This window comes from Zootoca vivipara, chromosome Z1, assembly GCF_965207765.1.
Source record: "Zootoca vivipara chromosome Z1, rZooViv2.hap1.1, whole genome shotgun sequence".
Classification (NCBI taxonomy): Eukaryota; Metazoa; Chordata; class Lepidosauria; order Squamata; family Lacertidae; genus Zootoca; species Zootoca vivipara.
In genome coordinates, this window is record NC_142583.1 from 31,666,419 (window position 1) to 31,810,597 (window position 144,179).

General features: G+C 42.1%; 3 protein-coding genes across 22 annotated transcripts in view; all 3 read right to left on the reverse strand.

Annotated features, from left to right (window-relative positions):
• Positions 1–24,667: 24,667 nt before the first annotated feature.
• On the reverse strand, positions 24,668–86,458 carry CPE (carboxypeptidase E). The gene is made up of 9 exons (XM_035113160.3): positions 86,014–86,458; positions 38,887–39,083; positions 36,287–36,454; positions 34,182–34,299; positions 32,376–32,558; positions 28,897–29,036; positions 26,400–26,499; positions 25,865–25,983; positions 24,668–25,430 (listed from the first exon to the last, which is right to left on the reverse strand). The coding sequence occupies exons 1-9, from the start codon at positions 86,336–86,338 to the stop codon at positions 25,332–25,334; spliced, it is 1,449 nt and encodes a 482-aa protein (XP_034969051.1). The 5' UTR covers positions 86,339–86,458; the 3' UTR covers positions 24,668–25,331.
• Positions 86,459–96,272: 9,814 nt separating this feature from the next.
• MSMO1 (methylsterol monooxygenase 1) lies at positions 96,273–109,212 on the reverse strand. The gene is made up of 6 exons (XM_035111660.3): positions 109,178–109,212; positions 104,630–104,928; positions 102,669–102,817; positions 101,556–101,682; positions 100,471–100,625; positions 96,273–97,250 (listed from the first exon to the last, which is right to left on the reverse strand). The coding sequence occupies exons 2-6, from the start codon at positions 104,882–104,884 to the stop codon at positions 97,043–97,045; spliced, it is 894 nt and encodes a 297-aa protein (XP_034967551.2). The 5' UTR covers positions 104,885–104,928; positions 109,178–109,212; the 3' UTR covers positions 96,273–97,042.
• Positions 109,213–112,325: 3,113 nt separating this feature from the next.
• KLHL2 (kelch like family member 2) overlaps positions 112,326–144,179 on the reverse strand; it is a 36,543-nt gene continuing 4,689 nt past the window's right edge. The window contains exons 1-15 of one of the 20 annotated variants that reach the window (XM_088660109.1): positions 142,973–143,032; positions 142,532–142,657; positions 139,247–139,353; positions 136,905–137,026; positions 128,823–128,985; positions 125,168–125,277; positions 122,810–122,926; positions 121,644–121,793; positions 120,677–120,794; positions 120,319–120,516; positions 119,644–119,745; positions 118,496–118,624; positions 116,222–116,362; positions 115,671–115,814; positions 112,326–113,358 (exon numbers count right to left, since the gene is read on the reverse strand). In XM_088660109.1, coding sequence (XP_088516235.1) covers positions 113,330–113,358; positions 115,671–115,814; positions 116,222–116,362; positions 118,496–118,624; positions 119,644–119,745; positions 120,319–120,516; positions 120,677–120,794; positions 121,644–121,793; positions 122,810–122,926; positions 125,168–125,277; positions 128,823–128,985; positions 136,905–137,026; positions 139,247–139,353; positions 142,532–142,569 — 1,668 coding nt within the window. In that variant the 5' untranslated portion in view covers positions 142,570–142,657; positions 142,973–143,032 and the 3' untranslated portion in view covers positions 112,326–113,329. Of the gene's footprint in view, positions 113,359–115,670; positions 115,815–116,221; positions 116,363–118,495; positions 118,784–119,643; positions 119,746–120,318; positions 120,532–120,676; positions 120,795–121,643; positions 121,794–122,809; positions 122,927–125,167; positions 125,278–128,822; positions 128,986–136,904; positions 137,130–139,246; positions 139,354–142,531; positions 142,658–142,972; positions 143,033–144,179 lie in introns of those variants that run through there. The other 19 variants (XM_035111655.3, XM_088660141.1, XM_088660128.1 and 16 more) reach the window with 19 other exon arrangements.

Sequence of the window (144,179 nt, forward strand, 5' to 3'; positions counted from 1 at the left end):
GGAAGCACATCCAAAGCCCCAAAGGTTACATTAATCAAATTGTACGATTCTGTGAACCGTAGTCATGGGGAGGTGTGCCTTCTACCACAGAAATAGACATGTGAACTAGTTCTTAGCCAGGAAAAATAAGATGGAAACAAGTATGTCACTACACAGTTATTTGAGAACAAGCAAAAATGCCCACGCAAACCCTTCCAGCCAGTGACATTGCTATTTGGAACTATGAGTATCATGCTCCAAAACTACATTGATTTAGACTTCATGTTGATAGATGGTGCTGCCGCCGATTCTCATCTAGCTTTCCAGGCAGATCAGCAAAGCTGATGTCACTGTGTGATTACAGTAGTGAAATTAAAAGGACAGTGCCCATTTTTATTCTACACAAGGGAGATTTACTTGACTTAGTTGAGCCCCTATGTCAGAGACTTCCCATCAAAAGTTTTTTTCTTAATTATTTATTTTTTCAGCAAGCAGAACATGAAGCAATCCAGGGTTGCAACAAACTTGTTTTGGGATACTAATTATTTGGATGTCTCACAATGAAATCCTTTGCAAGTTTATTCAGAAGCAGGTTCCACTGGCCCAATGAGACTTACTCGAGTGGGCACAGCGCTGTAGCTGAAAAGACATTGCTAAAAGTATCCTGTTTAAATTGGCAGCCCCTCACGGTGCCCTGCGAAATCTGCTCTGAAGGATGGTCTCCCAGCCATCTGGAGCAGATACAGGGAGAGGAAGGAGGAGGAATCCCTGAAAATGACTCCCTTCCCTATTTGGTGACAGAAGCCTTAACGTCAGCTGAGTAACCCCACTGGATACAACTCTATGCCAGGAATATCAAAGGCTTGCATGTATCCCCAGCTTATTACTACTGGTCAAGGAGACACATAACTCAGAAGCCTTGCTAGACATATGCATCAAACATCCATCCCAATATTCTCTGTACATCTCTGTGCCTAGCCTAAGATATCTCTCTTCTGTTGACTATCATGCAGCTTGAGCTAGAGACAGATCACCACCTTTGTCAGAGAAGGCATTGCTGCCTGCGGTATGTGCACTCATCTACGGTTGCCATGTGTCCTCTTTTTCCAGGACACGTCCTCTTTTTCATGGGTAGAGTCGTCATAGCAATTCACAGTTAAAAGTAGAAGTTGGCAAATGTGTCCTCTCTTTTGCTCTTCAAAATATGGCAACCCTGACTCATCCCACTGTCAGCTTTGATTAACAGGACTTTGTAACATTTCAAAAACAACTTAAAAACCTTTCTTCACCATAGATGACGGTGGGACAAAAGGTGTGTGTGCTTGTGTACACCAAAGTTAACAAGACCTGTAACACACTTCTAGCAACTGTCTTAAAAATGAATACCTATCGCTACCACAAATGCAGCTAATTCCTCAACGAGAACTCCTTCTCACACCCCCTCGGTTCCCTATTATTTACCTCATCTGCTTCTCCCTCGGTTTCATTGCTTATTCTCATCTTGATCTGCTAACACCTATTAATTTATGTGCTCCATCTAGCATATCACTCTTGTGTTGTCAATTGTGTTTGTCCAGTTTCTATGGCTGGATTAGGAGGAGGGGTGTGAATTAGCTTTCCTTTTTTATGTCACTGCCTTCCAGAAACAGAAGCCCAGAATGTGGTACCATTTTCTCTCTCTCTCTCTCTCTCTCTCTCTCTCTCTTTCTTATCTTGATCTCATTTTACATTGAGACTGAGCCATGCACTTTGAATTATGACCTCTGCATATATTTCTCACTGTTCTCAAACCTGAGTGTTAAATCTTTGACAATTAAATTTGTGGAACTCTGACCTTCCGCTTCTCAACAAATAAGGGTAGGCATTTTTAAAACAGGCACTTACACACTACTCTTTCTGCAAAAAAAAAAAAAGCTTCACTGTACAAACACCAACTATTATTTGTTCCTGATGACAAACTCTCCGTTGGATATATTTTTTAAACAGTCTTTACAACTTTAATTAAAGCTGTGTCTATTGAAGGTGTCTACAAAACCAGACAAAGCTATCCGAGAAAAGTGTATAGGTCAGCTGTAAATTAATAGCCACCATGCAGAGAGAAGAAGAATGCAAGTCTTGTTTCTAAAAAAGCAGGGTCAACGATATCAAATATTGATTCATCATCAGAACATTTGTTAATGCATTGAATTCTGTACCTATTCTTTCAACCATTTGGACCAGCCTGGTAAATGTAATAATAAGTATTTCAAACATCTTTCAGGAATCGCTCTTATTCTCCAAAACACTATAAAAGAAAAAGAGTTGGTGAATTAATTTGTGAATTATTTGTCTATTGCTTTCATTTTATTATCTGCATTACATCCAACTCAATGTTCAAATAAATAAATAGTCATTCCAAGTAAACATTCATGTTCTAAATCTGTATAATAAACAGAGCAGCCAGGCCTTATGCTAGTTATAAGACTCCAAAGGCATAACAGCTCCAGGTCTGCTTATCTTTCAAAATGCAAAAGACCAAAAATAGCTGGTGTCACCCTGTTCAATGTCACTGTTTGTGTGTTCTAATTTTAGCAGTTCTATTGTTAGGCTTTTGCTCATGTGTGATGCTTTTAGGATCAGTGACAATCCTACAGTCATGAAACAATCTTTCCACCTGAGCATGCAGGCTTTACTCATTGCCATGGAAGCCCATCAGAGCGGCCAAAAATTTTTTACTGCTCCTTCCTCCCCCATGCTTTACATGCATTCCGCGCACTAACTGCACAAGCAGAATATTGAAGGAGTAAATTTCCTCCAGAAATTTCAAGGTGGAGCCAGAAATTGTGGCTACTTCTGGTTGATCTCTGTGCAAAACAATGGAGGTGGAATCTAGACACATATAAAACACGTTGTGAAAATGCTTTTTTAAAAAACATTTTGAAAAATATATATTGAATTTGACATAGCTCACCATCGCCATCTAGTGTCACATTTGTATAATGCACCTTGCAACACACTTAAAACGTTTTATTTGCAGCTGATTTGAGAGATATTTTTCACTGAAATGTTGACCTTGCGAACACAAGATCGCCAGAATTGCCGCATGTTGCGGGGAAGGGGATCTTTTTTTAGCTTTTAGGATGTTGCATGCCTATTTTTCAGCTCTGAACAGCTGTGGTTGCTAAAAGAATTAAACATATCCAGGGACATGCCTCCCCTAAAACACACACAATGTCCTGCACAAACTATCCACAATATGTATCAAATTAGGAACTGTTCCAGTACGGTATTTACATATCTGAAGAGTTTTGAAGCTAGGCACCTACAGCAGACCTTGCGACAGACTAGGCATTTCTATCCTTGCTTGTGAAGTACAAAGAAGTTACCTAAATGAGAGCAGTTCTGGGTAGGTTCAATCTCAAAGCCAAAGCAGGTTAGAGAGAAGGGCTCCCTCCACCTGAATGCCATACACAGCAGAACTGTGGATGTAGCAGTAGCCTGACCACTCTATAAAGTCCTGCTGGGCTGAGGGATGGGGCAGAAGTTACAATGGCTCCCCAAATGCCTACTATGGAAGCAGCCACTGTAGATCAGTTTTCCAACTGAGAGCAACTAACAGCAGCCACTCAAAACAATTACAAATGGCCAAAGATGCAGAATGACTCACCTCTCCATCATTCTAAAGGCATTTTCAGTACCAAAGAGTAATTTACGTCATTGCAAAACTAGGCTCCTGACCTACGGCCAGTTTTTCTTCATGCAGACTTAGCAGCTGAACACACCACATTGTACACCAACAAAAGTAAGTATCCTTACTTTAAAGGTCATCCATGACGGGAACAGAAAAACAGGCCACAAGAAACAAAGCGCAAAGTGTGACTCCCTTTGCATAAGATTCTGGAAATAATGTACGGAGCAAAAGAATTTCAGGCGGAAGTCATAGGGGACAAAGGAGTAATGGGTGAGGTTTCTTTAGACTCTGTGAATCGAAGCAAGTTGGCCTGAGTTACAAAGCAAAGATATGTTTTCACTCTTCAACCTTGCCCAAATGGATTTATATACAAGAGATTATGGTGGTGAAGCCTCGCAAATATCCTTGTTTTTGTTCCAGCCCATAATTTAGCCTTAACAGCATCCTTGAAAAAATGTTCAACACAATGATTATTATTTTTCTCTTGTTGTTATTCCCCTTCCATGCCCTCCCCCACCGAAAGATTTTCTGGACAACCTATCATTTAGAGGGGTGGAAGTGAATTCATATGACAAAACGATATTCTTTCCTAGCTAAACAATTACATTAAAATAAAATAACATTCTAGAACACCTCCTCCCTTTTGTGAGGGAGTGGAGGTTTCTTTTCCTCCTAAAGGAATAACTGGCACATCAATTTCTTCCTCCCTCTTACCGCTATTCAGCCATACACTAAGGGTGTGCCCACATCGGCTGTCTGTCTAGGAGTCAGAATCAATGCCAGACTGAACATGCAATCTCTATAGACTCCATTCATAGTGCACAGAGTAGTCTCCTGACATCTGGCTTGGCACAACTTGCCCCCAAACAGAAAATGGATTTCAGCAAAAACACATGAAAATCAAAGGCACCCCTCCCCCAAATGCAGATATTTCCTTAAGGTGTTCAAGCATTACATGGAGGAGAAAATGTGTATTGGGTGGGGTGGGAGTATTAGTTTGCCCCCATGTGCCACCCACCCAGATCTCACATTGAGCATACCCCAATAGCTTAGCTTAGCTTAAAAGTCTCCACACAATTGCAAACTCTGATACTGTCATGTTCTGGATCACGTGGGGACCTCTAATACACTCAGCTGAACATTGTTAGAAGTGCCCTTCAAGCCTTCATACTCAACACATGGTCTCCTGTTATGCTGGGGACAGGGCTTGCATGTGTGATCCTGCTATCTTCTCCAGGCATTTGTTCTGAATGCTTGAAGAGGGCTTAAATATTGGGCACACATATTCCATGACTTTATCCCATGAAGCTCATTAGACTAGTCTCAGTCATGACCTATCCCATTTAAATTGCTTTTCATTCAATTTCTTTTTTTGTATAATATTTTCTAATCATTCAGTTTTTAACCATCTATTCAGAAGTAGTTCCAATGAATATAAGAGAAAATGCAGTTTCCTGGTTCTACAAACTGGGACCATTGCTCCATCTTCAATAAACAATAGGCTGCAATTCTGTCCTATATCCCTCCATATAACATACATTTCCTATAAATCAATCTTCATTGCCACTTGAAGATCCAACAACTAGTAAATTCAGGGGATCAAACACTTAAGGCCCAACCACACTTTGGTTTGTCCTGTGATCCAAATGGTATTGTGGGTATTTTTTGTCCCACCACTTTCCCCAGGAAAACCCATTGCTTACTGATGAATCTGAACAAACATCAATCCACAGAAAACCAGACTGACATTTTTTTTCCAATTCAGCAATAAACAGAGGGCTTTCCTGGGGACAGTGGCGGGGAAAACAAAAACCGCTCAGACCCATGACTTGAAATCACTTGACATCACAGGACAAATGGAAGTGTGGATGGATCCTTAGTTGCAAGTGAAAGGAAAGCTGAACTAGACTGAAGGAAAAGGGATAGGATGGATGAGATGAACAGACAATGCAAGGCCAGGCCGGCCAGCAACCCCAGAGGAAGCATTTGGGCAAGAAGAGAAATTCTTCCCAGGAACAACTAGGAACTATACATGATAACAGACAGTAAGGCCTGGTCAGTGGCTGGCCTTCCTGGGCATGGCCCACAGCCAATTCTCAGCCAGGTGGCAAGGCACTGCCCCTCCAGCAGGGCCTCTGATTGGCCCATTTACTTCTGGCAGGAATCCAGAAGTAGGGTTCCCCTAATGGCTGGCAAACATGTGGGCTTCTGCTGCTGGGGATGGCAGATAGGGTGAAGGTCGGCAACCATGGCCCACCTGAGATAGGTGAGCGGCCATTGCTGGTAGATCAACAAAGGGAAAATTAAAGCAGTTCTAAATATACCGTAATGACCACTAACAACTAACACAATGCATGGCTAGGGCAGAAGAGGAACAGACTATGAAAAGTTTTCACATCAATGAAAAAAACGCACAATAAAATTGGGAAGGTGGCAGCTATAAACATCTGTATAGTGGAGACAGAGGAGTACCACTGTTGAAGGTATTCAAGTTTGTGACTCAGCAACAGTGATTGCCTTTTGGGGGTATGTTGAACAGCGAACTGAATATACTTCTGTATAAAAATAAATATTTATACTCCCAGCCAAGCCCAGTGCTAATTAAACTGATGTTTTAATTAATATTAAACACTGATCGTTCAGTCAAGTGAAATGCTTGACTTAAGGAAGTATCTCTCACTCTTGCATCAAAACAGACCTCAAAGAAGGAAACAGTCCTTTCCCCTAGCCTAAAGCCTTCAAACGCTACAGCAAACCCATAAAGAAGAAATGAATCAAAAGTCCTTGCCTGCATTCTTATACTGTGCAAACAAAGCTGAAATGTAAACCTCTGACCTTGGTGAGTTCCATGCAGAAGCCAGAAAAGAGGAAGGAACAAGTAGCTAAAATAAGCAGATGGGTTGATGGGGCGGAAATAATAAACAGTGAAAGAAATTTCACTACTGTAAAGATATTGAAAGACTTAATCGGAGACAGAATACACTAAAACAATAGCTGAACAGTAAAGATAAAACTAACATAAGCAGGGAAACATTCAAAACCACATCTTACACAGTGGGTTTTAATGAATTGTGTTGTTGGGAGCTCCTTAAAATTCTTCTTATATTTCACAGAATACGGTGATTGGAGTTAAAGCAACACTTAATACTCTTATTTCTGTTTTTATACTAATTGGATGGATCTTTCCCCCTCAGGCAATGACTTATTTAAAGGTGTATACCTGATATACACCTATTCCTGAAGCTAAGTAAATGTGAGCCTAGACAGCACCTGAGTAGCAAGGGGATGAAAGGCTCCATTGACTCCCCATGTGTACTTGTCACCTGAGAGAAAGGGTGGGTGAGATACAAATTAGAAAATAATGCAAAAGATAGTGGAGGAAAACTATGCTGCCTGGGGCCGATGAGAGTCATAGTCCAAGACACTGAGGTGGACATAAGCTGATTCAATGAATGTATATGCCACCTTTCATATATTAATTGGGGCAGCTAACAAAATCTTATAATATTAAAAGATATAAAACACTAAAAACAGGGTGGGGTTGTGGTTGTGTGAGCAGTAATAATGAGCCAATAACTACAAATCCATATCAGTCAAGCCAAAAGGGAGCCAATTATAATAAAAGCCATTGTATTCCATTAAAAGCAAGGAAGAACAGAACGGATACTGCCTGGCACTTAAATCATTACCAAAGGCAGCACTAGGTGAACATGGCAGGCCACCACTCCCACTTGGGAAGTTCCAATATTTTGTACTAGTCCCATTAACCAGGGGTACTTCCTGGCCCAGTTGGACTGGTGGCAGGCAAGCAGCAGAGGAAACGACTAGATCTCTCTTCAGATGGCCAGATACAAAAGGGGATGTGGTTCCAGCATTTTTCATAGTTGTGCAGAAGAAGGAATTGTAGCAGGTGCAGCTCACCACAAAAGCTGAAATTCTCTCTTTGTGAAGGGCGCAGGAGCCCTGTCATCTTCTGCATCTGGCTACCCTAGGGTCTCCTCAAGTAGCATCCTCTGAGACAGCTAGCAGAGGGGCCAAGTAGAACATAGAACCATTCATGGATGATAAACCTACCAAATTGCTATGATGGCTATGCTCTTACCTCTACTGTCAGAGGGAGTTGGCCACTGTGAGAAAAGGAAGCTGGATTAGATGGGCCTGATCCAGCAGATCACTTCTGATGTTCTTGAGTAGGGGGGAATTGGAGGTCTACGTCCCTCTGCTACTGGCACTGTGATTTCTATCTGGAACCATGTCCACAAAACCAAATCCTTCTATTTTCAGTTGATTGAGCAAAAGCAAGGCATATACACAGAAAGCTAAAGAGCCTCACAGAGCCTTCGCAAGGCACCTTTTCCTAAAGAAATATGCCATAATGATGAATCATTTGAACAAGATTATTGTCTGAACAGTCTTAGGCAAATCACTGTTTGTGTTGGATTAAATATTGTGGCAGCTTTTATCAAATTCTCTGCCAAACCTTGAAAGCAAGATAAAAACCTGAACGAAGGGGAAATGAACAGCAGCAAGGCTTGCTGAAACCTTAAACATACAGCAGCAGTCGTTTTCAAACTAAAGCAAAGGTTTTCCCGTCAACATGGCAGCTTGTTGTGAGTCTCAGAACTAGAGTTCCTAGAAAATAATTATGCCAGTTACTATTTAACCTTGGAACCGAATCTCATTGATTTGCACCTGAAGAACATCCTTATTTCTGTCTACCTTCAGCTGGTGGAGAGAACTCAAGAAGCTGCCTTAAACCAGGTCAGATCATTCGCCCATCTAGCTCAGTATTGTCTCCACTGACAATGGGGAAGGTGGGCAGCCTTTTTTGACCCAAGGGTCACATTTGCTTCCAGGGACCTCGTGTCAGTGGTGGGCCAAGCCAAAGGTAAAAGTGGTCAGGGTAATGAATGCAATGTTTACATCTGTGCAGTAGCCTAGTTTCTTCACAGTCAGCTCTCAATCCTTCATCCAGGCAAGCAAGAAACATTATCAGAGTTCAAGGACACATCACAGCCAGTCCAAAACACCCAACAGCATACCAGGGCTGGTGAAAGGTATAGCTCAGGAAGGTGTGTTGCCTGAGGAAAAGTCTCAATGGCCTGATAGAGAAGCCTGGAGGGCCACATTTTGGTGGGCAGGTGCTCCAGATGTTGCCTGACGAGTGCAGAATTGATCTGAACTATTATTTCCTGTGAACTGGACACTCGGTTAAGGCATCTTAAGATTGCACTTGTTAGCACTTGCAGCGCATTGCCGGCTCATGTTCAGCCTGTGATCAACTAGATTCTTTTTAAATGTGTGCTGCTGCCAAGCCAGGTCCCCCTCATCCTATCCTTGTGCCCTTTATAATTTGGTACCTAAATGCAGGGCTCTGCTGAATTTCATCTTGTTGGTTTTGGCCCAGTGTTCTGGCCAGTTGAGATCATTTCAAATCTTGATTCTGTGTTCTATGGTGTTACCTATTCCTCCTGGCTTTGTGTCATCTGCAAATTTGATAAGCATCTTCTCTGTACTTTTGTCTAAGTCATTTATAAGAACGTTGAACAGGGCAGGGCCCAGGACAGAGCCCTGTGGGCATGGCACCACTCGAGAACTCCCTCCAGGCAGACGCTGTGCTATTAATGAGCACCCAATGAGCATGGTTACTGAATAAACATGGTGTTCAGTAACATTTCCTATTCTATTTTTTTCCATCACAATTTATAGTTAGTCCACAAAGGCCAGTATTTAAGTTATAAAATTTTTTGCCACACAGATCTGTGCAGAGCAATCCTATGCATATTTATCATTGGTCTTTTTTAATGGTTTTATGAGATTTTGTTTTCCTTTTAAAAATGATTTTTAGATATGCAATAGTTTTAACTGTTTGATATATGTAATTGATTTATATATAGGTTTTAATGTAAATTGCTTTACGGTGTCTCCTAGGAAGCAATTCATAAATGATGTAAAATAATAAAATTTACCTGTTCATTGGGACTTGCTTCCCTATATGTGTGTTTAGCGTTGCAGTATTAGGCTTTTGCATGCTTTCCTGGACACAGGCTCCAACTAACATAGTAACCATGCTTAGGATCACAGCCTCAGTGGAGAAAAAGAAACCTTCTTTATATCTCGGTAGACTTCTGTGTGTAAAAATTGTCTGAGTAAGCATCCATTTTACTGCAACTAAGCACATTTAACCTTCTGGAACATGTGTGTTCACGTGGCAAAACAGAGTCACACAATTTTCACACATGATAGCGGACAGTATTTTCCCCTGTCATGGGGGTGGGGGGACTTTATGTGTGAAGCTTCCCCAAGTGTCGAGAGGGGCATTTCCTCTAAGCACGCTTACAGCTCAGCCAAGGGACACTGACTCAGGAAGGAAGCCAGAGAACTGCAGATATGAGCTGAAACACTCATTTATCAAACTAGAGATTGTAGGGAAACTATTTACACTCTTGCTCTGGTCTGCTTTTAAGGGCTGGCAGGGGAAAGAAGTGTTAGCAGCAGGTTGTGCCAACACATTTCTACAGAAAGTGGGGGGTGGGCAAAAGTCTTTCCTTGCTGTTCTATAGCAAATCACCTTACATTTGATTTTAGTTTTCACCAAGAGCAGAGTGCATCTGAGAATGTGCAGAATACCTTTCCCTTCTGAAGGGGAACAACTCTTGTTTTGCTTTTAAAATGGACAAAGTGCCTCCAAGTACATGCAAAGAGCCCTTCCCTTCGGAAGATATGCATCTGGAAAATTAAACCATTTCAGTTCCAAGTTGACTACATGCAGTGCAGACCCAGGGCTGCTTTTACCTATGGAGACAACTTTGGAAAGCAAACCCATTCCAAGATAGCCACAGTCACCTTGGAGAAAGGATTGGCCTTGTAGTAGAGAGCTATAATTTACAGAGCAACCTTAACAGTAAGACCAAAGAGGAAGAAAAGGAGGGAAATGGCATTGGAGCAGCAGAAGCTTTAGTTTTCTGAAGCATGGCTTAATGTTCATATAATATGAAGTTTCTGTGCTGGAAAAAGAGAGCAGTACAGATGTGAAAATGTGTAGAAAAGGGAATGTCCCTTTAAATAAAACAGGAGACATTTGTAATTCTAGTTCTGGACAAAAATCAACTTGGTGTCAGCAAGCAAAATCCCTTGGACATTCAAGAGTGACTACAACACCATTTCCTTGCAATATGGATTTCTAAGGACTCTGACTTACTCTGTCCTATTCAAGAGCCAACACTCAAGTTCCTATTGCATTATAAACTAATCCTCCTGGTTCTGCGAAATGTGCAATATGATCTAGTCCTTTTAATCAGAGACTGTAGCATCCATCTTCAGTCAGATCTTTATTTCCAATCCCCCCCCCCCGCAGCACTTTGTTCATTTGAAAGGGTATTTATTTTAATTTTGAAGTACTGTATTAGCATGCCACTTTTCCAAATCGGTTTGCAACCATAACAAACTACAAACTACTTATTGGACACAGCTCAATATAAAATTATATTCAAAGGGCCGTGTTCTGAGTAGGCACATAGAGTACTGGGGGGGGGGGGAAATAGGTAGCAATAGAATGTTCCAGTATAAAACCATTCAGAAATTAAAAACATTGATTAAAGAAGACAAAATGGTAGTGCAACATTGGAAAATACACTTAAGTACAGCAGGAAATAGAAACCCTGTGGTCCTCAAACTGATGAAACTGCCCAATGAAACTGGCCAGGTACAGACATTATTCCCCATGAAGGAATGCTTAGCAGAATTCTAGATGGCAATCCCAAGTACTCTGGCAGCTTGAATCTCCAATGCATATTAGCTCAGAAGTAAAACCATTCAGTGTTTTTATAGGTTAAAACCAAAAACCTTGGCATCGGCCTCATAGCTTACTGGCAGCCACTGCAGCTCCTTTAGGAGTGGTGTAATATCTATGCAACTGGAGACTCCGCTGAGTTAACCTCACTGCAGCATTCTGCACCAGCTTCCAGGTCAACCTCAAGGGAAGCCCCACACAGAAAGCGTTACAGTATCCAACCCACAGACCCAGCATCAGCACTTAGGCTTGCATGGGAATGCCAGGCTGGCCCAAAGGGGCTGACTCTGGCAGCTGCAACATTCTTCTCCACTCCATTATTGTTTTTTTAAAACAAAAACAAAAAATAATAGTCAGCAGTAGCTGGCCAGGAATGCACATTTTTATAGATGCTAATTTTATTATTTTTACTTTAAATATATATTATCCTTTTCTACAATAACTGGTGCTTTTTCCCAATATGTTCAGCATCTGGGAAGCGGAAGCAAACTTAATTTAGTGTGCTTGTAATAGTGCTAAGATTTAAGTGAGTTTAAAATTTGTTTGGTTTTGCATTTATTTACTTAAGCTTGGGTTGTTGCTGCTGTTGTTTGTAATATTACATTTATTCTGCACTGGCCAAACTGTAGGTTTTTGTCACTTCTGAATTTACTGACATGTTCTGTATTCTGTATATTTGTATTTTCCATTGCTTCTGTATTTTGATGATCATGGTGCAAAAAGCGGCATATTAAGTACACTTAATCAAAATGCAAAACAGAGTAGATACATATAAATCAGAGTTAGGCAAATTTGTTTTGTTTTTCTCTGCCTTCCCAAGAATGTAGAAGCAGTTGTAAAGGGAGGCGGGGAAAGAAGATGAAAGTCAATTTGTGCTTAATGCACATTGCCACCTAACGCACACAAACACAAACACACAGAGCAAACAATTAAATCCAGGGTCTACAGTTATCTAGCTGCACCACTGACAGGTCCCAAGCAACATTCATAGCAGAGGTTCAATTAAACCCCTTCATAAATCACGAAACTGTCTGCGAAGGCTTCAACCACTTTAGAGTATACTGAGTTTTGTGTTATTCACAAGATCAGGGGTCAGCAACATTTTTCAGCTGTGGGCCAGTCCATCGGCCCTCAGACCATGTGGTGGGCCGGACTATATTTTTTTGCGGGCGGGGGGGGGGGGGCAGATAAAATAAATAAACACATTCTACTCATGTAAAAACACACTGATTCCAGGACCGTCTGTGGCATAGCTGCCAAGTTTTCCCTTTTCTCACGAGGAAGCCTATTCAGCATAAGGGAATTTCCCTTAAAAAAAGGGATAACTTGGCAGCTATGGTCTGTGGGCCGGATTGAGAAGGCAATTGGGGCGCATCCGGCCCCCGGGCCTTAGGTTGCCTACCCCTGCACAAGATATTTAATCGGCCTGAGCCCCCCTCGCAGAATAGATTCCAGTACTCACATGGCAACTCAGGTTTTGCATGTAAAATGGAGGCTTCTCTGGCTGGAAAGGCCTAATCTACATTTCAGATGGCTGGGGATCAAACTGCGCCGCTGGTGGCAGACTTGACTGTTTCCAATGTTGGCTGGGGAGGGAAGCGTGACTGCGATGTCGCAGTGCTTTCCCCCCATTCCAGCAATGTTTCTTTTACAGCGCCTTCTTCAAAGTGTGCTCAGGCTCTCCTCGCTGTACCCCTCCTGGCATTTTATGAGCACCTGAGGGATTTGAGACCTTTTGGGTGGGGCTTGCTTTTAACTTGCAGGACCTGGTTCTGTTGAGCTAGCAGCAGGTTTATCGGCCGCTTTTGACAGAAGCAGGACAGACTTCTGCAACCGACTGCAAACAGAGCTGTCCCTTCCTGATGACATCATCGAGCTGGGTGGAAGTGAACTCTTTTCTATGACATTTGTTTATTAATAAAAACTAATGCACCTCTGGATTTTTGAAACAAAAACAAAAACACACCCCTCAGAGCAGTTGCCAAAAAATCAGTTTACCACATTTATATCCCATCTTTCCTCCAGTGAGCTCAAGGTGGTAATACATTGTTTTCTTCATCCCCACTTTATCCTCACACAAAACCCCCCACAAAAAACCCTGTGAGGTAACAGGCTGAGATAACTGGCTGACCCCAGGTCTTGGCCCATGAGCTTCGGAGCCAAATGGGGATTTGAACCCTGTTTTCCCTCATCTTAGTCCAACACTCCAACCTCAGGGAGCACATTTGGAAATTTGAGAAAGTGCCGTGGGTGCCATTCACAAAATGGCCGCTGTGGCGGCATGTAGAGGAGGCCAACCCACTGCAAACAGGAACAGGAATAGCAAACAGTCTCTCATGCAGTGTGAACTTCTAGGGGGGATTTAATTAGAATCATAGAGTTGGAAGAGACCACAAGGGCCATCCAGTCCAACCCCCTGCCAAGCAGGAAACACCATCAAAGCATTCCTGACAGATGGCTGTCAAGCCTCTGCTTAAAGACCCCCAAAGAAGGAGACTCCACCACACTCCTTGGCAGCAAATTCCACTGCCGAACAGCTCTTACTGTCAGGAAGTTCTTCCTAATGTTTAGGTGGAATCTTCTTTCTTGTAGTTTGAATCCATTGCTCCGTGTCCGCTTCTCTGGAGCAGCAGAAAACAACCTTTCTCCCTCCTCTATATGACATCCTTTTATATATTTGAACATGGCTATCATATCACCCCCTAACCTTCTTTTCTCCAGGCTACACATACCCAGCTCCCTAAGCCGTTCCTCATAAGGCATCGTTTCCAGGCCTTTGATCATTTTGGTTGCCCTCTTCTGGACACGTTCCAGCTTGTCAGTATCCTTCTTGACCTGTTTCTGTTTAGACCTTTCACAGTCGCCACAGAAAGTACTGGTGGGCACACAGGCTCCCAGAAGCTCCCACATTAGCAAGCTCTGAATTTAGAAGACAGTGATGCCGATAACCACAGGGCAAGAGATCCACATCTCTTCCCCAAAATAAAGGGCCCTGTGAATGAACCAGGGTCAGTTAAGCATGATGTGAGTGGATGCATCGGCTGAAGGATGTGGCCTATTTCTAGTCCCATTAATTTTCATTACCTCTACGCCTAAATATGATCTGAGAAGTGTCTTGTGCCTGCCTGAATCAAATAATGAAGTCTAAATTGTCTTTCATTGCTAGCACACCCACCTGTTCTCCTCGCAACGTGCTATGTTCGTGGCCCATCCTTTTGCAGATGTGAATGCAATGCCATAAATGAATAGCTGGGATAAAAAGCCTCTCAGGATGATTGATTGGCCTAACATTTCAAAGCACTTGTATCTGGCCTTGATGCTAAGCAGGCTGCGTTCTGTTCTGAGGGATGCGGAGTATGAATGTTTAGAAGAAAAACGGTAACTAAAAGAGAACATTGGTGACGAATGAACATTTAGAGAGGGCACAAGAAGTCTGTGACTGTCCTGTCCTCTGCCCTTGCTGAATGGGATGTAAACATCTCCCAAGATAGTTACACAAACAGTCCTGAATATTCATAAATGTAAATGAACTGGATTAAATTAACCCCTGCAAAGAAATGTGTTATTTCACTGATGACTGTGGTGAATTACTCCCCCCCACTTCTTAACTTTTTTTTCAGTTTCTAAAAATACATATCATAGAATCATAGAGTTGGAAGAGACCACAAGGGCCATCCAGTCCAACCCCCTGCCAAGCAGGAAACACCATCAAAGCATTCTTGACATATGGCTGTCAAGCCTCTGCTTAAAGACCTCCAAAGAAGGAGACTCCACCACACTCCTTGGTAGCAAATTCCACTGCCGAACAGCTCTTACTGTCAGGAAGTTCTTCCTAATGTTTAGGTGGAATCTTCTTTCTTGAAGTTTGAATCCATTGCTCCGTGTCCGCTTCTCTGGAGCAGCAGAAAACAATCTTTCTCCCTCCTCCATATGACATCCTTTCATATATTTGAACATGGCTATCATATCACCCCTTAACCTTCTCTTCTCCAGGCTGAATATACCCAGCTAACAAACAAACCTCATATAACCTGCCCCCAGAAACATTCCATGCATATAGACTGTAAATAATACTGCCAAATATTAAGTAAATTTGTAAATAGTTTTGAATTGATTGCATCTGATAGGTGCTCTCCATCTTAACAGATTGTCCTAGAGTGAGCCATGGGTAGCTGGTGGTGAGGGGACAACACTGACCTTTCCAGTGTAATGAATAAACATGTACCATATAGTTTCAAGGTCAGCTTTGGTTTGTGTGGTCCTGAGCACTCTAAGATATTAGACATGTGCATCAACTCTGTTTGCAGCCCGAATTATGAGACAAATAGGGATGGTTCAGGTGAGGTTTTCACATATTAAAGCTGAATCGCACTATCAATAAAGTATTCTGAGTTGGATCAGAGGCTCTCAAAATCCTGAGTTGCTCTGTGGACTCAAGTGCCCCACAAAATCTGCATTTCAGCATTTAAAATAAACTGACCACTTCATTTTATTTGCAAAGGTAAAACCAATCTGAGTAGGGAAATGCCCTGAGCTTGAGAGGTTAGCAGGTGGAGGGGGGGTGGATCATTAATTTTGATGGACAGATCTAGGTTTTGATCACAGTAGATTATTTTCCAGGGCACTCCAGCTACACTGATTTGAATAGAAAAGCTTGCAGGTTTTTTAGTAGAGCTCATTACAGTATAGGGCCGCTCCACTTTCCATCTCCCTCAGTTCAGTTCTAGGGCTTTTCTGTATCATTTTTAAAATTATTATTCTAATCCATTTCGGTTTTCCAACAATATTCAATTTATTTTTCATTAGGTTTGTGCAGACTTCTCTTCCGGCTGTTCCCACCCATCTTCTCCTGTTGCACGTTTGCTTATTTGTTGCTTATTACACATTTCCATTTCTTTTTTTCTCCCAGTTTGCTGGTTTGAAATTGCATGCCCTGTCCTAACCCCCCCCCCCCGGCTTACTCCATTCACCAACCCCCATCTCCCTATATCGGTTTCCCTCTTCTGTTTCCTTCTCCAGGACCACGACATATTCCCTCCCAATGCCTCTGTTTCCTTTCACAGGACCACAGTGTGTTCTTTTTTCCTCAGCTTCCAAACCTACAAAAGGGTCACAATATCTTCTGCACCCAACCACTCCGGACAAGCATCTCCCCACGACCAACTTCCCATCAAAAGAAAAACATATCTCCTCTCTCCCCCATCCTGATTTCAATTTCTTTCTTTCTCTCTCCTCCCCTCACCTGTCTCCCCCGGTGACAGTGAGAAAGAGAGGCAAGCCCCACCAGCATGTCATGGTGACATTTTCCTGTCCTGCCCTTCTCTTCCTCCCAGGGTGACCTATTGAGGCTCTGGAGTTGATTTCTGCCAGGACCAGCTTCCAGTTCTTGGCTCAGTCCACATGCCTCTTATTCCCTCTAGTGGCTCAGAATCTCATCACAGCATGACAGTGGACCACTATGAATAAACTAGTGGTTTTCAGCCCGTTCAATAACGGGCGCTAGAATCCTGGGGTTCGGAGAAGCGCTTGCGCAGCGCTTCTCCGAACCCTGGGACCTGTCCTTGCTGTCGGCGGCAGGGGGACAGGAACGGAGGAGGAGAAAGCGCTGCTTTTTCCTTCTCCGTTCCTCTCCCGCAGCCGCCGACAGGAAGCAGATATCCCAGGGTTCGGAGAAGCGCTTGCGCAGCGCTTCTCCGAACCCTGGGACCCGTCCTTGCTGTCGGCGGCAGGGGGACAGGAACGGAGGAGGAGAAAGCGCTGCTTTCTCCTTCTCCGTTCCTCTCCCGCAGCCGCCGACAGGAAGCAGACATCCCAGGGTTCGGAGAAGCGCTTGCGCAGCGCTTCTCCGAACCCTGGGACCCGTCCTTGCTGTCGGCGGCAGGGGGACAGGAACGGAGGAGGAGAAAGCGCTGCTTTCTCCTTCTCCGTTCCTCTCCCGCAGCCGCCGACAGGAAGCAGACATCCCAGGGTTCGGAGAAGCGCTTGCGCAGCGCTTCTCCGAACCCTGGGACCCGTCCTTGCTGTCGGCGGCAGGGGGACAGGAACGGAGGAGGTGAAAGCGCTGCTTTCTCCTTCTCCGTTCCTCTCCCGCAGCCGCCGACAGGAAGCAGACATCCCAGGGTTCGGAGAAGCGCTTGCGCAGCGCTTCTCCGAACCCTGGGACCCGTCCTTGCTGTCGGCGGCAGGGGGACAGGAACGGAGGAGGAGAAAGCGCTGCTTTCTCCTTCTCCGTTCCTCTCCCGCAGCCGCCGACAGGAAGCAGACATCCCAGGGTTCGGAGAAGCGCTTGCGCAGCGCTTCTCCGAACCCTGGGACCCGTCCTTGCTGTCGGCGGCAGGGGGACAGGAACGGAGGAGGAGAAAGCGGCGCTTTCTCCTCCTTCCTTCCTCTCCCCCAGCCGCCGACAGGAAGGACGCGCGCTCTCTCCCCCCCCCGCCTCCTCCAACCGCCGCTCCTCACGGCCAGGGAGGGTTGTGAGGAGGCCTTCGCCGGCCTCCACCCCGGCGGGAGCGGCGGTTGGAGGAGGCAGAGTGGGGGGAGAGTGCGCGCGCGCAGTCTCTGCTGTCCAATCCCTGTATCCCTGGGGCACATGCGCAGTGACCCAGGGACACACGGGACATCTGGACGCAGGGACAACATGGACATTATTATATAGGATAGAGAGAAAGGATTGCTCTCTAGGTCTGGTACTTTCCTCACCACCTGAACTTGCTTGTTCCTTAAGTTAGCTCCCAGTTAATATGCTCATTGACAGTATATTATTACCCATTTACCATGGGGTTCCTCTCTCATTTCACCAGTTTCAGACTGATTGACAGCCATAGCTGCCAAGTTCTCCCTTTTTTTAAGGGAAATTCCCTTATGCTGAATAGGCTTCCTCGTGACAAAAGGGAAAACTTGGCAGCTATGTTGACAGCGAAACACTAGTGGGAAAAGTTAAGTGATCTAACGCTCTTCCTGCAAAGAATAAAGAGGAACTACTGCACTTAATCATTCTTAAAGCTGGCATATTTCATCCATTCAGAAGGGGCGACCATGCCTGCAAATTGCATCCAATTCTGAGATAAAATTTAAAAGTTATACAGTGTTTTCTTAAAACACACAGAGAGACCTAAAATGTTCCCTGCATGAAAACTTCTGGGTGGATCTTCCTGCAGTTTGGCAGACTTAGGGGCTCCTTAACCTGCAAATTTCATACACTTCTGTGCAAAGGGAAAAGGTTAGATACATTTTTAGATTCACTGTTATAGTCAATAGGGAAGAGACAGAGCATTCAATCTAGCAGATCTGTTTTAGGAATGAGGAAGACACAGAGTGGATCCAAAACAGATCAGTTTGCTTCCCAATGCTACAGATACAAATACGAGATGGATATTGTATCCAGTGCACACTCTTAGTAAATCTGCCTTAATATATTCAACAAGTTTATCAAAAGAAGAAATTACAGTAGGTTTCTCTTGATGTACGTTTGTATGCAGACATATGTCTCCACCTAGTGATCACTAAGAATAAAGCAAGCCTCTAAACAAAAATCTGGAAGTCCATACAAGTTAAATGCCAGGGAAGTGGAAATGCATCATTGAAAAGGAGTACTAAGGAGGAAACAGATGACATTTTAAAAAGTTAAGAAAAAGATAGGAAGCTGAATATTTTGCAAGCATCCAGAGATCCGTCTGAAGTTTCATGGGGACTTAAAAAAAAGAAAATTGGAAACTGGTGTGGAAATGTGGAGAACCAAACTTAGGATAGGTAAAATGAGAAACAGAGAGGAACCGAAATGGACATATTCACCCATCCCTATTTTTTAACAAACACAGATTGAATTCTTTAAAGTTGATTGAGGTTATGGGACATTAAACTGCCCAGTATGGGGTGGCTAAACATTGTCCTGCCTTATGCCCCAAAGTAGAGGTTCTGATACACTTTTTATTAAAATGTGCTTTGTATTTGGATCTGTTGCCTTGAACCCCTTCTTGTTAGGATTAGGAATAACTCTCTGTTAAGCAAAATTCTATTCCTATTTGCCAGAACAGATTGTCACCTGACATCTAGGACACTGAAATTTGTAAAATTGGCTTTAGGAAAGGAGAAGATGCTTACCATCTTGGATGATAATATATGCTAATACATGCCAACTATTTGTAATGATATAATTTTTAATCACATTTTAACATGACTTAAAGCATTCCGTATGTTCCTGTTTTGTCATTATTATTGCCTTGTGTATGTGAATGGCCTGATTGGCTAGTAAGCAATAACCTTATTGGGTGATAGTCAACTAGGCTTTACTCATAGTAGACCAACTGAAATTTATGAACATGACTAAGTTAGGTCCATTAATTTCAACCACCTGTTGTTATTAATGCCAAACTGTGAGTTGTGTCATGCTAACAGACCCATTAAAACTTATGGACACAACTAACTTGGATCCATTAATTTCAGTCGCTCAACTCTGAGTAGAACGTAATTGGGTGCAGCCCAGTGCTCTCACATTTATTTCTAAGCATTAACCAAGCCCCAGCTTTCTAAACGCCAATAAAGGTACACAGAGTTACATTCAAAGTCTTTCTGCCTCTCTCTCCTCCCTAGTTGTCACCCAGCCAAAAAAGAAGGGCTCATACACTTGGCCCTGTCCCATGATCCCCATTTTCAGATGCTTGCTGCACTGGCAATGGATCTATCTCACCATGAGGAAGAATCTTGCCGCACAGCAAATATGAGTGTATATCTGCTAGTGGGGAAATGGTGTTGTTGAAAGCGCAGTCTTTTCATTTCCTATCTCGATTGCATTGGTACAACTTTCTGGTGCCAATTCATTTCAGATGTCTAAATGCCAGCACAGTATTTTCTAGCCCACGTACTTCCTTGGTCAGATCAAATTCTGCTTATATCCAGATTGGCCAGTCTTAGTGTGTACGTGGATTTCTCTGTCTAGACCTAGCTATTTGGCAGTGTGCAGTTCCAGGAATTTAGATAATATGAAGCAATGAATACTTTCCTTGTGAATTTGGATTTGCATTGGCACCTTTTAACAGAACCCACCTCACTAGTAAACAAACAGCTAGTGACCTAGTTCAAGATGCCTTCCACATTTCTATTTTCCCTTAGCTCAGAAAAAAAGTATTTCAAGCTACATCTAGCGGGTTTTAAAAACAAAAAGCACAAATAAATTCTGATCAGAACATTATGCAAATGTCTGGTGTCCTAAAATAAGATAGTGTATTATAAACTATCCTATGGATATTCATGGCCTAAGCTTTACTGTATATTATAGCTGGTCCACATGCAAAAGGCAACATGAGAGGCTCTCTTTTTCACTGCTAGCCTTGGATCAGACTTGTTCTTCATTGCTTGTTTTTCTAGCCACTAGAGTTGGGAGTTCAATAATTTGAAGAGGCTTATTTTCCATTGCTTCTGCATTTCTCAAGGGTGGGACCTGTGGTCTTCTAGATGTTGTTGAGACTCCAGCTGCCATCAGCCTCAACCAGCATGGCCAGCATGGGAGTTATAGTCCAGCAATAGCTGGAGGATTACAGGTTCCCCATTCCCCATCCCTACACTAGAGAAATACAGAAACAATGAAAAATAAGCTTGATCAAATGCCTTCACTCCAATTCTGCATTTTATTTTATTTCATAACTTATGGTTCCCTTTTAGCAAATGACTTTTTTTGTGAATTGAGGAACTTGTGTTTGTAGCCGATGCCATTCAAGGAATACAGAGTGGCTCACTCACTATAAGCCTCAGGCTATGCTAAGCATCAGAGGAGAAGGGCAGGGAAGGGTAGCATATGCTTCCTTCATTCTCACTCTGGCCTTCAAAAGCAGGTAGGGTTAGGAGGAACAGTGGCATTATCCTGAATGGACCATGGAAGAAATGCACTGAACCAGAATGCCAAGTGATTGCAGTGGATCATTCCTCATTCAATGCAATATTTGTACAGTTATATATGCTCAGTGTGGTGTAGTGGTTAAGAGTGGTAGACTTCTAATCTGGGGAACCGGGTTCGTGTCTCCGCTCCTCCACATGCAGCTGCTGGGTGACCTTGGGCTAGTCACACTTCTCTGAAGTCTCTCAGCCCCACGCACCTCACAGAGTGTTTGTTGTGGGGGAGGAAGGGAAAGGAGGATGTTAGCTGCTTTGAGACTCCTTTAGGTAGTGATAAAGTGGTATATCAAATCCAAACTCTTCTTCTTCTACTCTTCATTGTGGTTTTTGTTCCTGTTAGACATGGTCACCAAGTAGAAATGTCCTAAATATTTCAGGGAGCTGCACATATCAGCCCAGCTGCTTGTAGACTCTTGAGATACCATCTCCCAAGCATACTGTGTGATGGCAGCAGCTCAGCTCTTTCTCCTGCTACCTTGGCATCCTTGGTGAAAAGACTGGAAGAAGGAGGACTGGTATGGACTGGTAGTTTTTCTTTCTTTTTTGTAGTGCATTTTGTAACGTTTCATTGATGCAATAATAGTGTATCAGTGGAGGATTTATACTGGACCATTCATACATCATTCTGCATTATGGATTGTTCTGCGGTGCCTCCCCAATGATATGGCATTATTGCCATCTAGAAGGGCACTCTCCAGCTTTAGCACAACCATTTGCATTGTTTTGATGGTGTTCTATGTTTTGCCATCGTACACAGCCCTGATATTTGTTTCTCATATGGCAATAAAGAAATGCTTCTATAAATAAATAAGTAAAAGTGGGGCAACACCCACTCACCTGAACGCTTGTACTATGAAAAGTCACAAGATTTAAACAGGAAGCTATGGGCTGCGCACTGATAGGAAACGAAGCAGTATGTCTGTCCTGAAACATTTGCGGGCGCAAACAGCATTGAAAGAAAATGTAAGATTTGTATAACGGCTGATTTGATTTATGTTTTGGTTGTAGTTTTTATTTGTATGTATTTTATGTATAGTATTGTTTTAATCTCAATAAAGGTTATTTTTAAAAAAATTAAAAAGGGGAAAAAAGAAAGTGGGGTTGTGAATAACCAGCCCTATGCCATCATGAACACAAATCATCATGAATGCCCAATAATAAAAAGGCCTTCTGGAAGGGCTCAAAGGCCAGTGGCACATCTAGACCAGTGCTGTCCACCCTGGCCAAATTCATACATGATGCACAACCAATGGTTTAGTACCATGTAAACAAGCAGGAATGAGCCACTGAATCTTGACTTTATGCACTCCCTAACCCCATCTCCTCCCATGCTGCGGGGAGAAAACTTTTCAGTTCAGTTTTTCTTTCAAGGGATTCTGGACCAGCATTAGGTATAAATGAGAGGTCATTGTTTAAAACTGTCTTCCCTATCGGAGGCAATAAGCTTCTGAATACCGGTTGCTGGAAAGTGCAGGAGGGGAGATGATTGTTGAACATGGGTCCTGCTTCCAGGTTTCCCATAAGCATCTGGTTGGCAACTGTGAGAACAGGATGCTGGAATAGGTGGACCACTGGCTTCATCCAGCAAGTTTCTAAAAGAAACTTTGGTCAGAGTTCAAACCAGGGTTTATGAAGCTGGCATGCTCAACTAATTATTCTTTGTTTTAAACCATGATTTTGTGTATATATACTGGTAATGACAAGGCACATTTTGTGGGAAATGAAACTAAGTTTTGTCCAAGTCACCATGCTTTAGAAGTTGAGCAAACTGGGGCAATGACTCACAGTGGCCCTCCAGGGTCACAGGAAGAGGTCGCATTGCTAGGTGATATACTATAACAAGAGACGAGAGGGAATGAAATTGGAACCCACCCCATGGAAAGAAAGTTGTTAAGCATTGAGTTATTGCCTCCTTGTATCCATGGATTCTCATAGCAAAGTGGTCTAGCATTAAAAAATCTTTTGGTACAGTTAGTACCAAAGGAAAACCAAAGAGACAATTTATAAGACAGTTATGTTTCATTACTTCAACATGAAAAGAATATATTATATACACATGTTACAAGTTAGACTAGAAACCCATTTTGAAGTTCAGCAGGATGTAACATCTGTGCTAGCATTAGACACAGAGTCTGCTATACAGCTGGATGACAGGAGTATGGCTGCATTTTCTGGCTTCGATTCAAAATGGGGAAATTAGTAGAGTTAAGTACAATGACTAACAAGCTTCAAATTCATAGCGTCTTCATCACCACTCACCAGGTGTCTAGATCTTTTGCAATAAATGTCAGAATAATTTCTCCAGCTGTGTTTGAACACAACATGCTTATATTCATGATTAAAATGTATTTGCATTTATTGTTTCTCATATTTGGGTTGTTTTATAGTGAGTTATATACAAACTAGTGGGATATGTTGATAGAGTTCTAGAGGCACATTGTTAGGGAAACAAAATGATTGCTTGATCCCACACAGCGTGTTTCTTTGTTGCAGTACAGTTCTTAAATATTAATTGAAGTTCTGCAAGCTCATCGTTGTCTCTTTAGCTGGATAGAGGTTTTCAAGGATTTGAAGTACAGTCATACCTCTGGATACGAATGCTGCGGGTTGCGTACAACACAGGTTACGAACACACCGAACCCGGAAGTGCCAAATCGCGCCCCGCACGTTGCGTACTGCTCGTGTTGCGAACGGGGCTCTGGAATGGATCCCGTTTGCAACCAGAGGTACTGTACGGTCCAATGTATAGCCCAATGTTCCTCATTAACAATGCCATCTGTTTCACTAAGAGCAGCAACAGGAATGATATGCTGGGACCAGCAACAGGAATGATATGCTGGGAAGTGCAGCACAGAAACCATAATGGCTGCTATGCTTGCTGTTGCAGATACTGACCTTCCAGTCTGTTACGGCAAGATGTTGGTTTTGTGTTATATGTTGATCTGGCTTGTTTGTGTGGACCAGCACTGATCAAAACAGGGATTGCTCCCCTGAACTGCAAGCATTGACCTGAAAAATACTGATCATCTGCAAATTCATTGAGTAGACACACCCTTAGAATCCAAGCTATTCATTTCAGCTTATGAGAAGCATGTCTCACTAAACTTGGTGCTTTTGAGTAAATTTGTTTGGGGTTAGGCTTTTAGGCGCACACAGCATGTATTGAATTTCCAGCCCAGTGGGTCAGGCAGCTTTTGAGTTAATATTTTGCTCTTTGTGCAAATTATACGGACACCATTTCATGCAACTCATGTCTACTTAATACACAAACAACTGCTGACAAACGGGATAGCAGAATACACTGCAAGCAGAGAAAATAACATGCAGTCACTATAGGGTTATTCTTTATCCATCCAGAAATTTTAATCTGATTACCAAGTTACTTGGGAACATTATTGGAGAGAGTAAGGGAAAAAGTTGTACTATTCCTCTTCGCTTTTAAATAAGAATGGTGAAAGTTATTTCCATGTGAGTAGATGAAACCCAAGTCATTATACTTATTTTACATGGCTCTTCCACAGAGACATAAACAAATTTTAATTGTAGTAAAGCGTTACTTACAACACCAAGTTTTTACTGCATACATTTGCAGTGCCATTATTTCATGAGACATTAGAAAACATCATCTGCTCACCTGCAGTGCCACATGTCAGCAGCAGAAGTTGCAAGTGACTGCTAATTACTATTGTGTGTTTAGTATTATTATCATCATTGTGCTTACCCTACACATTCAGGATTTGTATTCAAGTTAGGTAGATGAGACATTCATTCAGATATTCTTCCCCTATGTTGAATATGTAGGATTGCAAACAATGGCATGAAAGTATCTAGCAATTTGTTTTTATGTAGAGCAGATTACTGATTTTTTTAAAAAAAAAATACTCAAAAAACTCAAGTTAAATATTGTGAGCTACACAAAATCTAAAGTATAGGGACTTTGCACAGTACAGTATACTAAGTCAACACGTAATAGATTAAAAGCTGTAAATTCAGAGCTTCTGCTTAAAAATTTAAAGTTTCTGACATCATCTTCCACCATTCCATTAACTCTTCCTTTTCTTCTTCTTTTCTTTCAGACAGGGATTCCAGGTCAAAATCAACCTAGGCATGAGAAAAACAATAAAATAAAAAACAAGACTTTTTAATGCACATTGTACTTTTAATAGAAGTAACATCCTGAAATTAAGGACCTCAGAAATCCATGAAACGGCTTTCATGGTAGGGGCTGCAGCCTTATGCCTGTTAACTTGAACGCAAGCTTCCCTGAACACAGTGGGTCTTACTTCTGAAGAAACATAAAGAAGCTTTCTCTGATTTAAGAGGAATTAGGGGATATAAATTGAATAAATAATAACAAATCAAATGTTCACCTTCTACAGTATGCTCCCACACCAGGAATGTTAAAAGGCCTTGAATATTACACAGAGAGCCTATGAGGTCACCTTGTGGGCATCATATTATTGCACAATATACATCTAACCAATATGAAGTCACTGGCATGCAATACAAGGCTATGCCAACCAGGCGGTACTTACCCTAATGGCAGGACTGAAGGGAACAGCCACTTTTTTAGTTATTGCTAGATAACCTGGTGCAGAGCCAGTCACTTTATAGTTTCCAGGTACAAGCAATCTCCAGTAATCACCATCCTTAGCTGTGGAAAAAGCAGTGGGTTACCACTTCCAGAAATATTTCAGAACCAGCAGGGGCAACCTTCAGATATGCAGGGTCTACTTTGGTTTCTTTACTGCATGTCAGGGACAAGGCTCCCCAGAGCGACGATGAGAAGAACAGAGAGTCTCCCTGTGCTCGTAGGTTAACAAGGGCCAGGGAAAGGCGTCAATCAAGGAAGCAAAAGGCGGGGTTCTGGCGAACATCCTGTTGGCGCCGGAATTGGAGCACAGGTGTCTCAACGTCTTGAAAGAGGCAGGAGCTGTGGGAGCTTGACTAATAGTATATATGGGATTGGGAGTGGTGGGGAGAGAGAATGTGATTCTGTTCTTGACATGTACCCGTTATATAGGCCCCTGTTACCACCTGTTTAAATGTATCACATATGACATAACTTACCTGAAGTAATATCATGGTTTAGTCCCTCTACAGAAATGGTGGCATTAGCAATGGGATTGCCCTGAAGATCTCTAACAAATCCTTTAACCCCACGATGGATCTGGGGGAAAAATTCTTTGTTATCAATAGTCTGTATTTTCTTATGTGCTCTCTGTTACATCTGTTAAATAATCTTTTAAGCCCTGTGAGTAGCCCTCATGTTAAATATGGTGCATTCAGTCAGAGATACCCCTTCAAAACTGCAGGTTGATACCCCGGCTTGTGCCAAAGTGGTTAATCCTTGTTTCATGGTATGGGCAAATCAGGAAACTATGGTTACATAGAGATTCCTGAGTGAAGTGGCTGTATGTGCGAGCAAAAGAGTCATTCGTACTTTATTGACTCAAATAAGCTGAGAAATGGTTATCTGAATGCAGCCAGTGGCTGACTAAGGCCATTTGGTGCATTATAGCCAGGGGCTTCTAAGCAAAAGAGTGCAGGACTTTGAGTCCAGACATGACACGTCTTATGTTGGGACACCTTCTCCACTAGCTGGAAGTTCATCAACTCCAGAAATACAGAAGGTAACTTTGCAGCAGCAAAACAAAATAAAAACATATTGTCTACATAAGGCCGTTCTAGTTTGCAGAATCTTTGCAGATGATTCATATGTGAAACCATAAGTGCCTAACAGTTAACAAAGTTATCTTGTAGCGAAGGGTGAAAGCCTGCAATGCCTTCTGTATACATTTTACAAAGAATTAAATAGGCATGACTGAACGAGTCAGTCCTTGGGAATATTTTATTTGGCAAACTGGGCATTTCCTCCCTAGAAAAACTAGTTTTAAATGTGCTTTTATTCGTCTCTAGTTTTACTAGTAAACTACACTGAGTGAATCATAGTACCAGTTACAGAATTTCCTCTAGTTTGAGATTAAACAACAAAGCGTAACAAACCAATAATTCTTCTATATGGATGTGGTTTTTTCCCTTGGAGAAACCTTTTACGAAACAGAAGGTTTCTGGGTGCTGATTAAAGTGCTGTGATTGATCTCTAATGAAATCCTGTAATATGCGATTATGATGGCCATACTGGGAAGTGATCACCCCTTGCAGTTTTACAATCTATTACTTCTCATAGTTACAGCGAGTAAGAATATCCTGTTGTAAGAATATGACATTTAAATTGCAATTCCTATGCAGATACTCTTGGTGAGTAAGCCTCACAGGGCAACAAGATTTGCTTCTGAGTGCACCTGCATGGCACTGTGTTGCGGGTGGAGCTGTGGTCTAAGCCACTGAGCCTCTTGGGCTTGCCGATCAGAAGGTCAGCGGTTTGAATCCCTGTGACTGGGTGAGCTCCCAATTCTCTGTCCCAGCTTCTGCCAACCTAGGAGTTCAAAAGCACACCAGTGCATGTAGATAAATAGGTACCACTGTGGCGGAAAAGTAAATGGTGTTTCCATGCGCTCTGGCTTCCGTCACGGTGTTCCATTGTGCCAGAAGCAGTTTAGTCATGCTGGCTACATGACCTGGAAAGCTGTCTGTGGACAAACGCCAGCTCCCTTGGCCTGAAGTAAGATGAGCACTGCAACCCCATAGTCGCCTTTGACTGGACTTAACCATCCAGGGGTCCTTTACCTTTTTACCTTACTGTGTTGTTAGTCTTTATAGACCGCATCTAAGTAGTATGCAGAGTAGACCCTAAGCCAATTAATTTAAATGCGACTTGGTCAGATGCCACCCTGTATACTTTTCCCACCACAGTGAGATGACCATACTAGGGAACAGTACAAGTGACCATATTAGACACTTTTTAGAAATAACAGCAGATATTCTCAGGGATCTGATGCATTAGACCTGGTCAGGCATTCAGATTCCTCATGCAACAAAGTCAAAGCTCTAGCTTCCCCCCACTTCCCCCCACAAGCCAGAGGAATAGCTACTGAAGTAGGTAAACTTTTGAACTTGTGTAGGCTCCCATAAAATTTGGAGCCCTGATCTCCCAAGGACTCTCACTGCCAGGGGAGGGTACTGCTATTGCAGTTGTGTGACAGATTAGAAAGCCTGAATGGGCCTTATGTTTGACCTGTAATACAGTGGCTGGTGATTCAGAAAACTAGTGCTCTCAGCTAAAAGTTAACAACTTTTAATAAATCTTTTGTAAACAGGACTGACATTTCAGTGCAAGAACACATTCTATTCTCAAATCCCCAAGCAGGGGGAGAATTTATGCAATTGTTTCTGAGAGAAAACCATTACCACATGGTAATCTTTCCTTGCCATTCTACTGTGGTTAAGCTTTCATGCAAAAAGGTAGCCTCGTGTGGTCAGATTCATAATCAAGTTTTGAAGTGGTTTGAACATAGATCAATATGTGATTAAATCCCCAGTCTGAGCATATGGAGTGCAACTAAGCAGAAGACTGATTAACTATTGATGAACAATTGGATATAACTAATCTGGGGTTGGTTCCTGCCCCACTCATGCCATGACTTGTCCTTCCTACTTCTTTTACCTGCTCAATATAATTGATGAGTGAATTCTTGTTGTCCTCCCAGTAACTCTTCAGTGTTTCCTCTGGAGGAAATTTTTCACAGCTAAGCTCCACAGTGATTTCAAAACAGTTGCTGCTGAGGTAGTTGAAGTCCTGCATGCCTGCATTATAAGCATACAGACAGGTTGACATTTGACAAGCATTTAGTTCTACGCAATGAAAATAGGACTTTAAAGATGTCTCTGTGCAACCTCCAAAGCAGTCTGCAGCCCTACAATCTGTTTTTAAAAGTCTCTCAGGGTTGTTGTTGGTTTTTACAATTTTAAGAATGGTTTTCTCTGTGGTGTCAAAATTTTCAGAAATGTTGTCCTCTCAAATTAATGTAAATTAGCTAAAGGCCACCCAGAGATCATAGCTGCCAAGTTCTCCCTTTTTTAAGGGAAATTCCCGTATGCTGAATAGGCTTCCTCACGAGAAAAGGGAAAACTTGGCAGCTATGCCAGAGATAAGCAGATGTATAATGTAGGAGAATAAGGGCTAACGTTTATTTCTTACTTGCCTGAAGTATTCACGCTGCCCTTCAGTATACAAAACTCCCTGGGCAGCTAACAATTCACTCAATATGTGATTCTTGAACTTAAGACAGATACATAATGCACAGAAATGGCTAACTTCAGGCAATGAATATCTTGGCAGTCACAGCTCTGTGTAACGATTGTATGAAGCCTAATATTGCATCTGGTGTATATATTCTACTGGGATACATTTGGCTCGAAAAGTTCCATTTTCAGAAGCCAAAACAAAAACAAAAACCAGTTTCCAGGTATAGTTCAATTAATTCCAGATGAACAAGGAAACATGTTATTATGTGTCCAATAAAACATGCAAATGACAGATAGTGGCACAGCCAATGAAGCCTCAAGAAATATTTTGAAACGGGTTTCTTCCTAATCCTGCAATTCGCCAAAAAGAAAAACCAAAGGCAATGTACCAGTGCTAATGATGTGGAGGAGACTTTAAAAAGTTGGAGCCAATGTTAAAATGTGTGTCGACAGTACACATTACCAGCTGCACATGTTTAAGGCATTATGAACCAATCAAAGACATATGCTCACCAATAAAAAAGGAAGGAAGGAGTGGGGTGATGAATGAATGAATGAATGGGAGCCCGCTTCTGTACATGCATCTCCTTCTGGCATAGCTGCCAAGTTCTCCCCCTTTTTAAGGGAAATTCCCTTATGTTGAATAGGCTTCCTCGCGAGAAAAGGGAAAACTTGGCAGCTATGCCTTCTGGATCGAGAACTAAATATACAGAATGTTCTAATGCCGACATAATAGGAATGCCCTACATAGAGCTAACCATAGTCAGCACTGATCACCTGAATGGTGAGGTGCAGACCTGAATGTAGGTTCTCTCTTATCCTCAGGGTTGAGAACAGGAAGACAAAGGAACGTAAGCCTGAGTTTAGGGGGGGGGGGGCTCATTGACAACTTGACAACTGTGCATTCAAGTCTCCAGATTTCGTCTACATTTTTTTTCATATATACCAAATATTTTAAACATGGCAACTAAATACTCTGTGACACTTGAAGATTGATACCTCCAGCAAACTCTAGGCAGTCTACCAGAAGGTTATTTTCACAATAAAGACTGTTAAACACTGTTATTGGGTTGTTGTTTTTATTTTGATTATATATATTGTGGTTTTTATGTTGATCTTTTCTGTGAACTGCCCTGAAACCTCTGGGTAAGTAAGTAAGTAAGTAAGTAAGTAAGTAAATAAATAAATAAATAAAATAAACAAATCAGCAGTGCTCCGTTTAATTAATAAATAAATAAAGCTTAAGAAAAATGTGATATTGATGCAATACATTTCGCATAAATGTTAAGATGAATGTGCAAAGCAAATGACAGTGAAATCCTAACCATGCCTACTTAGAATTAAGTCTTATTGTATTCAGTGGGGCTTACTCCCAGGTACGCAGGGTTAGGATTACAGCCTTAGACATTGAGGGTTGTATTCTAGACCAGGCATCCCCAAACTGCGGCCCTCCAGATGTTTTGGCCTACAACTCCCATGATCCCTAGCTAAGAAGACCAGTGGTCAGGGATGATGGGAATTGTAGTCCAAAACATCTGGAGGGCCGAAGTTTGGGGGTGCCTGTTCTAGATTAGTCCTACTTAGAGCAGACGCATTGATGGACATGACTAATTTAGAGTCATTACTTTTACTGAGTCTACTCTGAGTGGGACTTAGTTGACTACAACTCCACATTTTTAAGTCAGCCCTACATTACAAAAGTCTGCTAATTTCATAATGTGTCACAGCAGGACATGTCGTTCCCCTTGCTATACAAAGCCTCAGTTTGCTATAAAACCTATGGCATGAATGTTCATTATGTGCCCAACAATAATAATTTAATTAAAATGAGTAAGAGCTGCAAGAGTTGCAGACTAGGCTGCCAACACCTTAAAAGCAAAGGCTGCAGTCCTGCAGCCTGTAAAGTTACTTTGCTCCTATTGACTTCAATGGGCCTTAAGCAGCTAATGTACAGTAATTTATCCATCAGCACTGAAAATGCAGTTTGGCTGCATGACAAGGTAATCTTCTTGCTGGTGCTATTTCTGTGCAGGAGAATCAGATTAGAGTCCCTTAATCCTGCACTCTGGGAGCCCTTTTAGGAATACAGACTAGCGATGCTCAGGGGAGCTTAAAAGCAGAGGAAAACCCTCCAATGTCTGGCTATTATGTGTCTTAGAGAAAATTGACTGTTTCACTCATTCATCTATACATGCAAAGTGACCAGGTACTTCTATGTCTTCAATAGTTTATTCAACAGGTGCAAGCCGTGCTGAGAAAAGTTGCTCTTCTTGAAATTTGTCGTTCTGCTTAACTATTTTCAAGACACAGGAAGCCTGTCTTTCTTTGTACCTTATCATCCTGTACAATTGAACAAAAAAAAAGCTTTCGAGTTTTACGGTTTATGCATAGCTGTTTCCCCCCTCTCCTCCACTGTATTCTATATCTGCCTCTTACATCCTCTCTCTGGTCACATATTAAGCTTTTTGTGTGGCAGGGATTATCCCTCCAAATTACTTGGTGGTTAGCTTCTCTACCATATCAGGATACATTTGTAGTAGACAGAAGAAATAGCAAGATAGGAGAAAGGCAACAGTCAGTATGTGCAAATCATTTATTACCAGAGGGCCACTGCTCTCATCACATTTGAGAGATGAGCTTTCAGAAGACACATTTATCTCTATAGAGATGTGCAAAGGTGTTGACGGAACAGTAATACATTTTGCCAAGTTAGACTTCCGTAAGCGAAGGCAAATTTTTAGAAGCGGCAAGTTTTAGCTACAGTGAAGGGAACCAGCAGTTGATTTGCTGCTGAGACCCACTGTCCATTCACGTGTGTTGGTATATGTGTATACACTAGCAACTGTTATTCTCGACAATAAACGGATCTCTGAAGTATCGTAACGCATTGACACAAACCTCCTGGGACGCTGTACCAAGCCCCACCATTGGTTGTTCCATCTATGAAACTGCTGTCGTCATCATTCTTGCGACACGGTGGCCTGTTTGGATCAGACATGGCGGGATTAAAGGAGGAATAGCTTCGAGCTAAGCTTTGGAAAATAGCGTCATCGGGGCAGGAGCTGTATTCATGTGCACTGCCTGAGGAAATAAAACCAAAAACATGTAGAGGAACAGATAGACTTATTTTTTTCTATGTTGTTGTGTGTTTGTTGCTTTTGCCCAAAGTATTTACTATGGGGGGGGGGGAGTCTCATAGGAAAAGGGCTGGATGCACTTTATTTATTTATTTAAAATCATTTTTAGATTGCTTTCCATTTTGTAAAAAATTTAAACAATAAATCCAAGTTCAATAAAAGAGCTCAGAACAATAAATCAATCATGAATACAAAAACAAAGGTAGCTAAAACTGGCCTTATTTGTATTTATTTGAATCACACATAAAATTACACATAAAAATCAGACAGCTACTTTGCAGTTAAAATGATCTGAGCAAGAATAATGCCTCAACTAGGGCTAGGGCCTTTTCACTACTGGCCCCGACTTGGTGAAACGCTCTCTCACAGGAGACCAGGGCCCTGCGGGATTTGACATCTTTCCGCAGGGCCTGCAAGACGGAGCTGTTCCACCTGGCCTTTGGGTTGGACTCAGTCTGACCCCTATTTTCCCTCCCTATGGTTTGATTTGAGCTATTTTAAAAGGAGGCTGCATTTTTAAAATTATAAACTTAAGTTGCATCTTAACCTGTACTTTAATTAATTGTTTTTTCTTTTATGTCTTATTGTAATTTTACTGTGTCAGCCGCCCTGAGCCCAGCTTTGTCTGGGGAGGGCAGGGTATAAATAAAAATTTGTTGTTGTTGTTGTTGTTGTTGTTGTTGTTGTTATCTGCAAATATTTCTTACAAAAAATAATATACTGTGAGATCAACTACCCGATGCTCACCAATGAGAAATAAGATTGCTGTTATTTCCACAACTTTTGTTTTAATTTTCAGATTTTTAATTGATGCACAATGGCTTGGATCATTTGGTCACAATGTAGTCTTCACACTGTGGATGTCATTTCAAGTTACAGGGCAAAAGCAAAGTGCATTCATCTCACATATGTCATTTAGCCACCAACATTTAGGGACACATTTACATTTTATAAAGATTACATAAAATATATTTTAAAGTATACTTAAGATATAGGGTGTGAATGTGATATATCTGTAGATATATGCACCAGAGAGCAAGCATTGACTGCAGCTCCCTATTAATTATAGATCTAGAAACAAGGCTAGGTTTTCTGAAACAATGCCTGTGGTAACAGAAAGTTTAAAGAGTGACTATTAGAAGACCTGATTTGGCCATAATGATAAACTATGATTTTTTTTTTGCATGAGCCTCTCACTTGTGCACTCCCCCACCCCTTCCCCCCAGTGTGGCCAAGATAAAAATTAACCATAGTTTAGCATTATGTCTAAATTCTCACCTGTGGTTAATGTTGAACCAAGCCAGTTTAATAAACCATAGTTTGAAGCTGGCTCGTTTTAGTAAGCAACCATGCCCTTGCAGGGTGCTGAATGAGGCCCCCTTTCCTCCACTGCTGACCTGGTGCCTACAGGAATTCTGTTCCTTACTCTCTTACACTGTAGCAGCGGTCAGTAACTTTCTGAAGACATTACATACTGCCACAGAATTATGGAAACTGAACTTTCTACAGCTTCAAAATGATGGCCTTTGAAATGAATAGATTGCACATTCAAGCGTATTGTACATACCAGTTCGAGTCTCATCGTAAGGGTAGTTTGCTACAAGGTCCCCACCATGGAGGTTGGCAGACAGGACAAAGGGAATATCCATAATCCAGTGAATTACACTTTTTGTTTCAGGCGCAAGCTATTGAAGAAGAAACATGTATTATTCACCAGCATTTCTAAGCCAGTAAATAGGTTAATACTGTGTAATAAGCACTATCACATAAGCTTTATTTAAAGTCCTGTGAAATTCCATAATGTCAGGGGAACTCCCTACAGGGAGCCTCCCTCCGTCATCCTGACAGCACGAGCAGCGAGTCAGGAGGAGGGAATGAGGAATGGAGCGGCATGGAGAGAGGGCTCAGTGAGGTGTCTGAGCCCTGGCAACACTATGGGGAACAGAGCGTGCAGGAGGGGCTCAGAGACGTGTCAGAGCTTTGGCACCGCTCTGGTCGAGGGTCAGCGGATGAGGGGCTCAGCGAGATGTCGGAGCCCAGGCGGCGCCCCAGCCAGCAAGAGGGGAGACCTTTCCTTCCGGCGCCCGAATTGAGGCGTGTGCCCACACGTAGGGTGAAGGGGCGGCGTTTTGGGGTGCCCAGGCTATTATGCTGGCCGAAAAGCAGACTGAAGCCATTGCTGGGTTCTGAAAGTGACTAGGTGGTCATGTTTTCTGATATCTCTGCACTGTAAATAGTATGCACAATAAAACTCCTAAAGACAGCGCTGACTGAAGCATCATTACTCAAGAGTAGCCGCAACAACCTCCTGACACATCACTTCTGAAAATTGAATTAGAATTACATTATATCTTCAGGGTGTATCAAAAAAAGGTGCTGATGTATGATTACAACACACAAGTTTACTAATATGTGCATTACACAAATTGAGTGTAGACTTAGGCCTAAACACAACACATTAATGGGCTGCAGTCATCTTAACTCTCTGTTGGACTTAGGCCTCAGAGTCACACAATATGTGCATGTGATGAAGCCCACAGAGGTCCCCTGCTGCCTTCACCCATTTCTGGCCTTGGGTCCAATTGAATATTCAGGAGAGATTTGAATCTCCAGGGATTGTCTTAGCAGCAGCAGGTTGAATTTGGAGGGTAGAAAAGATGCCACTCTAGAAGCATGTCATTGGGTAGCCTAGACTTTTGTCAGGCCTATAGCCTTAAGGAATTTTATGCTTTGTTATGGCCTCTTTGATATTCTTTGTTGCCTAACTTTATTGTTCTTTGTATTCTCTCTTTTTAATTTTTTATTATTGCGATCATTGGACTTTTGCTGTATTTGTTTGTACTGTAAGCCACTTTGAGGGCCTTCCAATAGGAAAATGGCCCGTAAATACTAAAACAAATGAACAAAGAAGTGTTGAGAATACATTTGAGGTCAAGTATGCCCTTCCTCTCTACTCTAGCAAGAAAAAAGGATGCTCTTTAAAAAGATGTTCTAGCATCATGCTCTTTAAAACACTAACATGTCCTGTCCTGAAGCCCTTGTCCATCCTATCTTGAATTCCTAGTTCTGATCCTGTCTGCTTGCCTTTTCAGCATTCCTGATCCAGAGAAGACATCAAGTTGAAACCTTAAAAAATACTCCTCTGGATTTTGCACAACCTTTGGTTTTCACCTTCCTCTCAACCATATTATACATAGGTTCTGGCCATTTGTCTACATCCATCTGCAACTACATAGACAAAAGAAGAAGAGTACCAAAAGAAGAAAAAAAGTCTGTGTTTTGTAGACTAAAATTAGTCATCTGAAAGAAACATGCTATGGAAATCTAGAAAGGTTTATCATGTGCTGAAATAGTTGAATCAATACAACCTTCTGAGCCAATTCTGCTTTATTTATTTATTAAATTTTCAGACACCCCTGGATTGATTCTTTTTTAAATGCCTGGGTGGATCTACACACAGGAAAGAAACCGATATAAATAAGTCAGAAATTAAATCATTATAGAAAGGTTTTGCTCTATCTGGCTCCATCTGGTGTTGCATGTTTATAACACATTCAAATCACTGTATTTTGATTAATGTAGCTGAGTCCGCCGATTGAAAGGGCATATAGAACTCTCTGAAAAGGAACAGATTACAGTCTATAATGTTGGTGGTAAACTACAATTATTTACCTTTGGGTTCTGATCCACAGCTTTCTTCAGGCTTTTCAGTAAGTGATTATTTGGACCTCCTTCTTTCTCATGGACATAAACTATTCTATCCAGGTCAGGGAAATTTCGGTTTAGGTCTATTCCCTGGGCATTACTTCGGCCAACAAACCAGTCTTTGAGTTCCCCAGGCTAAAAAGAAGAAGTAATCAAGAGGGATTATTAGAAAATAGCACTGATGCTATCATTTAATAGTATAACCTAGTTTCCATGAGAAATGGCCCATTTAGCTCATCACTGTGTTGTCTGGTGGTGACTTGAAAGATTCTCAGAAAAATTCAAAAGCATAACATTCTGGAAACATTCACCAATATCTGCATCTAGTCCTCAGAAGCATACCGATTCTCATGGCTGATTTAACACATGCATATTCTTCACTTGATGACTGACACTCATTGTCTCCATTGACAGAATTGTGTTTAAGTTGTTACACAAGTTCTGTGGTGCTTAGCCTGTGAGCACTAATTCAGAGATGTACTGTGAATTAACCCAAAACTAACCCCAAAATATAGCTAACTAGCAGCCTCATACCTGGAACTACTTAGGAATTCTTAAAGGAAAAAAAATCACTGCAGTTTTGAAAATAGTCATTAAATTCAGTGCAGTTTTGAAAAGTCCCACCAGTCATCTTCAGTCAAAAGGGCACCTAACAGTATCCAGAGAGAGAGAAAAAACTGCTACTCAATCTCAGGAACCATCATACAAAATTTGGTTATTATATCTTAAGGTGTCCAAATGTAAAGTGAACAAACAAAATTCCAAAATATATAGTAGACATTGAAAATTACATGGGTTAAAAAATGAGTAGACATTCTAATATCCACTTCCTCACAGCTGTATAAAATTAGTCCTTGAAATTTAGAAATAATAGTTCAATGTGAGATAAATACACACATCTGCTATGTATTGACTGTATTAGTAGCAATGTTGTATTAGTAGCAAAGATATGTATTAGTGGCAATGTTAGTTCTTGGAATAAGAAATAAGAATAAGAAATGGAATAAGAAATGCAGGACAAATATTAAAAAGAAAAGTTTTCCTTTGGGCCAATTTGTGTTTAAATGCAAGGTGATCATGAGAAAATGTGCCATGAAGCCACCAGAGGGTGCTCCCACACTGAACATCCCTAATCTATAATTTCTTGGTGTTTCAAGGCAACCGTGACTCACTTATAACTGCATGTACAATGTATCTGAAACTGAAAGAAACTAGGTGAAATCTGCAAAATGACCCATGGATACTATTACATGTAGGGTGCCAATGGTCACTTACATTAGAGGAAATGAGATAACATCAGACATGGATGATGATGAATGCCTATTTACAGTCATTATGTAAGCTAAGCCACTTATTAAACACTGGCCTGCGAGCGCTCCAGTTGGAGAACAGTCTTTACCAAAGGTGTCATGGACTTTGAAGACGCTCAAACTCAGGACAAAAGGGAGAAATGTGCTAAGAGAAAGGCACGTTTGGCAAGCACTCACCGTAATCAACTCCCGCCCGGAAACCTATGTCCCCATTTTGGAAGGACATGTGGATCCAGAATTGGCCTCCACAGTCACTTACAGACTCACTGATAAAACCATGTCTATGGAAGACTATCTTACTTGGCTACAAGTAATCGCCAAAGAAGGAGAAGAAGTAAGCCCCTTAGAGATTGGTATGATTTTTTAATAAACAAATGTTTGTGGCATTGTAGCCACTAAGGAACAGTGCCGTGTAAGTGGCCTTTCACCCAGGACACTATTGAAGCTAGAAGGCCCTTGGGGTGATCATTGTCAGGGTGGGAAACAACCCTCTTCTTACGTCCCAATCTAAACATTCAATAAATGTGTAGATTAGATCAGGAGACAATCCACTGGCCCTGACCCCAATTTCTGCATGCTGGGAGGAATGTACAAAAATGACTTTGTATATGTACAACTGTACATGCTGTTCTGGATCTGTACTCATGATCGGGAACCTTAACCACACCACATTGCCTCAGACAGAGAAGCTAGAGCATAGCCTTTGTGGCTACTAGCAATGGACAGCCTCATCCTACATGAATTTGTCTAATCCTCAATAATGGTGATGATGATATATTTATACCCTGCCCATCTGGCTGGGTTTCCCCAACTACTCTGGGTGGCTTCCAACAAAATATTAAAACTTCCCTAAACAGGGCTGCCTTCAGATGTCTTCTAAAAGTCAGATAGTTGTTTATTTCCTTGACATCTGATGGGAGGGCATTCCACTGAGAAAGCCATCTGCCTGGTTCCCTGTAACTTGGCTTCTCGCAGTGAGGGAACCGCCAGAAGGCCCTTAGACCACTGAGGCTCAGTGTCTGGGCTGAACGATGGGGGTGGAGACGCTCCTTTAGGTATACTGGGCCAAGGCCATGTTGGTGGCCATCACTCCATCCTGTATGTCATCCACAAGGACGTAATATAAATGATGATTTTAGCCACCACTGTAAACTCCTCATTTCAAACCTACTGCACTGAGCAATAATACCATTGGTAAATGCATTCAACAAATTCCATTAATGCAAATATTTGCTTATGCGGCTACTGCTTGCGTACCTGTGAAGCCGCCTTCTCAAAGCCATCTGGATTCAGCGACGGCATGATGTGGATACGTGTGCTGTGAATCAAGTTAATGATAGTCTCATTGCCCTTCTGATATTCGTTGCAGAGGTACTGAGCTAAGAAGATGAGGAGCTCCCTTCCCACGGCTTCATTTCCATGCATGTTGCCAACGTATTTGAATTCTGGCTCCCCTAAAACACAAAGAAAAATGTGGTGTTGGGCATATACATATAACAATAATCAAAATGAATAACGTACGCATCAGATCTCACACACAGAGAGATCATACAATCATATAATAAAATCACCCGGATCCTAGTTTGCTTCTCAATTCATTTCCATCATCTCCCACCTACATCTAAGGCTCCCCTTCTTTTATTCATGGAAGGAAAGTCAGGACTCAAGTTAATGCACACCCGACCATGCCAACCTAGGATCCAAGCCAACATGTATCAAATCACACTGACGGGCTAAAGTCCTGTACAGTGTAACTAGGAGTGATGTCCATGTGTAAATTGCATTCTGCATTATTGTTCTTGTCGTATTTGATTTTCTAAGATTCCAATTCAGACTTTTTTATTTTTTTAAAAAATGCAGTTATTTGGGAAAGCGCTTGCCTTTGTCTACCGTAACAGAATTTCCAGTGAACTCTGTAAAACTGGAATGTAGGCTATACAGTCATACCTTGGAAGTCGAACAGAATCCGTTCTGGAAGTCCGTTAGACTTCCAAAGCATTCGGAAACCAAAGTGCGGCTCCTGCAGCCAATCGGAAGCCACGGAAGCCCCAACGTTCACAAACTGGAACACTCACTTCCGGGTTTGCGACGTTCAGGAGCCGAAACGTCCGACTACCAAGGCGTTCAGGATCAAAGGTCTATACTATACAGTACTTCCAAATGACTCACCTGGTGGCGTGGGATATGCAATGCTAGCTTCCCAGAGACATATCTGGCATTTACTGGGAGGGAGGGAGGGAGGGAGAAGGGCGACGTAGCACCAGGGTTGGGGCTCTGTGCCACCAATCCAGCGGAACCAATCCAGAGTCTTTGAATATATAAGTGTACAATAATTTATATACAGTATACATATACATAAACAAAATGCCAATATTAACAATATTATTCCATTACTTTGCTGGAGCAGCAAGCAGAGCTATTAAAACCCTATTCTGGGTCTCTTCAACATCTACAGCTGCTGCAATGCTGGTGCTGAGAAAAACAATCTGAGCATCTGGTAATGTGACTTTTCTTTTAATGTCTGGCAACAAAATCATAATGTAGTCTCTGATTCATATAAGCTGTTTTGTCTAAAGGGCAAAAGAGTTGGATAATAACCATTTTCAATATTAAAATGTGCTTCAAGATTGCACCAGAAAGTATCATTCTAAATGTTAATTCAGACCAAGAGTCAAAATACATTAGGCATATGAGAAAACCGTAATATGAGTTATATTTAAACAAACATGGTATGACCAGGCACTTATTATTAAAACCTAGGTGGGGGAGCAAGATGGCCCAGGCATAACACAGCTCTGCCTGCCTGGGTATTTGGTAAGGTACCAAGCCAGACTGGAGGGACAAGGTGGGGGAACTGCAGTGGGCCAATGAAGTTCTTTCTTCACTTGAGGGACTTGGGGGCTTCATCTGGTGCTGCGACAAAGAGGCAGACTAGGGATGCTGTTGGTGTACCATCTACCCTGCTGCCCAACAGCCTCTATGGGTGACTTTAACATCCATACTGAGGATGCCTTGGGACCAGCTTGGGATTTTATAGTCTCCGTGGTGACCACTGGGACTGTCTCTGATGGTCACTCGCCCAACACACAGAGCAGGACATACCCTTGATTTGATCTTTGCTCCTTGCGAGGAGGGGAGTGGTCTGGAAGTAGATAGGGTAGATATTATCCCATTGTTATGGTCCACTTTCTGGTGAAGTTTAATCTAGCATCAACTACTCGTGTCTGCAGGATTGGGGGACCAAGCTGGATGGTCCGCCATCAGAAGCTGATGGATTCTGAGGTATTTCTGATGGCTCTGGGGGATTTTTCCATTGGATAGAGCAAGTGTTCCTGCTGAAGCTCTAGCTTCACTGTGGAGTTGGGCCTTCCCTGGCACCAAAGAGATTGCATTGCTCTCTGGTGACAATCAAACGTGCATTACAGAGATGGTGTAGCTCTTGGTGAAATGATTAATCAGAAAGTCTTCACTGGAGACATCTTTTTTAAAAAAAATAATTTTTATTAGTTTTCGCATACCACATATTCCATTATCAGACATTTGGGCTCATTACATTCATTATCTTTACAAATTCTCTATAATTCTCAAATAAAAATACAACTTAGTATAGTAATAATAACAACAACTCTTAAAGTTCAAACCTAAAGTTACAAAAAATTCCGATCGACTTCCTTCACTGGAAACATCTTAATATTTATCTCAACAATATATATACTGCTTAATACCAAGGTTTCTAAGGGGTTACCTGCGTACAGCCTCCCATTTCAAAATAGCTAAATAATTAACTAACTAATAAAGATAGCTAAGTATATGAAAAATGTTTGTGTTGCATTTATGTGGTCACAGTTTTAGTAAACAAGGTTTCACTTTTGTCCAAAAAAGCAGCTTTATGTTGAGATGATCGGTGTGTATTACAAAAAAAAAAAAATGCTTTTCAATCTGTCTCAAATCCCCCCAAATCACAATAGCATCTAATTTGTTTTTGTTTTTTTCCATTTCAAATGCCTTTCCCCTTCATTCAGTCTATTAAGAATGCAGTTTTCTGTGTACCAGAATAATAAATAGTAAGCTACCGTAGCTGACATTTGGAACAAGGGAAAAAAGAATAATAGAATCACAGAAGGAACCCAAGTCCAACCTCCTCCAATGCAGGAATCTCATCTGACAAGTGCCCTAAAATATAATTTTGGTGATACACGATCATAATCTCCATAAATTAATGTTGGAAAGTCCTATTAATCTGTCAGCTATATGTGTCTGTAATAATAGCAACTACTTCATATCTGAAGTGTCCTGGGGTGGGCCTAGTGCTATCTCATAGCCATGGGAATTGACCTCACCTCACCTTAGAGGCAACAGAAGGCTGCTAGCAACATATCTCTGATTTGCAGCTTGCGGGGCCCCCATAACACTAGCAACCTCATAGTAGAGAAGAGCGGCCTTCCCCAACCTGGCACCCTCCAGATGTTTTGGTCCACAATTCCAATCTTCCCTGATCATTGGGCCATGCTGTTTGGGTCTGACTGGAATTGGGAGTCCAACATCATCTGGCTGGAGAAGGCTAGAGTGACAAATTACTTGGAAAAATGCTTTTTGATCTACATTTGTTTTTGATACAACCAAATGTTAGAATCTGCTTTTTGAAACCTTGGGCCTTATATTACAGCTACATAGAAAGCATGTTTGTGAATGAAGAAGCATGAGAACCTTCTATAAGACTTGCCAGATTCCTGGATCTTTTCATTGTTGAAAATCATAAATGGACTCATAGAAAGTACAAAAAATACTGGGCATGGAGGAAGATACAAGGTTACTTGTTGTCTGAATATCAGAAACAAATCCTGAACAGTTTTTCTAACAATTTTATGTAAATAGAACCTCACAGACTACAGAGTAAAATTTAAGGCTTAGACTTCTTTGTGAGCAGCATTTTGTCTGAAACTTAGAATAAAATTGTACTTTCTAATGTTATTTCCATTCTCTGCTAAACATTAGGGGAAATCCAGTGTGACTTATGTGTTACTAAGCTTGGTGTTTCTGATTATATCCATTTGCCTGTCAGCTTTAAATATTAAAATATGTACACAATTTTTGCAGCCATACATTTTTTTCAAATATAAACACCATAAGAAACAGGAAATGAATTAATCTAAATATATTTGAAGTCTGAATTCTGTCATGTTTTTGCCTTCAATTACAGTGAAATTATCCAGAAATCACTTTAAAAGACAATTTTGCAAGAAAGAAATTGATCATTTCTGCTCACAGGAAAATGACAATTATGGGGAAAGTAAAGCTCAGTCTGTTTTCAAGGCATCTGGGAAACAGGTTTTTAAAGTACTATCTGACATACAGGAAATCTGTGATTTGTGCAGTTTTAATACTGAATGTGTAGGAGGAGAAGGCATGCAGCTTGTACACAGCTTAGTTCACAATCAAGTGAGACAGAACAGCTTCTCTTTAAGCCTAATGTGGTCTCATCGACATCTGCTGTGTTAAATTAGGTTTAATCAGCTATGTACCTGGTTATATATTAGCATTCCATGCAACAATTTCCAGAAGCATTCAGGACAATCCCAGAGCTATTTCCACTAATGTTAACTGGAGTATTACATCAGTATTTAGGGACCCAGGTGGCGCTGTGGTTAAACCACTGAGCCTAGGGCTTGCTGATCAGAAGGTCGGCGGTTTGAATCCCTGTGACGGGGTGAGCTCCCGTTGCTTGGTCCCAGCTTCTGCCAACCTAGCAGTTCGAAAGCACGTCAAAATGCAAGTAGATAAATAGGAACCGCTACAGCGGGAAGGTAAACAGTGTTTCCATGTGCTGTTCTGGTTTGCCAGAAGTGGCTTTGTCATGCTGGCCACATGACCTGGAAGCTATACGCCGGCTCCCTCGGCCAATAATGCGAGATGAGCGCGCAACCCCAGAGTCGGTCACGACTGGACCTAATGGTCAGGGGTCCCTTTACCTTTACCTTACATCAGTATTTACTTTAATGGCAGCAGAAGGTGGGTTTGAGAGTTTTTTGAAATTCATTCCTCAAAACCTTTCTACTATGCTGGAAGGAAATGTTCCAAGGACAAAAACACCAGGGACAAAAGAATGAAGGTGGGGTGCAAGAACCTACATGCCAAAAAAAGTCACAGTCCTAGACCTCTTCCACTTGAGACAATAGACCAGGCATGTCCAACAGGTAGATTGTGATCTACCAGTAGATCACTGGATGTCTGTGGTAGATCACTGCTAGATTGCTAGATCACTGGCACCCCTAAAAAAAGCTCACCCAAAATTTTCCTCCTCCCTAAAAAAAGCTGAACTATGACCTGAAGCCCTAAACAAAAATGGGCCTCCCTCCCTCCTAAAAGAAGCTCAACAAGTTTGACCTAAACCCAAAAAAACAGGGCTTCCCTTCCTTAAAAAAACTCAACAGCTTTGACCTGAACCCCCCAAAAGGGGGTAGATCACTCCCAGTTTTTAACTCTGTGATTAGATCAGAGTCTCTTTGGGAGTTGGCCACCCCTGCAATAGACTATAAGCCTTGCTTCCCTAACACTTAAACATCTTGTTCATGAAGAAGAAGCTACAAAGTGTTGAGTTCTTTATCTGGGAACCAACAACTAAGCCATGTAAGATATATTTATTGGACCTGAAAGCTGTCTAATTCGCACTATTGTCTGATGCACAAGTTACTGCCACTATGCAGCAGTCCTGAATTCAAATAGAGTCTTTTTCTCTACTCCTCTACCAAACTGCTCCTTAAAAGCTGTGAACTTTCCATTGGGGTTGGGGCAAAGGAGAAAACCATCTGATGAACATGATGAGCTTGAAGGCTTCCAGACCTGATATCAACAAATTTAATGGCCAAACTAGGGAGACAGAGAGCGTTAGAATCATAGAATCATAGAGTTGGAAGAGACCACAAGGGCCATCAAGTCCAACCCCTGCCAAGCAGGAAGGCTTCAATGTCAAGGTCACCGAGGTTCTTGGCTGAATGTTGCCACTGCACTTTTTTGGAACACTGTGAGTTTTCCCAGTAGTCTTCCCTGCCCCATTAGATCTTCCTCGACCTAAGAATTATTTGGCTCTTTTGTTCACTTTCCTTTACTTGCTGGCTATTGCTGGAGCAGCCTTGTTAATGATGCTGCGGGGGCTCTGAAGGATTTTAAGTGTTTCTGTGGAAAGCTACTCGAGCCAGAACTCACTCAGTCTGTTGGAACAGCGATCAAAGCGAGTGTTAGTGCTTTCTCCCAAATAATAGGCCATAAACAGTTGTTGTTTTCCCTCTTGCAATTTCTTGGCCACCTGGTGGAAACTCTTACACATATGGTTCTTAAATGTAAACTACATGCTGATCTCCGCCAGCAATTCCTAGATCAACTCTGCATCCCCAAATGGAAACCAGAGTTGGAGGTCAGAGCTGTGTTGCGCCTAGACACTGGGGAGGTGGTAATTCTGTATTGATTTGTTATGGGTGTTTGTATGTGATGCCAATAAAAGGTTTGATGGTGATGAAGTGCTCTTCCGGGAGAGAAAGCAACATCTTTGTTCCTGCCCCTGTCATCCTGGGGAAGTGACTTTCATCATTGTTGAAGGTGGCCTCCTATGCCTGACTTAGCTATTTCAGCATTCCCAATCTAGTGCCCTTTTGATGTTGCTGGACTACAACTTCCATCAGTCCTGACCATTGCCTATGCTAACTGGGCTGATGGAAGTTGTATTTCAAAATGTCAGGAGGACACCAGGTTGGTAATGGCTGCTTTATTCATACACAGCAATGGGCTAACTAGATTCCTCTGTTTATTGTGTGCATTATGAGCAAATATAGTTCTCTGCTATTTGTAATCTGTGTAAGATACCGATAGTTCATTGTGAGGTATATTTTACATTTTTTAATATATCTTTTGCAGACTGCAGAAGATGTGTCGTTTCATTTCTGCCAACTGTCCATCAAGTCAATAGGATTCGGTTTGACAGTTCCATTTCATTCTTTGTTTACTATATGAATAAATGGGAAATTGGAAATCCAGCGGCACATAGCAGATGACAGTGCAGCTGCTCCCCATAAGAAATGCATTCAACACTTGATGCTCAGCTGAGTTGATGGAAGTCTGTTACTACACAAAATCTTCCTTGTTAAGTATATAGAAGAATACAGGGCCTGTCCAGATTTGGGTCTTTTGCTTGTTTGTTGCAGATGTATTCTGCAACATGTTATTGACACAAAAATAGTGTATTATTGGTGGATTTATAATGGACCATCCATACATCATTCTACTGTAAGCACAGTATTGCCACCTTGTGCCTTAGTGCAACAAAAGCAGGTCCAGAAAAGTTAGAAAATTTGAGAAAGTTACGGGAAACACACTTACTGGAAATGTCTGCCCCAAAACATTTGCAGGTGCAAAGTATTGAAAGCAGGATTGCATATAACCACCCTAATACCACCATGAGCACAAATATTCATGAATGAACAATAAAAGGATGTCTGGGGAAGCCCACAGTGAAAATGTCACTTTGGCACTAGTAAGACTGCAGGTGCCCAGAAATAATCAGGAACTAGGTGAAAAACATAAGCTCAATGTAGAGGAAAAATATGATAGTGGCTTTACTTTCATAACTTGGTTTCATTTCTCCTTTCTCTATCCAAATATTTCCCCTTAAAATAGTTCAGTTTCGTCATACATTTGGAAATGCATTTAACTGGGTGAATTGCTGAAGTTTGTCTCCTTTAAGGTACAGACTATGGAAGCTGCATTCTCCAAGCATTAAAGGGTAGCATAAACACACACCATGAATGCATGCATGCATACTTACATGAAAACACACAGGACATTCAAAACTATCTTGAATGAATACTGTAGTGCAGTGGTAGGCAGCCTAAGGCCCGTGGGCTGGATGCTGCCCAATCGCCTTCTCAATCTGGCCTGCGGGTGGTCTGGGAATCAATGTGTCCTTTTTATTTAAAATGCATCTCTGGGTTATTTGTGGGGCATAGGAATTGGTTCATCCCCCCCCCCCAAAAAAATAGTCCGGCCCACCACATGGTCTGAGGGATGGTGGACCGGCCCACGGCTGGAAAAGGTTGCTGACCACTGCAGTGTAGTGCCTGTAGTTCCAACAGCAATGAACACCATTGATTATTATCAGAATTATAGTCAGAAGATAATCTCGTATAAGCAGGCTAAATATGAGCTGCCCTTCCTTGTTCAATAGGGTGTGATGTTTTCTTTTAATAATATTATATGCCCATTATCAAAGGTAAAGATGACTAATACCTAATGCTCATTAGCTTTAGCTATTGCCCTTTATGGATAACCACGGTGCTCGCGGAAGGCTTCCATAACGTAAAATGTGACTTTTTGTTTGATTGATTCAAGGAAAAACAAACACAGGAAGAACACGGCAGATTAACGCTGTCGCATCACCTTATCCCCTTATTCAGTCTTGCCAAAATAAACAGGTGAAGATAAATATGTTAGGGGGGTGAAATTTTATGATCACAGTGACAAAGAGAGAGAGGATTAAAAGGTGCACTATTTAACACTGCCTGCAAGAAAGTTGAGGGAATCTCTTGAGAGAGTAGTTTAGCTAGATTTTTTTAAAAAAAAAAAAAACCAGGCATCACAGCAGTGACCCCAAAGTAGCATTACCTGAGATAGTCAAATGTTGCAAATTACATCTTCCATCACCCCTGACCATTGGATGTGCCGGCTGGGACATGAGAGGAGTTGTAGTCTCTCTCTGGAACTTCCTGTTCTTAGAGCTGCTAAGAGCTGCTCTTTTGCATGTTTTATTCTGCATGCTAAATGCACAGATTCAACATACACATTTGAGCCCACCACATTTGTATCTGATTCTGGCATGTGCTAATGTGCCCGCCAGTACCTCCTATGGTGCCCACATAAGGCCTGAGAAAAAATCCCCTCAAAAATCCACAGGAGGCTGTTTGCTCTTCCTGTTCAATTTCTCTCTGCACTGGTTTGGTCTCTCCCACACTGGACACATACTTATGCTGACCTGTCCCTGGATACCAGAAGTGGACACCCTCCCCTCCTTCTGTTCTGAACAGAGGTACGGAGGGCGAGTGCATTAGTGGCTGATGTAGACACCTTTTGCCTGCTGATGGGGGGGGTATATACGGTACCTGTCCTGCACCATTCTGTGGTCCTGTCTCTTCTTCTGCTCTTTTAGATAAGGCAGCCATTTTGTGTTATGCCACATCCTTTGGCAGCCATTTTGTTATTGGCACCCACAACCCTTTTTCAGTATTCTAAATGTTCCCACTGGTCCCCCAAAGTTGGGCGTCTCTGTTCTACAGGGGACTTAGCTATACCTCAATGTGGCATGTGCAAGTCTGGAGCGGGAAACATGTACTGTGGAGGGAGGAACCCTCACTCTTAAGCAAGTTTCTAGCTTTCGGACATTTTAGTAAGTGCATTTTCAGCTTTGTCATCTTTCCCCACACAATAAACCCACTGCCACTCCCCCTGTTTCTCTTTTAAAATGCTAAAGGACATTTGCAACTGGTAATTCAGTCTTCCATATGTGGATGGAATCAAACCATCTGCAGGAGAACACAGTAAAAAGTTAAGCCAACACCCAAAAAGCCACTCCCTCCCTCTTCTAAACATCAGGTTGTTGCCACGTCCTTGCCTTTTTCTCTTCACTTCAGTTGCGGCTGCATCGTGATGGTTTCAGTTAACGTTCACAGCCTTTATGTAGGCTGCTATGATGCTTGAAAGATGGGTGCTAGAAAGCCTCAAAATAGCAGCTGTTAAGAATGGATAGCTAGGAAGCAGAGAGAACATGGGAGGCCAACATGAAGACCAGAAACAAAACACTGCAAAAATCTCTCTGCTGTGGAGGCTTAGTGACCATAGCTGCCAAGTTATCCTTTTTTTACAGGGATTTTCCCTTATGCTGAATAGGCTTCCTCGTGAGAAAAGGGAAAACTTGGCAGCTATGGCTTAGTGTCCAGCCCCAAAACCCTTTTAGCATGCTGATGCTACGACTCAGGATGGAAACATCTGCTGAAGTAAAGCGGGGAAGCGCAACTCAGTGTATTTCTCCACCCACTGCTTAGTAACTTTAACACACGTCCAACCCATAGTGCTTGGTTTAGGAAGCAGGGATTCTGGGTCAGAGAAAGCAAGTTTAATATAAAGAGTCCTGGACCTCCTGCCTTTAAAAAGGAGGAGGAGGAGGAGGAAATGCCAGGAATGTACATGTCAGCTAGCATGACATCTTTCTTACAATTGGTACTTCCTAACTAACAAGAGCAAAAATGAAATGACATATGCAGGATTGCATATAACCAACCTAATACCACCATGAGCACAAATATTCATGAATGAACAATAAAAGGATGTCTGGGGAAGCCAGTATGCAGTATGTATTCCCCCACCCGGTATGCAGAGCTGTTAAGCGTGCAAAAAAAGTAGTCAGAGCAAAAGCAAACATCATCATGGCTGGAGCATAATCATGAAGGATGTGTGTTGACTTAAGAACTAGTGGCCTGTAGCCAAAGATTTGGCTGATAAAGCTCCAATCGCTATGTGAAATTGATCTTGCTTGAGTACCTCTCAGCTTTTCCAGCTTCTTGGGGCCAAGACCTTCAAAATGCCACTTCTGTGTTTGCACCACTGACACTAACACAAAGCTCCCCCTTTCCCTTCACCCTGTCTTTCTTGACTTACTACTTATCCCATTCTTTGCTGGAAGCCATATCCCATCCCCCACCCCACCCCCCCAGGAAAGAGATTCTGTTGTCCTTACACCACAGGGGAATTCTGGATTGGGGGGGGGAACGGGACTGGAATGGGTAGTAATTGGCAAAACTGCTTTCTCTGGGTGGAGAAGCACATGCAGCTGCTCTTCCTAGCTCAGCAGAGCAAAGAGAAGGGAAGGTGGAAGCTGCTGCACACTCGGTGCACATTCAGTGCGCACTCTCATCTCATCTTCCTCGTCTCCTTCTTTGGCTACGAAAACTCTCCTGCCTTCACCTGAAAGGGGGACATCAGCAAAGGCAGCTGTATGTGCAAGTGACAAGAAGGCCCTCCAGTCAAAGGTTCCCCACCCCACCTGATTTTAAAGAGACATTTAGAAGATATAACAAGATCAATAAGACACATTATATAGCTAGAGAAGTAAAATACATCAATGTTCAGCCCCTTCTGAACAGAATTTTGTCGATTACACTTTAGCACAGAACAGAAGCAGGGAGCTAATCTGTGTGACTCATCTCCGGAGACTGTGTGGGTGGAAAACAGGACCAGAAGGCAAAGACCACAGAAGTGTAAATTTCTATGTATGCCATGACCAGATAATGTACGGGAGCAGAGCAGTGTATGTTGAACTTCTTTGTAAGTAACATGGTTGCTGCCCAAAAAAGATTTCGAAGGAAGCAGTTTGAAGGGTTGGAAGATTATATATGTGAATATCTGATTGGTATTATACATTTTTTCACTAGTCATGTATGTTTCCATTCACTTTATTCTCAAGCAATACAGAAGATATAACCAGCAGAAGACAAATTATAAGATCAGAAGGTTGTCCAACACAACCATCCACAACCAAATAATAATAACAACAATAATAGCAACCCCAAGTCATTATTTGCCGAACAGCTGAATTCAGTAACAAACTAACAAAGTTCAGGTCAAAAGTAATTGAAAGAGATAGAACCAACTTAGAAACATAAAAGGCCACAAATTACATTTCTCTATGACTAAGTGAAATATTAAAGTGGCAAACCTCCTCTCCCCAGATTTCTAATCCCAAATGATTTTTGGTCTTACAGCTGTGCCTCATCAATCCCATAGACTCAAGAACTTGGGTCTCAACCAATCCCCTTGTGTCTCCATCCCCACGCACAGGAAGCCACATTGCACAGGAATTCCTGGTTTACCTTCTCCCATACTTGTTGCTCAGGGAACCTGGAACCTAAAAGTCAGCTGCTGTTTATGCATTTGCATGTCATGTCACATCCATCTTCAGGTTTACTGAACTTCTCACCTGCCTCTTCTTATTCTCTCTGAAATCCCCCCTTCTTTTTTAATTGTCTGCTTCCTGCATTAAGCACTTTCTCTCTCTTCCATCACATCTGTTCATCATTATCAGAAATGTACAGAAGCATTTTGGCATCATATAAAACCACCCAAACACTGAGTTCTGGTCTGTGTTCCCTCACCATCTAAGGGTGGGGGTAATACTGACACAGGCCTTTTCTGTCATGGTACCAAGGCTTTCAGACTCTTTTTTGCCTCTAACAATTAACTGCCATTCATTTGTTTTATTTTCTTATAAAGTAGAACTAGTCTTGTTATCAAAATCCCCCCCTTTTTTATTGTATAATATAGCCCCAAAAGCTCAGCTCCCTTTTGTTCATTCTGGGGCCTAACCCTTTCTCTCCCACACTTTGGAGGGGAATTTCCTTGGACCTATACAGTGTTGTGATATCTGTGCTCTTGTCATATTTAATCTATTTTATAACTATGCCATCCTCTCACTAAGTCCCCTGGAATCATAGAATCATAGAGTTGGAAGAGACCACAAGGGCCATCCAGTCCAACCCCTGCCAAACAGGAAACACCACCATAGCATTCCTGACAGATGGCTGTCAAGCCTCCGCCTAAAGACCTCCAAAGAAGGAGACTCCACCACACTCCTTGGCAGCAAATTCCACTGTCGAACAGCTCTTACTGTCAGAAAGTTCTTCCTAATGTTTAGGTGGAATCTTCTTTCTTATAGCTTGAATTCATTGCTCCGTGTCCGCTTCTCTGGAGCAGCAGAAAACAACCTTTCACCCTCTTCTATATGACATCCTTTTATATATTTGAACATGGCTATCATATCACCCCTCAACCTTCTCTTCTCCAGGCTAAACATACCCAGTTCCCTAAGCCGTTCCTCATAAGGCATTCTTTCCAGGCCTTTGACCATTTTGGTTGCCCTCCTCTGGACACGTTCCAGCTTGTCAATATCCTTCTTGAACTGTGGTACCCAGAACTGGACACAGTATTCCAGGTGAGGTCTGACCAGAGTGGAATACAGTGGTACTATTACTTCCCTTGATCTAGATCAGGCACCCCCAAACTGCGGCCCTCCAGATTTTTGGCCTATAACTCCCATGATCCCTAGCTAAAAGGACCAGTGGTCAGGGATTATGGGAATTGTAGTCCAAAACATCTGGAGGGCCGAAGTTTGGGGGTGCCTGATCTAGATGCTAGGCTATACTCCTATTGATGCAGCCCAGAATTCATATCGCCTTTCGTATCAAGCCATATTTACATTTCTAACTAAAAATCCAATGTTGCACAGAAATACATGAATGAATACCCCCTCATAGTTCAATTGGTTACGCCCTGTGAACACTACAAATTACAGTTGTAATATGCCCTGGAAACAAATGCTCAAATAATTAAATGGATTCACTGAATTCTGACAAAGATTCAAACATTCCAAATGAACACCAGTGGCTTGTTCAGAGGGGAGAGGCTACTGAAGCAACAGAAATCAGCTTCGCCGAGGCTCCAATGCCTTCTGATCCAGCAACATTTTTACTAAACATGCAGTCAACCCCCTCCCAAACACACACATCTCAAAATCATAAAATGTGGATATGTGGACTACTTTACAGAGGACAGTCCTCTACCTGTCTGGTCCAAGACCAGTTTAAAGAACCACAAAGGGGGAGAGCAAGAGAGACCCTGAATTTGTCAGTCAAAAGCCAGCACCTGGACAGCAACCTGAGCAAGTTACAACAACAACAACAATAATTTATTCCCCAGCCACTCTGGGCGGCTTCCAACCGAATATTAAAAACAGTACAGCATCAAACATTTAAAAACTTCTTTAAACAGGGCTGCCTTCAGTTGTCTTCTAAAAGTAAAATAGTTGCTTATTGCCTTGACATCTTCTGGGAGGGGGTTCCACAGGGTGGGTGCCACTACCGAGAAGGCCCTCTGTCTGGTTCCCTGTAACCTCACTTCTCGCAATGAGAGAACTGCCAGAAGGCCCTCGGTGCTGGATCTCAGTGTCTGGGCTGAATGATGGGGGTGGAGACGCTCCTTCAGGTATACAGGAACGAGGCCGTTTAGGGCTTTAAAGGTCAGTACCAACACAACAAGGTCACAGTGTTCCCCACTTTGGTAAGCTGTCTTATATTTCTGTTGAAATTAGAGTCACTACTTCTCAATTTACATCTGCACATCTGCATTATCATATGCAAGTCCTCATCTGTTCTCTTTTTGGTGATGCATTTTTGTAAGCAATGAGTATAGAGGCCACACTAAAATCAAGCTACAGTTTTAGTGAGTGACACATTTTTAGTTTTCAAATAAAAACGGAATGTTATTCTTCATGTGGCCTTACACCTTTCCCAGTTCAGGCATACAGGCTAAATGAATGACAATTCAAGATTATATTTTATGGTCTGTTCTATAACAGCTGCCAAAAATAATGTTTAAAAGGGTATGCTTTCTTTCTTTCTCACTGACTGTCAGATTATATGGGGTGGGGGAGTTGGTTTCACAGAACGTACACATTCAATTAAAGAAGAAGGAGGAGAGGTTTCCAAAAAAATGCCTGTTTTAGGGATTAATGCCCCATATCTAAGGAAATATAGTATGTTATCTGCAGAAGTTTGGTTCAAATCCTAGGTTGGCTTCAAAGGCGGAAACTGTAAATTTCACATTTCTTTTTTCTTATCAACTTAAAAGGAGTGTATATTGCTGCTCCTTGGTTGTGCTTTGTGACCAGGTAAAAGAAAGAGATTACTGGGAGCACCGTATGAATATGAGAGGTTTGCAAGGCTAGTGTAAATTAAGATTTTCATTTTCGTACATAGTCTGTGTCCTACATAGGCAGTAGAAAGCTGGCACACTACATCTGCCTTTCCCCTGCAAAGCTCTGTATTCAAATATTGGAACAAATGGCACATCCAGGTACATTACCACATGGGAGCAGCACGTGAATGAGCAGGGAGGAAATACGGTAATTGATGGGCTGGAAGAGAAATAGAATTGTGCCTCTGAATTACAGCTATAAACTGATCTAGCTTCTCTTTTTTCCCATGGTGGCTTATATTGGGTGGGGCAGCCCTTCCTATTTCTGGTGTGAGCCCTAGGGAGGGTGCAGGCTATAGATGGAGGATAAATTTGATGCAGTATGCATTTAAAACTGAATCTGTTTAATTTGCACTTTGCCAAATTGATTGCTTTGCTTTATTGGGATCTTGGCTGCACACAATACGCAGTAACTTTCATGGTAAAAGGTAAAAGTAAAGGGACCCCTTGACCATTAGGTCCAGTCGCGGACAATTCTGGGGTTGCGGCGCTCATCTTGCTTTAATGCAAAGTCAAACCACATTCTTCTGTGTTTCGTGTGTGTGTGTGTGTGTGTGTGTGTGCCACTTTTCTACAGGGATCTGTGTCCAAAATGGATCACGTTCAACAAGACAAAAAACAACTCAATTAACATAGAATAAATTCAATGTTCTGACATGTCTTTGTCACAATCAGCGCAGTTTCTGTTCTGCTGCAGTTTGGTTTCCCCCAAATACCACATTATACGTTTCCTGTCCACTACTTAGCATTATTTCTGTAAGTTATGAATTTAGTTTAATTAATGACATAATTACTTCCACACCATTCATTTCAGTGTAAATGTGTAAAGTGTAAAGCAGAACAATGTTAAAAAAAAAAGCCAACAACAATGGCAATTTCCAATTCTTCAGCACTGGTAGCAAAAAATGTATGGGCTACATTCATTCTAGATATTTCACTACCTTCTATTATACCGCAAGATCAATGTGAAATAACAGCCCAAGGGACAACCGATGCTAATTCTGGCTGGTTTGCTAATGTACTAAAATTAACACAATGTAGATGCTATTTTCTACATGAATAATTTATTCAAAAACTAAGCTCCTCATCTCTAGTTACATTAATATTTCAAAATGATAATGAACAGGACAAGTTACCCTTGAAACGTATTTTACATTTACACATTGAAATTAGTGGGCCTTATTACAGTACAAGGGTGAACATTCTCTCGTTTCCTCTATTAGTAAACTAGATTTGTGCATGTGGGCATTCCAGGTGGGGAAATGTGTTTGAGGACACACGACACTTTATAGCACCAAGAGGCTCTCGAAAGAATCCTCAGCTTAGTCCTATCATTTGCATCTCCTTGCTGCACATTCATATAGGTTAAGATTCCACACATCTGTTCATGGGGCCAAGGAACATAACTTTCAAAATGTATAAACTCGGTTTATATTAACACATTTCTCAGATTTGCTCCGCCCCCTAAAAAAGAAGCTGGTTTCCTTCTAGCCTAAGAAGTACATTTATAGGACACTTCGATGTATTAGGCATAGTGCAGAATGGCTAACAATACTCCGCAAACTCAATAATTCACCATATAAAACCAACTTGTCAGGCAAGTGTTATTCCCTGGAGCATCAAGTACAAATGCAGCTTCTGAATTCTAGCTCCTTGGGGAAATAAAGGTGATGTGAACTTTTAGCTGCCACTGTGTTCTCTCTTTTAGCAATTTTCCTCAGCATTGAAATAAAAGTATTAATTTTAAAGGCTGACAATACTCCAGTCGCTGTGGGTAAACATCATCACCTTCAGATAAGTCTCCCATCTGCACAACACATTTTTTGTGTTTTGTTTGGCTATGCCTTCTAGAAGACAGCAGGTTGTATGGTGTAGTGGTTAGAGCCCAGCTCCATTTGGCCATAAGCCTCCCCAGGTGACTGAGCATTAGGATGTGTTCTTATCACTGTTACTGTACTGATATTGTGCATTGTTTTGATGCATTTTGTTGCCTAATACATGTTGTAAATCTCTTTGAGACTTCTTTCATACAAAGTGATATACAAGTTTAATAAATCAATTAAAATTTAGAACCTCAGAATCATGGATTGGAAGGGACCCTGGATGTCATCTAGTCAAACTCCGTGCTCACTGCACCATCAGTACCTGCCGCATGGCTAGGAGAACAAATAAATGTCACCTGGTAGCAGCCGATGGGATGCAGGGAAACTCAATCATCATAACAGAGAGAACAGCAACATTTATCTCCTCCTCTCATTGAAATTTTCCTCCACAGCTGGTCATTAGAAGAATTTGCAGCTAAGAACTGGTGCCCGAGATTGCTTATTTCCTCCTCAGTCCCAATCCATTCTCCTTTTGCGTCATGTCTTTTTACATTTAAGGGACACGGGTGGCGCTGTGGTCTAAACCACAGAGCCTAGGGCTTGCCGATCAGAAAGTTGGCAGTTTGAATCCCCACGGCGGGGTGAGCGCCCGTTGTTCGGTCCCAGCTCCTGCCAACCTAGCAGTTTGAAAGCACGTCAAAGTGTAAGTAGATAAAGACGATTTGAACTTTAGAAAAAAGACGGCAGTGGACAGTTGCGAGGAATTCCCAATTTCTTGAAGCATGGGAACCCAAAAAATTTTTTTAGATGATTTGGCATAATATTCGGTTTGATTGATATATATGTGTATAATTTGAAATAACGAATGTGATATAATTGGTTTTAATTGGAAAATTAATAAAAATATATTTTTTTAAAAAAAAAGTGTAAGTAGATAAATAGGGACCGCTCCGGCGGGAAGGTAAACGGCGTTTCCGTGCGCTGCTCTGGTTCGCCAGAAGCAGCTTTGTCATGCTGGCCACATAACCCGGAAGCTGTCTGCGGACAAATGCTGGCTTCCTTGGCCTATAGAGCGAGATGAGCGCCGCAACCCCAGAGTCGTCTGTGACTGGACCTAACGGTAAGGGGTACCTATACCTTTTTACATTGAAAATCTGAGGGTAGGGATATATAAAATAATAAATAAATTCCCCAACCAAGTGATGATCAGGAGTCCTTGTCAGGGATAAGGGTGGGATATTGAATGAATGACTGTGTATTTCCAACAAAATCAGCACTGCACTAAGGAAGATAATGCCAACACTGGTGAAGCCCTACAAACTCCTGGGGAGGGGGTTCATTTTAAAGTTCTCCCAGCAGTTCAGGAGCTGCTCATGGAGAAATGGCACCCACACAGCTGAAAGACTGTTTAAAGGGCATTTACACATTCTTTTTTTACTTTGAAGCAAACGCCAGACAACATATTCTTCAGAAGGCAGCTCTTTTCCCCAGACAGAAAACATTTGGAGTCCCCTGATCCTCCTTTCAGAAAACACCTATTATGATAGAAAGTACTTCGTAAACACTTCCAATCACTTAAATTACAATTGTACTCATAGCAACACATTAAAACTCCTTTCAGAATTCCTCCTCTCTCTTTTATTTTAATCCAAGAGATTTTTCACAGAGCTAAAGTTGTGTGGCCATTCATTTTGCAGTAAGAAGTATTTAAGATGCACAGCAAGCCTTTAAGATTTCCACACTTTGGGTCTCAATATACAAGAAAGCTTTAGAAACAGACCTGGTATTCTGTTTCTCAAGAGAGGTGACTATTTTGTTATTTCCCAGCAATTAGTCACAGTTCTCCTTTGAAAATCAACTAAGTGCATATCCTCCTGCTGAAGTATTCAGTTTATTATTTCTTTTTGTTTGTTTGTTGCTTGTGTGTGTTGCTTGTGTGTGGAAAGATGTGGATCATTTTTGTTCTTCTTTCTGCTAGTCCTAACAAAGACCAGACACAAAAGCTGTGTGTAGGATAGAATTCATTTTGCATATAAGCCTTAGAAAACTTTAGTTAATACCTGTTCCATATGCAATAGTTTTTGTTTTTTAGGTGTAATTAAATTGATGCATTGCTTCAGTTTTATTAATTTCTCCAGATTCTCCACCTTTGTGGTCTGCCTGGCCCCAAAGATCTCACTCTCTGTACACAGCAGATCCCATATTGTTGAATTATTGTAATTTATTATGGGACCTCATGGAGAAGGGAAGGCAATGTATCTAATGAAATAATGAAAAATATGAACTGAGAATGCCTCCTAGACTATTCTACATAATATTCTGCAACACAAAGGGGGTTCACAGTGGGCATTTTATTTTTATCTATTTATTTAGTGTTGCCATATGTCCCCTTTTTCCAGGACACACCTACTTTTTCAGAATTAAAATGTCCAGGCGTATTTTTAAAATTTGGCAAAATGTCTGGGGTTTTTTATTTGGGTTTTTTGTTTACAGTAACCAAAGAATTTTTTTTCTAGTGTGTTATACTCAGATCTAAGGCACCTGGCTAAACTAGCCTGCAACAGAGAATCACAGCAGAGCAGCATCTTAAACTAGCTACATGCAGTACTGTATAAATCCCTTCTCTTGTGGCTGAACTAAAAGGACACTGGCTCAGCTACAAGATCTTGGAGAAGGAATCTAGGAGGGCAAGAGTTAACATCCCAGTGCCCTTAAGGAGATTACATATGTACATGTTAAACAGTTTAACTGTGCACACTTATGTTCACAAAGACGTGAACATAAACCCAAATACTTTCATGCGGCAAGTGAGGGAGCAATATGTATTCTACCAAGAAACACACAAACATTTTATTTTCACAACAACCCTGTGAAGTTGGTTAGGCTGATAATAGAGTCGGGCTCAAGTTCACCCAGTGAACTTTATGGGTAAGCAGGGATTTGAGCCAGAGTTTTTCCAATCCTAGTCCAGAACATTCATCATTAAACCATACTGGATCTTGTGAACTCTTGCATGCACTCTAGACTATTCCCAAGAATCTTCCTAAATCAGAAAAAGATGGATAACAATGCTATTATTAATTTGTATTATCCTATTAGTATTACAGTACAGTGGAACCTCGGTTTATGAACACCTCGGTTTATGAATTTTCGGTTTATGAACACCGCGGACCCATCTGGAATGGATTAATTCACTTTCCATTACTTTTAATGGGAAAGTTCGCTTCAGTTTATGAACGCTTCAGTTTATGAACAGACTTCCGGAACCAATTACACCCATGTTTCAGTTTATGAACGCTTCAGTTTAAGTACTTCACGGACCCGTCTGGAACGGATTAATCCACTTTCCATTACTTTCAATGGAAAAGTTCGTTTCAGTTTATGAACGGTTACTCCGCGGACCGTCTGGAACGGATTAATCCACGTTCCATTACTTTCAATGGGAAAGTTCGCTTCAGTTTATGAACGCTTCAGTTTATGAACAGACTTCCGGAACCAATTGTGTTCATAAACCGAGGTACCACTGTACTAGCATAAGCAGCTTTCCTACCACTCAGTGCCATAAAATACAAAAATACAAATCAATCAATAAAAAGGTTCATTCAAAGAAAAACTTGAAACTCTCTGGATAAGAGCAGCTAATGAGTTGCAAGTTATATAGTGCCTGAAGAATTGTACCTGTGAGTTCATGCCTACTATTGTCATGGAGAGAAGGCAGAGCCTCAGGTAGTCAAGGCATAAGGGATGGGAAAATCCTAGAACTAAAAAATTAAAATTAAAGGCAAGCACAAGTTAAAGGTAATGTGAATTTTCACATCTGCTATTACTGCATTCAGCATTTGACACCTCTAGTTTTATTTGGAAAATAAAACTTTATTTGTTTTTCCTGTGCAGTTTGCTTTCATGCAGTTTAGCAACTAATGGTTTTCACAGAGTCTGTTCCATTGAACTCCATGAAGACTGCATGGAGTACAAAAGTTGTTGCAAATCAGCCTTTTCGATATCACACTTATGATCTTACAAGCATCCATGCAATATGATCACAAATGGCCAGATTTGGGTGGTTTGTAGGGAGGAATGACAAAGAAGAAGAAAATATGGCAGATAATAAGAGCACAACCATGTCTACTCAGAAGTAAGTCATATTTAATTTGCTAGGGCTTACTCCCAGGTTAAGTGGGGTTAGGACTGCAGCCTAACATGTTCTTTAAAAGTATAATAGTCTAACACTAGGGAAGGGAGACTGGTGTGGTAAATACCAGACTTCACATGGTTTGCTCACCCAAGGTAGCATGGAAAACCAGAGTTATAGACTACACAATAATATGTGTGAGCAGAACATTAATTAATGCTGTAAACCAGGCATCCCCAAACTGCGGCCCTCCAGATGTTTTGGCCTACAACTCCCATGATCCCTAGCTAACAGGACCAGTGGTCAGGGATGATGGGAATTATAGTCCAAAACATCTGGAGGGCTGAAGTTTGGGGATGCCTGCAGTTAACTAAGGTTGTTTCAAGATACAACATAAATCATTAAAAAGAAATGGGTTGGAACCAGACTGTTACATGGACTTAGGTCCCATGAAAATTAATGTGGAAAAATCAGTCATGACTAAATGAAGTCCCACTGATTTCAATAGGACCAAAGCAAAAATAACTCACACAGGATCGAACCCTCTCTTTTTAAAAAATAAAGCAAGTTTTTAACAGCTGGGGCTTGATTAATAAGGTAAACAAAGGAAGAAGAAAACATGATTTAAAAACTAAGCTTTTATATCAGCACAGTGGTTAAACATATGGGAAAGCATTTTTGTAAATCTCAATTGCTACTGCTTTAAATGAACGTCACTTCAACATTCTGTATCATTGATACTTAACTCCTTCAAATTTAAGCAAAATGGGTAAGACAATGACAGATAATTGTTGGAGATGAGCTTTACTCAGAGCAGGTGACTTTCATAAGCTGGGGGGGGGGGCAGAAGGTGTACTAATTTGAGCATACTGTAAAGTAATTATTATTAGACAAATTACTACAGATCTGTCATCATTAAGATTTCTTTTAGGATACATCAAGGATGTAATGGCATGTGAAAAGCCAGGATTGGTCAATTACTTAACTGCTTCATGTTGAACAGAGGTGGCAAATAAATGGGAAGGTGCTTTATATGACCCACCTTACATTCTAAGCTCTGCTTGAAGAAGGGGTTACTAGTACAATGAGATTTTTTTAAAAAAGAAATAATAATAATTCATTTTTTGAATAATTGCTTTCAAAAGAATACAGCTATAGGCAATTTAAAATTCTGAGGCTAAAATCAGTTAAATCAGCATAAGGTAATGAATGGATTATTATTATTTTATTGCTATTGTATTAAAGATACTGCCATTTGTGCCTACTCTTTGTGATTTGAGAACTTTATACAGTATTGTAGATTACATAGAGAAATGAAGGGTGTGAGGGAGAAACGTTGTGTGTGGCTTTTTCTGTCCTTATTTGAAATGAACTGCTGAGAAGTGCAGACCCAGAATAATAGTGCTTCTGAAGGTTATCACGATTCACAATGGCATTTTGATTATCAGCGTAGTCTAAAGAATCAAACTTGAATCAAAAACTCGCTCCAGAAGCCTTAAACTTTACTAAGCCTTTGATGCACGTTGCTTTTTAGCAAGATAAAAAAGAAGCCTTCTGACATTTAAACCACTGTCATTTTTTTAAAAAAAATGCTTTAAAGTTGTAGAAAACATGCTGATTTTTATTCATATAGCCGCTTTCAAGATCTCTGAATCAGAAGCTCTTCATGTTTTATCCAGTCAATCTGCTGAGCATATTTTTGCATGAACTCATTTCCCAAGGCACCTGAATGTCGTCCTTCTACTGAGTCACTCAGGTAAGCACCTCATTTCACTACAGTACTTTGAAGTGCTTCTTAGAATTCCACCAAATATTGCTATCTTCTCCATTGTGTTGAGCACACCCACAGTATGAACATACAAAGCTGCCTTATACATTGATCTATCATTGTCTACTCTGACTGGCAGAGTCTCAGATATACCCTCTCCTTATCAGGTTTTGATGTATCTCAAGGTCAGCAAGCCATTTATTTGGCAAACTTCAGTTTGGTTGGCACAGGACGTTCCATTTTCTTCTCTAATTAAAAACCACCCATCTGCTCAGAAAGTCCTCTTCATGTGAGAAAAGATTCTTACATTACTTTGAATAAAGACTTCCATAATATTTCTAGTAAGTACCACTCTATGTCAATCCAATTCACACCCACCCACAATCAATAATTTTAATCATTCCAGGGCAGCCCTTTGTCTTCATCTGAATGATGAGTTTAGTTTTCCTTCCAGTCTTGAGAAAAATTCTTATTTTAGTAGTAGTAGTAGTAGTAATAATAATAATAATAATAATAATAATAATTTATTATTTGCACCCCGCCCATCTGGCTGAGTCTCCCCAGCCACTCTGGGCGACTCCCAATTTAGTATTAAAACAATACAGCATTAAATATTAAAAGCTTCCCTAAACAGGGCTGCCTTCAGATGTATTTTAAAAATAGGATAACTGCTTATTTCCTTTACATCTGATGGAAGGGCATTCCACAGGGCAGGTGCCACTACCGAGAAGGCCCTCTGTCTGGTTCCCTGTAATCTCACTTCTCGCAATGCGGGAACCGCCAGAAGGCCCTCGGCGCTGGATCTCAGTGTCTGGGCTGAACGATGGGGGTGGAGACGCTCCTTCAGGTATACAGGACCGAGGCCGTTTAGGGCTTTAAAGGTCAACACCAACACTTTGAATTGTGCTCGGAAATGTACTGGGAGCCAATGTAGATCTCTCAGGACCGGTGTTATGTGGTCCCGGCGGCCGCTCCAAGTCACCAGTCTAGCTGTCGCATTCTGTATTAATAGCAGTTTCCAGGTCACCTTCAAAGGTAGCCCCACATAGTCCATTTGGAAGTTCATTAGCAAATTTAGCAGGTTAAAGATTATTGTGGAATTTCAGCATTTCATCATGATAAAGTTAAACATTTGGCTCAGACCTCATGGGACTGTGCTACCTTAGAATGCAGGTGAGAGAATCATGGGACTGCATCCAATCTAAACTTTTTGTCTGTGGAAAGCTAACAATTCAGGAAGAAGAGTTCTACCCAAGTCTTCTGCCCATGGGCGTAGTCAAGAAATGAAATGTGATCATTCGCATGCATTTTGGGGTGGAGAAGTCCCAGGAGAGTTGTTAGATTTCCTTCTACACTTCCTTTCTCTCCCTCCTCCCCTGCCAATTTTGCTTTAGCCCCAAAATCCTGGTTCTGAACTGAGAGGCAGGGCTGGGGGGGGGGAATAATCTCAGGATTCTGTGACAATCTAACTTTAGATCTGATGGGAGAAGTTCTCTATTGAAAGTTGAGGAGGGATGAAAGGGGACTAAGATCACTGTATACAACATCACACAGCTCCTCATTTACAAAAGATCAAAGTGATTTGGTTCCCTCTCATTTCACATTCCCTCTGAGATTCACAAACACACACAGAAACAAATCAGTGTCATTTTACTGACATTTAAAAATACTAAATCAATAGTAACTAGGCTGTCCCTTCTTCCACAATTTGCACCTTAGAGTTCGTGCATTTTATGTTGCACATTATGAATGCCTCATATTCAGGTCAAGGGAAGATGCAAGTGTTTTTTGCTTTTTGCTTCTTCTTTTTTGCAGTTCCTACAAGAGGAAGTAAACTGCTTGAAATTTCCATATCCAATCTGTCATGCTCCATTCCCAATTAAAAGTGTAAGCCAACCTCCTACCTGCAGGCCAAATTAGGCCCAACAAGAGCCCTAATTTGGCCCACCCATGAAGTTTTCCCTAAACAATGCTCTCCTTCCCCCACACCTGATGTTGTATGTGGCATCAGGTATAGGGCAGGTAAATAGAATTGCTCCAAAGGAACAATGGTGAGACTTAAACTCCTGGTGGTTACTCAGCAAGAGAAGGTTGCTGGTGTGATATGCACCCAGTAAAGGGCATCACTCACTGCCCAGGCTGCGGGATTCTGCACCAGCTACAGCCTCCAGACTATCCATAAAGGAAGCCTCACATTGAGCACATTGCAGTACAGTGTACCTCGGGTTACAGACAGTTCAGGTTACAGACGCTTCAGGTTACAGACTCCACTAACCCAGAAATAGTACCTTGGGTTGAGAACAGAAATCACACGGCGGCGCAGCAGCAGCAGCGTGAGGCCCCATTAGCTAAAGTGGTACCTCAGGTTAAGAACAGTTTCAGGTTAAGAATGGACCTCCAGAATGAATTAAGTTCTTAACCAGAAGTACCACTGTAGTCTAAATGTCAGGTTACCAGTGCATGAGTCATAGTGGCTAACTATCCCTGACCAGAATGAGTTGCTGTGGTCCTGCCTCTCAGGAATGACTCAGGAATGACATGTCAAAGGATGGCACCCACACCCTTATTGCTCCCTAAATGAGTTTCACTCCTTTGGGTCCACCCTGCTACTGGTATTTCACCACACTACAGCAGTGCTACTGATTTAGTACCGGTAGTTCTAGCAGGATGTCCCAAGACAAATCAGTGCACTTGGAACTGAGACTCAGCTAGTTTAGCTGCAATGAGTCCAGACATGGCTGCCTCCTTTCTTGGGGCATTGCCACAGGAAAGATGACATGTTAATTGCTTGGGTGCACAGGGAAACAGTTTGTGCAGTCACTGTGTTCCTTGCTCAAATCCCCTGTTTTTTAAAAGCTGGCTGGTATTTCTACACAAAGATGTTGTGCTGTGGCACGTTAAAAATTCTTGTCAGCACTGAAAATCAAGACTTAGGAAGCCATCAAAAGAAATGATAATTTGCTTTGCTATGCAAATACTTCGCTACACACTAACGGGGTTTAAGTGGCCTGAATAAAAGACTGCAGCCCAAGACTAGCCTAAGATTTGTCCAGACTGGCAGGAATCCAGGAAGGAGAGACAGCTCCTAAAGCAACTTTCTTCAAGAAGGGGAAGTTGGGAAAGTAGTAGGAAAGTCATGTGTTTATTATCATTCAATACTAACAGTTATAAGCGACGTGACCTATTGATTTTGAAAATGCAGCATGCTGCCTTTCTGCTATAAAATGGTATTCGAGGTAGCTTGACAATCAGTCATAATAAAAATCCAAAGCAGCAGATAAAAGTACAGTGGAACCTCTGTTTATGAACACCTCGGTTTACGAATTTTCGGTTTACGAATGCCGCGGACCCATCTGGAACGAATTAACTCTCTTTCCATTACTTTCAATGGGAAAGTTCGCTTCAGTTTATGAACGCTTCAGTTTATGAACAGACTTCCAGAACCAATTACACTCATACTTCGGGTTAAGTATGCTTCAGGTTGAGTACTCCGCGGACCCATCTAGAACGGATTAATCCACTTTCCATTACTTTCAATGGGAAAGTTCGCTTCAGTTTATGAACGCTTTAGTTTATGAACAGACTTCCAGAACCAATTGTGTTCATAAACCGAGGTACCACAGTATCAGGACAGAAGATGCAGCAGTTAAATAATCACAACGGCCAAGAACTCAAAACACAAGAACCAGAGAACAGACTGCACTCAGCATCTATACACAGTAGAAAAAGCAGGTTTCTGTCAGCAGACAGTTCTGCAGTCTGACCACACACACAGAAAAGTCATTCTCCTTACTTCTGCAGGGCAGAGAAGGGCCAGTGCTACAGAAAGAGAGAAAACATCTTCCCCTTGAGCTCTCTAAACAAATTACAGTACAGTGGTACCTCGGTTTACAAACACAATTGGTTCCGCAAGTCTGTACTTAACCTAAAGCGTACTTAACCTGAAGCGAACTTTCCCATTGAAAGTAATGGAAAGTGGATTAATCCATTCCAGACAGGTCCGCAAAGTACTTAAACTGGAAATACTCAAACCGAGGCGTACTTAAACCGAGGTATGACTGTAAAGTACTTAGTTCTTTGGATCTTGGCACTGAAGACATAGCTATAGATAAAAGTTGCAACAGTTAACTGACTAGTTGGGTACATTAAATGAGGTTTGGGGCCTTCAGAACTACAGCTCCCATCAGCTGTAGCAAGAAGGGTGAATAGCCAGGGATTATAGAAATTGTATTTCAGCAACATCTTGGGAGGGGTCAAAGGTTCTCCACACCTGTATGAAGTTATTTTGTAAAAATAAAAATAAAAAACCTTTGGGCAGAGCAATCCTAAAGCTGAGGGCAGCTGAGAGGCTGTTGGTGCATAAGAACCAGAAGGATGCCAGTGACCCATCTGGTCCAGCATCTGTTCTCACAGTGGCCAACCAGATGCCTTGAGAAAGCATACAAGGCAAATCTGAGCAAAACAGCCACACACTCTCTTGTGGTTTCCAGAACTGATATTCAGAAATATGTTTAATGCTTCCTCTGACTGCAGCATAAATGCCACTGTGCCAGAGAGAGAAGCCTATCACCAGGAAGCACTCATGATGCCAGAACATGCACCGCTGAATACCCACAGAAAGCTGTGTGGACATATATGTTGCACCAAACATTGGTGGGAGGAGTGGTATGTCAGGAGATGGCATGGATATATAGGATCCTAAGGACCTTCACTGCCTGGACATGACCCCAAAAGGGCACAGGACACAGTACACCTGGAGCTGGTGAGTAATTTCCTTCCTGTTGGAATCAAAACTCCCCACCTCCATCACCACTAAACCTTCTGCCAGCTGGCTAGGCTTCTGCTATGGCTATTGCTCCACTACAGAATCTCTTGGCCATAGGAATCCTCTTCAAATCAATGATACAGATGTCCTTGATTTTTGTTTTCAAATAGTATTTTTTAATACAAGGACTTGTAAAAACTGCATCATCTTGAAAGATACCTTTGTTCTCCTACTGCACACAGGAATATTGTCTCTGCTAAGATGACGCCTCTTATAGACACATTTGTGCATCATTTAAAAACAAAGACAATACTTCCTTTGTTCAGTTGTATTGATTTTACCTGTACAGAAAACGATGCAAGTTGAAATCAATATTTGACTAAAAGTTATTTGTTGGAACATTTATTTGAACGTATGAAATTGGATCTTTGGTTCCCATAGCTCTGTATTACTTATGCTGAAATGCTGGCGATATACTGCAAGTCACATTGGAGATTGGAGTCTTCTACAACTCTACATGGAGATGCTAGAAATTTACAGTACACCCCTGTGTATGTTTACCTGAGATTGATGGGACGTATTCCTGTGTGTGTGTAGGACTGCAGGCTGAATCTACATGAAAGCAATGGGCTCTAGCACTGAGCCAGAGCTTCATCCCCCAGTGGGGCCTTCATTAATAAATAGAGTCTATTTATCTATGTCTGTATATATCTACGTCTATAAATAAGGACATGACATGAGTAGTGCAGCTAGATTTACTGAGCCTGCTCAAGTACGCAGTGTGCTGCTTAATCATTCAATCAATCAAACCTGGCTTCAAATCCTACTTACAGCACAAGCCTACACTGTCTGCTCAGCAGTAAATCCCACTAAGTTCAATGGGACTTACTCACAGGCAGGGGATATAGGACTGAAGTCTTAGTCTTATTTAAGAAGTTATTTTAAGGGCGTAAGGGGCATCTATGTCCCAGCATGCTGCTTGAAAGCATCGGCAAGGCAAGTCTCATCAAGACTAAGAGCCCTTGGGCAATATAAACAGATCAAAATGGGGGCGGGGAGGGAGGATAGGCATGTGTAAGAGAGAGAAAGGGGGTTATACTAGTTAAATAGGCACTTGCATATAAACATTTTCATTTGTATCTTCATAACGTAAAAGACAGCCACGCCATACAAAGTAAAAAAAGATGGCATTGTTAAATGACAGAAGTGATAGTCTCTGTGGATTCTGTCTACAGTTCCAGGCAAACCGCAGTTCCTGCCCCTACTTTTCCAGTTCACTTGGCCCAATTTACTTGTTGACAAGTTGATGCAATTATGTGGTTTAATCAAATATCAAGGTTATTTTTTACACAGCACTCTGGCATTCTTCCTTCATCCGCAGGAAATTCATAGCCTGCAGATGAACATGCCAGCTGAAATAGAAACAGCACTATGAACTCTGTACTGTTCTTACATTTATTCTTGCATAGCCAAGGACCCCCACCCACCCACCCACCCACCCACTTTATATACTTGTGCATTTGGCACTTGTATTTTCTGTGCAACAGGATACTTTATTTTTATTTCTTAAAATATTTATAGACTGCCTTCTCATTAGAAATATAACAAGGCGGTACATAACATAAAGGAGTACAAAACAGAACAGACTCAAAAGATACAAGGCTACTGTAGTATCTTAAAAAAACATCAACAGCTGGTGAATACATTGGTGGGTGCAAAACTTCAAATTACAAAGACCGATTTGAACAATTCAGCTTCCGAAAGGCATCTAAAAGAAACCAGGGGTGACTCCTTATATTTGAAAAGAGCTTCATACTAAAGGCTTAGTCCATCATGAAGACTGACTGGGGACTGCAAAAAGTGCCCTACAAGAAGATCTGAGGTTAAATATGAGGTCCTTAAGGTTCTTTGGGCCCAGGTTGTGTTGAGTTTTGTGAATTAACACAATAACCTTGAACCTGGCTGAGTAGCAAATTGGCAATCAGAGCAGCTCTCTTAGCCAAGGAGTAGCCTGTTGCCAGTAGCCACAACTTTTGGCCCAGATACAAGAGCAGTCTCATATGAAGGGCATTACAGTAATTAAATCTTGAAATTTATTTTATTTTTTAAAATTAAATTTCTATCCCACCCATCCTCCAAAATGAGCCCAGGGCAATTACCAATGCATGGACCACTGTGGTCTCTCTATCCCAGTCAAGAGATGGAAGTGAGCAGTTGGTGTGGGTGAAGAAGCTGGTAAAATGTATTCTTAGCCACATAGGTCATTTGGGCCTCTAGTAACAAAGATGAATCAGGGGGTATCTTTAAGCTGCACACCTGCTCAAAGGGCCTGCAACCCCATAAAGAAAAGGTAGCTCACATACAGGGCCGTGGCGCAAAGGTCCCTCCAGCGCCCCCCTCTGAAAGCATGCTGAGGCAGCCGCCCTTCTATGAGCTGGTGGGCTACAGGCAGCCCCCTCCCGCCTTGCTGGCCAAACCAGCTCCTGAGCGGCCAGACTTTGCTCCAGAGCCTCTCCAAGGACCCGGGAGTGCCAAGGCAACCGTGGCAGCAGCGGGAGGCCACCTCTGAGGACTCCGCACCGTGCCTCCTTCTCCTTTCCCCAGCGCTGGGTTCCACTCAGTCGAGCTTCGCCACCAGTGCGCACACCACGGGACCAGCAAGAGCCGCTTGGGAGCTGTGCACGCGCTGGTGGCGAAGCTCGACTGAGCAGAGCCCAGCGCGGGGGAAAGGAGAAGGAGGTGCGGCGCGGAGTCCTCGGAGGAGAGAGACGCGGCGCAGCCTCTCAGCTCATGGAGTGCAGTCCTGGCCAGACCGCCAGAACCCTGTGCTCACTTGGCGCCCTCCAGCACCCTCCAGTGCCCGGCGCCGTGGTTCACTGCACCACTAGCCTCTAGGGTAAGGACGGGCCTGCTGACATATCTCCCAGAAACAGGAATTACATACACTGTATCCAGGCATCAGTCCAGGGCTTCCACAGCCTGACTCAGATGTAATGTGCAAATGGAGTTTGGTATCATCAGTACACTGGTGTCTTCTCACTCCAAAACTCCCAATGACTTCTCCCAACAGGTTCATATAGAATGTTGAATAGCACTAGGGACAATAAAGTGCCTCTTCGCGCTCCACAGCATAAATGTCAAGCAGCTGAAGAATACTCTCACAATGCTGTTATTTGGAGATAGCAAGTAGGAACACAGCCACTGAAAAACATTGCCACCAATACCCATCCCGCAAAACCAGTTCAGAAGGATACCATGACCAATGGGACCAAAAGTGACTAAGACGTTGAGCAGAAGGAGGAGGGCTGCTCTCTATAAAGGTCATCCATCAAGGTGACCAAGGCTGGATCTAGACACATCAAAAAAGCGTTTCAGGAAAACGCACTGTAAACTTCATAATGGGAAATCATGCTGGCTAAAGTCGGAACTCCACAGCGCCACCTGTTGTCACAGTATTATAACGCATATACTGGTCAACACTTTTTCTTTACTAATGTAGCTGAGTCCCAAAGCAGGAATGAATCCAGATTTTCAATTTTATCCTGGAATGTCTGCAGTTGTTTCAAATGGGCTATAGTTGTCATAATCCATTGGGTCCAGGGCCAACTTGTTCAAGAGGGTCTGCTCCTTGCTAAGGAGTGTATACATACAAACAAGTTTATTTTCTTCATAAAATCATCTTCACAATGAAGACAATGGGCAAACTAAAAATTGTGAGTTGCGTCCAACACTGCTGTTCTGCTTGCACAACAGAACTCCCCCCCCTCCACTCCTCTGCAGCCTTCTGTACACATTCAAAGTCTGCTGCGGGAGACCCCTCTGGAGCAGATCCTAGGGGTGTTAAGGGTAAGGAAGAGGAAGTCCCATTGCATGAGTGGAATGCTGCTCATACAATGTTGAATGCAACTCTTGTGTTTCTAAATAATTAAAAATAAAACTGCACTGAAGCCAAAGCTCTAATAGGAAGGCTTAGAAATCTGTGGATTAGTGAAGCAGATAAAAACCCCTCTTCATTACGCAACTGCCCTGTCACATAGTTAAACGGAATGTTGGACTAACCCATGATAAGTTTTTTTTCGGCAGGAGATGGAGCGGGTCCTAGGATGGGTCGCCACTCACACTGGGCAGGATTATTCAGTTAAAGAGTGGGTTCCCTTGCAGGAGGGGCAACCCCCTGTCCTCTTCAGTTGCACAACTGCCCAAGCAAAAAAAAAAAAAGGTTTAACAAAACTAAATGGGCTGGGCAACCATGAAAGCAGATAAATGAAGAAGGTATGAAGAAGAAGAGAAAAAGTGCCCACAAGAAACACATCTCTTCCCCCAGCTCATTATCTGATATTGTCCAATGCTGCAGCGTATCCTCTGCAGGAAAACACTTTGCATTCTGCAACACACTCAAACCACCTAGGACAAAATCTTGTGTGCATGTGCAATGTATAGTGTTAGCAAAATTAAAATAAGAAGCACATTCCTGCTGCCCTACATAACAGTTTCCTAGTACTGCTCTCATCAAGGTTTGAATTTAAATTGGCTGAGTTTCAATGCAGAGGGCTGAATTCTCTATTGTCTTACACTCATGCTAACCTCCTGAAAATCACCTAGTGCAAGATATATAACACAATGTTTGGCCCCAAAAGCACATTTCTTCTGTGCAATCTGATGGGATCTGCTTTTGTTTAGAATTGGATATTACTGGAACCAATCGTCTATTTTTACATTCTTGGGAATAATGAAATTCTATAGCATAAATCACTAAAGCAAGGGGGGGATATCTGTGGAAATCTAAAAGCACCTGTTGTAAATCAGAGTTGAGGAATTGTACGATCTTTATAAATAAACATGAAGAGGTAACATCTCTCACCCTAAAGGAATCAGTTAAAGCAAAATCCTGAAACTATTAGAAGAGCCCATCTACTCTGGCGTTCTGATCACAGAGGCCAGCCATTTGCCCATAGGAAGTCTGTAAGCAGGATCTAAGCACCACGGCACACTCTCAACCTGCTATTTCTAGCAACTGGCATTCAGAGATATACTGCCTCCAACAGTGAAAATTGTCTCCTCAACTGTCAGCAAATTTTATGTACCAGAATAATTTATAGACAGAGATTTCCTACATGTAAAGACATTTTAAATACTAGTTGATTAAACAAGTGGCACCTCCAAGAAATAAACAGGAGTACATATATGTGCAATCAATATAATAGGCACTGTGGCAGCTTGCTGTGCCGATAGCATGTTTTGCTATTATACATGTACTGAGAATCTTTTAAGGTGTCATTGCCCGCTTTGAAAACCTATGAACCTCTTAAGATCCATTTACAACAACAACAACAAAAACATGCTGCCCAGCGTTTTTCAGAGCAGGGCTGCCACCTTTAAATACTGCCTACACCAGATGGTCTTGACATAAAAGCAGCAGGAGACAACATTTTAATGCTACTCAAACAAGCAACTTGTGCTAGTCGCAGACCAATGGAAGCCGCCTCAGCCGGCTAATCCTCTCTGTAACCATAGCAACTTCTATTTCAGACAGTTCCACAATTTTCAAGTCATATGGGCCTGCGTGAGTCCAAGTACCTCTTTTCCAACACTACTAATGCAACTAGGTATATTTTTTCCTGTGTTAGGAAACTACATTTCAAGAGATTTTACTCAGAGGAAAGCCTGGATTCGTTTTTCCATATGCAGATTTATGCAGTTATCAGTTTCCATATGGAACACCTTGTGACATGAGGCTGAACTGATATCAGCTGTTGCAAAATCGTAAATCAGGGAAGGAACATTCTGCATGGCTTAAATGGGGCTTCTCAAACTTGGGAGGGCAGGGAAAGAAGAGAAGGATTCTGCAAGTGCCACAAATTTTCTGCAGGAAAAAAAGTATTTCCTTCATCTATCCGAAAGAGACAGAAAGAGTCTGTTTGCGGAGGAAAATGCAGCCAGCAACACAGTACACCATACAAAGAAATCAGACTCCTAACCCTCCGTGACTTGGCTTCAAGAACACCTACTCCCAGGTATGAAAATCTCGCAACTAATGGCATTAACAAAAAACAAAATATCCACAATATATACAGATGAATAGAGAGCCTGAGGAAGGTTACATGCTTATATAAGATCCCCTGCCAGCTGAATAGCGATCGAGAGCTACTCCCATGTCCATTTCCAAGAGAGAGTTTTGGTGAGACACTTACAACCTGATCTGCCCTGTGCGCTTGATCCTCACTTGATCCTTTTCTCAGACAAAAGGAAACCTTTACAGCAGGAGTGGTGAATCTTTGGCCCTTCATATGCTGCAGGTCTACAGCTCCCAACCCTTTCTTAGCGGGACAAAAGTCCCACAACATATCATGAGTAAACAAGTACAACCACATTCTCCCAAATTAGCGGAGCCTCAAATTATATTAAATGCAACTCGAATGGAGTTGTGAAAGTGAAACGTCAATGAGTAAACACTGGACACAATCCACCAAGTTTAACCATTATTATGAAACCATCATTTCCATCTTTTTAAGCTGCAGCCTTGAAAGCCTCAGAGAAATTAACATAATATGCACAGTAGTCATGAGAAACAAACACTCTGACCCCCATGCTTTTTTACAAGCTAGATCATAAAATTGGAAGTTCCATTGGTTCTAAAACTTTTTCTCCCCTGCAAGCCACTTGAAAATTGCCAAGGATCTTGGTGGACCGCTTAATTTTTATTTATTTATTTATTGCCTGTTGTGGAAATTGTAATGTACTGTGCTATATGCTGTATGATTTTTAATGGTTTTATTGCTTCTTTTATTTCTTATTTTTATTGGATCACAATCCCATAGAATTCAAATTATAATGCCATAAAGTACAATATAATAAATCAAAGTAGTAATAAAAATACAGTTAAAAATATATGTGAATACTTAATGCAATGGATGTGAGACCATAGCTTGGGGACCCAAATCTAGTCAAACCTGTGCCAAAGGACAAAATCCACAATTACATCACCCCTGAGAGGCAGCCACCTAGTCTCTGTCATCTACCACCTTCCAAGGCTCTCATTTCACTATCAGTTTGAAGGAGCAAGGCTCCAGGATTCTTGAAAAAGTGTGCAAGCTTTCAACAGGAAAATTTCCAGTCCTCTCCTTTCACCTTCACCTGAACACACACAACACACCTACACCTTCATGTTGATCTCTGTCTTCTCTTAATCCCACCCCTTTTTCCTTCTAGCACCGATACTTGCAATGTTTGAAGAGGTTCAGTAATGTTTTTACAACATGCTGCTTGGGGAAATCATAGGAAATATGAAAAGAGTATATATTATAAGGTCTTTGAATCCAATCCTTCTGGCAAGGTCAGAAACTTCTCTAGAGAATCTCTCCAGTGTTAAACCCATACAACAAGCTTAGCCTAAGAGCCAAGTGCTTCACTAGAACAAATGATTACTTTCTGTATAGTTCTAGTGGAGCTCTGCATGGGTGGTATTTAGCACACAAGGAGGAATTTTCCAAGTAAGGTACGGTACTTATCTCTCTTTGGCACAGAGTTCCTTTAATTTAAAGTGATTCTTTTATTAGCCTCTATTAAGTTTACTATCTATTGGAGGAACAATCCAGAATATTGTAACACACCAAAACAAGATGTTACACTGTAGCATCAACATTCCTACAATTACAATAGGCCACAGAAGTCAACTCAAATTGATGCATATAAATTGTGCTTACCTCTTCTGTTAACCTGAACGGTAGTCTGTAAAATAACAACATGGTCATATTTGAAGCACCGATTTTTGAACCACTATAAACAACAAATTATGTTCACTATATCTTATCTTGTTTAATGAAAATGTTTGCGTGAACATCTGTATCCATACTTTAGCCTTGGAATTTTCACAGATCCAAGTATCTCTGTTTTCCATCAATTTAAAAAATAGCTGCAAAAGATAAAACCTTTGGATGAACCCACAAGCATCTTTAAAAATAATGTTAAAGCACTTCATCAAATGTCAGCCTTTCTTTTTCTTGGAGCCAATTATTTGCTAACATCTTTTATGTTTTGAAAAAGCATCCCTTTAAAGTTAGAGATTCCAGTGCACTCCCAAAACATTTTACAACTTTTTGTAAATTAAACTGGCATTTATTACCAAATGGAGGAAATACACCCATTCCCTTCAAAAAAAACCACCTTCATTAAAAAGTACTCAGCATGTACATTTTTATGACTTCACCAGAAAGAAAGAAAAATGTTGCTGTAAGTTGAACTCAACAAGGCCCTTTGAATCGCTGGGGAGTTTGAGTGAGTAAAAGATTATTTAGATATTACAAGAGATTTGGAGGAAAGGGAGTTTGCTTAAGTGCTTTGATTGGCTATTGTAGCAGAAACAGTCAAAGTGCAGCCCCAAACCCCACATTGGAGAACACAATAATAGTGCATGAATATTCAAGCCCTTCAGCTGTTGTAACATCCCATACAGACCTTTGGAATATATCTTCCTGGGTCATGTTTAAATTTTACTCGCATGTAATTTTCAGACATTTTAAGATATCCCCAAAAGACTTGTTCTTTGTCCACCTGCACCATCTTACTTCCTAAGAGAGTTGCCAAGTATTCCTTATTTTAAGTGCCTCTTTTGGCATTAAAGCTCCACAGCACATACATATCCTTTATTTCAAACACCTTGCCTGCAGCTTCCCTTACGATGAAGATATGTTGATATGGAGATGCCCTCCATCACATATACCGGGGGAGGACTTTTTTCAGCTTGAGGGCCACATTCCAGTGATTGGTTCAGCTAAAGGTAAAGGTAAAGGGACCCCTGACCATTTGGTCCAGTCACGGACGACTCTGGGGTTGCGGCGCTCATCTCGCTTTACTGGCCGAGGGAGCTGGCGTACAGCTTCTGGGTCATGTGGCCAGCATGACTAAGCCGCTTCTGGCGAACCACAGCAGTGCATGGAAACGGCATTTACCTTCCCGCCAGAGCGCTACCTACTTGCACTTTGACATGCTTTCGAACTGCTAGGTGGGCAGGAGCTGGGACCGAGCAACGGGAGCTCACCCCGTTGCAGGGATTCGAACTGCCGACCTGTGGGAATGTTAGGGATGTGGATTAGGATATATTATTAGATAGATCCTATCCAAGCTTGTGTTATCAAGCTTCCAATATCAGCAGAGTGGCATTCCCCTTTTGTGCGCAGCAAAAGTGTGTGTTTAGGTTTGTTAAAACCTCAACAACAATATTATACTTCCTGGCGAATCCCCTTTAACCCTCTTAAAAGAAATATACAACACAGTGTTCATAAAATAAGATAGAGTTTACTTACAGGTTCATCCTGAGTTAACAGCATAATCTCAGAAAGGCAGGCTTACGTAGAAAAGTTACAAATATATACATCTGGAGTCTACTTAGTAGAGTAAGGCTCCATCTGGTCTCTCTCTTGGCAGCAGGCCGAGAGGGAGAACCATCCTAACTGTAGATTCTCTGTAGATGTGTTCCCATTGAAGAAGAGATGGCTAAGAGAGAGAATGGCTGCTGGCTAGGGGCTTTTATCTGCCAGCTAATCCATCTCATCTGCATGTCTGGAGGAACAGGAAACTGAACTTAGTCAGGTGTTCCTCCAGGTGAGTTCCTCTTATTGGACACTCTAGGAACTGTTATGACTTGTCTGCCCCAGTATTCCATCCCACGCGACCTTCTGATTGGCAAGCCCTAGGCTCAGTTGCTTAACCCACAGCGCCACCCGCATCCTCAGCTAGAAGTAGAGTGATACAAATGCAAGTCAGCTAAGCTGCTCAGAATTATGATGGGGAAGTCAGACAGTGCCAACATGTTAAAAGTAGAAGATGATGGTGATAAACTACTGGTGGACATGTTGATCAACCAATTGCAAAGCATGTGGCTTTCAGCCTGCAGAATTTTTTTTTTCCTTTGCTGAAGACGCTCCAAAGCATTTTACTTGGGTTCTGGTTTTGACTGAAACTGTATTTCTGCCAAATGGCAGGACTTTAGCCCCATGCTTAAGCGCTACATTTAATAGAAAGCCGACCCCTTGTGCTCCGTACCAAGTGAGATCAACTCATTTCAAACACTAAATAAGCCAACACCTAGTAACTAGATTCTGGTTTTTAAAACACACACTAGCTTCAGGCATGCTTAATTTTCACTGGTGTGCAAGCCAGATAACTACAGCAGAACAAAACATTGTTGTATGCACATGGAATTTCTGTAGCTAGGTGAAGAAAAATGACATACAACTGAATGCCACTATTTATAAGTACCAAGAAATATCTGAGCCACAACAGCTGTATCAGGAATGATGCTGTTTGACTGCTGCTATGTTCCATTCCCCCACGCTTAGGCTTCGGAGAGGGAGAAGGCTATAGATTACAGCAGAATCCGTCAAAAGAGGGAGAATACAGGCATCATCTCTATTTTCTCACCAAAAAAAGCAACTGAGCATGGAAATCATCCATGGTACAAGGGCCAGGACTGACCAAAATGTAATCAGATTCTAAAACTCTAGTTAAGGTCACTGCCTGCCTCTGATTCCTGGGCAGTATGCCTACAAATTACTATTTGCTGGGAACACAAGGCAAGAGTTATTGCTTTCATGTTCTGTTTTATATGGGCTTCCCAAAGGCCCCTGGTTGGCCACAGTATGAAACAGGATGATGGACTGATCCAACAGGGCTCTTGTCAATTACCACCAGAGGAAGTCAGAATAAAAAGTAATCAGAGATAACAATAATGAAGAACATGGAAAATGTAGCGGTACCACAAACCTCCAGAGAATGGCAAATAAAAATAATTTAAAAATAAATGAATTGCTTCGAGCCTCTTGTGCCTTGTGCATGACAACTTAATATAATTCAGCATATTACTTCAGTATGTGAGAATGATGCCAAGGAAAGGACACAACGAAGATGCGATTGTTTCACTCAAAATAGTCCCAAGCCACTTTATGTTGTAGGTTTTCAGAATCATAAATTAATCCAGGCATCCCAGGGAAGACTGCCAAAATAACAACCCTCCAGACTAAGGCAGCATTTGACTTTTGAACCTAGGACATGGAAAGTCCCTACACATCCCTACATGCATATCCCTGCAATTTCTGGGTCCTCTGCCATGAGGAGCCTTACATTATCTAGGCAATGCAGTATGCTATAGATAAGTCACTCTCCTCTTTTCTTGCACATCATCTGCCTGAATTGCTGTGATTCATGATGCTGGTGTGAAATGCAATGCTGTGAAGAATCCAGATGAGATAATTTAAGTCATCAGTTTGATCCGATTAGCAAAAGGAAGACACAAACCATTTATTACAGAGAAGCAACATCAATACGGAGGAGTAAGGCAGTTTATTACTTATTGCTTTTTTGTGAGGCAATGGAAACTACAGCTTATATGACCCCTTTATATTGCTGGTCAAAATGAGCTGCAGCATAAAAAATATATTTAGCAAATTCCAATCAAGATATAGCCTGTGATCATGTAAGTTCTTCAGACAAGGTGGTTGTGGGGCAACTTGTTCCTGAGGTTTATGTTTTTGTTTTACTTATCTCTGAGAAAGGGCACAGTAAATAGGTTTAAAATAGGAACTCTGTACTCCAGTTACATTTTTCACAAAAAAAATCTATTATCCTTTGCTAGCATTCAATAAACCATCAAAGACTTTTGGCCAAGCAAAAGCTGGCATTCTCCCATTTTTAACATTTAGCAGCTCTAGGAGAAGAGTCTAGGGAAAAAGCCACTCTGTATTTTTTTAAAGTGCATCATTGGTTTTCAAGATTTGCCAAGATACTTTTAAAAGAATGACACAATAAGCCAGATCTGTTCCTGGAGAACTATTCTTGTCTCTAATGTATACATTGTAGGGTATTTAAATAAAGAGTTTTATGTTGTTGGGGTTGTTGTTTTTTAGAAAGAAACACTTTTCTTATAACTAATTCAAGACACCAGTCCATTAGGTCTGTCCTGGCTGTGGTGAGCTGATCTACAGGAAGTTTTCTACAAGCTACAAAGAGTGTGTAAACCTCTATTAACTAACAAGCAGTAGCGAACTAAAAGGCCACCCTGGAGTATATTACGGTAAAAGGGTGGTCAGAATTAAAGTTGGGAAGCGTACTTGACCCCATTATTTTAGAAACCCATGGATGGAAAGGAGGAGGTGTGAAGGTTAAATTGAAGTTGTAAAAAAAAGGGAAAAAAAGATATAAAATATGGATGTTATGGAAAATGTGGGATATATATATATATGTTTTCACATGTCCATTTCACATGGTGTTTCAACAGCAATATTTTAGAAACTTTAGGGTGCCAACCCTAAAGTAACTATATGCAGGCACACAAAACACTGGTAGAAATATTTAGGGAAGGGCCATAGTTCAGTAGCAGAGCATCTGCTTTACATGCAGAAAGTCCAAGGTTCAATCCCCAGCATCTCTGGGTGTAGCTGGGAAAGACTCCTGCCTGCAACCCTTGAGAGCTGCTGACAATTAGTATACAGTACAGTGGTACCTCTACTTACGTTCACCTCCGGTTATGTATCCTTCAGGCAAACCTGGAAGTATTTTTTCGGGTTTCGCCACATGCGCAGAAGCGCTCTACGCGCCATACCTCCAAATACGCACACCTCAGGATCCAACCGGAGCTCCAGAACATATCCCATGCGCAACCGGAGATACAACTGTACTATTGACAACTCTGAGCTAGACAGACCAATGGTCTGTATAAGGTAACTTCTTGTTTTCCTGGGATTGGGATGCCTTCTGGAAATCAGATTAGTTGCTTGTGCAATCTCATTGATACCTCAACGTGCTTCTCTCCATCTGCTTTCTTCACCCCTAGTGACTGCAGTCACTGAAATTTACTCTATGGCCCTATATGTATGGTCCTGCTTTCATTTGCACAGCCTCATCCAGGGTTCAGTTTCTTGGTCACGCTATATCACCTTTCATATATGTCAAAGATTGCTTTAAAAAAAAAATCCCATGTATAAACTGCAGCTCAATGCAATGCAATTTTTATCTTTGAACCTTGCCCATCCAGCAGCCAGATCATGGGTTCCTGAGTTCCTGGGTTCCTTCACCCACAGTGGGCCACTTTTGCAGGTGGTTTGGGGGTAGGCACCCACCTGTCAACCACCTGACTTCACCATGGTGTCGGGTGATTCATTTTTCCCTTGCAGGAAAGGAAGAGCCAAGCTGATTCAAGTGTTGCTTGAAGTCACCGCCAATCAGCTGATTCATGCCAACTTCAAGATCTGCTTTGGGGAGGTGGGGTGGGTTTGGCTGCACAATGGAGTCCCTACTAGGGAACTTTGTAGTGCAGTCAGCTGCTTGGCGGTGATAGCAAGCCTCTGCTGCCAATGAACAATTGGAGGCTCGCTTTAAGGCCTAAATGATCCTCTCAAAGTTCAGCTTGATATACATGATACAAAATATGCTCATGTGCATATTCACAAAGTGAGGCATAGATCCATACGAAAAAGGTTTTAGCAGGCAGGCTGAGCCTCTTTCTTTTCCAGACCTCCTCCAAAAAATCAGCATAGGTCACAATATTTAACATGCAGCATTCTTATTCAGTGTTATTCAATAAATCAAACAGAAGAGCAACAACTGTATTAATTTGTGCTTTCTAAGTTTTGCAAAACAGTTAAGAACAACATACAGCCATATACGGTATATATATGTATGGCTTGTTTATGAAATCTAAGCTCCCTGAAGTACCGGTATGCACTCAGACAGAAGACATGTGCATTATATATGACTGCAACAGCTGACCAGATTTGTTATATTATCAGCCTAACAAACTTACTGGCCTTCCACAGAGTACTTAACCTATTGGCCATATTTACATCAAACACTGAAAGCACTATGATACCATTTAATTAGTCACTGGTTCCCCCAAAGAATTACAGGAGCTTTAGTTTGATAAGGGTGCTGAGGGCTGGTGGAAGACCCCTGTTCCCCTTCCAGAAATGCAATTCCCTCCCAGACTGGTATAATGACCAATCCCACTTCACAGGGAACTCTAAGGGAATAGATGGTTTCCTAACAACTCTCAGCACCCTTAGCAAACACCCAGAATCCTTTGGGGGAAGCCATGAATGTTTAAAGTGGTATCACAATGCTTTAAATGTAGGTCGTAAGTGTGGCTATTGTTATTCTAGGAACAAGGTGGGATGTAACTGCTTTTTAAACCCACTTCAAGAATCTAAAAGCATCCATAGTTGCATCTACAAGCTATCTTCTCTGGTAAGTGACAGTCCCAAGTTCAAATCTTACCTTCAAAGTGGCAATTTCCCTTCAGGTTCAAATGCCATTTCCATGGTTTTGTATGGAGACCAAGGCTGACCCAATTCTTGTGCTGGCAGAAATCTATTAAAACTGCCATGCTTTGTGCTAGCAAAGAGATTGCTAGGCTCTTACCATGCAACATAATTCTCAGCCACTTCCTAAGCTCCAAAATATGGCGCGATGCCCCCAAAGTGCAAAATCATGTAGAACAAGTAACCTGAAAATGTTAAGTACAATGAGGAACCCACGACGACACAGGTTTTTAACATGATTGTATGATGGTTAATTTACAAGCTGAAACACATTAATGTACAGAAATTACTTCAATGCAGCTAAGTTTTCTGCATAAACTGCATTCAGCCTGTAATGAATTAGTGCCTTGTTATGACACCTTTCTCACTTTTTTGGGTGGGGGGAGCTCCAACCTTCATGGATCCAACCCCTATAGAACTCCTCAGAGACAAGACCCACAAGTTCATGCTTCACATAATTCCAGCAGGGATGGGAATAGCAGAAATATGAGTCACAGACCACTGCCTTTTCTGTTTTGTATAACAGCCAGACTAGATACCAGTGACACCTTGGAATGTATATTTGAAATACTAGCAAAAATTCAGGGGGGGGGAATAAAATAGGCAGGGAAGAGTCCTAAATGGAGGCTGTTTAGTGGAGTGTGGATAAGTCATTGCTGCTGTTGCTGAGCTTTGATTTTATTGTTTTGTTGTATGTTTTTAAACAGTTTTATAAGCCTGGATTTGTATTTTTAAACATGTTATAAGTTGTTTTGTGGACTATTTCCCTTTAAATATGTGTGTGCACATACACACATACTTGAAACAGGTCCGTCCCCCCTTCATCCTTACATGGTGTGCAAGTTTCACAAACATATGGTCCCAAGCAGGTTTTCTTCCTGATATTTTCCTTCCCTTCAATGTCTTCATCAGCTCTTGACACTTGCAGTATTCATCACTCCCACATTGTTCTCCCAATAGATTTGGGAGTTCTCACAATCAAGCCTCTATTCACAAAACCCAAGGTTAATTCACTGATCTCTTGGTATAAAGACATTGAGTCTCTAATAAAAAAAGAAAGCTTTGGCAAATTAAAGTCAAATCATTCTCTTGCTCAGCTTAGAAGGGGTACCACTTTGGGAATTTGCAAAGACACACACAACCAAACAAAGATTAAGCCGTGCTAGCAGCTAAGAACTATTTTGACTTGACAGAACATGTGGCTGAATCTTAAGGCGAGCTAGGGTTTTCCTAGGAAGAACAAAAATAAAACTTTTGAAGACCTCGGTTTTCCAGGCAATGAAGGACAATTGGTACATTATGTAGCTTTACCATACAAAAAAGCTGCAGAGCAACTTCTGAGTCTTGCTCTAATTTATGCAAACTAGTGTCATAGTATTAGTTCTTTGAGAAGTGTCCATCAGTACCATTGATGATACGATGCAGGCTGTATAATCCATTTTATTTTGTTTTTTATTCCTATTTCCTGATATAATGCAAGCCTAAATCTTAGTTTATAGTTAAAAGCACTTGTATACTAATCTTAGAAAGTTGCTGAGCCTCATTTTATCTTTTAGATTATGGGATATGTTTGGTTGCTTTAACAGGAATGCTAAATATAAATCATTCTGTTGTGCTTTTTTATATAAAAAAAATGTCAGACCCATCACAACCAAGATTTCTCAGCCTCCATATGTTCATGTACTTCAGTACAATACAATTACAGTATGTCAGCAGGGCAACTTGCTGACGACAAAGACAGCAGGAGCACTGCTTCAACAAGAACGATATTCCAGCTCCCATCCCAGACTTACCACATAATAAGTTTTACACATTAACATACGCAGTAACAGCGCAATCCCGTACATGTCTACTAAAAAATAAGCCCCATGGAGTTCAATAGGGTTTACTTCTAAATAAATGGTTACAAGACTACAGCCTAACACAATTTTCACCATTCACAAATATTGTTAACATGACCCAGCATTTCCACCTATGGACATCATAACAACTGTCCTCTCCTAAAAGCGACAGAGTAACCAATGGGCAGCTCCCCTTTAAAATGCTAGATTGAGAGATAATAGATCTGAAGTCAAGAAGACAAACCCTACTTTGTCATGTCATGCTCCATACAGACTCTAAGCACTGGCTCTCTGAGAATTGATGTCATGAAAAATCATAAAAGGAGCAGAATAATTAACCTCAAGCTTTCCATCCCCAAGAGCTCAGCAAGCTTTTCAAAATAAAGCTGCAAACATTGTGTGTGGCCAACAAATAAGATCATCTATAGACTCTGAAGTCCCTTTGAAGTGAATAGAATCTAATCCAAAGCCTTGGCATAATTCAAGGGAACAAGCAAAGAAGAAATCCACATTCGTTTCCCATTGTCCTAGGGCAGGCATCCCCAAACTTCGGCCCTCCAGATGTTTTGGACTACAATCCCCATCATCCCTGACCACTGGTCCTGTTAGCCAGGGATCATGGGAGTTGTAGGCCAAAACATCTGGAGGGCCGCAGTTTGGGGATGCCTGTCCTAGGGCTTTTAAAACAGAGCAAGTTATGCGTTATTATACAATGATTTCCTAATTAACTTGATTTATTCTTATACAACTGGTGCTCATCAGTCAATGTATAATCCTGAGTGTCATTCTATCATTTGCCCTATCTAGCGGTAAGAGAGATACTATTCTAGAATTCATCGTCACTGTTGCCTGGTGTATGCATCTATCATCAGAATCTTTTGATGCTCTCAAAGGTCTAGATATTTGTCTGGCAGATCTGACTTATGACAATCGTATGTTCATTATTTACTGATTAAATAATTACATCCCACCTGTTATGCTGGCACCTCAAAGCAAACAATAAAATACAATGCAGAATATGTAAAGCCGCTGAAAACATTAAATACAATAAATAACAATCAAGTGGTCATTAAGTCCACATTCTACCATGGCAGACAGTAATAGACAGCAAAGGCTATGGTGAATGGAAATGTTTTCATTCAAATGGTATCTCATCATTATATTTCTGTTGCTATATCAATGAGAATTACGACGAGATTCACCTAAAACAAAAACTGGCTTCCTGTTTATTGTGCCTGTTGCCCAATGTGTTGATCCATGCAGCTTTGATATTTGCAGGGATCTCTGTTTTCAACAACTAATAGGATGCTGACCTGCTCCTGAGCCATTCCATCTGCTTGCCGACTCTGTTCCTAGATGCCAACCAACCAGCACTTCATTGCTGATTCCAGGAGGAGGACAGTAGAAACATCTATGGCTATCTGGCTTGCTGCCACACTACAGTGCAAACCTTTTGGAGTTTGCATGAGGGCACTAACCTCTTTAAGTTTGTGTTGTGGAATGTATTATCCAAGTAGGAGAAAGAAGTGATGTAATATTGGGTGGCGGACTGGCCCACCCATGAGGCAAGGTGAGGTGACTGCCTCAGGCGGCAGGACCCATACAGCTGGCAGATTCGGATGTAGATCTTTACTCCCCACTTCTTCCCTCGTGGGGAGGAAGGTGCCATTTGGTGGTTTGCCCCAGGAACCAAAATGTCTTGACCCAGCCTTGTTGGGTAGTTTTTGCTGTCCGAAGTGAGAAGTAGTAGTAGTAATGTTTTCGTTTGTTTCAAAGTTCTTCAGTACCACTCAGTGTGAGACACTGAACCAGTATAGAATACAACCCTATGAGGGTGAGAGTCTAGATGGGAGTATTTTTGTTGCTGGTTATATGACACTACATTGCCCTAGAATGAATGAGCTGGTTGTAAATTATGCTTAGTGCTGCCGTGTATTTTTGTAGACCAAACATTCACTTTTTAATAACTGTTTGACTGGGGATTAATTACCGGGTATCTGTATGCTTGGTTGGAATGCACAAATATGAGGCTTTGATTTGAAAGACTGCTAAGGATGCATTTGGGAGCCATTACTGTGGAGTAGGCAGCATGGGTGCAGCTCCTTATCTCAGTTATTTTGTTTAGCTATTAGTGGTGCTGTTTTGGAGAGTTCATTGTGTTTTTGTATTTGATTTTTATCTGTAATGTTCTGATGTTTAAAAGAATATCATACTTTCCTGTTAATTATGCTGATTTAAAAATGTGTGTTTTATATTTGTTCTTCGTCTGTAAAGTTTTCTTAGATGGTAAACCACTTTGATATTTGTTTTTGTTTTTATAATGAAAAGTGGTATAGAAATTATTTAATTAAATGAAAGTATTTAAATAATAAAGAACTGAGGCTACTGACAGATGGGAGACAGAGGCTAATATTTCAATGGGTATGGTTGTCACTAAAAAAGTAAATATCTTGAAGTGGCACTTTGTGAATTGTTTTCACAGAAAAACAGGCTACAAATCACAAAGCAAATAAATAACTTTTTGTGTGAACCTATTTCCTTACCAGCCAGCCTGTATGGTAAATACTGTTGGCCGATTCATGTATTCAGAGAAACTTTAGCTACTACTGTTACTGCATCAAGCAGCTGCTGTGGAGAAGCATTTCTCTGAATAGGAGGAACCGTGTTACACTTTTAACATTGTGTGTGTGTGTGTGCACGCGCGCACGTGTGTGTGAAGAGAGAGACAGAAAGAGATGGAGCTAGTCTCCACCAAGTCATGGTGCTACATATGTGGCTTTCCATCAATGGCTACTGGCTCTTTAAAGATTGAAGACAGAGGCCTTCCTATGCAACCTGACATGTGGCTGGTACCTTGATCTATAACAGTGATGGGGAACCTGTGCCTCTCCAGGTGTAGTTAAGACTCCAATTCCCATCAATCCCAACTAGCGCGGCCAGTGGTGGAAGATTATGGGAGGGCCATCTTCAATGGCATCTGGAGATTCAAGTCTATAAGAAACCATCCCGCCAAATGGCTCTCTACCCTGTTTCTCCAAAAAATAAGACATACCCATAAAATAAGCCGTAGCAGGATTTCTAAGCATTTGCGCAATATAACCCATACCACGAAAATAAGACATAGTGATAGGCGCAGTTCTGGAGGTCGCCAAGGAAGAGGCTAGGCTGGACATGTAATAAAAATAAGACATCCCCTGAAAATAAGCCACCGTGTGTGTTTTTTGAAGAAAAATAAATATAAGACGTTGTCTTATTTTCGGAGAAACATGGTACCTGCTTCTCTTCCCACTCCAATAAGGCCCGCTCAGATGAATCCTTTCCCCAACTAATTCCCTTAAACCAGGAAGATTTCAGCTGCCCATCCAAAGCCATCGCACGGTGAAATGCCCCGCACGTGGCCTCTGCCATCACACTAGCAGCTCAGCCAGCCCACTAAGCCGAGTCAAAATCATGGCTGCAAAGGTGTAGGCAGAGATCCTCAAAGCCTGGTTACCAGGAAAGATTATCATTATCACCATAGCATCCGTTGCATGCTCTGCGTTTCCAGGTCTGCGCACGCACATAACCGTGCTGGGAACACAGCACATTGTACCCTCGCTGCCATAAAAGGGGGGTCACCATGGTCGGGATTTCAAAGGTCTCCTAACTCTCCTTTCTGCATGAGGTCATGATCCCCGAAATAGACCCACCGCCATCCAGGGGATCACGGTGACCTCGATGCTGAGAAACAAGGCATGGGTTTGCAAGGGAGAGAGGTTGTTTATTCCACCTGAGAAAGCAAATGAAAAAATGGGGGCGGTGGGGTTGAGAAAAGAGGAGACACCCAGGACACTCCACCACCCCCACCACCTCCACAGCACTACCCGGGGGGCTGCGTCTGGGGCCAGGGGCTTCCCTTACCAGGCTCGTGCTCGCCCGGGTTGTCGGAGAGCTCGATGACCAGCAGCTCCCTGCCCTCGGAGCTGCGGCCCACGGTGTAGATCCTGCTGATGGACGAGCACTGCAGCCACACCGACACCATCGCCTCGCGCATCTCCGGGTAGCGGTGGTACTCGAAGGAGATGCCGTCCTCCTGGCTGAGGCGACGCCGCCGGTTCGCCGAGCCGCCGCCCGCCGCTGCTGCTTCGGGCTGCTCCGCCTCGGAGCCCTGCCGCAAGGCGAAGGCGCCCAGCGCGCCGCAGAGCGCCGCCAGCAGCAGCGCCCGGAGCCCACCTCGCCTCGCCATGCCTCGCGAAGACGAACGAGCGGGTGGCAATGCGGGCTTCTTCTTCTTCGCTCAGCTGCTGCCTTGACGTGCTGCGTCGACGCGCGCTGCGCTCCCTCTGCGCTCGCCTCCACCTCTCGCAGGCGGAGAAACCTGCTCTGTCCAGGAAGAGCGCTCGCTCCGCAGACTGCACTACTCGCGCCGCAGCCGCCGGGGGGAGACGCAGGATGTACCACTGCCGCGCGCGGGGGATGCGAAGGTGTGACGTTCCGCCACGCGCGCGCAGCCCTGTCGACCTGGCACTGCCGTGGGGGCCCCCGAAGAGCTTCACGCACAGTCGCCGCGATTGGCCAGGGCCAAGCGCCCTGGAGGTTTGGCGCCAGAATCTTCCTCGCGCCCTCCAAGAGGAAGGTTGGCGCTTTCGAGCGCAGGTGCCATCAGTTGAGGGAGCGTGCCTCTCAGGACACTCTGCACATGCCCCAAACCTCTCCATAGTGTGGTCCTTTGTCAACAACAAATTGTCGCTGTTTTTTGTGTTGAATATATGCTGTATGGTAATTTATGGATCTAATAGGTATCTAACGCCATTTGCACGTAACAAAATATGTATTTTATCAAAGTAATTGATATATAAATGAGTAAACCACTGATATTTTAGGGAGCAGGCTAGCAGGCGGAGCCCATAACTTACATCATAGGAGCCTATACACAACACAAAACACTGTTGCTGTATTTTATTTGTGTTTTTTTTTATTATATTTTGGAAATGTACATCCAGTGGTTTTTTCCTTTAATTTTTTTTGGGCCCCCCCAGAGAGTGGGGCCCTAAACTATAGCTTGTTTAGCTTATATGTAAATCCGGCACTGGTGATGGACTAGTTGTTCCTCATGATGACAACTTTCAGACTTCTCTAATGTCAGAGCCTGGATTACACAGGACTATTCAAGGCGTGCAAGACATAACCAAGATGTTAGAAACCACACACTCCAGTCTACTAGCAGGCAGTATCACTTGTCTTGTAGTTAGAAGTGCTTTTTTTAAGGAGATGAAGCTAAATGCATGCTTTCAGCCACATGGTATTGGTTTTCCATGACTACTAGCATTTATTCCAACATACAGTAGCATTTAGTGGTTTAATATATCTGGACTGTAACGAGGCAGAGGCTCACACACCCATCCTGATTTCAGATTGGAACTAATGATTTTCAGGTTTTACAGACTCAGCTTTTACTGGCAACCATGACTCAGATGGAATGAAGCCATCACTTATGCTAAGTGGAACCTCTACTAATTTCACAAACAGCAGGATTCTGCAGGGCAGGTAGGAGTTGTGCAGCCACGCAGCATTCACCGCCTCCACAACAGATCAGCTACTTGAAGCACTTGCCAGACTTCTACCTGCCACAAGAGCAAATCATCTTTTGGGACATGAGGTACACCAGACCTTCTTGAACCTTTAGATTTAAGCTCCCTAAAATATACTTTCCTGCTAGTACCTCTGCAGTAGAGAGAAACTGCTCGTTGTAATTTGGTTTAACCATAGGTTGTAATTTTCCAAGTTTAAATTTTGACATTGACACAAGTTTGTGTTTTATTTTCCTGTTCTCATTCCAAACATTATTTCTCCATTGTTTTTTTTGTGTGTGTTTGTGTCTGTCTGTCTGTCTGTCTGTCTGTCTCTATGTGTGTGGTTTTTCCCATTCTGTTGTTTTCCTCTATTTTTTGCATTGCTCGTTTAAGAAGACCCTCTTGTCTCTCCTTGCTATTTTTTGGAAATCTGCATTCAATTTCCTGTATCTTTCACTATCTCCCTCGCATTTTGCCTGCCTTCTCTCCCCCGCTATTTGTAAGGCCTCGTTGGACAGCCACTTGCTTTCTTGCATTTCCTTTCATTGGGATGGTTTTCATTGCTGCCTCCTGTATAATGTTACAAGCCTCCATCCATAGTTCTTCAGGCACTCTGTCCACCAAATCTAAATCCTTAAACCTGTTCCTCACCACAACTGTGTATTCATAGGGGATATGATTTAGATTGTATCTTACTGGCCCAGTGCTTTTTCATACTTTCTTCAGTTTAAGCTGGAATTTTGCTATAAGAAGCTGATGATCTGAGCCACAGTCAGCTCCAGGTCTTGTTTTTGCTGACTGTATAGAGCTTCTCCATCTTTGGCTGCAGAGAATATAATCAATCCGATTTTGATGCTGCCCATCTGGTGATGTCCATGTTTAGAGTTGTCTCTTGTGTTGTTGGAAAAGAGTGTTTGTGATGACCAGCTGGTTCTCTTGACAGAACTCTATTAGTCTTTGCCCTGCTTCGTTTTGAACTCCAAGGCCAAACTTGCCAGTTGTTCCTTTTATCTCTTGGTTCCCTACTTTAGCATTCCAATCCCCTATAATGAGAAGAGCATCCTTCTTTGGCACCATTTCTAGAAGGTGTTGTAAGTCTTCATAGAATTGGTCAATTTCACTTTCTTCAGCACTGGTAGTTGGTGCATAAACTTGGATTACTGGATTCGTATTGAGAGCTGTGAGGGACAGAAGCTACAAACAGCCTCCTCCCATCTTAAGCACAAGCTCTTCTCCCAGCGCCAGTGGGAGCGGGGAGGGGGATGTCTCCAGCGGGGAATCAGGAAGCAGAGGGCATGGCTGAGGCAGAGTAGCGGAGCCACTGCCCCACTTAGGAAAGGAAGGGGGAAGCAGGGAAAGCGCGGCAAGAAGACCGCTCCCGCCGATTCCGGAATTGCGCAAGAAGCGACGGGGGCGGAGATTCAGTATTCCCAGACTACTTTGCTGGAAAAAGACGCGCGAATCTCCATTCGGAGGTTCTGATCTAGACTGACAACATGTACATAGTACTGACTCTACACTGTAAATAGTATGCACTCAATAAAAGCATGAAAAGGCAACGCTGTGAGGAGTCGTTACTCTAGAGTAGCCGCTACCACACCTGTGACAAGATCATTCTATCATTTTTGAGATTGCATCCCAGTACAGCTTTCTCCACTCTTTTGTTGACTATGAGGGCCACTCCATTTCTTTTACAGGATTCTCGCCCACAGTAGTAGATATGATGGTCATCCAAACTGAATTCGCCCATTCCTGTCCACTTTAGCTCACTGATGCCCAGGATGTCAATATTTATTCTTGCCATCTCATTTTTGACCACATCCAGCTTACCAAGGTTCATGGATCTTACATTCTAGGTTCCTATGCAATATTTTTCTTTATAGCATTGGACTTTCCTTTCGCTTCCAGGCATATCCGCAACTGAGCGACCTTTTGGCTTTGGCCCAGCCACTTCATCAGCTCTGAATGTACTTGTACTTGTCCTCTGCTCTTCCTCAGTAGCATGTTGGACCCTTTCCGACCTGAGGGGCTCATCTTCCAGCGTCATAACTTTTATATGCCTGTTGTCTTTGTCCATGGAGTTTTCTTGGCAGGGATACTGGAGTGGCTTGCTAGTTCCTTCTCCAGGTGGATCACATTTAGTCAAAACTCTCCACTATGACCTGTCCATCTTGGGTGGCCCCACATGGCATAGCTCGTAGCTTCTCTGAGTTATTCAAGCCCCTTCACTATGACAAGACTGATCCATGAAGGAGGAGTCATACCTTATTATGCTGCAATGCAACAAAACATTGCTGCGTGGTGTGTTCCTGTTCACTGTTCTTGTCAGTCAACCACACCCTCTTCCTCGAAAGTCCACTCCTTTCCCATCTTCTCACTTACTAAGGCAGCCAACAGTGCATGGCCTCTTAGCATGCTATTTCCTCATCTAGCTGTTTTGCCAGTTCCAATATATTTTGCCGCCTGAGGCAAAGAACAAGATAGCACTCTATCCAACCCACTTCCACCTAGAGGAAATTGAACTGGCAGCTGATTCTTACTTTTGCACTTACAGAGTAGTGCCTTTTAGTGCCACCTTAGAGCAGTTGTCTCTCACTTAGCGGGTGCTTGACAGGCTTGTAGCCCACCCATAGCACTGATTTCCAACAGAGTGGAATGTCCAGGGGGGCAGAAGGAATGGCTGATGGGCTACCACTGTCACTTGAGCCCAAAGGCGGGGTGAATGCTATCAATGACTTAAATAGATAGCATTCTATACCTTTTTAAAATGCATGTGAAAATTTGTGTCCTTCATCTTTTAAGCACCCAGGAACATCCTCAGTTTGAAGTTTGCACTAGAACCTCATTTCCCTGGCTGTACATCAGTTTGGAGGAACGGATGTATATAGGAGCTAGGCATATTAATTGTGACCTTTCCATGGGGCTGCTGCAGGCCCTGGAGGAGAGCAGTGGCAAGAGAGGCCAGGCCAGTGAGCACATCAGCTCCCAGTTGGCAGTAGAGGGCTCTGTCAGTCTTCATTTTATATAATGTTTTCATTTTAGTACAGTGGTACCTCGCAAGACAAATGCCCTGCAAGATGAATTTTTCGCAAGACAAATGCATCTTGCGATCTGATGGTGACTCGCAAGACGAATTCATTTTGTGAAAAATTCATCTTGCGAATCACGGTTTCCCATAGGAATGCATTGAAATTTAATTAATGCGTTCCTATGGGCAAAAAAAAAGAAATTTCAATGCATTCCTATGGGAAACCGTGATTCGCAAGACGAATTTTTCGCAAAATGAATTGACTCGCGGGACGAATTAAATTCGTCTTGTAAGGCACCACTGTATTTTAATTGTAAATTGCTTTGGGTGCCTTGGCAGAAAGGAGGTATGTAAACTCAATCAGTGGTGATGGGAGGTTATTTGAACGTGGTTAAGAACAATAGTGGCTTGGAGCAGAGAGCATGGCGGGAACATCTTGAATCCCCACAAACTTTCACCTGCTTTTCTTTGCAGTTCTTTGCAGTTTTCATGGCTAATTTCCCATTGTGAAGGTTCAATGAATGACAGATATCGGATTGGTGTGGACTAATTTTTTAAAACTTGTAAACACTGCTTTTCTGTTTGAAATAAACATATGAAACTTATCAACAGAAGGCAGTATTTTTAACATTGTGTTTTAATCTTTGTAACCCAGCCTGGGATCTTAGGGTAAAGGGTGATTAATTAATTAATTAGTTAATTATGCAAAACAATCAAATGCAATAAAAATAACTGAAACAGCAAAAAGATAAATGAACAGTGCACATTTATTCGAAAGCAATTCCCACAGTGTTTAATGTGGCTTGATCTCAGATAAGGTCTGTGCAGGGGGTGTAGTAAATATTCAGCAGAATTAGTCAAACACATGACAAACACACACACACCGCACCAGCCAAAGGTTCATGAAAGAAACACATCCAATTACTGAGCACCACCCCCGCCCCCCCAAAAAATGGAGTGAGGAGACCAGATGAACTCCATTTGTTGTGGTTGCTGGGTGTCCTGCAGCCTAGAAGGAATGACCAAAATACATATTTGCCCACATAACCCTCTGGAGATTAAAATCAACACAATTCATTTTTTAAAACTGTTTGAGTGTCAAATATATTTCCAGATACTGCTTGGTAGCCATTAGTTTCCAAGTACGATGAAGTAATTGCTATCAAGCAATAATGACCGCCTACCCAACATAAAGGGGAGGCGCATTTTGCGCAGTCGCGTGCAGCCCCCCCCCCGGGATCCCTGGGGCAGTTCTGGAAGTTTGGAGGCTGGCACTGGCTACCTGAGGCTGGAGGCTGGAGTCTCCGCCCACTCAGTCAGCCGAACAATCCGGCAAAAGGTAGGCGTGCCAGGGGGGTTGGCCAGGTAGGGTCAGGTAGGCTTACCTGCACACAAAGAAGAGGAGCCATTATTGGTCGCTGTTAAAGGGCTGGAAAGGAATTTCCCTGCATTGGCAGGTTTCGCCTTTCCCGTAGCAATTCGTCACAACTTTGGCGGATGCAGGCCTTGGGCGGAATCCTTTAGTCATTTACATAAAGGGGAGGGGCATGGGGCGGTGACCCCCACCCTATTGCGGCAGCGATAACAGGGTTCCCGTAAACAGGCCTAAAGGGGGGGGCATTTGGCGATGCCAATTGGCTGTTATTGCCCTCCCCTTCCAGCGGCGGCGATAAAGGGGGGGCGGGCTATCTGCTTGAACATATGTTCTCCAGAGTTAGCCCAACCCCCACTCATGCTGGACAACTCTGAAGATCACCTCCCCGGCTGGGAGGGATATACGCCCAATGCCTGCGCCAAGGTCTTCCTACATCTGAATTTTAATAAAGTTGTGGCCAATTTTAATCCCATAAAACGTGGTCCTGTGTCATTATTCCGCTCGGGGCTCCCCTGGGGACTGGGGGGGGGACTCCGCCTGGCTGTGCAAAGAGGATTCTGCGCCACTCATGGCATTTCCTGTGCTTAACATGATTATGAGTGACTGTGGTTGTAATTAAAAACCCAGCTCCAGACGATATAAATGTATTCATCATGCATCCCAGAGCCTAAGAAGGGAGAGGGGGGGGGAATCACTAGAATAGTATATTGTCTGCCAGAATATACAAGCTAATCATATTCCCATGGCATCCTATGGAACAACAATGCTGTTTATATAAAAACACACACGCACACTGAACTGAAAAGGAAAGGAATGGAATTGAATTCCTACTTATCTGAGCCAATCTCTCCTAGGATCTCTTTGGCACATGTATGAGCACATTTCTCTTTTTTGAGAGAAGGCGGGAGAGGGAGTCTTTATTTCTTTTTAGCTCTTACTGGTCCACCCAAGTACAGTCAGGCTGGAAACCTGTTGCCAAAGAACCGGCTTATTAATTAAAATTCATGTGTGAAAGATTTCTACGATCTGAGGTGAAACCAGAGTAAATTCTGTGCTAGAGCCATAAAAATTCGGTCTAATCTAATTAGCAGTGTCCAAATATCTTCAGAACATCTTCAGGACTAGCTAAAGAGGATCCAGTGATATTAACCGCTGTAGTCTACCTCCCTAAGTAGTAACACTCCTTTTAATCAGTTTTCTTTTAAACAACTGTTAAAATTTATACTTCTTGCCTATTTTTAGATTATTATTGTTTTTATGTACTGCATATTTATGTGTGTGCTGGTCAAGAACCGTAATAATAAATTTGAATTTGAATTTGAATTCATGTGTGAATTGAAGCCCCAGCAGCAGCACGGGTCAATAATAATAATAATAATAATAATAATAATAATAATAATAATGTGCTTTTTTCTAGAAAAATAGGTGCGAGTACTCACCATGAAGTTACAGTAAGTGCCACACATTTTAACAAAAAAAAGAGAGAGAGATACTGGTACTGAAAGTACTCCCTGGAAAAAAGCACTGATTAATAATAATTTTATTATTTATACCCCCCCCCACCTGGCTAGGTTTCCCCAGGCGGTTTATCCCACATTGCTTCCTCATGTCACCAGGGCTTTCACGAGCCCCATGGGTATGCCATGGAGGGGATTGGCAGAACCCAAAGAGGTAGGGGAATTGATCAGGCAGTCAGAGCTGGGTGACCCAGGGAAGTGCAGGATGGAGGCAAAATCAAGAAAGGTCAGAGCCAGGTTGTGATAAAAAAAGTCAGGAGCTGGATCCTGGAGAAGGTTCAAGCAGGCTGTCAGAGAGGTGTCCCACCTTGTGACGTCAGACACCTCTAGTCAGGCATCTCCTAAAAGGCTGCTGTCTTCACTCCCAGCCCCTCCTTTCAGGAAGGAGCCTCCCTCCAGCAGAGGCACCTGAAAGGAAGTTGGAGACCTGAGGCAACGCCTCTGCCCTCAAGGACATGGAGATTCCAGCACTGAGATAAATGAACCTCACAGACCAAGCCCACTGTAGTAGTGCCCCGTTTGCTTGCCCAGAGCAGAAATGCCTGTTATTCACCACACTGAGATTTGTGCCTGCACCACTCTTCAAAAGGAAGAGGTAATGGCTGGGAAGCTTGTTGGATCGATGTCTCTGCTTGCACTTAACCTTACAACTCACCCTCAGGGCGTTTAACCTTTGCCGTGTCTATGTATCAGTTATATTTGTGCATTTGGCAGAAAGATAAGCAAGAACATTTGTGGCACAAGAGGTTACAGGATTTCAGCAGGAAGTTATGGGCTATGCACTGATTGGAAATGAAACGGTGTGACTGCTCCCAAAACGTATGCAGGCACAAACACTACTGAAAACAGATTTGTGTGTGAGTGGCCAGACTGCATTACGAGCACAAATCATCAAATAATTTATTTTGAAGGGATGTAGTTCTCCCTACAATAGAAGAATTAGGCAGTTTGTATGAATGTGAAAGACCTCACTAAGGTGCTTGATCGATTGAACAATACTGCAGAGGGGAAAACACTGAAAATCTGAAAAAAAACTAGAACACACATAATGATGCCAAGAAGTATTATGCACCATCTTCTGGTCAGAGTGAATAACAGATCAATGCTCCGAGAAAATCCCCAAACCAAGCACAGAGAAGAAAAAACACAGAACATGCAAATGTAAATTTGTTATTTGTTCAAATACACGTCTAGTATTGAGACTTGTTTGAAAACTGAGAAAAATAAGACAGGGGAGATACAGTAAACATATGAAGTTTAGAACACAAATGTTCACGAGAAAGACTTCATAGGTTTAAAGGAATTTGGGCAATAAATTAAGTGTTAGGAGTCATTTCCAAACCTGGAGGTTGTATGGTAAGGCAAATTGATTTTGATTACAAATAACGAATATAATGGAGAACAATAACTGGAAACAGATCTATTAATTTTATTAACACAAAAAAGTACAAGAGCAGCGGAGAATATAGGATTGTTTCTGAAATACTGTCATGCAAACTTTTTTTTTGGTTACAGGTAGGTAGCAGTGTTGGTCTGCCATAGTCGAAACAAAATAAAATAAATTCCTTCCAGTAGCACCTTAGAGACCAACTAAGATTGTCATTGGTATGAGCTTTCGTGTGCATGCACACTTGTTTCAGTGTATCTGAAGAAGTGTGCATGCACACAAAAGCTCATACCAATGAACCAATGACAAACTTAGTTGGTCTCTAAAGTGTTCTCTCTAACCATAAAGTGCTCTAAAGGAATTTTTTTAATTATTTTTTTTGAAGGGGGAGAATAAAATTCTAGAAACAGCAGTGGGAAGCAAAGATGTTTGAATGTCTGCATAGTTTCTTTACCTCTCTTCTGCATACAAACCTGAGATGTGGTCAAGCAAAAGCTGCATTTGCTCATCAACCACCTTCAAGGAAGCACATACTCATGGGTGGGCGGAGAAATGGGTGTCTTACCTCTGTACAGCTGGATACTACCCGCACCAAATTCAGAAGCTTATACACGGCTCCCACTCCAGCCTCCATTCAGACAAGCAAAAAACATTATGACAGTTCAAGGACACATTCCAGGCAGGCAAAAGCCCTTTAAGAAGGTGCAGATCAGGGTATGTTAATGGCCCTAAATGGCCTCGGTCCAGTATACCTGAAGGAGCGTCTCCACCTCCATCATTCTGCCCGGACACTGAGGTCCAGCACCGAGGGCCTTCTGGCGGTTCCCTCGTTGCGAGAAGCCAAGTTGCAGGGAACTAGGCAGAGGGCCTTCTCGGTGGTGGCGCCTGCCCTGTGGAACGCCCTCCCAACAGATGTCAAAGAGGAAAACAACTACCAGACTTTTAGAAGACATCTGAAGGCAGCCCTGTTCAGGGAGGCTTTTAATGTTTAATAGATTATTGTGTTTTATTTTTCTGTTGGAAGCCGCCCAGAGTGGCTGGGGAAACCCAGCCAGATGGGTGGGGTATAAATAAATTATTATTATTATTATTATTATTATTATTATTATTATTATTATTATTTTTATGTGAGGGGTATGGCCAGGGGAGTGGGGAGAGCCCAGAGGGCCAAATGAAGAGGTCTGCAGAGGTACATTTGATCCCCAGGCCTAAGGTTCCTCATCCCTGATGTATATTCTCAAGCACTGTCAGCACCCTCATTTTCTGAATGTTATAAAGGAACAGGAAAATATAGCTCTAATTCCAATATATATATATATATCTATTTATTTGTTGCATGGTAAACATGAAAATGTCAGACTACCTTTACAATTTTTTTTGCCAACAACAAGTGCAAAATATAGCTATCATTCAGTAGTTTGCAAATATTTATTTATGAACATTAACTACATTGACACAGTTAGTTTGGTAAAAGAGAATAAAAATGCTCATCCCAACAGATTAAGAAGAAGGAGAAAAAAAGTTTCCTCTCTCAAATCTAATTTTTTTTCTAACACCAGACTAAGAAAGGTTTTTTTAAAGGAAACAACTATTAACATGTGCAAATACTCTTCTTCCGGTATTTTTGCTCCCAAGGAAGTTCTACTCAGCAGCTCATTAAACCAGTTTTTATGGGTATGCTTCAGAAGAAACGTAACTTCATATATCCAAATGCGTTACAAACAGTTTTATCCAACTCTAATGGAAACCTTATTCTTTTACAAACTTTGAATTCTAAATGGATACATTGTTCTTTACAAACATTCAAATTTGTGGCCTTCATCTTTAACCTTTACTTAAATATATATGCTTCACTTACGTATAAAATAGAAAATGCATTCATTTTAGGAAGATATGGTCATTTCCCCTAGCACACAGCTAGGGCTCAGCAGGCTTGTTCTTAGGCTCCAGTTAAAAGCATCACATAGTTTTGAATTTGCAGCGGGTGTTAAATCTTCCAGGCTTAACCAAAAGTTCATGGTAGTTATGTGCATTTGTCAGGTGCTCCCCCTTATATTTCTGCTGGGAAATTTATTTGGTCTTCTTTTCCACCATGCACCCTTGTTTCTCCAATTTCTCTTTGTAAGAATTGTACTGCCAGTCTGTACCAAACAGTTTATCCCACCACGTGAAGGTTGAAGCATAGTTGCCAATGAAGTTCATATGGTGGAAGTCATGGAAACGAGCCCCAGCATAGAAAGGCACCAAATGCAATGGATTCAGAGGAATGTCGTAGCCGCTAAGGAGAGAGAGAGAGAGAGATTTACAATACAGATACAGAAGACAATGCTCGCATTTCCATTCAAGTGAAGCATTGCTAAAATCAGAAGTAAGTCCCACTGAGTTTAATGGGGCTTACTCTCTTGTAAGTGGGTATAGGACTACAACCATAGACATTTACCAGTTTCCATATTAACTTGGTTGTAAAAGTTCATGGACTATTCAACTGGACAACATACTTCTGAAGCTGTAGAAGTAACGTCCGTCATGTGGTATTTAAAATATGTTTCTTACTTCTTTACTGATGATACATGCTATACAGTATACAGTGGTGCCTCGCTTAATGAATGCCCTGCTTAACGAAATTTCCGCTTAACGAAAGGTTTTTTCTAGCGGAGGTTGCCTCGCTAGATGAATTCTTTTTACAAAAAATTTGTCTAGCGAATCGCGGTTTCCCATAGGAATGCATTGAAATTCAATTAATGCGTTCCTATGGGCAATTTTTTTTAAAAAAAATTCAATGCATTCCTATGGGATTCGCTAGGCAAATTTTTCGTTATAAGAAAAGACCCGTGGAACGAATTAAATTCGTCTAGCGAGGCACCACTGTATACAGTCCCTGCAAGGAGGTCATGTAAATATCTCAGCATAAAGTGTCTACAACACTATGCCAAACAGAGGAACGAGATGGTTGAATAATGTGGGCTCTCTTGCTTGCTCTCTCACACACAGTCTGGATTCATAGCTAGATTTTGCTGGTAAAGTATTCAATGCATCAGGGGTGGCCAACCTATGGCCCTCCAAATGTTGTTGGATTACAGCTCCCATCAACCAAAAACTATGGTTAGATCACGGGTGTCAAACACAAGGCCCGGGGGCCAAATCCGGCCCGCCAGACCTCGTCATGTGGCCCGCCGAGCGCCCCAGCCAGTGGGCCCCAGCAGCGCGGGACCTTGCTGCTGAAGCGCTGCGCCGACAAAGCGCCGACAAACAGCTGGGGCCTGGAGGGGGGGTAGAAAGGCGGCCGGAGCAGCGCTGCGTGGAGCGCCCTGAGCCACAGCAGGAGAAGGAGGAGACAGCTTGCCGGGTCAGTGCCTAGCAGCGCCGCACGGAGAGTCCCAAGCCTCTGGGACGCAGCAGTGCTCTGTAGCACTTTGAATCCTCCTCCTCTTGCCACGGCTCGGTGCCTGGAAACGGCTGCTGCTGCTGAAGCACAGACAAAGCACCCAGCAGCGCCGCGTGGAGGAGGATTCAAAGTGCTACAGGGCACTGCTGCGTCCCAGAGGCTCGGGACTCTCCGTACGGCGCTGCCGGGCACTGACCCGGCAAGCCGCCTCCTCCTCCTCCTCCTCTTGCCTCACCTCCTCCTCCTCCTGCCGCGGCTCAGCCTCATGAACATGAGCTCAGCAGCGGCTCAGCCTCATGAACGTGCAACTCTGAGGCTTTACGCACATCTCCTAAAATGGACACCCGCTGCCTCACACTGCACGGGAAATGCTTTTTGCCCCTGGGTCCCTTCGCACTCTTTTCTGGCGCTGAATCAAGGCGGCGACCCCCCCTTCCCTTTCTTTCTTCCTCTCTCTCGTTCTTATTCTTTCTTTCCCTCTCCTTCCTTCCTTCTTTATCTGTCTTCTCTCCCTCTTTCTTTTTCTTTCCTTCTTTATTCCCTTCCTTCTTTCCTACTCTTCTTTCTCTCCCCTCTTTCCTTCCTCTCCCTCCTGCTCCCTCTTTCCTTCCTTCCTTCCTTCCTTCCTTCCTTCCTTCCTTCCTTCCTTCCTTCCTTCCGTCCTTCCCATCTTTCTTCCTCTCCCTCATTCTTATTCTTTCTTTCCCTCTCTACTTCCTTCCTTCCTTCTTTCTCCCTTTCCGCCTTCTCTCCCTCTTTCTTTTTCTTTCCTTCTTTATTCCCTTCCTTCTTTCCTACTCTTCTTTCTCTCCCCTCTTTCCTTCCTTCCTCTCTCCCTCCCACTCCCTCTTTCCTTCCTTCCTTCCTTCCTCCCTCCCTCCCCTCCCCTCCCTCTCCTCAGAAACATAGGATGCTGCTTTATACTTCTGGCCCTTAAACCCTGGAACCAGGAGAGCAGTTCCAGTGAGTCAACCTCAGCCAGTCCCTTTGGTGAAGGGTGGTGGCTCACTGGCAGAACATCTGTCCTGCATGCAGAAGGACCCCAGCATCTCCAGGTACCAGTAGCTCTGCAAAGCTCCTGCATGAAACCCTAGCGAGCCTCCACCACCCAGTGCAGTTACCAAAAATCATTTTTCAATAAATTGTACAATAATTGTACATTTGAATATCTACTTGCCATTATTCTGACTATGTTTCTGCTTTCAGAGCTAGTTATTACTTACATTATTACAAAAAAACAGTAATAATTGAATGCAGTGACAATAATTTATGATAATAAAGAGTGGACACATAGTCCTACAGATACAACTGGCCCTTTGAGGGTGACCAAACTGCTGGTGCGGCCCCCGATGAATTTGAGTTTGACACCCCTGGGTTAGATGTTCTCTCTAACCATAATTTGTTTCACTTGTTCAGACATCACAAGGAATTTTAATTAGCTTAACATTAAAAAAATTTCTATTTGTAAAATAAATAATAATAAATTTCTTTATCATTTAATCATTTATAGCCTGCCCATCTGGCTGGGTTGCCCCAGCCACTCTGTATCTATCTTTGACATGTGAAAATAGAGGGGAAGAGGGATCATGTGAGTCTAAGGCTCATTTAGGTAGCATAGTTTCCAGTTACATTTCATCATCTCTAGTTACATCTTAATCATACTTAATAGAGCAGCTTTTATGTGGAACTTAAGGTGACCCTCCATGCTCAAAGAATATCAAATTAATTTGTAACCTTGTCACTGGGAATCTGAAGACTAACTCATCTAAAGAATCATGTGCAGTAGAATCTTGTGTATGTTTATGCAAGCTCTACGAAAGTCACTGAAACTTACTCTAAGGTAGGTATGCACAGGATTTCAGTCATAAATTCATGCACTTAGAATAAGGACATTTAGAGGAAATCATGAATAGTTAATTTTTAATAGATTTTTTTATATAAAAAAATTCACTTGTCTAGATTTTACTTGGTGACTTTGGGTGGTATTCAACAAAGTGTTACATAGAGTACACCTAGATGACTAATTTAGGTCTATTACTATGTCTACCCCAAGTAACACCACCCTCTATATTTCTGATGAATATGACCAGACTGAACAGTGAAAGTAGATTACCTGTGGACGTCAATGGTCTCCAGCAAGCGACATACCACCCATGCCCACAGAAGAATCACGTGATTGCAAAACACCATTATTCCAATGAAAAACCCAGTTCCAAGGATAAGGGTTTCTAGAGGGTGTGCATATTCAGCTTGCATTCCAAATGGAGCCTATAAAAGGAAGGGGGGAAAGAATGTTCTTTTGTATGCCAAGACATAAATATATGGCTAATCTGAAATGTATGTTTCCTGCATAGCCAGGTTGTTCTAGCAGAATTCTTCCCCTCTCGCACTCAGATCCTGGTTTTACTGTTACATACAAGTAACAGAGGAATGAGTGAACTGAGTTAAGCTCCACTCCAACTCTTTATTACTACAAATTCAAGACTGCCCCTGAAACACTATAATTTCTCATATGTAGCTTATATGATAACTTTACGGTGATGCTTTCCTCACCTTCAGATCCCCCTGAAGAGGTTTTTCTGAGTCTCTAGTCTATGCTCCCTACTGTTATTTCAGTAATAGAAGCTAGCTATTCAAAAAAGCAATTGGAGGGTGGTTGTTAGGGAAACCATCCAATGTAGGTTGAAACCTTACAGGTGGGCTTTAGCTCAGTAGTACAATACACTGATGCAGAAGGAACAAAGTTCAGTCACTGGTCTCTCTGTTTAATAGGACCCCGGGCAAGTCAGGAGACTCTGAAGAATTGCTGCTGCTCAGACTTTACTACACATATACTAGGTCAGAGTGGGTTATGTTCCTAACCTATCTAACCATTATCAGAATAACAGACAGAGATCATTTGTAGGAAAACCAGCTGAAGGGTTTTTTGTCTTTTGTAGCCAGCCATTGGTGGGCAAGAAGTTAGACATATTCAGAGCACAGCATTTAAAACGGCAAACTATTTTGAGCGATCACTTTCAAAGTCTGTCTAACTATAGCAATACTAAACTCTTGATGAAAACAGTTTGCTAAGCGTGCTGTTTTCTCTTCTCCCTTTTTACAAAAAGAATAGCTAATGCATGCCTAGTGCTTTTATATGCTCACGGCATTACAACATTAACTATGTAACATTCACCAAGAATTTAAGGCAGTACATACCACAAACTCATGATGCACTTTGTGGATGTATTTGTATATTCTCTTGTGATGCAGCAGCCTATGCAGAAAATAATGCCAGGCATCCTCAATCACAGCACATCCAAAACATTGAGAAAGTAGCGCATACCTTTGGGGGGGCGGCAGGGAAAGAGAATCATTTGTTAGGACAGGTACAATAGATTAGGACACCCTGTCTCCCAACCTAATTTTTGCTTTTGCAGTTCTATATCTGACTATAAAACCAGTTTTGCTGTTGGAGAAACATATTATCCAATAGCTTGCAAGGGCAGCAATCTACAAAGAATTGGCAAAAGTATATTTTACCATACACAGAACCTTCGTACACAACATCTTTATTATTCAAGCTTTTCTTATGCACACCCCACTCTGCAATATAGGGAGGATAAGAGTGGCTTAAGAGACTACATTGTACACAAACACCGCTGTTGTGTATAATGCAATACACAAGGTTGTGTTGTGTGTCAAGCACCATTAATCTTATAATATATAAATTGTTATAGCTGTGACCTACTTTGTATTGAGCATAAGATTAATGATAATAATGTTCAATACAAAGTAGGTCACAGCTATAGCAATTTTTAAAGACCCATAAAGAAGGCATGCAAGTAGAAACCAAGCTACCATGTACAATAGATAAGTTGGCTGTGTTGCAGTCTGTGATATGGGGATAAAAATATAGCCTACGTTGTAACATATGGGAAGATTCATAGTTGCTGGTGAGATATTTTGCTACTTCCCCCCCCCTAAGGAATTTGTGAGAAATGTTTCAAATACAATATAGATGGGGGAAAGGGGTACCGTATAGTGTATTCTGTTTACTAATGAATGAAATAATGCAAGTTGGAATTGTCAACTCTCGTGACATTGCTGGAAGCACATCAATTGTAATTTGTAATGATAAGAATGCTTTATAGGGAAAGTTCAGCTTGAAAATGACTGAATACTAGAAACTTATTATTTTTCTGTGCAGAACTTTCAGCAATCTTCCATATGCTGAAATGTAGTGCTTGATCATAACAGGATTTGAGAAACACTTCATTTACTGAAGTACTTAACTGCACAGAGCTGTTTAAGTGAACTCCATCTACTTACCATCTTGGCATGCTTTCCCAGTCATAAGGAATATTAAAATATTCTGTGAAGTAATAGGTACCAAGTATCAGAGGAAACTGAATACAAAAGTGATTGAACATAAGTGTCTTGAAACACTTCCATTGCCTTTCCCAGGTTTCTGGCTTATCCTGTAAACAAGAAATAAAAGTATTTTATAAATAGAAGTAGAATATTCCAATGATATTACTGAAGATGTGATATGTGGGAAGAAGTACTAAATTAATAGTACGTCATATTATAGTAGAAGAATACCTAAATTAAAGGTAATGGAATATCAGCTTTGTCTTATCTGACACAGTTTCAACTGATATTGCCCCAAAATGCAGCAACGCTGCTGCCTGGGATTATCAATGTTTCCATTAATATCAGATATACATTTCAATGTTGATTCCCTGTCAATTATCATCCTACTCCAGGTGTACTTGGGGTAAGGTGAGAGATAAATATTAAAGTAGTGTCAGAATGCTTAGATTTTTGTCTTTCAGCCCGGGAACAGTACTGCCATTTGGTCTGAATTTATTGTTAATGACTCAACATTACAAATGCTATTTTCAGGTCAAAAGGAAGCAGTTATGGGATGCATAGATCACAGCATCTATGGCATCAGAGCAGGGATGAGTAACCTGTGACCTTCCAAAGGTTGTTGAACTCCAAATTCTGTCAGCCCCATAGTCAGGAATGAGCGGAGCTCATATATCTGGAGGGCCACAGGTTTCCCCACCCCTGAATTAGTTTGGAGCCTGTACATTGTTTCAATAAGGCTGCAGGAAATCAGCACAGTAAAGTAATCATGGTTTTATAACAGACTTCTGGGCCCCCGATCTCATTAGGAAGCAGGATACTATGTTCTATCTACCTTTTTTTAGTAGAAACTGGATTGAGAAGGCACCAGAATTCTATACAGTACAAACTTCACTGACTTAGTATTCAATATTGCAATACACCAAGCTTTATACCATTCAGGTATCAGGGTCTACTTCACTAAAGTGAATTTCACAGACACGGTTACTATTAAAAACAACAAGAGTGCTCAGGGCTGATGCCATATACAGGGGCCATGTTCTAGCTTAGTGACAGATGGCCTGAAGCTTTGCAGACTGCTCCAACTCCCATCAGCCCCTGCCAGCATTGCCAATGGTCAGAGATGACAGGACAATTTGGAGGACCACTGGTTCCCACCTGTGTTCTAGCCACTCTACAGCTTCTGTGGGGAAATTAGCAACCGTACAAGGTTATCTCCTTTCTTCATTTACTAGCTGAACAATGCAATCCTATCCATTGCTTAAGATAGAATCCTACACCAACTTACCTGTGAGTAAGCCACAGTGAGAATTACATCTGAGCAACTGTCACTGTGGCTTACTCACAGGTAAGTCTGTGTAGGGTTCCAGCTTAAATACATTTTTAACATTACCTCTTGTCCTTTGGGGTAGTGTGCAGGATAACAGCAAACATCTAGCAAATAATACTGTTGGCAAACTTGTTCAGACGTTCCACTTTCTACAATAACATATCAAAACATATACAAACACCCTTTCTATATGAAAGCTTGAAAGTTTGAGGCCAGACTGGCAAGGTCCTTTGCCTCGTGCTTCTCAACAGCACCACCAAGAATTCAGATTGGAAGTCAGCAATACGTACTCACAGATAGCTAAACTAAATATTTATATTAAAAATTATCCAAAATATGCACAATAATTATACAATCACATAAATAGGTGTAAATTGTTCCATGTTCGTTATAAAAGCAGAGTAGAGCATAAGATTGGTTTTCTTCTATCCTCTGAAAGAGGCTGCTCACAAAAATGTCACCAGTCACAAGCTGGCAGAATATGGGAAGTGAACTCATGATCTGGGGAGCTCCAAAATTATGCCACTTGTTGGAGCCATGTATGACACCAGAGCTGGAATTTTTCATATTAGACAACACTCCATCTTACCTGTTGTATTTTATACTTTTGCATGTAAGGTATAAACTGAAAGATAAATCCAGGCACACATATTAAAAAGTAGGAAAGTTCATGAATGAGAAGTGATCCCCAGGTTGCAATCTGGTATTTGGTGTAGTTATTCAGCATATATGTCCAAGCATTTTTAAATGGCTGTTGTAGCGGGTTCTCAGGCAAGAAAGAGTCTATATATTCTACAGCCAGGTAAGCAGAATTCAGTATGCCAACACTGTTGTTAGTTGCCATCGTTCAGTTCTGGAACATCACACCTGTAGCTTCTCTGCAGGATTCTAGGAACAGCAAATAGACATCATTGTAAAGACACCATAACCAAAATGATGTTAGCCAGCAACACAGTGTGTAGCTGTTGACTTGCATAAAAATAGTAGGGGACAAGATCTATCCCAGGGGTCAGCAACCTTTTTCAGCCGTGGGCCGGTCCACTGTCCCTCAGACCATGTGGTGAGCCGGACTATTTTTTTTTGGGGGGGGGGGAATGAACAAATTCCTATGCCCCACAAATAACCCAGAGATACATTTTAAACAAAAGCACACATTCTACTCATGTAAAAACACTAGGCAGGCCATACAAATAACCCAGAGATGCATTTTAAAGAAAAGGACACATTCTACTCATGTAAAAACACGCTGATCCCCGGACCGTCCATGGGCCGGATTTAGAAGGTGATTGGGCCGCATCCAGCCCATGGGCCTGAGGTTGCCTACCCCTGATCTATCCATTTCCATACTAGACAACTGAGTTAAACAGACGTCGTTGCTTGTACCTAATTCATACCTGCTTGCACTGTATACATTGACAGAATCTCCTCTCCCGCCTGACATGAAGGAAATGTGCTGCTGCTTAATTAGGATGCCTTGGCCATAAACTGATTGATCATACTGGATCATGTTACATAATAAAAAGTAAATTGAAAGCCCTGCATAAAACTACCAGAATTTACTGTACCTTGAAAGAGCATCCAAGGATTAACTATGAAAACATTACAGTGGTACCTTGTGTTACGTACAATCCCCCTTACAAATGCTGTGGATTATGCGCTCCGCTAACCCGGAAGTAGATGCCCCTTTTTGTGACCTTTGCCCGGGATGCAAGCGGAAGTCGCGCTCCGGCAGCACGGCAGGCGCCATTAAGGGAAAGCGCGCCTCATGTTACGAGCGGTTTCGGGTTACAAACGAACCTCTGGAACGGATTAAGTACGTAACACGAGGTACCACTGTATCATCTTTCCCTTCCTGACTTGAACAAAGGACAGGTGCCAATGTTTACGTAGCAATTTCAGTCCAAACCAATTCTTACCTATATGGCATTGCTATTGCATCAGATTGAACAAAGTTTCTATAAGTGTTCAATATAGGAGGTATAAAATCAAATTACATGCATTTTTGTCTATTGTTCTTTGACAGTAGCATCAGTAATAAAAGAAAATGGAATGAGTGTAGCCTACTTGTGGTGCAGGTTCTTGGCTCCACGTTTTGGCATCTCTACTTAAAAGGATCAGTTAGAGGCTCTGTGAAAGGCCTCTGACTCTTGAGAACAGCTGCCAGTCAGCAGACAATACTGGGCTAGATGTTCTCTCAGATAAGAGTGCAACAATTATGCACGGATTATTGCACACACTTAATTAATTTTGTGGGTCTGCTCCTTCCACCTGGCAATAGGGCCCTCTGGTTGCATTTTCCAATTTGAACCACTCATATTTTTTGTTATAATTTTATCTTATTTTACCTTCTCTTTTCCCCTTTGTTGTTTTCCATGAACTATAGATGTAATGAATAAGGATGCTTAAAACTCTCTTGTATGTATGTATGTATGTATGTATGTATGTATACGGTATTGTTTGGAAAATAAAATAAAATAGCACAACATGAACCAGCCTAGAATTTTAAGCTAACTACTCTGGGGAAGCTTTGCTCTTCTGGTCTGAAGAGCTGTGTACAAAGCCCTGATAAATAATTGGACCTCAGGGTATGGCAAGAGAATGAATCAACAGAGGGCACAGCCAAGTTTCACAGATTACTCTCCACCACACATTTCATACTCTAGTGGAATCAAGAGATAGAACCCAGGATGGGGTTATGCAGATAGAGGTGGGGTGGTAACTCTTAATAAGGAGGAATTAAATGCTGTGTTCTTCTAATTATTCAGTCAGAGCAAGAATTTAGGCTTGCCAGATGGAACAATCCTGACCCTCCACAGTAGACTGGGGGAGGCAGTGGGTACTATTGTACTAGCTACTTGCACTTGCTTCTGCTAGTGTGTCAGGTTACCTGAATATGCCCTTGAGTAATTAAGTCCCTCCCCATTTTCTCTAATCGGAACACAATTTTTAAATGAAGGAGTGACTGGGATAGTCAAGACTATCACTGTAAGAACTACCGTAAGTAAGTCAGAGGGATTGTCTTCAGATTCTGTTGGGAGTCTCAGCTCTGATCAGCTGTACCGAGCATGGCCAATGGTCAAAGATGACAGGAGTTGCAGTCCAGCAACATTTAGAAAACCAGAGGCTAGCCATCCCCAATATGTGTGAAAATCAACTAACATTAAGAGTGCCACACCAACAGAATCCCAATCCCAGCTCGGCAGTCAAACTGAGTGACTGCATGCTACGGTACCTGAGCAGAGGGATGAAATCCTTATAATGGCTACTCTGCCTTTCTGTACCTCAGGGCTTACTATGCGCTGGACTTGATACTCAGGTGAATCTATTTGGAGGAAGTTTATACCCTCTTTGTCCAGCCAGGTCTCAGATATACAGACTAGACTGGCATGTTACTAAAATCTGAAATGATTGAGGTTTATTATTTATTTATTGCACACTTTTTTTACACAAAAAGTAAACTCAAAGAGAATTGCAATGTATCAAATAACTTACGCAATCAATCTGCTATAATTATGCACATTTCAACATCCTAACAGAATCAGTAATCTATTCGTCTACTCATATTACAAGTTAAAGGGAGTGGTGCTATGGTCTAATCCACTGAGTCTCTTGGGCTTGCTGATCGGAACGTTGCTCTGTCCCAGCTTCTGCCAACCTAGCACTTCGAAAGCATGCCAGTGCAAGTATATAAATAGGTACTGCTGCAGCAGGAAGGTAAATGGCGTTTCTGTGCGCTCTGGTTTCCGTCACAGTGTTCCACTGCACCAGAAGCGGTTTAGTCATGCTGGCCACGTGACCCAGAAAGCTGTCTGTGGACAAATGCCGGTTCCCTCGGACTGAAAGCGAGATGAGCGCCGCAACCCCATAGTCGCCTTTGACTGGACTTAACTGTCCAGGGGTCCTTTACCTTTTTGTTATTACAAGTTAAAAGAGATAAGATAGCTCCACCTGCAAGTTCGCTTTCTAACAGCACAACTCAATAGGGAAAAGTAATGGGGAGGCATGAAAAGCAAGCACTGATGCAGCTATTCCTTTACTGGCAGACAGAAGGGGCCAGGCTGGCCTTCCTCTTGGTCTTCCTAGTTGCCCTGTGTACCCCTGCTGGTGGCAGAGGCCAGAGCATGCCACCCACTGGTTCCTGTACAACGCAGGACTATGACTGAAACCAGATACACCCTAGCTCTGTGAAGCAAGACTTAAGCATGCAAAATGATGAAACCTTATAGCACAATCTCAAGGATTTTTACTCCGCAGCACATTTATCAAATTAAACTGGGCTAATGCTGTAGGACTCAGTCAGTGTGATACAGTGGCTCGAGTGTCAGACTAGGCCATGGGAGTCCCGTGTTCAACTCTCTGCTCAGCCACAAAGTACATTTGATGTTCTCGGTCTAGTCTTTGTATTTTACTTATTATACCGTAAATTTTATACACTGCTTAATTGTAGGGGGGAGCCACAAAAGTGGTATCCCACTATCCACCCTAACCCACCTATCTCAAAGTTTGGTTAGGAACAAGTTGTAGGAGGAGAATGCCTTCAGCTCCTTGGAGAAGAGCCAGTAAATAATATTGTGGTTACATTCTTAAAACATGCTACCTCATCCGTCTTAAAAGTTGTCAAGTTACATAAAAACTAGACAGTCCATCCCTCAGGCCTAGCCAAGCTCATCAACCCCAACAAACAAATAATATAAACTTTAGAATTTCACGCCATGGTTTGCTTTCTTGTTATACCAGGCAAGCAGCACTAGGCGAATCAAAACAGCGATCCAAAACAGGCACCAGTAGAAAGATATGCCTTCTCCTATAACTCACCTGGGCCAAATAACAACAACGAATTTAAAATTAAAATAAAAAATGCATCTGGCGAACCCTGAACTTCGGCTTTTGTCTCTGAGAGAGAAGTCGGTGAGGGGGAGAGAAATAAAACGGAAAGCCGCAAAATAACAGGCTGAGCGGCCAAGAAATGAATATTTTGGTGCCCATAAACAAAATGTAAAGGGGCTGCGTTTGTCGCCTTTTTCGGGTGGGGGGAGTCTCCAAATGCAGCAAATGAAGAGAGCACCCCCTCCTTCCCTAAAACAACCCCCACCTCGCCCCCGAAGGCGCCTCCGCCGCCCGCTCTCCATCCTCTTACCTGTTCCGAAGGATGCAGCAGTTGTGTCTACCGACGTTCCGCGACAAGCGCCAGGCTCTCTCCGCGCCGGGTCCTCAAATACGCCTCCTCCATTGGCCGAGGAGGAAAAGCCCCCTCCCCCGCCGCGATTGGTTGTCGCGCGAGAGGTCGCGGCCGTCAGGCGTGCGCCGAGCTGGTCTCGGCAGGCTGCCATTGGGTGGCGGGATGGAGTGAGATCGTCAGATCTCGTCGGCCGGCCAATGGGACGAGGCGCCAGTTCACTGACGAAGAGAAGGGAGAGGAGCGAGATGGGTGGATTGAGGGGACGCGGGGCGGAAGGTAGCCATGGAAACCGCAGGGCGGCTGCACGTTCACCTGCTTCTCCTAATATCGAAGGGAGCGGTCGGTCGGAGGATCGCAGCCTCTGTTCATGGGGTTTACTTCCAAGGGCATAAGACGGCAGCTTTCCTATGCAGCTTCGCTCCCCTGCCTCGCACTCCAAAATAAACCCAGAAGTAATGTTTGGTATTGTTTTTAGTTCATACAACTCCCCCTCCTTTTGCTGGAGAAAAATTCAGATTATTTTTTTAATGGTCCATGCGGAATCGATTTCACGTTTCCCTTTTTTAAAACTGTCCATTTCATTGCTGAGACAAAATCAAAAAAAATTCCTTCCAGTAGCACCTTAGACACCAGCTAAGTTTGTCATTGGTATGAGCTTTCGTGTGCATGCACACTTCTTCAGATATCTGAAGAATGGTATCTGAAGAAGCGTGCGTGCACACGAAAGCTCATACGGCAGACCAACACAGCTACCGGTACCTACCTGTAACATTTCATTGCTGTAACCCAGCCCATAATCCTGAAGCCCATAGGTGGTTTGGTTCCTCTTGGCAATGCTGGATTTATGTACAAGCTAAAGAAGCTATAGCTTAGGGCCCCACTCTCTTAGGGCCCCCCCAAAAAATCAAAGGAGAAAAAATGTGTATGTACATTTCCAAAATATAAAAAACAAATAAAATAAAACCTTCATACAGCAACAGTGTTTCGTGTTGTGTAGGCTCCTATAATGTAAGTAATGGGCCCCACCTGCTAGCCTGCTCCCTAACATATCACATATCACATATAAAGGGCCCCATTACCTTAAGTACCTTAGGGCCTCATGAAACCTAAATCCGGCCCTGCCTCTTGGAGCTTGGTCCTAAGTAAGTGCTTCGGATTGCAGCCGTTCTTGTTCAACAGCAAACACAAGTTTGGTTACCTTATTCTCTGCTTCAGGCAAGGAATCTACTGCTAGCTTCCACATGCAATCAGTGAGGCCAGCAACTGTGGCATTTATATACAGTACAGTGGTACCTCGCTAGAAGAATTTAATTCGTTCCGACGGTCAATTCGTCCTATGAAAAATTCGTCTTGCGAGGCACCATTTCCCATAGGAATGCCTATGGGCTCCGGGGGACTGGCGGCAGTGGCGGCGCTTGCTCGCTTGGCTCGTGGAAGGCAGACAGGCAGGCAGCAACAGCCCCGGAGCCTTTTTTGTCTGGTAGTTTACCTGTTAATGTTAGATTGCCAGGGAGCCTGGCCATGCTAATTACTTAGTTCCTGAGCCAGGACACAGGCTTCCAGGCTTACCCTATTCACACCCCAAATGTGCCCTTAAGGCAGTATTTGTGAGCACAGAGACAATAGGGAGGTTTTTCATTTCCTCCTTCCTTGCAGAGAAACATTTGGTCAGTCTGAGGGTCAACATGGTTTCAGGACTGTCTTCCTGTACTGCAGGGGTTCCCCAAACTAAGGCCCGGGAAAACCTGTCCCAAGTGTATTGTCACTGAAGGGTTAACATCCTCACATCCTCCCTTATCTTCTATTGGACAAGGTAGTAAAACTGCCAGCACCACAGCATAGAATAATGCAGTTCAGTGATGTGGTAAACAGCTCAGAGGTATTTCACTTGGGAAACCAGTTTGACAGAGACAGAATGCTTCTTGATTTTAAAACAGACTCATTTGGAGTGCTCTTAAGGGACTAGCATTTTCTCTGACATCTAGTTTTCTCTGAAGGGTGGGCTTGCACGTAGATAAGGAGAAACATTCAAACATGAGCTTGTAAGTGGTACAGCCCAGAAACAGTTTACCTCCCTCTAAGAATCAGGCTAAAGAGGAGCCATTATTTCATATAACATATGCTTAAGTTACAGACTGCAATAACTAGTATATCAAGTAGTGAGCACTTTTCCTTTTAACACATTTCTCCCCCCAAAAAAATTTTTTGGTGTGGAATCTGGTTATCACTGGTCATTAGGCATGGTAGCAACCCAGAACCTTCATGTGCAGCTGTTTCACATGGCCAAGATTTCAGATGGTGTAGCTCTCATAGCAAGCTACACATACTGACATACGCATTTCTACGCAACTTAAAGGTCTAGGAGTCCTGTTATATTTTGCATTTCGTCTCCCTATTTATACCCTTTCCTGTTTGTGAGGTCCCCATATGCATGTGGCTGACTATTTTAGGAAAGAGTGCAGTAACGGCTAGACACCTTTGGGTCTGATCAAGTAATAAACATTGGAACGTACCAAAATCTACCATACTGCTTCAACGTTCTTCCCTACCATCTTATATAAAAAACATCTTAATCAAATACCAATTTTATTCCCCCCCCCAATATATCCACAACATTCCTAAACAGCTTGTTGTTTCACTCCCTGGCTGTTAGTTGGAAGTTCCTAATGTTCAAAGTAATTTTAATTTTTTAATCAACATTGCTCATTGTGAACATTAAGTACCATACTTAAGAATGGTCAGCATGTTTTGCTCCAACCAAACCATACTCAGTTCATCCAATCTGTCTTCCCAGACAGTTGTGAAACAAAAAATATATGTCTTGCTGAAGAGGAACGTATTTCATCACTTTTACTTACAGGTAGGTAGCTGTGTTGGTCTGTCGTAGTCGAAACAAAATTAAAAAATTCCTTCCCGTAGCACCTTAGAGACCAACTAAGTTTGTCATTGGTATGAGCTTTTATGTGCATGCACACTTGTTTCAGTGTATCTGAAGAAGTGTGCATGCACACGAAAGCTCATACCAATGACAAACTTAGTTGGTCTCTAAGGTGCTACGGGGAGGAATTTTTTTACATCACTTTTACATTAAATATAAGTCCCAAACTTTAGGAAAAACAAATATGCAAAGTTTTATTAAAAGAAACAAAGTCAAAATGACAATAGTTTTGGTCATATTTAAAGCATCCAGGAATTGTTTGTTTACAAACATTTTCACATACAGGAAGTACATAATTAATAGCAGCTAGTTACACAGGAATAGTTTTAAATGCCATGCAAATAAAACAGAGCTCCATACATTCATTATAAACCTGCCATTATGCCCATGCCAAGTATTAACCCTTATGACACAGTTAAGAGAGATACATCAAAACATAACAAAAGAGATCTTGTAAAACAGAGATCACCAATACATTAGTTTAAAACATTTTGGCATTACACTTGTTTCATGAGCACTGTATTGTATGTTTTCTGTGGCATTTGTTAAAGCATTGGTAAATATCAAAATATACACCTCTGTTTTACAACATAGTACTGGCAAACTTCAAAGTTCCGTGCAGATTATAAATAGTATCATCAAGTTCCAAACAAGTATAAAGAAAGTCTACTTACACACACACTTAAATATGCACACAATTGTAATGTAACCAAAGATGATTTATAAAAGCATCCAGATTCTTGTGCCAGCTTGTAGTACTGAGCTGGGATTCAATATTCCTCCAAAAACCAGCAGTTAATGGATATATTTTTTTTCTTTGGAAAAAAGACACCAGGGCACACTATCTTTTACTTTTAAAAAAATCCATAGTCAACCATGAGACACATGATTGGTCCTTAAGGAATTTTGTCCAGAAACCCAGCAAATACAAATTGTAGTCAACACAGCCAGATACATCTCAGTCAGATGCAGCTTTACATCAAATAATGCTACACATTGCTTCAAACTGGAATAATCTTCATTTTCATCCTTAATTGTCGCAGGCCACAGCTTCCAACATGCCTCAATGTGCTACAAGTAAAGAAGTGTCTTGATGCTCAATCACTTCGACATCACTTGTTAAAGCTTGCTTCTAGTGCATAATCAAGGTAGGGAGAAATCTTTGCACCAACTCACAATGGCTTGTCAATAATTGTAACACCTACAGAGAGAGAGAGAGAGAGAGAAAGCAGGACTTGAACTCTTATTCAGAGAAACATTCCTGTATGGTTGTTCTAAAACTAACTCACTTTTGTGTTCAAAGCACTTCATGTACATTATCTTGTTAAAACAGCCATGTAAAAATAAAGTGAATTATCCCATATACAGCAGGTGGAAAGCTGAGGCTGAAAGGGGAGTAAGTGGTCTAAGTCAACTGTGCAACTATGAACCAAAGTTTTAAAATGAGAGTAGCTGCCATCTTACACCAGCAAACTATGAGAAATCGCTGTTTTATACCAATTGGTCTCTTCTCCGCCCCCACCCACCCCCTTTCAAAAGTTGGACCAGACTATTGAAAAGTGATCATGAATTTAGCATACTTGTAGAAAAGGATAGCCCTAGCATCAGATAGAGAACCATGATAATAGTTGGCTAACAAAACTGTTTACTGACTATACTACAACATTTACATCACTAGTATATGTTGAAATAAGCTAGTCCAGGGATGGGGGACCACAAGAACACAGACCAGGTTTGGCTCACCAAACCTCCCCATTTGGCCCAGTGTGGCAGTTTCCCCCTATACCACACACACCTGCCCCATTCCTGACACCCACATCATACAGTGATTTCAGGTGTGGGGCAGGTAGAGATGTGACTGGATTCGGCGGCTAGAAAGCAGGATTGATCCAAGAGTGGAGTTATGGAGTTTTGCTTCACATACATACTTTCCTCTGAAACTAAAATATTTTCCTTGAAGGGGGCTTTATTTGCTGTGCTTTTTGCTGTAGTTGGTCTTGGGCTATGATTATCTTTTAGTTCTAGGCTGGATGTCTGCTTATTTGCTATCTGTACTTATTGTGCTTCGTTCACCAAATTAAGATGAGTACAATTTACATTAAAACCGTAAAAAAGGCATCAGAAAACCACCAACGGAAAAGTTACAAAAAAAACAGCAGCACAGAACAGCAGATCATAGGAAAGTAGAAGGGAAGACACCTACTCGGCGTGATTTTCTAGAAAAACAGGTGCCGGAACTCACCATGAACACCTCCCTCATTCTCTTAGAATGGCAATAACGCCCACCTGAGCGGTGCTGGAACTGAGTTCCGGGGAGTTCCAGCTGAAACAAAGCCCTGCATCTAGTCAACTAAAGGCCTGGGTGAAGAGGTGCGTGAACAAACTCAGAGGGGAAGTCATTCGACAACCTGGGAGCCACCACAGAGAAGGTCTCCTCGTCCCACCGCCCCTCAAACCATATTTTGGCAGCACTGCCAACATGACTCCCCACACTGATCACAACACTTAGGCAAGCTGATGTGGGAGGAAGTGCTCCTTCAGGTATTTGGAGCCCAGGTCATTTAAGCATTTAGCAAATGGGAAACCAGTGCAGATCTTTCAAAACTGGTATAAAACAAGTCAGGCCAGACACTCAACAGTAGCCTTGCTGCTGCATTCTGCATTAATTGCGTCATCTGAACAGTCTTCAAGGGCAGCCCCACAAAGAACATATCGCTAGTCTAATCTGGAAGTTATCAAAGCATACGTTACTATGGCCAAAGAATCCCCTTCCAAGTGGGACTGTAGCTGGAGAACCAGCTAGAACTGGAAATAGGTATTCCTAGCCATCGAAGCGAACTGTGTCTCAAGTGACAGTGATGGATCAAGGAGTCGCCCCCCCCCCCCAAATGCACATTTTACTTCCCGGGGAATGCAACTCCTTCCAGAACTGGCCATCTCCCTATGTTCTACACTTGAGAACCTGCAGCACCTGAATTTTGCCTGGATTAAGTTTCAGTTTAGTAGTCCCCATCCAGACTACCATCATCTTCATGCAACCGACAAGCACCTGAACTGCTTATCCCGATTCAGAGGCAACAGAGAGATAGATCTGGTTGCCACCTAACTCCACATCGCCTTAATACATCTCCCAGTGGATTTCTATAGGTGTTCAAAAGCATCTATAACTAATCCTCTTTGTATGGATTTTGTTTCATTATTTCTGGTTTATTCACATTTGATCTGTGATGACATTGTCTTATATACTGTTTTTTATGGAAGCCGCACTCAGAAATCTTTGACTCTTTAAAAGGTGACATATACATATTTTAAATGAGCAGATATAAAGATGAGAGCTTGGTTTTCACCGCATACCGACGCTATCTGTGTTTAATTCCATTTATATCCCATCCATCCTCCAAGAGCTTCTAGACCCATTCACATAATACACGCTCACTGAGGGAACATAATGAAGTCCACCTGCCCCTTCACTAAAGGGAGAAGACTCCTCCTTTTGAACTTATTCATTATTACCTGCATAGCTTCTTCCTGTACTCATACATGACGATACCACCGTCCACTTATCTGTTGTAGGGTTATAATATTCCACTGTTGCCAAGTTACAGGAACCATCATCTCCTCCAACTACATATAAGAGCCCATTGACAGCACAAACCCCTAATAAAAAGCAGGAAAAAAGTGTGGTTTCTTAGCTCACCAGGCCACATTTGGTGCCAGGAGGTTATAAAAAAAGAAGCATTAAGGCCTTTCTAAGTGACAAGCTAAGTGCACAGTTATTTGTTATGATGGACAACCATGTATTTTCCCCAATGTAGCATTTGAGGCTGGTGATTTATCAAAATTCAAAACTGCCATAATTTTTGTCTGTTGTTATTTAATTCTATGAGGAAAGTGGCTGTGTTAGTGTCATATACTGAATTATGTTAGATTTCTCAGTACTCAAAGCAAGGTCTTCATTAGATAAGTAACCTTGGGGGCAGATGTGGGAACAATTAAAGCCCAAGTGAGTGTCCTTTCTATTCTCAATGCTATATAAATGGTTCTTTGAAGGCTGTAATATTTACCTGCATTTCTCCTACACATGTTCATATCTGCAACCTGTTTCCATGTATTGATGGTGGGATCATACACCTCAACACTTTTTCTGACTAAAGGACCATCATGACCACCTACTGCATACAATAAGTTGTTTAAGACACCAACACCTGCAAGGAGGAAAAAAAGAAAAATGAGTTAACGTTAAGGTGAGAAAAAGCATAAATCCCCACTTCTGGAGTGTTATCAAACTTCACAAAGTACCGGGGGTGGGGGTGGGGGTGGGGAATCAGAAAGTTTCAGATGCAATGAAAGTCACACAAATATTATATTACATTACACGTTCACAGACACCAATACGTTCACAGACACCAACACACACTTAGTATGTACCTAGAACTTGGGAGTTTTCAAAAATGTCTTCACATTGTCCCAGTAACTCTTACAGCCACCTTTAGGTCAGTGTGTTTATCCCAATATTGCATGGTTTGCCGGAGCTGTGTGTGGCTTTGTTGAAGGTTCTATTGAGTTCATCAGAGGGGCAAACTTTAAAACTAATGATTTACTGGCCCACAGCTGACTCTCTGACAGTGCAATCCTATGCCCAGTGCAATCCTATGCTGAGTTACACCCAGACAAGTGGTGCATAGGATTGCACCTTTAGCGAATATGCTATGCTACTTCTTGGTCTTGCAAACCTTGATGCAGCTCACAGGAAGGAAATACTGTGGGGTCCTGCAACAGATTCTATAAGGTAAAAAACATAACATGCAAGAATAAAAGGGCAGTGGGCGTAAGCACTATACTAGCAAACAAACTGCAGAGCTGAAGTGAGGCACATCCTTGCCTTCCTTCGCCACCAGTCAGGAAACCAATGGCCACTGGGAGAAGCGCTCTCTACCTCTTGGAAAGAGCATCATGGGAGAGCAATCTAGTCCCATCCATCTGCCAGAGGAGAAGCAGCTCCTCCAATCATTACTTTCTCCTTCTCATCCCATTCCCACCCCCCACCCCCCACCTTCAATTTGTATATCACTTAGTTGCAGCAATCTCTCAGTGGCATACAAGGAGACACAAAACAGTAAGACAGCAAGTTAAAACTATAAAACCAGAATTCAGCTTAAAAGTCTGTGGGGATAAAACAATGTCTTCAGTAGACACTGAAACCTTAACAGGGAAGGGTCCTGTCTGATCTGGAAGAGAGTTCAGTAAAACTGGACCCACCATACTGAATGCATGGCTCCTTGGTAATAAGAGTGCATTGCAATAAATGAGTTTTGAAGGTACCAGTACATGAATCTCAATACAAATTTAATCAATCAATCATCATCATCATCACCATAGTTGGAGTACCAACTGTAGCTGGCAAAAGACACTCCTAGCCACTGAGGCTATATCTGAGCTTCCAGCAACAAAGATGGATCTAGGAGCACCTCCAAGCTCTGAACCTATTCTTTCAGAGGGAATGCAACCCCACACAGAACTGGCCAATCTTCGGAAAATAGGAAAAACCAACCCATCTTCCAAGGGTTGAAGCTCAGCTTACTGGCCCTCATCTACTCCACCACAGTGCCCAATGGTGCAAATTGAACTGGATACCAAGTACTGCATGGGTGTAATTCAGGTGTATGCAAACAAAATTATGTTTTTGCAAGTCATGCTGAACCAGAAATTGCTTTTTAAAAGCCACTGGCATTTAAGAGTTTGCTGCTGGGAGCTTCCAACATAAATATTTAAATCGGGATTAAAAAAACAAAACAAAACAACCTAAGTCGGATTTTTCAGTGATTAGCTGTTAGATCATACTAAAAACTGCTTTGAAAAACAAACAAACAGGGGAGTTAAACCAGCAGTTTAAAAATTAGCTACAAAGAAAGATTACATTGAGAACACTTCCTGATCGCAACTCATAATGTCAGTTCATTCGGAAACTTCTGAATCTGACAGCAATTGAGCTTTGGAATGTGCACCTACCCCTCGCCCCACCTTGAGAATGGTAAAGCATGAATGGCGAGATGACCCTCTCCAATCCTGCAATTCAAGCTGAAATCTGATCAGAGACATCTCATAGTCCAATAAATGCAATTATTTCCTGGTTCAGGAATTATGTCCCTTATGCAGCAAGGAGTGTGGTGCAGGTGCAGGAACAAGTTCAAGGAACAATAAGACAGCTATTTGGATTCTGAAGAGATGTGTACCTGTCATGACTAGTTTTAAAAAAACAAACCCCAAAAAACTTTGGGATTCCTTGCATTTCCCCCCATTTGACACATAAGAGTTCTCATTTAACTTTGTTTACTCACCTGCTCCGCTACGTCTAGTGCCCATCTCTGCAACATAGCTCCATTCATTTGAACTGTAGTTATAACACTCCACTGTACTAAGGCACTGACGTGATGCACCATCATAGCCACCGACGGCATACAGCATACCTGGAAATAGGATTAACAAATTCTGCATATACACCTATGCCAGTAGGTGATATGTCAACCTTCCCGAACCTGGTGTTGCCCAAGCGTTTTGGACCACAATTCTTGTCATTCCTGACCACTGATCATGCTTGGTGATAGAAGTAGAGAGCCCAACAATATCTGGTGGGCATAAAGTTGGAGAAGGCTGCATTAGATTTGTATGATATGCATTTCATGGAGGATTAAACCTAGAAGCTTTCGTATGTTAAAAGGGGTGACTGATCTGAATGAGAAAGCAGATGCTTCCACATAAAATAGTTAAGGTTTGTGCTCTGTGTAAGGGACACATTGCAAAACCATTTAGTGTGGATGTTTGCATTTGATGGGCTTTTCTCAACATGGGTCAATTTTGAAGAGAACTTGTCAGGTTCCACTCAAGTCCTTTTTTGTGAGGTTTGATGGACTCACAAGTTGAGGAATGTTGAATGAAAGCAAGGCAGCCTTATCTGAGCTGTCTACAGATAGGTTGTGGTTCACAGTTTAAATCATTCATACATTTCAGAAGAAGCAAATACTTTAGATGTTTCTCTTTAAATATTCTTTTACCGGTAGACATTTCTCTTTCAATCATATTCATTTAATTCAAGATTTTTATTTTTATTTTAAAACATGAGCAGTCATTTTTTTTAAAAAGGACTATTTGGTTTCCCAGCTGGCCAAAAAATCTGACTACTATAGCTGTTTCTTAATATAGCAGGCAGCACACTGGTACTTTCTCCTTGGCACAAGGGAAGCAAAAAAAATAAATTGAATAAAGATAAAAAATACTAAGGTGGTTAGGAAAAATTCACAGAGAACACAGCAGAGGGCACTCCTGGGTCTAATAAATACTTCATCTGAAGATGGAGTTAGACTGAAAACACTAGGCTGCTTTGCAAAGCGCTTGCTATGAATATATGGTGTATTTAGGAGTTAAGCTTGTGAACAGCTGTTAGTCACATGGACAATAGAACCAATTTAGTCTTAAGAGGAGACCTTACCTCCAACTACACCTACACCAACACTACTTCTCCTTGTGTTCATTGGAGTTACATGAAACCATTCATTAGTCTTCATATTATAGGCTTCTACTGACGATAGACCTGTAACAAAGTACAGAAAGCTACCCTGTTTCTCATATTTTAAGACATACCCATAAAATAAGCCATAGCAGGATTTTTAAGCATTCAAGAAATATAAGCCATACCCCGAAAATAAGACATAGTGATAGGCACAGCAGCAATGCTGGCTGTGGCAGGAGGAGGAAGAAAAAAATAAGACATCCCTTGAAAATAAGCCATAGTGTGGTTTTTTGAGGAAAAAATAAATATAAGACATGTCTTATAATATGAGAAACACGGTATGAAGAATGAAGGTATTATTCATTCATTTCTCCATGAACTATTAACAGGAATTAAGAACTTATGAACTCTTTTCTATCATTAGCTACAGAGATAACCCTGAGTTTGAGATTGCTGGTCTCACTCAGATGAATTACTGTGTGTGTGTTTTCATTTTTATAAGCACAATTTTAATAGTGCAAAACAACTTGCTGGGGCTGATGGGAATTGTACTGCCAAGCATATGAATAGCGCCAAATTGGTGAGGTCTGATCTAGAAGACAGTAATCTCAAAGTAAGAATGCAAAGTACAATATGAATGGAATGCTCTATTACCTGTACTTCCATCAAATCCTCCCACAGCATACAGAAGTCCGTTTAATACAGCAGCCCCCAAAGTGCTTCTTCTGTCTTGCATGCTAGCAACACTTGTCCATTGGTCCTTCACGGGATCATATGAATCCACCGTACGAACCCGCAAGGAGCCATTGAAACCACCAACGGCAAAGACAAGACCGCTCATGTATACCACTCCTGAAAGAGAAGGCTCTACATTTCAGGCGTTGGTCTCTGCAGACCATGTATGCTCTTTTGTTTAAAGATTTCAAACATAAAAAACCATCCTTCTTAAAAGGAAGTTGTTGGCATGGAGTTACATAGCTAGGTAAGCAACACTATCAATTTAAGCAGCTACCTGCTCTGCATCTTCTGGACGGCAGCTCAGCAACTTGGTGCCACCGTTCTTCCTTAAAATCGTAACACTCCACGCTGCGGATAGCTTTGGGTGCTTGTCCTCCGACTACCACCATCAGCTTCAAAGGAAGAAACACCTAGTAAATAACCTAGTTCCTTATTCACATGAATGGAGAAAACAATGGAAAAAATGATCATTTCTTACAAGTTGCTATTCCCTGTCTCAGAGTAGTTTGTCATGGTCTTTGGCTAGAGCAATAAATTTAGGAACTATTCACTTGCGCATACCCATCATATATCAGAATAGCATCTTTTAACTTCCTGTATTCCCCTTTTCTTTTGGAGACTACTTCTGCCAAGGCGATTGTCAGGAGAAAGAGTTCCACCACCAAAGAATACAGGGATCAATTAGGAGGAAATATAGTCTTACTCCTACCATCTAACTTTGCCACCACCAGGGTTTTATTTTTTTTATTTTTGGGGGTGGGGGAGAGAAGAATCTTGCTACAAGCTATAATGCTGCTCCTTCTGTTAAGTGGTCACCTTGACAATCCATGGAGCACATATGGAACAAAATACCTGTACCTCCATTCTATTCACTAAAAAGGCAGATGCTCTTGACAGGCAAAACAAGAGTCTCTCTGCTGAACCACCAGGACAGTCTTGCCAGTTACGTAATGGCACCCCAATATTCTTGAACAAGGAGAACCCTACTGACACATTTGAAATAATGACATTCTAGATTGTTTGTCTAAATGCACTTACTGGATTGTGGTGTGCCTCTTCCTACTGATATATATATATCGAGGTCCCATTTGACTGTCTTAAATTACTTCAAAATCACTGTATTTTCAATAAGACCGCCGCATAATTAAATCCATGTGTTACATCTCTGCTGAACGTTCTCTTCCCATAATGCAATGCAATGCTATATGGCAAGCCAGGTAGCCAAGAGTGACGGGTCTTACTTTTGGAAGGCAGGCTGGTGTTCGCAGCTTTGTCCGCGTGGTCTTCATCAGAGCCCTTTGCTCAAGGGGCAACAAATGGTACTTCATCGCTTCAATGAGGTAATCCTTACAGGCACTGCTGTTTTTAACAAGCGGTTCCTCTTCGACTCTCTGTGCATTAAACATGTGGACAAAAGTCTTAACAAGTACTGCTACACAACAGGTGCACACTAATACCTTGGCATGTTCATATCAATATTACCCCTATGCCAGCCCTCTTAAGAAAGAAAATACAGGCCCTTTGGATCTGTTCAATAAGAAATATAAGCACGGTGCTTCCAAAATTTTTGGAACCCTATGAAGAAAAGGCATTTTCAAGAGGGTGGATGCCTACAGGCTAGAAACCAGAATGTAGAGATAAGCACAGAAGCTGGCAAAAAAACAAAAACCAGTTTGAGTGTCACTTGTTAAGCATGCTTTGGAATTCTGTCCTATGCAAAGACATTTCAGTACTTTTCCGAACAAGATCAAGGCAACTTATTCAAAGAAATGAAAACAAATGGGCTCAAGGAAAAATGAGGTGAATATTGTCAATTTCGGTCCAAGACTCACTCCCTGGCACCTCCAGGTAAAGATGGGAATGTCCCTTATTAAACTCTGAAGAGCCCTGCCAGCTGGACCAAAGTGACTTCATTTAAGCTGGTTTCCTACATTCCTAGGGCAACAGCAAATATTAATTCCCTTCGACAGAATATCAAGGAAAACATAAACCAGTACGCAATTGTTCTAGTATAGCTGCAGATTCAGATTCTTAGTGATAAACCATTTAAGGCAGGTCACAAATTTAGGTGTAGGTTTTTAAGGGTTGTTGTTTTTTGCTAGTTAGGTTGATGAAGTGATTCCTCCAAATTAACAGAGCCTTACCCTTTCCACTATTAAATATTTTCAGAAGTTTCACACTTGCCAAAAAGCACAACACAAACAAGATAAAAAAAAGACCTGGTTGTAACTATCAAGATACAGAATGCTGAGCAGATTGGTAGAACCTTACAAGAAGTGCTACCTGTAATTAAGCGATTCTGTCTCCTTAATGACAAATATTCTGCTCCTATGGCTAAGTCTGTACGCTTAAGGTTGAAGAGAATAAGAGAGAGGGTGTGTACATTAAATGCTTACTTTTTACTTACCTGAACCAAATACTCTCGGGAGAGCAATGGCAGGCGGACATGTTCCATCAGGCGTGCCATGAGCTCCTGCCGCACATCTTTGTCATGGTTGACCCACGCGATCACTGCTTCAAACACCTTGCATAACAGAAGGACACACTATGAGTTCTGAACATTTTTGGGGGTGGGACAACAGGGCAGATTCACATATTATTCTCTCTTAGCAAGCCCTTCTCTGCAAGCGCTGGATCTGAGAATGGAGAACAGACACCCTCCCACCAGGGGTCAGTAGCACAGGAAAGGAGCCATAGCTGCCACCACCCCCACTCTGTGAATTATCCCCAGCAGCTCCTATCCTTTCAAAGATGCCAGTAGCCTTCTCATTCTCTAAATGGTTAAAAAGGAGTACAAAGCCCAAGCTGCTTCCCTCTCTCACCCCAAGCATCTTGCTCCTTTTGAAAATGGCTGCTCTCCTCTGTCGTCTCTCCCCCAATCACCTTCAGCTTCTCATAAGCCATCAGGAGGATGGAGTATATTCTCACCTCCTTAAAGGAATCCTGTGGCTACTGAGGATCTTCAGTCCTTGGACACAGCTACACTGGCAAAGAAAAAGCGCTTCGTAGGCGTTGTACAGTGGTACCTCGGGTTACAAACTTAGTTCCTTCCGGAGGTCCGTTCTTAACCTGAAACCGTTCTTAACCTGAGGCACGCTTTCGCTAATGGGGCCTCCCGCTGCCGCCGCACAATTTCTGTTCCCATCCTGAGGTAAAGTTCTTAAGCCGAGGTACTACTTCCAGGTTAGCGGAGTCTGTAACCCGAAGCGTTTGTAACCCGAGGTGTTTGTAACCTGAGGTACCACTGTGACACCTGATGGCGCTTTGGAGTTCTGTTTCTGCCAACCCGATTTCTCATATAAAGTTTACAACGCTTGAAATGCTTCTTTGATGTGTCTGGATCCAGCCCTTACTGAGGTTCAGCTTTTCGATGAAAATGTTTGCGTTTTCGCAAGCCACCGGAGTGGAATTCAGCATCGTGCTAAGCTGATCCTTTCATCAGCGCAGGCGTTTCTCCTTGCCAGGTGAAATTATTAACCCTCTGCTCTCCCTGCAAGCTGTTCGGGGGGTGGGGTGGGGGTGGTTCCTGACTATTCTGAGCATATTCAGAGAGGGCATAGGGCATGTGGGGAAGAAGAGAATTCCCCCAAGGAATGCCAACAACTTGGTGTTGGTTTTTTTTAGTGGTCTCCGGTTACAAATCTCGTCAGCGCTTACCATTGAGTTAGAAGGGTTATCTATAAAATTCCCATACTGTGCTGAATATATCTGCAGTCTATGAGGGTGCTTAATAGAAGTTCAGTTCAGTTTGCAGCTAGGGTACCAAAAGATCTGCTGAGGATTTAATTAAAGGATAAGAGTCATGCAGCTCTAAAAGCAGGCCGAGATGTGGGCTGGCAGCACTGTGCCACTGCCAAGACTCAGAGAGTTGGACAATGATGCTGCAGTAGAGTGTCAGCCCTCGCCGAGGGAAGAAACCCACACAGGACATGGGCATGTGGCAAAAACAAAACAATCAGAACAGCTTCTCCATATGCCCAAACTCAGCACATGCTCTACTTAACCTACATCTCAGCCCACATCCAGTATCATATGATCTTGCTTTGTGGGCCTATGTATGTGTATTCCAGTATCTGCGCGATCTCTGTATAATACTCATTTTTAAGTAGGATGCTTTAGCTGTACTTCAAGGAAAGCCTTGAAGTTGGCCAACTATAATGCATTGCACATTGGGCAACCTTTGAAAATGGCCCCAAACCTGCTACTGGTCCATTTCCAAAGTGCTGGCGCATAAGCACATAATTTGAAGCCCTACCTACTCAACGTTGGACCTTGTTACCTGAAGGCTTGTCTGCTTCCATATGAAACAGCCCAGGAACTAGGTTTTTTTGGGTTTTTTCCTCCCCACCCTCATTTTAGGAAACCCTTCTCTGGGTGCAGCCACCATCTGTGGTGAAGCAAGATGGTGGCCGGGAAAGGCCGTTTTCTATTATAGCAACTCGGCTTTTGGAATTCCTGCACTCCTGGGAAGTTCACCTAATGCCTACATAAATGTCTTTCCAGGAGCAGGTGTTTTCCAGTTATCATCATCTGGAGACTTCTTATCCAGTAAAATGTACTATTGCTATTATTAACATTTATATACCACCTTTATCTTTCAAAGATCTCAAGGTGGTCTACATGGTTCTCGCCCCCATTTCACCCCCACAACAACCCTGTGAGGTCGGTTGTTGTAGATGCGGCGCATGAATGAAGGTTCCATCATATCTGATTAGACCTTAAGAATATTTAAAGCAGCGTTCAAAATGGGAGAAAGGGACCTTACCTTTTCCTCAGATGCTATTGTAAGTTTGTCACTGGATATTAAGCTGCACACCTGTTCTACATCGAGGTTTAGGAATTCCTCACAAAGTACAACTTCAGTAAAGTGCTGCTCTGTTTAGAGAGGGGGAAAGTATCTTTGAATGCACACGAACACACCTGTGCAATGCAAGTTAAGAGGTACCGACTCTATAGAAGCAAGTAGTTTTCACTGCAGTGACTACTTGCCGGGGCACACTACTGGAAAATGAGGAAGGCACATAGTTCATATATAATAAATACACATATATGAAGCATTCTAATACAATAACTCACCACAATATTCTTACAGCATTTGGGATAATATTATTTGATATTCAGGTGACTGGGTGGATAGAGCTGTAGCCGTAATGGCACACACCAAAGGGGAGGAAGCAGGCTTGGCAGAGCCCTGAGCTTTACAGACTAGGGTGATGACTTTTTTACAACTTCATTTCCCTGTATCATAATTTGATGAGCTTTCATTAAAGATTAGATAAAATCTTACTTTCAAAGAGATTTGATTAAAAAAAACCCTCATGCACAAAATTATTTTAAAAATGTTATTTATCAGTTTTTTGACCATTTTTGAAGTCACTGTAAGCAGATATAAAATTGAACCCAAGCTTTAGAGTCACATATACGCAACATTATATAGGGTCATCAAAAACACAAGGAAGCTTTTTTTAGCTGCAGTAACAGTATAGATGCCGCTAGAGGACAATGTTTTGCTACCTCTCCTGTAGGTTCTTTTCCCAGCATGTCCGGCAGGGTCTGCTGGCTGAGTTTTGAGGTCCCAAAAGGGGGCTTTTACCTTGCGCAGGTGTGACATTTGTATACCCTATGTTGCTAAGAACACTCCCCTTTGTGGAATATGGTGTTGTGTCCAAATTTGATACGAAATATATATAGAATTGTTAATACAATTTTATGAAATGGTAAAACGGCATACAAAAAAATTTAAAATGGTTTGTGTGTAACCTTTTAAAAAAATATTTCAATGGACTATACCTCATTTTAGTCATTAATAGGCAAAAGTTCATCCATTTGTGCTACAGGAAATAATTTTTGAGAAAATAAAAATAAAAAAGTCATCACCCTATGCAGACGTACAGAAGTTCAGGTAAAAATACCCAAAGGGGAGAAACAGCCCAATGAGTACTGAGTATGTTCAGTGGACAAAGAAAGCTAACTGTTTGGGGAGGAAGACTTTTGCCTTACTCATAAATTAAAAGTTGGTTTAAATGGACTCTGGCCCCTGAATGGCCAAGGCAGCACAGCAGGAGTTGGGCTCTTTGGCTAAGGGAGGTATTTTCCTTCTGTCCATCGTTGGAGGATTTTTGCTTACTTTTTAAGTTGAAAGGGTGGCAGAGGCAAGTTAGTACGACAGGGCACTGTGCACCTCCGGGTTGGCTTGTCCAAGGCTGGGAAGAATGAGGCAGAATATTGGGAGGTGGAGGAAATGGCTGATCAAGTTCTTTGGGGTGGTTTGTTGGATACAAAAGACAGAGGGCCTCCTCTCTTTTGTAGGCTTCATGATTTGAATGCTGCAAATCTACCTGTGGGGGCTGCCCTCCAGAGTAAGACTCTCTGGGGTTTGGTGTTGGACAGTTTGTAAAGACTATGAGGTTCTACGAAAGTCTGCAACTGAACAGTGATTGCCAGTAGGTGGTGGTGACAGGTCCTTTTCCTTGGCCTTGCTGCCATTGAACCCTGAGAAGGAAACCAGATGGAAGGGGAATAGAGTAACCTGGAAGGGGGCCCTGGCTGGCTGATTGACATACTAAACAGGAGCACTCCACACTGCCAACCTTATGTTGAAGGCTCCACTTGCCACACGGGAATTCAACTGTTTAAATCTGATTAATGTGCTATTCAAACACAGTAGCCGCCTTCTCATCAGATTCTACAGCAATTCAGCCTAGGTGATTAGCAAGTTGCCCCTTTTGTAACATCTATGCTCTCTCACACTCAGATTCTCAGAAACGAGGAAAATAGGAATCTGAAGCGGCATTGTTATGATCAGCCACCTGTTTAGAATGTAGTTTGTTGCCTAGGAAATCTTGTTAACTCTTTGAGACATCTCCTTTTGTCACGAAAGAGGCACAGATAAATGAATTATTTCGAATAATATGTTCTGAAATTATATAAATTATATAAGCCTTACAGCTGAGCAGAGGAAAAGAAAAATGTGTGCTGTTGAGACGGAGGGAGAAGCCTTCCCCAAAGACCAAGATAGGGAACCACCTGTGGCCATTCAGATATACATGGGCTTCATCCCCTACAAATAATAAGCAGGGATTGTGGAAACTGTAGACTAGCAACATCTGGAGGGCCACGTGTTCTCCAACCCCGGTCTATAATCATTGGCAGCAGCCAGGAATGGAATTTGAGATGTTCATGTGTACAAAGCATGTCCACTAATTCTCAGCTATACCTCCAATCTTATTTGAATGTACAGTACTAAGCTGCTCAGAGGACCCAAACAGCTTTCCAATGGTTTCTTGGGAGTTACCTACAGGAAGGAGGGGAACCCAGAGAGCTGGAGAGCCCGAAAGGAAAAGGAGATCTTTCCTTCCTCACTACCTTGTATCAGCAGCTCAGCCAAGCCATTGCCTCAGATCCAAACAAGTACCAGAGCCCGTCAAGCAGTTCAGAGCTCCACTACTCATTTGCACTGCCTTACTGACTTGACTAAAGACAAGGGATCTTCTCTCACTTCCTCAGACTTCAGCTCTGCCATTGTTCTGCTGCTCCCAAATGCTAGAACAGCTGTTTGGGTAAAATGCTGAGGAGCAGAGTTGTAGTAAGAGAGACCTTTCCCCAGCTTCCAGCCTTTAATCCAAGAGACTGCTGCATGCAAATGTGCACAGGCTATATAGGTCACAGAGAGAAGTCCACTGAGACTGCTCCTCACCCTAGGCTATGGTGGGGACCCTCTCACCCATGGGCCAATCTTACCCTGCTAGGGTATCGAAATTGCCCTGCAAGGCCATTTCCCTCCCAAGCCACATCCACCTACCCATCAGCTAGAATGACTTGGGACATCATCTGATGAATAGGAGGTTGAGGTTATACATTTAGCACACACACCTATTATCAGGGGAAAGAGTTGTATGGAATCCTCTGCTAAAAAGGAAGAGAGGAAACTACTTGTTTTAACAGTTTCTTGCAACGAACTTTGTACTCCCAACTTTGGGTCTTCAAAGCACCTTGTGCCAAAATGACTGTGAGGTGAAACAACCTGCAAAGCCTATCATGATAAGGAGATAGGGGCTTATGGAGCCAAAAAGGTTCCCTATAGCATTGGGGCTTGTCTACAGAGCATCTGGGAATTTTTTTTTTTGGATAAGGCTAGGAACCCCTAGAATGCTTGGGCTGCATAGACTCATTTTTTTATACTGGTGCCTAAAATTTTAATGTGGTTTTAATTTCTGGTTTTAAAATCCACTCCAGTTTCCTAGCTGCTTTGTGATTTTTTTTCCTTGCATGTGCAAAAAGTCAAGGCAGTCAGTTCTAAGACTTTCACATTCCCTATTGTGTGAGCAATGTTAAAAGGCTGCCAAGTTAGACAGTGTTAGAAACAAAACCACAGTCCAGCCAATTTTTGTTTTGTTTTTTAGAATTGGTGTTGCACTTGCCTGCATAAGTGTTGGCCTTGTTCAGAAGATCTGTGCATGCATGCACGTCAGCAAAAGCACGAAAGCCTAAACAGTTCACAGGATGAAGTTGGGTTTCCAGAAAATCACAGCAGCTTTTCTTTACATCCTGCAACTGCAACAAACTAGCTGCCGGGAGAAGTACCTACAATAACCAAAACCAAATTCATGCACACATTGCCAACATCAACAACAATAAAAAGAAAAACTCAAGGTACAGTACATGTATTAGGAGAAACATTAGAATGGTAGAGAATATAACCGACAGAGGTGTGCATTTTAAAGTCACCTTCTTAAATTTACGGTACTAGTGTTGATTGTGATGCTTGCTGTTAGAAAGTTGTAAAAACCCTGTATTCTAGATGGCTGATATTTCTATTCATTTTTTTTATCATTCCGACTCACTGGCCTTTGAATCCAGATGAGTTGCCGAGGATTGGGTCACTGCAGAAATGCAGTTGCCCCTTTTGTCGCATGAATTACAATGGGACAAAGTTCCTTCTATTTTCAAAGGGTTCTTCATTCTTCTCCTATTGCTCACTGAATGACTTAAATCATATTAGCACAACAGGGCTGGCATTAAAAATAAATAAAAAATGGTTAGTGTTTAAGAGGTTGACGTTGATCAACTTCATTCCAAAGCCCTATCAATTCTGTATTCCCAACTGCTTTATTTGATTGACTCAATGAAATCTAAGTAAGCTCACAAAATGGACTGAATTTGCTGTTCGCAGCTGTATACGGTATTCACACTTTTAAATAAAGAAGCCACGGAATGCTAGCTTCAACTGGAACACATTCAAGAGAACAGACACTACTACTGACTGGGTAGCTTTACTGCACTTAATTCATCCGCCCTACACAGAGGATGCTTCTGGGTTCCCAAGGGCTCACTGAACCAGCAGAGAACTGCAGAAATGCCTCAAGCAGAGATCCTTTGCGTGTGCACTGCTTGTCTTTCAAGAAAAGCATGAGTCAAGATAAACAGCTGTAGTGGTGGGTGGGTGGCAGTGGAGAGGGCTAAAAATAAATTTTGACATCTGTAGCACAAAGCTAATGCTAACACTTTACATTTCACCCAAGAAAGCTATTAGCCCTCATTCATTTCAGATGTCGCAAGTTGTTCCTAAAAATCATTTACAAGCCCCATGCTTCCTGAAACAGCTCTGCTTGAAGTCCAAGCACTGTTTACAGACCGAGCGTGTGGCCTTGTCCAAAATGTTCCCAGCTGGCCAGCACACTCTCCCTCCAAACAAATATTTGCACTCAATTCTGTTCCATGTTATTTGCTATTCTCTGGCACCATATGTATAAAAAGTGAACTGTAGATATAAACAGTAAAAGTAGGCAAATAAAAATAAATTCCAGTAAAAAATCAGGACAAGACCTTGTTTCGACAAGTCTTCATCAGCTGGAATATTGAAAACTTAGAGATGAATCTTAGAATAATTCTCCTCATAACAAAAATTTGTTCAGATCTCTAAACATAAAGTTTTTTCATATGTAAAAGACAGAGATACTATACTGGGATTGATTCCTATTTGAACTCTTCATCACACAAATAAAACCTTGTAAAGATATATTTGAAATCCATTTTTCTTCTGGCCTGAATTCTTGCAATTTACTGTTTATTTCTGGACTTTACCAAGAACTCCAATTTCTACTAAAAAGTGAACTGTGACAGGAAAAAAAAATACATAAGCACGAATCAGGAAAGGATCGAACCCCACTTAGGTGTAGTTTTAAAGGCAGAATTTGCCATTTATACACATGGGAGCTCTTAAAAGACTGCACCCTTTGGATCTTGTTTAGGGAAGTTTTTAATGTTTGATGCTTTATTGTATTTTTAATATTTTGCAGGGAACTGCCCAGAGTGGCTGGGGAAACCCAGTCAGATGGGTGGGGTATAAACAAACAAACAAACAAACTTAATACCCAGCAGCTCCCTCCCCAGGCCCCTCAGTCTCTCCTGCTCCCTGACCTATCAGTGAGAGCTGTTAGGCAAGTGGATATGAGAGGTGCACCTTCTCCCAGTGAGGCCCCACATTTTTGGAGCTTCATTGCCAATAGCCTTTGAAAATCTTCAAAAGATACATTTCTTTAAGCCTGTGCTTGGCTGAATTGTGCTATACTGTGCAAGTTAATACATTAGCAGAATTTTTTTTAAAAAACACATGTAATGCGATAATGTTTAAATTTGGAGGTAATTAGAGATAAAGATTTTATTGACATGCATGAATGAAGATAAAGGAACCAAGGGAATGAGTAGAGGGAAGTCAAGGGATTCAAGTAATCCCACAATGTGGATTTAATATTGTGTATACAGTTGTTATAAATGTTTTATTTTATGTTTTTCTCTTTAATGTAATGATTTTTTTGTGTGGAAATTAATAAAAAATATTATTTAAAAAAATAAAAAAAAGAATTGTGCTATACCACACTTGGTAAAGAATTTTTTTCAGCTGCTGCTGCTTTGAATCTGTGTGGGGCTTTGTAATTGTGTTTCATGTGTGTTAGTCTTATAAGATGCCTTTGCAAAGGCAGCATGCCCTGAAAAGTATTTAAAAAATACTTTAAACAACATTCAACATTCTTTAGTCTATTCAGTAGCTTTTAAGACAGACCTGTCTTTCTACTGGCAATCACACAGGCTTTCTTAAGTCCACTCACAAGACACACACACACACAGCTGTACTGTAAATTATTTTGTAAAATTACGCTTCCTGTTGTAGATATTACCTTAAAATAGCTTGTGCAGAGGGAACGTCGGACTCATCAGACATTTATATTTCATATACGGGCCCTATTCAGGTGTTCAATCTCCTCACAAGTAAGGAAAAGAAGAGAGAATCAGGGGTACAGTTTAAAGCCCTCTACAAGTTTGAGGGGAAAGGTCTGAAGCGGGAAGCCACCTTCTAAATCAGGCATCCCCAAACTTTGGCCCTCCAGATGTTTTGGACTATAATTCCCATCTTCCCCGACCACTGGTCCTGTTAGCTAGGGATCATGGGAGTTGTAGGCCAAAACGTCTGGAGGGCCACAGTTTGGGGGTGCCTGTCCTAAATCATCACACAGGGAGCCTCCATGAATAGGAGGCAGCTCCTCACTTCAGATCTTCCCCCTCAAACACATGAAGGATTCTAACCTGAGTAGCAATGACACACCAGAGGGGGTGTGGGACGTGACAGCACATCCTGCTTCCTCAGTCTTATGAGGAGACTGAAACACTTGAATAGGGTGACTGTGTACCTCCGGCAACTGCCTCCCGATCCCCTACAGCCTCACTCTTACGTAATATCTGCCACAGCTTCAAGAATTTGGGATAACACAAAGTAATAATCTTGAACTAGAAACTGCATAGCAGGGTAGAAGGTACTGACTTAGCAGATCGCTGTCAAGGTTTAGGCTGCAAGCCTAACCACATTTATTCACTTCGAGAGTAAAGGTCCAGTGAAGTCAATTGGAGATACATTTGAGAAAGCCTGCCCAAGATTGGGCTGTTGGGACTAATGTCCTGCAAGAGGCAAAGATTATGCAGCTCACTGGATGGTAGAACGCAGCCCGTTCCTTGCATTTGCTCTTTGGCGGTCTGAATACTAAAATCTTCAGATGCCCTCTCTTTACCAGGGAAGGGTCTTTCTCAATCGTGGCGCCTCAATGGTGTGATTCCCTTCCCAGCACCTACTCCAAATTTGTTTTGGCACCACGTGAAGAGCCTTCTGTTTTATCTTACTGGTAGTTGGTGTCAGGGGATTGTTGCGGCTACTCCCGAGTAAAGACGCTCCAGTCCGTTCTGTCTTTACAGGTTTTATTGTGCATACTATTTACAGTGCAGAGATAGCAGAAAACATGACATCCTAGTCACTTGCAGAATCTGGCAATGGCGCCCTTCCGCTCTGGGGCCAGCATAATAGCTTGGGCACCCCGAAACTCCGCCCTCTCACCCTGCGTTTGGGCGCGCGCCTCAATTCGGGCGCCGGAAGCGGCTGTGCTCCCTCCTCCACTTGTGGGCTAGGGCAGTGCAAGGGTTCTGACACATCGCTGAGCCTTCCTTCCTCCACTAGTTGGCTTGGGCGGTGCAAGGGCTCGGATACCTCACTAAGCCTTCCCTCCCTTCCGCTCCCCTCCTCATTTCCCCCGCCTGACCCGCTGCTACCGCTCTCGCTGGGCGAAGTGCTGGTCAGGATGATGGGGGGGAGGCTCCCTGTAGGGAGTTCCCCTGACAGTTGGGTTTGCTGCTATTAATTTTCCTTCTTTAAACACATTAGGCTGCATCCAATGTTAGTGTAAGGAGGCTACACAGCACTTTGCATACTTCAAAGTGTATTCTATTAGACACTAGGCTGGACTTTGATGATGGAGAAGAGGTACAGCTGCAGTTATGGAAACTAGAATTCTGTGGCTACAAACTGAGGGTCTCTGCAACTGATTCCAGAGGCATTAGATTTGGCAGCCTTTATGGGCATCAATTTATGCTCCTTCTTCACTTCAGATTTTCATGTATATGCCACATTCCCTTTGTTTGCAACCTGAACAAGCAGGCTGCACTGTGGCTGCTGTCCTTCTTGGTGGTATAATGACTTCCTTATATACAATTCTCTTTTTTTTATTAAAAAAACAACCAGCTGCTGTGAATTACTACAGTATGCAAATAGTGCGTGCAATGCCCTCCATCTTGTATATAAATGGCGTGTGTAAATACCAGTGATCTAATGATCTTGTCCTTTGCAATTTGAGTCCTATTTCCTGTTAAGTATGACTTGCCAGTATCTTTCAACTCATTATCTGGTACAGCATGTAGCATTTCTGACAAACTGTTTGGCCAAATGTTCACTAAACGCAAGAAAATGTCTCAAGCTGTTGCGTAGTCAACACTTTCAATGGCACCAATTAAGGATTTTTAACACCTAATAGTTTGCTGGCTTAAAAAAAATCCTTAATTGTTAGGATGGGTTTGACCAGTTTGACATAGAATTAAACTACTGTGAGTTTAATTCACACTATTTTCATCACTCTTTGCAGAGACTGCAAATCCCTTGGAGACTTATCTACTGTTTTGTGGAATACAGGCTGCGAGTACAAATATAAGTAAAACGAACTGCTTATAAAAGAGCTTTGGAGATGGGGGATCTCTATGTAATCAATGTATTAGGTGCCAATCCCAATGACTTTGGAAAGACATTTTTGTGGGGCCAAAGCTCTTCAAATATGTGAAAACGAAGAAGCAAGTTAAAAGTGCATCAGAATACCAAATGTTGGCTATACAACAGAAGTCATTCTCTTGCTGACCGTGTGTGTGTGTGTATGCATGCATGCATGTGTATATTATATAGGTAAAAACAGCTGTGTCAACACTCAGGACCAAATTAATATGATGCTGGCAGTTCTGCATGCTTTACATGTGACTTTCCCCTATTCACATAGGGAGTGGCAATCAAATTTAACAGAAAAAGAGGAGCACGGGTGTGAGACATTGTACTCTCGCTGCACCCACTGTTCACCTCCCTGCACCTCTTAACAAGCACTTTTCCCTTTCCCAAGCAGACTTACAGCATCAAAGCTTAGCTAAAGGGAGGTGGTTTGTAAGCACTCAAGGGCTACAGGAAGACAAGTCATGCGCTTAAAAACGAGACCTACACCTTCCCTCCTTTCTGTGCAACTGGCCAGTTGGACTAGATGACTCTCATGATTCCTTCCAACTCTACAATTCTATGATCCTACATTGGTCTCAAAGCGCCACATCACAACTCTTAATTGAAAAACATGCACAGAGGCCTTCCAAGCAGAATAATCTTTAGGCAGAATCTTTACAGCAGCTGCCATCATTAATACCGTGTTAGATACCGGTACTGCGATCCAGATGGATACTCAGGAAATGTAATATGGTGGTACCTCGACTTACAAAAGCCTCGACTTCCGAAGGTTTCGACTTACAAAGTCTGCAAACCCGGAAGTATTTTCGCCGCACGCGTGTTCTACGCCTGCGCAGAAGCGGCGCGCGCGGTCTGCGCATTCTCAAAGTGCAAAATCGTGCTTCGCGCATGCGCAAAAATGGACACTTCGACATCCAAAGGTTTCGACTTACGAAGAGCGCCGCGGAACAGATCTCCTTCGTAAGTCGAGGTACCACTGGAACAGCACATTGGACGGCTTATTATTGCAGTATGTAGGCTGGAATCAGAAACAGTATATAAAGCTGAATGAAGAGTGTCCATGAATAATGGTTGATGTTGCTGCACCAAGATCTCTGCTACTCCTACATGCCACATTTTGCCCTAATAGTTCAAGCAATGACATTTACCACTTTGGCTGAGCCTGAGTACTGCAAATGCTGAACACTGTACACTGAAAGATTAGTAACGTAAGAAACCAGAGCTCTCAAAGTGAAACCCAAGTCCCTCCCATCACTAAAGAGATGGGCATCTGATTTCTGGTAAGCGAACAATCATTTTTCTTAATCTGTAGGGATGGCTATTGCAGCAGTCATAGTTCATAGCAGTTCTGCAGCGAGTAAGGATGCGGCAGTACCAACCCAAATGGAACAGTGATATTATTCTGTTTAAGACTGCAATAGGGTCTTAAGTACATTGTTGCTACAATTAGGCAATGCTTTTGTGACATTTTAAGTCTTATCATTATCTGCTAAACTAAGGAAATCAGCTTTCAGGTCAGTAAGTTTTGCCGGGAACCAGGCTGGCTGAAGACATTTTGCAGCCCAAGGGGAAGGACCCCTCTCTCTATTCCAGATACAGAAGCTGACCAGTCTGGTGTCTGAATCTTATTTCACAACTGGTGATGGGACAGTATCTTCTTCTGCAGTCAGATAGCAGGCTAGCTTAGGAGGCACAAAGCAGGCTGCATAACACACACACACACACACACACACACACACACACACACACACACACAAACACACACAGCGGTGCCTGTTCCCTGAAGCTCAGCAGAGGGTATTTACATAGAAAAGCTGTATTACAGGTCAACATACGGAATGTACCCAAAGTTTGGGATTAATCATTTTTAACGAAGGGCAATCTGACCTCTGTTATAAAGAACCAATTAATTTTCTTTTAGTAGCAGCATGCCCAGTAGTGGCACGGAATTGGAAGGGATTGGAACACCTGTGTATTTCTCATTGGAAACAGAACGTATGGTTGATTGCTGCATCAGATAAATTAACAAAGAGATGACATGCATTGAATGATACAAACGATGTAGACGGTTTTGCTGAAATATGGCATCCTTTAATAAAATACTTTACTGATAATCCTGAAGAATGGCACGGACTGGACTTCTGCAAATTTGATCTGTCCTGGAAGGGGGAGGCAGGGGCTAACTGATTTTTGTTTTGTAATTGTTGTTATATATAATGGAAATCAATAAAACAACAACAACAACAACAACAACAACAACAACAACAACAACAACAACAACAACAACAGAGGTCAGCCCTCTCATTTAGAAAGCTGGCTGATTATGCCTCTTTAGTTAAGAACCTGGACAACTAGTGAACCTGTTCCTCTGTGTGTGTTTTTGAGCTCCTCCAGAATGTAGAACAAATATTTGCTATTTATTTAGCTGTTGCTGGCCACTTCAGCGGCGAGTGCAATGTATGCATGTCAATTTAAATATGATACATACCAATATGTATATTTAGCATCCATATTCAACCATATTCAAACTTTGCCCCTTTTTGCTACACTAGAGCTTCTGACATGCATCAGCAAAGATTTATACCCGAAGGCAGCGTATTTAATGTTACCCTTTCAAGCCACTGCTTTCTCAACTGTTTCCAAGGCTTGCCATTATATTTGATCTACAATTACTAAATGGCTTGTTGAGGACTGTAAAACAGCAGGTGACTTTAAAGTGCAAGTTCTGTATCAGTTATTTTGAACAAGAAAAAGAAGTGCTATAAGATCACATAAATGCTATTAAAAAGCACACATCCTTCTTATGACTAAGATGCTAAAAATAAATGTCATTACCCTCACCGGGGTGGGGGAGTGCCTTACTTTTTGTGCATACCATTAAAGGATGAGTTGACAGTATCCTCCTACTCACCTGTACATTTTCCTCTGTAAGCTGAATTTCAGCAGTGTAAACATATTCAATGAGCATCTTAAGGGTCCATCCATCAACTTCCTTTATTCGAACTCTCTTTGCCTGACTCTCGCTCATTTCACCTATAATACATGGTTGTATAGCTCTGTTAATTTAATCAGATACTGGCAATTGGCATCAACATGTTGCAGTTCCAGGGAGCTTCCTCAGCACAAAAACTTTCCTCTAAGAGAAGAGAAAGGAAAAGCTTATTCTCCAGAAGGAAGCTATATAGATCAGTGTGTCTCTTTTTGGAAGACACCCCCTCATCCCTAATAAAAACTACAAGGTACTAGGAAAATATTTTGAATTAATGGAGAAACTATCAGGTTTAGCTATGCTTCTTGCTATGATTTGCACAAAACTTTGAAAACCTTGGATGCCAGTCTAAAATGTCTATATCTATTTGTAACTTCAGAGCTAAAAACTTCATGGGTTCATAAAACTCAGCACATGACAACTATGCAGAAAAGGCACCAAAGCACTCATACAAACTGGAATAAAGACTTGATACAATGAGCTTTCAATATATTTAAATGATACCAGTAGAAACTGCCTTAGAAAATTCTACCAGCACACAAGGAGGATTATTCGCAGCAGCATTTGATTCACTGTCTCTCAAAACATTTTCACCTCTAGCCAGAAAATAGGGAAATATGGTGTCAGCTTGTGGAGGCTGAAATGCTGGTCATGAAGACCATCTGCAGTGCCAGCACAAACATTTGCAAGCGAATAGGATTCAGAACAAGACTCCAAGACCAGAAAAAGGCAGTGCCTCTAATGGCAATGAAGTATGTCCAAGGTATATTTAACTGCTTCTGCTCTGGTCTTTGACCACAATAAAGATATCGACTGACTGCTTCTGCTCAACAGCAGGAAAAAGCCTACTGCAACTTGTAGTACAGTCCCAAAGTAATTGGGCTGTATCCAACATCAACCATACTTATTTGGATACAGCCCACTGCGCCTGGCAGGTGCAGCCAACATAGCATTGCTAGACTCCAGCTCCCATCAGCCCTGCCTGCTGGCATAGGCTGATGGGAACTGGAGCTGAACAACATCTGGAGTATACCACATTGGCTACCCCTGCAGTATGGGATAGAATTACAAAACAAGGCAGATGCTGAAAGCAGAAGAATTACACAGAATAGTCAATAGTTTGGTCCTTTTGGAATATGTTTTCTGAGCTGTAACATAAAACTCCCAGACTCTACACATACATAGGCAACAGAGATGCTAAAACTCCTGCCTGTGAAGCCAGAGCACAAAACCCAATCGCAACGGACGATGGGACAGACAGAGGTGAATTTTTTAACTTGAGGGGTTTTTTTGCTGTTCTCTTGCTGCCATTGTTAATTATCCCTTTGTGTATACTATTTTTTATTTGTATTACATCTGAAAGCCACCATGGCAGCCCCTCTGAAGACCCAAAGATGGATCATAATTTTCTAAATAAAAATGGCGTGTGAAGGCAGACCAGAGCCATCAGGGAGTGTGTTCAGTCACAACAATGGACTACCTTTGATTACACACATCGAACAAAAGCATTTAAGCCGACAGAAGAACCTCTAACTTGTATGAGAGCTCCATATTTTTCTTTCACCTATCTTTTAAGACACCTGAATCAAAATAATGCACGTAGTGATTGACTTGGTCTGAAAATAAGAATTCCTAACGTAAGAAACTTTAGTATAAAGCGAAAGGAGGCTTAGTCAGAGCTTCAATACGAATACTTTCCTGATGACTGACTGAATATTTATCTTAAACGACACTGAAGTCATCTAAAGAAGAGACTGTGAATCTGTGGCCCTCTGTGTGAGGTTGGGCTACAGTTCCCATCATTCCTGGCCACTGGTCATGCTGGTTTGGAATTCAGAGCACAACAGCTGGAAGGCCATCTGCACACCAACCCCAAAGACAAATGCAACCATTCTTGTGTCCTGAAAACCCACTAACATTTCAGCCTTAAACACACAGCATAAGCAGTGCAAGGAGAGAGAGAGAAAAGGAGAAAAAACCCAGCTGGCATTGATAATTTACGGCAAGATATACAGTCCAGCTGTCACTTAGAGTTATGCAAAGAATACTAAAACATGAACTCCAGCAATAAGACGGCAAAGTCATTAAGTCCTCCATGCCTGTTAATAGCTTGACATTTTCAAATATTGCAACTGATGGCTCAACACTCTCTCACACCCCACAACCCCTCCCAATTCCATTTCCGCTGCAGTGTTTTGACCTTGTATACTCGTTTAGCTATGCTATAGTTTCAAGAAGTAATAAAAAAGAAAGTAGTACAGTACCTGTAAACATGGCATGGAAGTATGGGCTGCAAGCTGCTAACACAACTCTATGAGCTGCAATTTCCATGTCTTCAGCTACTATTGTCACATCACACAGCAAGTTTTGACTATGTAGAAAAAGAGAAAAGAAGAGGATGCTTTGTGAACAATGCAGAATCTGGAAGAAAGCAAACGTCTACTGTCTGTTTTGGAAAGCTGCTTGTGTGCCCTGTATTCGGACCCCTCTTGAGATATCATGACCAAATTCTGCATGATGGTGCTAGAGATCAAGGCGCAGGTTTTTATCTATGTTTGGATACAATCAGATGCCATTTTGAATTAAGATGGAAGATGTTTAAAACTGCACTGGTTTTAACCTCTAATTTAAAAACTGCATTACCGGTAATTTTTTTGTTTCTTAGAATTCCTAAACAGCACCTATGAAGCTGCTAATATTATATACTCTCCCCAAGAATCTTTTAAGATATATTTAATTTCCAGTGGGTAAAGTACAGTCATACCTCGGTTTAAGTACGCTTCGGTTTGAGTACTTTCAGTTTAAGTACTCCGCGGACCTGTCTGGAATGGATTAATCCACTTTCCATTACTTTCAGTAAGAAAGTTCGCTTCAGGTTAGGTACGCTTCAGGTTAAGTACGGACTTCCAGAACCAATTACACTCATACTTTGGGTTAAGTACGCTTCAGGTTGAGTATTCTGCAGACCCATCTGGAATGGATTAATCCACTTTCCATTACTTTCAATGGGAAAGTTCGCTTCAGGTTAAGTACGCTTCAGTTTAAGTATTCCGCGGACCGTCTGGAACGGATTAATCCACTTTCCATTACTTTCAATGGGTTAGTTCGCTTCAGGTTAAGTACGCTTTAGGTTAAGTACAGACTTCTGGAACCAATTGTGTACTTAAACCGAGGTACGACTGTATAACCATTACCCTCTTTGATGAAAGTTACCAATTGGGAACAGAGAGTTTTGCTAAACCCCACCAATATCAGTCCCCACCTCCCCGCATCTTAAAAAATAAAATGAGGAGAGTGAAGCCAAAGTCCAGAAGCTTACTGCTCCTCTTGGTAGTGATGATGTCAGTATTAACATGTCTCTCTTAGCTTATTTTTATTGCATCACATCTGCAGCTCTCCACTAATCACACCTTCATCTTATTAAGAACTATTAACTTCATTGGTATTCCTGTTTTACAGATGGAGAACCAAGGGCAAAAGACAACTGCTTGTCCAACATCACACAATGAATCTCAAACTCAAAAATATTGATCCAATGTTCTAGTCACTGAATTAGGACCATACATGGTTTCACTACCTGGACCTTTCCCCTTGATCCCTCATTCATTCATTTTATTTGTACACTACTTTTACACACACACACACACACACACACACACACACACATCAAGCTCAAAGCAGCTTACAACAAAGAAACTGGATGCATTTTAAACAAACACTACAAAAAAAACAATTTCATAACAAAACAGCAAAACAATAACATAACAACACTTTCATAATAACATAGCAAAACCCAAGCTGAATTCAAGCCATTCAAAAGGAGGAAAATTTGTTATTGGGGTGCGTTCAAAGCAGGAAGAGGCAAGACAGATGGCAGAATCACTTGCAGGATGGGTGAAGCTCAGAGAGGCAAAACAACAATTTATTAATATAAAGATAGTTTCATACTAATTGCCAAGATTCAATTTGCCTATAAATGGAAGAAGTTGAACATCAAGTGCGTCCCTCCAAACTGAATTTTAAAGAGGCAAATGAACTCAAGGACATTTCGTTTAAAAACATGAGAGCAAGGAATTTCTGGTTGTGAGGAATGAAATGTATGCAGAACACAATACTGTGACCCTTATTTCTGCTGGGAGAAGACCTAGCAGACAGCTGAGTGCAGTCTGTGCACAGAATAGCTACGGCTTCCACATTCGTGGATGTCAGACTAGTTTACCCTCCTGTCCTCCCAAGATGGCAGGTCCTAATCAAGCTTACTCACAAAACCCTGAGACTTACAAAGCAGGTTTACATGTTATATGTGTGACGGCGTCCTCTTGCAATGACTAAGGAGAGGCAAGTCACCTGCCCTAGCTCTGGAGAGCAGCACCTGCGGATGTCCATAATGGCACAAAGTTTCCAAAGTGGGGACAACGCCATCCCCAACTCCAGGGCTGGCCCCAGTCATTGCATGAGGATCTCTTCATGCATATAATGGGCAAAGAAGTCTCATAATGCAAACAGGATAGAAGTTACCAACTAACTGTATTATTGCCGAACAAAATCAAGGTGCCATGAGCCAAAAAAGGGGGAGACACGTGTGCCATCCCAGGCATGGGTGCACAAGACTTTGAACAAAGGATGCGGGAGCTATACATAAAAAGAGTAGACAAAATACTTTAAAAGTGGAGGACAGGGGCAATATCAAGTAGAAAAGTGACCACCAACTAGGCTCAAAAACAAAACCATTTCTTACAATTCTATCCCTTCGTCTCCACTTCATTGTCACAGCAACTATCCTAATAGGGATTATGGAATTTATCTCATGGCCCAAGACAGTTCTCATAACTTTCTTTCCTATGGGGCAGGTTATGCCCCATAGGACTGGACCAAAATCACCCAGTAAGATTTAGGACAGGGGTCAGCAACCTTTTTCAGCCATGGGCCGGTCCACAGTCCCTCAGACCATGTGGTGGGCCGGACTATATTGGGGGGGGGTGAACAAATTCCTATGCCCCACAAATAACCCAGAGATGCATTTTAAATAAAAGGACACATTCTACTCATGCCAAAACACTCTGGTTCCCGGACAGTCTGTGGGCCGGATTGAGAAGGCGATTTGGCCGCATCCGGCCTTCGGGCCTTAGGTTGCCTACCATGGTTTAGGGCTTTGGGGGAAATGGGAGGGAGGGGGAAGGACAGCTGGGGCCACAGAGCTCCCACTGCTTGAAAACAGCCCATCTGTTTTGCAGAGAGTTTGTAGCAACCCACATTTAAGATGCAGAACTACCATCATGAATGGATACAGAAGCGTAGGCTTCTACATATGGAAAAGTTTATCTAGATGCAACTCACTTTATGCCCCCCTCTACACACACACCCCCCGGCAAAAAGAAAACCAACTTTCTTTAGGGAGCTGCTTTTGAGGGGAAGACAGCTGTGCATGCAGAAGAGAATCTCCAGATCCCACCTTAGGATATGATGCTAGCCTGTACATCCCATTGATGGCAAAGCTCAGTGAATGACCAGACAAGCAATCGGACTATGCGTATATCCAGAAGTAGTACCTTCTTAATTCATTCATAACTTTGAAAGCGTTCTTCATATGCCAAGGATTCACTGTAACAGGACAGTGCTTTTCAGTATTATCATCTTTCAGATCCAGAGGTTTCTGCTGGCACAGTTTGGTACATCTGCAAGTAAGAAAGGCTGTTTCATTAACTGTCTGCTGGAGAGTTTGTCACCAACATGGGCTAAAAGGTTTTACCACCTACATTTCTAAAGCCTCCGTATCACCACTACCTGAAGAAATGAAGCCAGGTGCAGAACTTTGCTTTGACCGGGCCCTCGACACTCATGACAAACAACCCAAACCTCTGAACGATTTAGATCCATGCATATAAATGCTCCAAGACACACAAAAACACACCCATATTTAATCAGATTAAATTACTGATAGCAGATCAAAACAGTGCCAGTTAAAGGAAGTCGCTCTAATGGATACTTACTCAAGATGTACTAACAGATTGCAAGGAAAGAGGTCAAAATGATGTGCTCTTTAGCCAAACCTGAAAGAAAGAAAAAAGCCCTAGTGCCACGACTTACCTGCACCTGCAAATGATACACTATAGTCAAAACATGAGCGCCAATGTCCTTCCCCAAACCTGCTTGCCTTCCGATGTTTTGGATTGCAATTCCATCATCTCTAACCATGCTGGCTCGGCCTGATGGGAACTGAAGTCCCACAACACCTGGAGGGCTGTGCTAGTATGACAACACATGGGCCTGATATCTCACACTACTTCATTTGAGGAGACTTCCCCCCCTGCCTGCCAATCAAGGCAGCAAGAATGGCCACTGACAATATCTCATTATGCTAAAATGGAGCTGCTCTGTAACTCAAGTCATCACATATTAGCAATTGCTCCAAAGGTCAGAGTAGAGAGGCAAGCACAGGGCTTATCCCACAAGTTTGAGCCACTAGTTACCGTGCAAATGCATCAGGATCAGATTGTCCTTCTAACAAATCAGTCCTAAAGGTCACAGTGAATGTCTGTGACAAAGTGAGTCAATCAATCAGTGAATGCAGAGCCTTCGCGTCAAATGTCTGTATCCAAGCACCAAAGAGATCAAGGGGAAGACAAACTTGGCCTTTCAAAGAAAATAGATCAGCTCAAACCATCATTCTTACTAACTTTTTTTAGACACTGTTTTCTAGTCATTGCATTTCTAGTTACCAAGTGTCTCTCATGCTACGGAAATTGCCTCTATATATCACCAAGTCCATTACATTAAGGGAGCATGCATGGTATTTTATTTTTTATTTTTGCAGTTGCTCAATATCCTTTTCTCTTCCTGTCCTTTCTGAGGCTTGCCTGCCTGGATAGCTCAGTTGGTTAGTGTGTGGTGCTGATAATGCCGAGGTTGCAGGTTTGATTCCCATACGGGGCAGCTGCGTATTCCTGCATTGCAATGGTTTGGACTAGGACTGCCCTGAGACCTGTGAGTATAGGGCAGTATGTAAATTCAATACATACATATAGCAGGATGCAGGTGAAGTTAGTTGAACTGAGGTCCTACTGAAATCGATGGAATGGAACAAATTAGTCATATTTGGTTGTCACTGAAATAAATTCAATAAATAATAACAGATGATCCTCAGGGTCCCTTCCAATTCTATGACTACTCTTCTATTACTTCTTTTAGTTTGTGCCA

What these genes read in the sequence shown, in the direction of transcription:
- CPE (XM_035113160.3), bottom strand. Translation starts at nt 86,338, where the DNA reads ATGGCGAGGCGAGGTGGGCTCCGGGCGCTGCTGCTGGCGGCGCTCTGC. An exon ending in TTACGATGAGACTCGAACTG is followed by an intron (nt 32,559 to 34,181) that starts GTATGTACAATA and finishes TTATTTCCTCAG; the next exon opens with GCAGTGCACATGAATACAGC. An exon ending in CCTTCAGTCCTGCCATTAGG is followed by an intron (nt 25,431 to 25,864) that starts GTAAGTACCGCC and finishes TCTCATGCCTAG; the next exon opens with GTTGATTTTGACCTGGAATC.
- MSMO1 (XM_035111660.3), bottom strand. Translation starts at nt 104,884, where the DNA reads ATGGCAACTAACAACAGTGTTGGCATACTGAATTCTGCTTACCTGGCT. An exon ending in AAGTGCATCATGAGTTTGTG is followed by an intron (nt 100,626 to 101,555) that starts GTATGTACTGCC and finishes TTCCTTTTATAG; the next exon opens with GCTCCATTTGGAATGCAAGC. An exon ending in GAGACCATTGACGTCCACAG is followed by an intron (nt 97,251 to 100,470) that starts GTAATCTACTTT and finishes CTCTCTCCTTAG; the next exon opens with CGGCTACGACATTCCTCTGA.